This window comes from Apium graveolens, chromosome 9, assembly GCF_009905375.1.
Source record: "Apium graveolens cultivar Ventura chromosome 9, ASM990537v1, whole genome shotgun sequence".
Lineage (NCBI taxonomy): Eukaryota > Viridiplantae > Streptophyta > Magnoliopsida > Apiales > Apiaceae > Apium > Apium graveolens.
Window position 1 is genome coordinate 77,021,699 of NC_133655.1, and position 144,179 is coordinate 77,165,877.

The following is a 144,179-nucleotide window of genomic DNA, read 5'->3' on the forward strand; positions in this document are numbered from 1 at the left end:
TTCGGCCCAAACCCTTGAACCGTATGCCTCTTCTTCAGGAGGGTACAACTCCGGGTCTTCTTCCTCCGCTTGGGGAGGTGATTCGTTAAACCGTGCTAGTTCCTCGCTCCATTCACGAGCGATTACATCCAACTCGGTAAATGTTGGTAACATACAATCATCCAATTCGGAGTCCGAGTCCGATTCCAAGAATGTGTTGCTAACGTGAGACACCGACTCATCATCCGAAGTATTTCCCATTTCACCTATATATAACAAGAAATGCATGTTAGTAAAATGAGGTAGAACTACTAAAATCAAATAAGTGTAAAGCACGACAAAACAATATATAAGAGAGTGTTATATAAAATTTGAATTACAATTGGCCACTTTGACTTTTTTCAGTTCTTCCATTTTCACTAAACATTTTCTAGCATTATGACCCTCAATGTTGCAATGTCCGTATTTCCTTTTTTTCCTTGCAAGTTTCTCAACATGAATTTTAATTCGGTGCTCTTTTTTGCGCCCTTTGGTTTTCGAAACAACGGGGTCAAGAATAGTTTCATGCAACTTCTCTCCACTTTCTTGAGTTATTTTGGTATCAAATTTACTTCCAACACCTTTCACCCCATCAACGGGCATTTTTTCAATAATTTTGGTCTCTCGATTAATAACTCTCATGGCATACTCATAGCATTCCTTCGATGCCATGCAACTATGACTTAACCCCATAGTGAGCAAAGTCTTGTGACTAAATTTTTCGGTTGAAGTCAAATCATGGGATGGGGTATCATCTCCAGACATGTGATATGGCAACACACCATCAAGGCATCAACTCTATTGGTATCCCTAGTCCACTTCTGTTTCAAAAAATGCTCCGGTAATTCGGTCACACACCTCTTTGTCAATACGACAATAATATGACAACACGGCGTGCCCGAATGCTCAAATATTCTATATATGCAAGACCCCCTTAATGACAACTTATTGAAGGTAACATGATAAGTGGTTCTCTTAGACTCAACCATTAATGGTCGATAAAATTTGTAGTACGTATCATCCACATCTTCTAAGGAATGATCTTTCTCCTTCTTCATAAAGTACTTTGTGGCCTCAACCAATTGGTCTTTAAATCTTTTAAACATCTCTTTGGTATAAATGGAAGTGGCATGGTGCTCCAAGGCGGTCTTCATTCGCATGCAACGTATTTTGTGACGTGTATTGTAATCCTCTTTTTTCTCATGCATGAATTGTCTTTCTAAACCTTTTTGTGCACCCTCAATAAATTCTTTCAACCCCGTGCAAGACCCTACATAAGCATAAAAAAAGGCATTCATTCCTTCGCTTCTCGATGTTATTTTTTGACCCGTGGAAAAAATATTGCATGTATAAGTATCGATCCACTTATGCTTCAAATTATACAAGCCTTGCAATCATGTATTATCTTCCAACTTGTATTTTAAGATCAATATTTTCCACCTATCCTCAAAAATTTCTTCGGTCAATGAGTGATATATGCAATTGTTGAAGTCACCTTTAAATTCTTCCTTTGCATAGTAGGTTGAGAGCTTCTCCGAAAATTTGTTACTAATATGTCACAAACACAACAAATGTGTCGTGTTTGGTAGTTGAGATTGAATTGCTCCCGCCATAGCTTGATCTTGATCTGTGATAATAGCCAAAGGTGCTTTTACTTCAACGGCCTCTAACCAAGTACCAAAAACCCACTCAAATGTAGTCTTTAATTTATCACGCATTAGTGCAAATCCAAAGAGAACCAATTGATAGTGATGATTTACCCCGGTAAAAGGAACAAACGGCATAGCATACCTATTTGTTCGATATATTATATCGAATGAAACCACATCACCAAAATTTTTGTGGGCCAACAACGACCGGGGGTCAACCCATAAAAGAAACTTCAAACTTCCTTCTTCATCAATTATAGTCTGAATAAAAAAAATTCCTCCACTGTCCTCTTCTAACCTATGTAACAAATACAATCCCGCTTGAGCATCATTCACACCTAAATTATCTTTTCTAAAATCACGCACGACATTTCTCAAGTGTTGGGCATGAAACCCTACTTGCTCCTCTCCTCCGTGCATTTTTCCAAATATATTCATTTGTTGTCTAGGTCTAATACCCGAAACATGAAAACTCGTAATTAAATTCTTTTAAGCGGTGGTTACATGTCGCTCCCTTTTAATGAAACTCCTCTCAGAAGGTGACACAACATCGTGGTTGTGATTTAACTCCAACGATGTTATCTCCCAATGCCTTATATTTCGCCTATTAATCACATAAATCCTAAATTTACATCCACTTCTAGGAAGTTTATCTCTGCGCCTTTTCTTCTTCGCACTACCGACACTTCCTATCAAAACTTTTTCATCCTCTACGAGTTCTTTATCGCGGTTTTCTCCCGCTAAATTACAAACATAAGTACGGGAATATATTGTTCTGTCCACGCGTCTTTGTGTATTTTGGATCTTAATTGTAAACCCATTTTTCAAAGCGTAAGCCCTAATTACATTTTTGGCGGCTACTAAATTAGGGAAATTTTGACTCAAGAAAGGAATTACAATATCTTCTTCTCCAACAACACTCATATCCATTGCCTCACTACTATCATGCATAAACTCACTATTTTCATGCAAATCTTCATTTTTAAATTTAGTTTCATTAGAAAAGACATATTTATTACAAACATCAACAAGGTTAACATAATCTACATTATCATTACATAAGTAACTACCACTAACATCAAAAACTTCACTATTTACAACATTATGTATTACTTTATCACTTCTTTTTAAAGCTTTTCTACCTTCAAACCTAGTAAACAACTTATCCATATTTAAAACAAGAAAAAAACAAGAAATCTAGCTTACCAAATGGAAATTAGTGAGTAAGGATGAACAAAACCAATAAATCCCCCAAATTTGCTCTCCAATTTGACAAAAGTTGCACAAATTGGAAAGTGTGATCGTTTTAGGGTTATAAACTACAAGTAGAGTCCTTCCGCTATTAATAACCGTGAAAGGGAAAGCAGTTCCGCGTATATTAAGCATGGAAGGCCAACGATTAGCGGAAAAAAAGCACGGAAAAAGATATTTTTTTTAATCCTGGCCGTTGGATCAACGATCCAACGGCCAGGGAGCAGTGTGTTGGATAAACGTTCCCTGACACATGATTTTCAGGGAACAGAACCCTGAAAATAATAGTATCTTCTATTTTTTGCTTAGTAAAGTAGGAAAGAAAGAATATTCATTAAATGCCTTTCTTTTATACCTCACAATTCCAACCAAACATATAAGAAGCCTCCCTTGTGCATGTTGTTGTTGTTGTTGATGCACCTGAATTTGCTGCCCTGAAAGTGAAGGAAGGCTGGAATGCCAACAGGCGTCTATTATTGAATTCACCCGACCCAGCAGTACCTGCCAAAAGTCACTAAATGGGTAAATCGCCAATCCCTAAAACAGACTATGTAATGTACGTTGATACAATGATACCCTAGTAACAGTTGATACCCAGATAACTAAATAAGGTTCTATGTAGGCCAACCCTTTTAATTCTTTAACATGTCTTCTTTAGCAAGAAAAAGTATGTTGCTACTCTAGCAAATAGATGAATGTGCTAGTTATCACTCAGACTGTAGTTTGATATTGTTTTAGTTTATGAATCAAAATTGTGTAAGATGTCAACTTATTTGTTTGCCTCATCACTTCTGGAAATTCTCGCTTTAAATTTTTGCACATGATAGGTGCATGAAACCTATGTTATATTGCATAACTAAAATGTTAATTTTCTATCTGCAGATGTTATTAAAGTACTGAAAGATGGGGATTTACAAACTCTTGGCTTGTTGGATTATGACAAGAAACTCACACATTCCTTCACTGCTCATCCGAAAGTTGACCCATGTACCGGTAAAAGCCATTGTCCCAGATATTTTTATGATTTTTTTGGCTAACTGTAATACTTCTTTGATAAAGCTCTTTTGCTTACAGGTGAAATGTTTACCTTTGTAAATGCACCCACACCTCCATATATAACATACACAGTGATTTCCAAAGACAGTGACATGAATGATCCAGTTCCAGTAACATTGTCAGACTCTATTATGATGCATGACTCCGTCATCACTGAAAATTATGCAATTATAATGGACCTACCCTTGTACTTGAAACCCAAGGTAAGGGGACTAATTGCGTACTTATGTATGCATAGGTTGTGTGGATATGAATATTAAGACCATCATCTTTATGATATTTTACCTCATTCTAGTCTGTAATCTACATAAAATAGAGATAATCCTGATTCAACTTCACTGAAACATGGAGTTTAATATTTAGGAAATGGTGATGGAAAATAAGCTGATATACACATTTGATGCAACTAAAAAAGCCCGCTTTGGTGTGCTTCCACGGTATGCAAAAAATGAGCTAATGATTAAATTGTTTGAGCTCCCAAATTGATTCATATTTCACAATGGTGAGACATCAGGTTCTTGATTCATTCGAAATAAAATATATGCATATCTTTTAAAGGTTGTAGTTCCCAAAACATTTCATTTCCTCAGTCTCACACTTACAGATATGTTTGCATGATCTCTGTTTATGAGATAACATATTATGGTCTGAAATGGTTGGTTTAAATTTATATAACATTCTTGATGGAAAGTTATTTCTTTTACTGTTTCATAACATCTATGTTGAAAATTTAGCTTGAAATCACCTCATAAATGGATATTAACGGCTAGTAGTACTAGTAACTGCTAACATATGTTAATTCAGGATGATATAGTTGCCTGTGTCTGGTGCTTCTCTTTGATTGTTATGGATAATATTTTTAACACTTTCTCTTATCAGCCGATACTTGGAAGGCGATGGATTTATTTTGATCAGTTGCCGCATTGAGAATCTAGACTTAGATCTTGACGAATATAACTCCGAACTGTAGGGCTGTTGCTACATATAGATTAAAGATAATACATCGTATAACTAGACTGGAAGCCACTAACTATAAATGAATCTCAGGTTTGAGATGAGATTCAACATAAAAAGTGGTCTAGCTTCACAAAAAAACTCTCAGCATCCTCTGTTGATTATCCTAGGATTAGTGAAAGCTTATACTGGCAGTTATGAAGCTAAATTATCAAATTTCTTCTATTTTACCAAAGAACATTATTAAGGATAACTGTCTACAATGATGTTTTGATTAAAGAATAAAATGATGGAATCATATGAAGGAAATTATCATGTTATTATAATTATGTTTAGTTGTGATAACACATTGGACAGTTGGAAATGCTCATATATTTCAACATCTAGTTAGCTATATTTAAAATCTGAAATTCATCAAATGCCTAATTACCAATCTTATTTTGATACTTCAGTTGATGTTGTTTTATTATAAGCATCACATTGCAATTGATAATTACATCGATAGATTTAAGAAACGATAATTTGTATATGGAACTATAATGTACAACATGTCAAAGGTCATTGGAATTGTTAAATTTGATATGTAAATAGAACCAGAGACTGGAAAAAGAAATTTCGAAGTTGGAGGAAACGTTTATGGTATCTTTGACCCTGGAGTTGGTAAATTCGGTTCAGAGGCCATGTTTGTCCCTCGTCAACCAGGCACTACTTTTGAAGAAGATGATGGGTACTTGATTTTTTTGTACACGATGAGAACACCGGGTAATTGACTGTACCTCTAAATAAAAACATTAAAAAATACATATGTTATATTTTTTTTCTTTGTTTTCCTGCAAACTTTCATTCAGACTGTATATGTTAGGTAGTCCGTAGTCTTCGTTTCTTCTATTTTATCAATTTAAGCCTCTGGAAACGTTTTGTAAGTTTAGGAAACACCTTGTTGTCTTACAGAAGTCACTTCAAATTAAGAAAAGAAAAAATATATAACACACTAGTCACATACATTTTTTGTTCTTTTGTATTGAGTCGATCTGCAACTGATTGTTTTTTTGTCTTGTGCGTTTGATTATGTAGCATTCCTGTTAATAAACTATTACGACTAGTATTTAAGTACCTGTAACTGAGTCATATTGGGATATTTTTGTGTAATTATTGTATGTTTGCATGAATGTGTGTCAATTTAATGTTTATGCGACCAAATATAGCAGCTTATTATAAATCGATGAGCAAATTATTTTATTTGGAATTTTATGTGTGATTTTCAAGATTTTATAATTTGATGAATTCTACTTTTTAAAAATATATTTTCTCTAAAATTATAAAAGTGATCTTACAAAATTTCTAAAATTCCTAGCTATTTTATAGTATAATTCTTGTAATTTATGGAATTTTATTTTTATTTATAAAAGTCATTCTTTTAAATGATATTTAGAATTGTGAATAAAGATTTGTTGATTACCCATTGATTTGTTGATTACCCATTGCCTTTGCATGCATTTAAACATCCAAAAGGAGAGAGGGGTACCAAAGTCATTTCCAACCCCACTAACTTCTTTTTATTAACCAATTTACTAGAATAGCCTTGCATGCAAAAACTTGGTTATTTTGGGAGAAGGTTAGTTTAGTACTTACCCACTTCACTATCCAAGTAGCGCCTAAAAATACAAAACCACATTAAGTGAATCATTTTTGGAGATTAACCACTCAACCAAGCTACTTCTTTCTCTCCCTTATCTATTTTTTTCCTCTCTCTCGGCCAAACCAAAACAAACACACACACACACACACTTAAATTTCATTCAATTATTCAAGATCTTAGTGTAATCTAACCCTTCTACCTTTGTTCAAGTTATATTTATATGTTTTGTACAAGAATTTAAGTGATTAAGTGTTGCATGCCTAAGTTATTTAACAACTCAAGTGGAAGACTTTGGTTCTTATGAACTTAAGGTCCAAACCATGAGATACATTATTTTTGGAGAAGGTAATGGTGTGTGAAGTGTTATATTCCCACCATTCCCCTCCTCACCATTCGGGAATGGCTTAAAAAGGAGCCGAATGGAGCTAAATTAAGTTATTTTCTTTGCATTTAGTGTAAAAATCATGTTTTCAAGCTTATCTCTTGATTTAAGTTCATGCATGTCAATGATCCCCATGTTTTCAAGTTTTGAATGTTAGTATAAACTCATGAATGCCACGTTTTGCTTGACATATAATGATATAAATGCTTGCATGTAAGTTTTAGATTGTGATCTAAAGGTATAAGTAGAGTATTATCAAGTTTAAATGATTTCTTGCCTATATGTTCAAATTTGTGAGGTTTTAGTCTTGATATTGCTTTGCATGTACTAGGTAATGACTTGCCTTGCTATATTAAAGTATTATAATTGTTAAGGGAGCATAATTCGTGGCTATAATGACTTGGTTTGAAGTTAAAAATTCGAATATGTGCATGTTAAGTTCGAAAATGAAGTTAATTGTCATTCATGCATTGTTGTATATATATACTATTAATTATTATGATTTTTAGAGTATGGAATGATCTTTTCAGTATATGGTTGGTTGAATAAGAGGGAGAGAGATTTAGTTTTTTTTGATCCTTGTGGTGGAGTGTTTAGAGTCGAATGAGAGTAAGGAAGGATGGGTAGTTTAACTTGAGTGTTGGGTTGAAGTTTTGGTCAAAAGATTGGAGTGTTTTGAGTGAGCATTTGTGAGGCCCTAGGGGGCCCAAGCTCCAGAATATTTATTCATAGTATAGGCTTGAGTTCAGTAGCCGTAATTTGAGGAAATGCTTTGTTTTTGATGGGTGCATTGGTGTAAAACCGAGAGTAACCCAAAACAGAGACAATTTTGGAGTTAGCATGTTTAGGGTCCAATTTAGGATTGGTTTTGGGTAAGTAACCTCGGGCCTTGATAGGTAAATATGTAATGGAGTCTAGGGAAGCTTATTAATCAATTAGAACCAACCTTAGAGCAAGTTTAAGGGGTTTTAAGTTGGGTAAAATATGACAATTTGCAAAGTTGTAATCTGCAGAATTATGTCAACTTCATAGGAAGCCATAGGTGAGCCCAAGTGAGGCCTCAGTGTCAAACCAAGTTTGGGAGTTATTTTTATGAGTAAGGAGTTATTAAAAGTCATATTTTAGTGAATGCACTACGTATAAAGATTCGAATTTGCCAAGGCACACAAGATGGTGCCGAATGGAACTCTCGGGAAGGATAGGCTTGTGTGAGGTGTTTGGGAGTTCAATTAGGTGAGTCCTAGGTGTGACTCATTATGTTTAAGATAGTTAAAGGTTATTATAAGGGAATGTGCTAATAATACTCAAATGAATTGGATTTATAGTACCTAGGAATTTCAAGGTTTGGTGTCTGAGAATGAGGAATAACAAAGATCGAAAGGTCAAGGGTAGAGTGTCCTTATATCATTCGAGATTCGTATGATTATGTGAATTATGTGCCATGTTTCTATGTGACTACTTATAATGATATGTGATTATGTGCACTAAGTGTTTATGTGATAAAGATGCATGGTAATAAGTGAATTCGTGCATATGTGTTGCATTTGAGTCGAATAGTATAAGAGTCATTCGAGTTGTGTATAGAACCTTTAGTAATGAGGTTGTATATATGTGTAGGTTCAAGAGAAGATAGAGGAAAGACTCTTGCCATCAAAGTCAATTAGGGGAGCTCAGGGTTGCTTTTGTGTAGCTAAGGTCATTATAAGAGGCAAGTGCACCTCCCCTTCATAACTTATTTTATGCAAGTGTTCTACTCCTTTCAAATTTATTTAAGCAAGAAGCCCTCTTTCATACTCATTATATGAAAATGTTTTCCCCCCTGTAAAACATATATTATGCAAATGTCTCAACCTTATCATCCTTGATTGCAATTTACTTTCACGAGGAATTGCTTATACTTATTGATGATTTTTAAATTCCGTATGCAAGTACCCTACTATCCCACATATAACTATTGCACGTGATGTTCCCTTTCAAACTTACCTGATGCAACTACTGTGACATATCATATTGATTATCATAATGATCCTTTTTCGATACTTTCTTCCTTAATCATTGAATCATTGATATTTCTCGTTGATGACCCCACTAGTGAGAGATAGTTTCCCTTGATAAAAATTGATATCTTTACTTAGAATCTTTGGAATTTCCCTCTGACATCAGTTTTATAAATGAAAATTGCTTAAAAGAGATTTTCAAAATAAAAGAAATGTTTTGTGAGATTAGTGAATTAGACTAAGACGCAAGTCCCTTTCACATTTATAATATTAGGCTTAAAAGTTGCCTAGGGATCCCAATTAAAATTTGTTAGAACCCGACGAGGTTCGGGATTACATCACGGCTAATCACCGGCTATAATCCGTAGCGTCATAAAATAATTTTTAAGCAATGATTTGATTTGAAAATGATTTTTACCTGAATAATGATGCCATCCACCCCATCTTCGAATTGTGAATTGCTATATTGTTAAATTATGTCTTATTATATATCTTGTTGAGCATTTGGCCCACTTCTTGCCATTTATTCATGTTATTTCAGCTAGCAAGTATGGTTAGATTCAAGCAGACTGCTCGTAAGTCCTCTGGAGATGCTGAGGCTTATGTGAGAGCTCATGTAGTATCGGTGATTGTGTGAGGACCGGTAGTTATGTAAAAGATGTAATAGATGTTAGTGTTGGACTGTTTTAACACTGAACCTTTGTGATCTTGGATTTTGTTGTAAAGAACCGTTTGTAATAACTTATATTTCTCAATTGTTATCTTTTAGTTTTATTTTCGGGCTGTTACAGGTTTTGGTATCAGAGCTAAGGTTTAGAGTCCCTGAACAGTCCAAATAGGATATAGAGTATATATATAGGAAATACGAGAGAGTAGGTAAATATTATTCGAGTAAGTTGCTAATATTTCCCCTATATATATATTGTTTTTCAACAAAGTATGCAATCATCCTCGTCCTCGGCGCCATCTGACATTATTGCTTTCTCCATGTACGCTGACTTGAGGCTTCAATTTGATAGGCTCCAAGGGAAGTACGACCGACTTATGGGGCGACTGGATGTAGCTTTTCAGGATGATTCACGACTTAGAGAGGAACCTGAGGCACAGTTGATTACGAGACTCGAGTTCTTGACGCAGTTTTTTAACACTAAGCTCGGGGAGATTCTAGCACACCGCGACCGCAACAATCAGTACACTATCCAGATGATAGCAGATGAACTCCAAGGTATCATGAAGGTACTTCAGGGAGAACAGTGGGAAGAGATTTTGATAGCTCGAGATGATAACGAGGAGACTTAGGAGGATGACCGTTAGGCCGAACTAGGAGCCATATTTCCTATTTCCTTTCCAGTTGGCTATCCTTTACGTTGTTGTACCTTTCGAACTATGTAGTTTCCTTATTTCCATTTTCAGAACTATGATGTTGATGTCTTTTAAATTCTAACCTTATTTGGTTATGTTAAACCCCATTTTAATCTTTATGTACCATCGTTTTATTTCAGCTTCGCTTTTATTTCTATATCTAGAACTGTATATCACCTTTATTACCAATAATCGAAATCTGAATGCATGTGATCACCTTAACTTCATAACACCTTGACTTTGAAATAATTGCAATATTCACAACTATTTTGTAATACCTTTTATTTCAGAATCATACCACCTAAAAAGACGAAGTAAACCAGTACTTCTATTACATATCCTTTAAATATTGGAAACTTTGCAACAACAAACCAATGTAATATCTCAGCAACAAAAAACTCTTCAACAACAATGCCAACAACAACAATTTCGAAACCCGGAGAATCATGATCAACACCAACATCAACCAGATCCACAAGTACCTCCTCAACCCGTTGTGACGTTTAAAGCTTTTCAGAATGTGAACCCTCCAGCTTTTCATAATACCACTGATCCAGTTGTGGCCAACACCTAGATATGAGAGATGGAAAGAGCTTTTGAGTTAGTTCAACTAGGGGAAGATCAGAAGATGGTTTATGCTAGTTATTTCCTGAAAGGTGAAGTTATCTGTTGGTGGGATTCAGTTCAAGCTTTGAAGGAGACTCAAATGATTGCTTGGGAGTGATTCAAGGAACTATTTCTGGAGAAGTATTATTCTAAGTATATGCAGAATCAAATGGAGATAAAATTTTTGAAATTGAAGCAAGGAATTATGACTGTGTTGGAATTTAAGAAGAAGTTTACGAAGTTGTCGAGATTTGTTACGAAGTATGTTAATATTGAGGAAGAGTAGGCCAAGAGGTTTCAGCGGGGCCTTGAGTATAGGATTCGAGATAAGGTGTCGATGTTTGATATTGGTACTTATGCAGGAGTAGTGTAGAAAGCAGCATTGATTGAGAGTAATGGAGTGCAATCCAGGAAGGATAGAGATAACAAAAAAAGGAAGATGTCTTTTCACGGAGATAGATCAGGATCCGGAAATCCGTAAGATAGGGATGTGAAGAAGATTGAGTTCCACATGAATGGGAATTCTCAAAGGAAAGGAGAGATGAACATGAGGCAAGATAACCAAGGGAATTATCAGCATAATCTGGGCCAAGCAAGAGAGAATAGGCCACCAAGGGTTGAATGCAAGCATTTTGGAAAGAAGCATCCGGGAGTGTACAACAAGATTAATATGACATATTATCGGTGCAACCAGAAAGGTCATTTGGCTAATGAAGGTAAAGATTAGAAGACGGAAGTCACGTGTTTCAAGTGTGGGAAGCCAGGACACATGGCTAGGGAGTGCAAATCGATAGGACCAATCAGGAGTATGATGAGCGTAGCAACGACCAATTCGACTGTACCAGCTGAGGTATTGTCTTTATCTCCACCATCTGAACCAGTTTCACAAGCGACAACAAGAACTTTTGACTTAAAAATGAAGGATGCAGTTCAGAACTCAGAGGTGATAGCAAGTAAGCTTTCTGTGAATAATATGAAATCTAAGGTATTGATTGATCCGGGAGCTACGAGATCCTTTATATATGAAACTTTTGTTGATAGATTAGGATGTGATAGAAGGGCTATGAGTGAAGTAATGAATGTGCTAATTGCTAATCTGGAGAAGATACCCTTAAGTCAATTCTGCCCAAAGTGTGAGATTGATATCTCAGGGCACAAGTTCCCACTTGACTTGATACTCTTCAAGTTAGGGGAATTTCATATAATATTAAGAATGAATTGGTTAGAAAAGAATAATGCTCAGATAGACTATAGATCTAAAAAGGTTTATTTAAGAGCGGAAAGTGGAGAAAGGGTGATATTTAGAGGTTAGAGGCAATGACAATTGTTTCTTACAGTTGTTCAAGCTAAAAAGTTGCTTAGAAAAGGTTGTGAAGCATTTCTAGCCTATGTGGTGGATACGAAGAAGGAAGTTCCCAGCTTAGAAGAGATCCCGGTGGTTAAGGAGTTTCTGGATGTATTTCCAGAAGAGTTACCTAGACTACCGCCAGATCGACAAATTGAGTTTGAGATCAACCTTTCTCCAGGAGCAGAACCAGTTTCGAAGGCACCATTTAGAATGGCACCGGCGGAAATGAAAGAGTTAGCGAGTCAGTTACAAGAACTTTTGGATAAAGGAGTCATAAGGCCAAGTACATCGTCATGGGGAGCGCCAGTTCTATTTGTAAAGAAGAAGGACAGAAGTATGAGACTGTGTATAGATTATCGAGAGTTGAACAAGTTGACGATTAAGAACTGATATCCATTACCAAGAATAGATGATCAGTTTGACCAATTAAGGGGAGCTAAGTGTTTCTCCAAGATTGATTTAAGGACATGATACCATCAGTTGAAGATCAAACTAGAGGATATTACGAAGATGACATTTAGGACAGGATACAGACATTATGAGTTTTTAGTAATGCCATTTGGGTTAACGAATGCCCCTACAGATTTTATGGATCTAATGAATCAAGTTTTCAAGAAGTACTTAGAAAAATTTATCGTGGTGTTCATCGACGACATTTTGATATACTCTAAGTCAGAAGAAGAGCACGAGCAACATTTATGGATAGTGTTGGAAACTCTCAGACAAGAGAAGTTGTACGCGAAATTTTTTAAGTGTGAGTTTTGGTTTAGGGAAGTCCAATTTCTTGGACATATAATTGGAAGTGAAGGAATTAGGGTAGGTTCCGCAAAGATTGAAGCAGTCATGATTTGGGAAAGACCCAGGACACCTACGAAAGTGAGAAGTTTTCTAGGTTTGGCTGGATACTATAGAAGATTCGTAAAAGATTTCTCAAAGATTGCCACACCATTGACTAAGTTGACAAGAAAGAACCAGAAGTTTGAATGGAATGCGAAATGTGAAAAAAGCTTTCAAGAGCTAAAACAGAGATTAGTTACCGCTTCAGTGTTAGTACTACCAGATGACAAAGGAGAATTTGTGATATTCAGTGATGCTTCACATAAAGATTGGGTTGTGTGCTAATGCAACATAATAAGGTGAATGCATACGCATCAAGACAGCTTAAACCTCATGAACTGAAGTATCCTACGCATGATTTGGAATTAGTAGCCATTGTATTCGCGCTCAAGATTTGGAGACACTATTTATAAGGAGAAAGATGTGAAATTTACACGGATCATAAGAGCCTGAAGTATATATTTAGGAAAAAGGAACTCAATATGAGGCAACAGAGATGGTTGGAACTAATTAAGGATTACGATTGCTCGATACACTATCACCCGGGAAAAGCAAATATGGTAGCCGATGCTTTGAGTAGAAAGGAGAAGTTGAATATAATGACAATGTCAAAGGAATTGTTTAAGGAGATTGAGGAATTTTAACTAGAACTTTGTATTGGCAGAAGAATTGGGGGAAATGTGTCAAGCTATTACTTTTCATCCAGAATTGTTGGAAAAGATAAGGAGATGTCAGGAAAAGGTATTGAGCAAAGAGAATAATCAACTAACAGGAGAAGAATTGTGCACGCAAAAAGATGACCAAGGTATATTTGGATTTTCATCAAGAATCTGGATTCCTCAGGTAACCGAACTAAAGAACGAGATATTGCAAGAGGCACACAACTCGATTATCAATTTATTCAGGAAGCACGAAGATTTACCATGACTTGAAGAAGAAGTTTTGGTGGCCAAATATGAAAAGAGAAATTACAGAATGAGTCGTCAAGTGTTACACTTGTCAAAGGGTGAAGGAAAAACATCAGAGACCTAGTGGTTTAATTCAGCCTTTAAAGATTCCAGAATGGAAGTGGGAGAATATTATTATGGATTTCATAGTAGGATTGCCTTGAATAAAATCCAGACACGATGTTATATGGGTTATAGTTGATTGCCTATAAAGTCAGCACATTTTCTTCGAATCAATGAAAGATCTTTATTAGATAAATTGCTTCACTTGTATGTGCGCGAGATCGTATTACTCCATAACGTACCTGTGTCGATAGTTTCGAATCGAGACCCGCGATTTAATTCGAGATTTTGGAGACAATTTCAAGAAAGTCTTGGTACGAAGTTAAACATGAGCACGGTGTATCATCCACAAATGAACGGTCAAAGTGAGCAAACTATTCAGAAAATCGAAGACATGTTGCGCAGTTGTGCAATCGATTTCATAGGAAGTTGGGACAATCATTTATCGCTTGTAGAGTTCTCTTACAACAATAACTATCATTCCAATATCGACATACCACCATGCAAAGCTCTATACGTAAGGAAGTGCAGATCACCAACAAATTGGGACGAAGTTGGAGAAGGAAAGCCCCGAAATGGTTCAACCGAATGAAGGAAACAATCAAATTGATCCAGAAGAGATTGCTTGCTCCTCAAGACAGCAACGGAAGTACGACGACCCAGCTCAAAAAGACGTGAATTTCCAAGTAGGTGAAGTGGTATTGTTAAAAGTATCGCCATGGAAAGGATTGACCAGATTTGGGAAGAAAGGAAAATTAGCACCGCATTACATCGGTTCCTTTGAAGTTTTCGTTTAAGTGGGGAAAGTTGCTTACGAGCTTTGTCGCCACAATATCAGAATGTTCATAATATATTCCATGTTTCATTACTCAAGAAGTATAACCCAGATGTCAAGTATGTGATAGAGTTTGCCCCTATAGAAATTCAGGCAGATTTGTCTTATGTAGAGCAACCCGTCAAAAAACTTGACTGGTAAGAAAAGTGTCTTAGGAATAAATCAGTGAGATTAGTGAAAATACTTTGGAGGAATCCCAAGTTTGAGGAATCAACGTGGGAGTTAGTGTCTGATATGCAGGTGCAATATCCTTATTTGTTTTCCTAGATTTTGGGGACATAATCCTTTAAGTGGGAGAGGATGTTACAACCAGTATTTAAGTACTTGTAATTGAGTCATTTTGGGATATTTGTTTGTAATTATTGTATGTTTGCATGAATGTGTGTCAATTAAATGTTTATGCGACCAAATATAGCAGATTATTATAAATCAAAGAGCAAAGTGTTTTATCTGGAATTTTGTGTGTGATTTTCAAGATTATATAATTTGATGAAATCTAATTTTCAAAAATATATTTTCTCTAAAATTATAAAAGTGATCTTATAAAATTTCTAAAATTCCAAGCTATTTTATAGTATAATTCTTGTAATTATGGAATTTTATTTTTATTCATAAAAGTCATTCTTTTAAATGATATTTAAAATTATGAATAAAGATGTGTTGATTATGTTGTACAAGACATGCCTGTAATATAACAAGACTAAGTCAAATTGACAACCCTAAGTAAGTTGTATGATAATCTAAGTTTGCATTTTGGATTGTAACACTTAAGTCTGTAAAAGTGTAATTAGATTAGACTGGAGTATTTTTCTGTAAACAGTCTCAAGCCAAAGAATAAACTCTGGAAGAAGATCATGCCTCAGAGAAAGGGAGAAGAAGCTTGGAGTTGAATAAATCTATTTTGGGAAAAACATTCTAAGTCAAGAAATCTACAAGTCAGAGATTAAGTTTATAGAGAAGTCATTCGAGAACTCCAGAATGACTAATTGAGAAGTCAAGAAAAGCTTATAGAGAAGTCTCAGAGATATCGATAAGCCAAATTGAAGACATGAAGATTGGATATATCGACAAGTCATTTCTTTACTAGAGAACTCTGAGATATCGACAAGTCAAAATGTCACTAGAGAACTCAGAGATATCGATAAGTAAATTCTATATGCAAAGAAATGAAGACCTCGATAATTCAAGTGCATTCGAGGACTCAGAGATCTCGATAAGTCAAAGTTACACTTGAGGACTCAGAGATCTCGATAAGTCAGAGTTACACTCGAGAACTCAGAGATCTCGATAAGTCAAGATTATAGTCGAGAACTCAGAGATCTCAACAAGTCAATTTCACATTCGAGAACTTAGAGACATTGATTAGTCATATCAACTATAGAGTAATAAGAGATCTCGATAAGCCTTTATACTTATCGAGATGTCTAGTTCTCTATATACCAAACTGGAAGATCTCGAAGTAAAACTCAAAGTACAAAGTGCAAACCAGTTAAATATCCAAGATTATCAATCAACAAACAAATCAATCAATGATTTGAAAAGTCTACAAAAGTAGCTTGAAGAGTACAAGATCAAAGTCCAAGATTAACTGACAAAGTAAAGTCACAGACATACACAATTTGAAAAGATACACTAAGACATAAATAGAAAGTTTTATTTAACTTAAAGTAGGGTTTAGTTCATGCTATTGAATGCTGTGTAAAACCAGTGGTTACTGTTCTATAAAGTAAATACTAGATGCTTTATTTCAGTTGTAACAAAGAGATCCAAATTTCTTGTAACTCTCAAGAGAGAAGCTGAGTTCTTAACATAACAAGAACCCATAAATTTGTAGCAAACCACATACTTGATTTTAATACAAAATTAAGCGAGGTTTGAAAGATAGTATGTTCCTGTGCATGTTTTATTATTTCTGTTAAAACATATTATCTCTACAAACTAGATTACTTTGTTCACCATACAAAAATAGTTCATAAAGATTAAAATTGTCCAAAAAACATTCACCCCACTGTATTGTATTCATTACCTAACAATGGTATCAGAGAAAAATATGAAAGCAAACAGATTGAAGATCTTGGTAGAATGAATACACAGAAACTAAGTAGTATCAAGATCCCCACCCTTGACAGATCCAACTATACATTATGGAAGAAGAAAATGATGTTGTTTATCAGTATGGCCAATCCACTATACATTCAGATCCTCAAAAATGGGCATTTCACTCCCATGGTAAGAGTTGAGGAATTTACAGATGGAGACATGGTCATTCCAGCATATTATGCTCCTAAAGATCCTTCAGAATATACTAAACCTGGAAAGGAAAAAGTTTCTCTAGATAGTGGCTTGCAGCTGATTTTGATAGAGTCACCTGACAGGGTAATGTACAATAACATTGTCAACTGTGACATAGCCAAACAGATCTGGGAGAAAAAAGAAATTTTATGTGAGGGAACAGAGGAGGTTAGGTCAAACCAAAGGAGGATTCTTGTTTCTCAGTATGAGGGGTTTATGGCTAAACCAAAAGAAGGAATCACTGAAATTTTTGAAAGGTTCAATAAACTGATAAATGACTTGCAGCTACATGATAAATATTATGAGGATGAGGAGGTTAATCTAAAGTTTTTGCTAGCTCTTCCCGATCATCTTGAACAAAATATATCAGCCATAAGAGAAGGAAGAGATTTAAGCAGAATGACTTTGGAAGTTCTATATGTAATCTTGAAAACTTATGAACTTGAGATGCTGCAAAGAAAGTCATTGAAAGCACACTATGGTCATGTTGTTGATGGTTCAAGTGCTTTGATTATTAATGACAAAGAAGAAAGTGAAGATGAGCAAGATGATCAAGTTCCAATTATTCAAGCTATAGAACAAAAGAACAAAGGATCTCAAAAGCAAGTTGTGTTGGAGCTGGAGGAAGATGAATATTACACCTTGAATGAGCTAGATGAAATGGATCAATCCATGGCTTACTTGGGTAGAAAATTTTCTAAATTAGAGTCACGAAGCCAAGGTTTTTCAAAGGCAAGGGACAATCTTCCAACAGCAACAATTGGAAAACAAAAGCTCAGTACAATTCAGTTAGCAAAAGGGGCTATAAAACATGATCCGTGGACAGATCAAAGATAAGGTGCTTCAACTGTGATGAGTTGGGTCACTTTGCTACTGAATGAAGAAAGCCTAAAAAGGTGAAGAAAGACAAGGCCTATCTTGAGTTGGAAGCAAAGTATGAAGCTCTCTTGAATAAGTAGTCTGGAAAAGCTTATATTATATAAGGAAAAAGTTGGGATGATACTGATGTTGATGATGAGGATGAAGAAGTTGGAAACTATGCACTCATGGATTTTGAGCAAGGAGAAGCATCTATTTCAAAATCAAAGGTACCAACTCTAACCACTATTGATTTAAATGCTAATCAATACAAGGAGACTGTGGAAAAGATGAGTGTGGAGATGTTTCACTTATAAACTAGCTTAGTAGCCTCCAATGAGGAAGTCAGCAGACTGACTAAAGCAAATGAAAAGCTTGAGAATGAAAAGCAAAAGATGGATCTATTGTTTGTGGTGCTTGAATCAGTCAAGAAAGAAAATGAATATTTGAAGCACAAGCTGAAGTGTGCCAATGAGATTGAAACTCTGTTAAAAGAGAAGATTTAGAAGAATGAAGTTAAGTTGAAATCTTTCAGGAATACATCTGATTTGGTTGGACAATACCATGAGAAGAACAAGCCATGTGCTAACATAACTATTGGTCTTGATATGATATTTTGAACATCAATGTTAGGTCTCAATATGTTTGTAGAAGGGGGGTTGAATACAAACAATACCGTTTAATCGAATGAAATGCGGAATAAAAAAGGTGAAACAAAATTCAAGTTAAATAAAATTATTATTAAACTTGAAAGGTGTTACAACAACGGTACGTTTACAAGGGATTAATCTCAAATCAATTATCACAAATCTAGAATAAATTCGACATGAACTTTTTCTATTTTTGCAATAAAAAGATCAAATGCTAAAAGCGATTTGAGATTAAGTTCTAGGGATTTCGATCCGCTAGATAGTTACACAAGAACAAGAAAAGTATTTCTAGTGGATTGGATTTAACAATAAATACTAGAAATAAATGATCTGTGAATTTCCAATAATTTCTCTACAGGTTTCTTTTGTTCTGTGTTCTGCTGAATGATATATTCAATGCTTTGCTCTTCTTGAAAAAACAGCTGCTGTGTTTTATATTGAATCCTGTGATTTTAATTGGCAAGACAATCCATTTAGCTCAGCATGACAATCCTTTAAACTGGTAAGACTTTCGGTAGGACTATCAATTGAACTGATAGGACTTTTGGCAAGACAATCTAAATGAACTGGCAAGACAATCAAATGAACTGGCATGACTTTCGGTATGACTATTGATTGTCATACCGATTGTCTTGCTAATACAAAAGAAAGTCTTGCTGAATTAATATAGAATATTAATTCAAAATCAATTCTGAAAATACATAATATTAATTCAGAATTAATTAATCAATTAATTCAATTAATCAATAAATTAATCTTTGCAGATATAATTTATTTTCTTAATTAAATTATACGACTTAATTAATTAATAGAGAATTAATACTACTCTTTAGCAGCAACCATTCTTCTGAAAATCACTGTCAATTATGAATCAATTCCACCACTTCAATGTTGACACTCGATGTACTGTCTGGTTCATGAGTGACTAACTTCCGTGACGTTTCTTCATGCCTTGACCTTGATACTCTTGATTTTCTTCAGACTAAATCCTTGTAATTAATTGATAGCCTGACGAGATCTCCGTCACTTGATTAAATCCACAATCTTGATTTATATCACTGAGGCTTGATCAATTTCTTGAGCTTCTTCTAGTGAATTAAGTCATCAAGTCTGTAGACGAACAATGTTACTTAATCCTTTGACATATGTTACTATGAGGGATCTCTCTGACGATAGAACCACTATTTACTTGTTACACCCTTATTTGAGTTGAGTTAAATCATCGAATAAACAAATAGGCTATGCCATATGCCTTTCAATCTCCCCTATTTGTTTGTTAGAAAATAACAACAAATACCTAGAGGATAACTCAACTAACAAATAAGAAAAAGATATAAACAGTAATGCAAATTAAATAGCAGAAAAGTTCTGGATTATATTTAACATTTTCCAGATTCCAAACGAAATTTACAAGTGAATACAAGATAGATGTTCCTCTAGCCTGAACATATAACTACATTAGTCTATCTTGATTCGTAAAGCTCTAATCATATTACAGTGAGTTTTGAGCTAATTGAATTCAGTTGTCTTCTCTTCCGACTTCACCTTCTTCCAAATCTTGAAGCAACTCCTTGTCAAAGACACGATCCTTTTCTGAAGTGAAGCTGTCTGGTCTAACTGGTTGAACTCCAACTGTCTTTAGCTTATTCTTGAGTTGATTGTACCTTTTAATATTCTTTTCACAATAAGCTTGAATCAGATCAGCTGCTTGAGTTTTCAACATGGATGAATATCCAGCAGTTCTTAAGTGATGTTCCATCCAGACCAGATTCTTAGCTGAGTAGTCTTTAAGAGATTGTGAATCGAGCTGGCAGATTTGAAGACAGTCAGACTTAAAGAATCTTACCTGATGAGGATTGTTGACCACTTGAGGACTAGCCCTGCTGGCAAACTCTTTGAGCCTTTCTCGAAGAACTTCATTCAATTCTGAGCTTCTTTTCACTTTGTTGAGAAGAACCCAAGTCTCTGACAAAGAACGATTCTCAAACAGATGAAGTGACACCTTGAAAGATCCTTCGCTCTGACAATATACAAATATGCTCATCTCATTTAGGGATCTGTCAAAGGCAGTTGTGATCCTTGAGACTTCAGTCTTTATAGCATTCATGTACATGTCATTGTTTGGATTAGAGATCTCCAGCTTGTCCAAAAGATATAGAAACTGCCTATCATTGTTTGTGCTCAGCTGAGGCATATCAAGTACTCTCCTAGCTTCATCCCATTTTTCACCAATCTTTAGTCTGACATCTCTTCTCCTTTCTTGAGCTTTAATATCATGAAGACATTGCTTTTGAAGAGTTTCTGTTCTTTGTATGTCTTTCTTCATGTCAATGATCTAGGATACCTTTTTGAATTCAGCTTCTTTTCTTTTCATCTCTGACTGTTGCTGCTGAAACTCTTTCTCAAACAGAGGATCCACTGGAGCTTCCTTTTCCCATTCTCCAAAATCACTTTCCTCCTCAGCTTCAAAGAAACCATCTTTATCTTCCAAGACTGGTTCAGTGGGAACGTCACAAATAGCAAAGTCATCCTGTTCTCCACTATAGTAGATATCATCAGGCTTCCCTGTGCCTCCAGCAGACGAATCTTTTCTTCTCCCTTTTCACTTCTCCCTTTCTTCTCCCCCTTAGTTGAGGAATCCTCTACAGACTTTCCCTTAGATCCTCCATGACCTCCATCACCTCTCGAGCCTGAGCCTCCACCAGACGGCCCTTCAAAGAAAGTCCTTTGTTCTTCATTGGGACAGTGAGAATTTTTTTATCATGACGTACAAGTGCTTCATCCCTTCATTCAGATGTTCCATACCCGTCTCTATCTTCAGAAATCTGGAGGAATCCAGTGAATGATTCATTTTAACCAAGTCTTCAAGAGAAGTCATTTTTGTATGTAGAGTGCAGAAGTTTAAAATGTCGTCAACTGATAACGTTGGAGATGCCTGGATTGAGTTTAGCTTTGGTACAACAGATGTCCTCAAATCTGAGATTTCAGTCCTGATGAGAGGTAGCTGATTATTGATAGAGGTGGAAGAAGAAGACCGTTCAACCACTTGTGCTTTGAATGATTTAGCTTCAGCCTGACTTTTTACAAGTTGTTCCTTGAGATCAGCAATTTGAGCAAACAGATTTTCAGTGTTTGTGTCTGTGTGTGCGCTCACCTGAATATCTCTCCTGTTTGATTCACTCAACTCACGTGCATGTGTATCTCTCAATATAATTGCTCATGAGGAGTCTTCCTGATGCTGATCTTCTGTACGTGCATTGAAAATCCCCCTAGCCTCTTCAAGAGAGGTCAGTGGTGGTGCAATGGGAATTCGCGAGTCCCGATCCTCAGTCAAACCTACCATTTCATGTGAAATAGATGTCTGAATTGCTTCAGGGATAGATTGACCGAGTTGCCCTCCACTTTCTCCAGATAAATCTGCGAGTGGAGAATCCCGTGAGGGAGCCAGAGGTGTTGGATCTGGGAGGGGAGAAAATGACTCTATTAAAGGTGGATGAGAGTCAGATTTTCCCTCAGAAGCATGTGACTGCTCTTCTTCCGTAACTATGGCAGGCACTGTAACCGACTATATGTGCACTCCTCGCTCCGTGTCCTGAGTATCATCTACTGGTCTGTATGCTTCCATTATGAGTAATGGAATTGTTCTTGACTCAGTACAGGATGCCATGGCCCTATGGCGAATTTCAATAGATTCATCCTGTTGAGAGAATGTTTCTAGTAACTGTTCAGTGGCCATTTCAAAGTCCATGTCCTGTTGGGAGGACAAGGATGGGCTTTCAGATGCCTCAGTAAATGTTCTCCTTTTCTTGGGTGGAGGAAGAGCTGAGGGTTCATTCACATCTACTAACAAACTACTTCCTACTAACCTTCTAGGCAACATTTTAGACAGTGGGGGAGAGCTTGAGATAGGTTGTGACTCTGTGTTTGGCTCTATGACCTGGGATTGAAGCTGTGGTTCTACAACTTCATGGTCAGTCCTATCAACCACTGGGGGTCTTTCAATAGAAGTAGGAATAGGTTGAGTTTGAGGAACTATTACCTGTAGAGGAAGAGCATCTGATGTTTGAGCCTGGGTGGTTTGAACCACTGGAGGTTGAGCTTGCTGTTCATGACTGGGAAGATTGAAGATAGGTAAAGGAATATAAGTGGCCATGAAAGCAGATACAAGTACTGGAACTTGCATGAATTTGAAAGTTGTGTCTTGGCGGGTGTAAATCTTTTTGCTTACAGGAGGGGGTTCGATTACTGAGGAGTTAGCAAAAAGGGCTTTATGCTCAGGTGAGAGAATATGTTCTGCTATGAGCATGAGAAAACGAGCATAGTAGCACGAGACCCTACGATTTGTAGAATGATCACGTAAACCAGTAGTGAGACGTCTCAAAAGAATGGGTAAAAGTAGTTTGCCAATATTGATCCTTTGATTAAAAACAACCGCAAGACCAATATACTGCAGAGTGGAAGTGATGTTGTGAAAGTTGGATTTAGTGCAGTTGGCAAACACTTTAGAAAGAGTATCGAAGAAAATGTCCCATTCAGAAACCGAATTGGATTTTGATAACTTGGTTAAATTAATCACCCCCTGATAGTGAATAGCATGGAAAAAGTTTAAAATATCATTTTCAGAGGGCAAATTACAGAAATTGTCCATAGGAAAATTTAATGGTCGATTGGTAACTGTTTCATCAACTACATACTGTGTGTTTGCCATGGTGAATGAAAAAGATTTAAAATCATCGGCCACAGTAGAGGTTGTGCAAATCAGTCTGAGCAGATCAACATTTAAAATCACATTTGATTTAATAGCAGAGTTAACAACCGAATGGTCATTTAAAAATCTAATCCACGGCTTAAATTTTTCTACATCACATTTATCTGGATTAAAATAACCAACAAGATTATGCGAAACAATTTGGAAATTGAGAGCCATTTTAAAAATAATAATAAGACACACACTTTCAGAATTTTAAGAGTAATATTAAGAAAATTTGAATTAATTAAATTAATAATTCGAATTAAATCAATTATATTCGAAAAATTTAGAAAGAAATGTATCTCGTTAAAGTTCTTAATTCACAAAAGCAGATTTGAAAAAAAACGCACAAGACACCAAACAAAATTCAATAGAATTACCCAAAATCAAACAAACACAAATTGATTTTTTTTTTTAACAGAAAATCGACAGCACTTCTGTATGTATATACGTGTATGTATATATCACAGGAGTGATGATTTTATATGCTGAGTAAAAACTCGAGCAAGGAAGACAAAGGAGGCAGTTTTGATCTGTTCGAATAGAGAGAGAAAGAGAAAAAAAAACGAGAGAAAAAAAACTGATGGAATTTGAAAAAAAAACAAGAACTGAATGAATTAACAAGACAAAGAGACACTGAATAGACACTGGTATGACAATTCGGGATAGTCTTACCGATTGTCATACCGATAGTCATACCGGGCAAATTGAGAAAACAAAAACAAAAAATAGTAATAACATATAACTGGTATGACAATCTGATAGTCATACCGATTGTCATACCAGTACAAAATAAAACACAAAATATTTGATATTAATTTTATTACTGGCATGACGATCAATAGTCATACCGATTGTCTTGCCAGTTATAAAATTAAACAGAATTAAAAATAAACATGTATTTGTACTGGAATGACTTTCAGCAAGACAATTTCAATTGTCTTGCCGATTGTCATTCTAGTATAAAACAAATTAAGTATTTATATAAATATACTGAATAATTAAAATAAAAACTGTTAAACTGGAATGACTTTTAGCAAGATAATTGAAATAGTCTTGCCGATTGTCATTTCAGTTAAAAACACATAAAAACACAGAATATAGAAAATATTACAATTACAGAAAACTGAAATGAATATGGCAGGAAAATATTTACATAATTAAAATATTTCAGAGATAATTATATTTTCAGTCCAAAAATAGATTTCTTTTAAATTTTAGCAAATAAAATTCATAGAAAAATATTTTTAGAGAAAATAAAATATTCTGAGACATTAAAATTAACAAGTTGAGTAAATAAATAAGATAAGATAATAAAAATTATATAGAAATAAGCAAGAAATTTTGGAAAATGATAAAATAAATTTGCAAATGAATTTTTCATTTATGAAAAATTCATTTGTAAATTCACTCAAGAACAGATTTCAGATATTCACACGTTTAATCACTAAAGCTATTCAACATACCAAATTTACCAACTAATTTGGTAAATGTGGATTCATTAAGAGGTTTAGTGAAAATATCTGCTATTTGTTCTTCTGTTGGAACAAAAAATAGTTCAACAGTACCATTCATAACGTGCTCTCTAATAAAATGATACCTGATGTCAATGTGCTTGGTCCTTGTATGCTGCACATGGTTGTTGGTGATGGCTATTGCACTTGTATTGTCACATAGAATAGGTATTTTGTTCAATACAGAGCCATAGTCCCGTAGCTGATTCCTAATCCACAAGATCTGAGCACAGCAGCTTCCAGCAGCAATATATTCAGCCTCGGCCGTTGAATTTGAAACTGTTTGTTGTTTCTTGCTGTACCATGAGACTAGTCTGCTACTTAGGAATTGACAACTCCCCGAGGTGCTTTTCCTATCAACAACACTTCCTGCGTAATCTGAATCTGTATATCCAACAAGGTTAAAACCAGATTCTTTAGGGTACCAAATACCTAGATTTGGTGTTCCCTTAAGATATCTTAAGATTCGTTTAACAGCAACGAGATGAATATCTCTAGGATCCGCTTGGAACCTTGCACATAAGCATGTAGCATACATAATATCTGGTCTACTTTCAGTAAGATAGAGTAATGAGGCAATCATACCTCTGTAGCTTGTGACATCTACCTTAATGGAGTTTTCACATGGTCCAAGCCTGACAGCTGTAGTTGACGGAGTCCTTGCTGATGCAGAATCCTCTAGATTGTACTTTTTGAGGAGTTCCTTGAGATACTTGGATTGACAAATAAAAGTTCCATCTAACCTTTGATTTACTTGTAATCCAAGAAAGAACTTCAGCTCTCCCATCATGCTCATTTCAAATTTGCTGTGCATTAACTTAGCAAATCTCTTACAAAGATTATCATTAGTAGACCCAAATATTATATCATCCACATAGACTTGGACTAATATTGTATCATTCTTATGCTTTTTAGAAAAAAGAGTTTTGTCTATGACACCTCTAATAAAGCTATTTTCAATAAGAAATTCAGAGAGAGTGTCATACCATTTTCTCGGAGACTGTTTGAGTCCATAGATAGCCTTGAACAGAAAGTAGACAAAATCCAAATGATCTGGATCTTCAAAACCAGGAGGTTGCTCTACATATACCTCTTCATCCAGCTTTCCATTCAAAAAGGCACTCTTGACATCCATTTGATAAACTTTAAAGTTAGAAAATGCTGCAAATGCCAGAAATATCCTGATGGCCTCTAGTCTAGCCACTGGAGCATAGGTTTCATCATAATCAATGCCTTCAGCTTGAGAATACCCTTTAGCTACCAGTCTTGCTTCGTTTCTTGTAACCACACCATCTTCATCTAGTTTATTCCTGAATACCCATCGAGTACCAACAGCTTTCTTGTGAGTAGGTCTAGGTACCAATTTCCAGACTTGTTGATGTTCAAACTGATTGAGTTCATCTTGCTAGCAATCACCTAATATGGATCAGTCAGTGCTTCCTCAATCTTCTTAAGTTCCATCTCAGAAAGAAATCCTGAGAACAGACACTCATTTTGAGTAGCACGTCTAGTTCTGACTCCAACATCTGGATCACCAATAATCAACTCAAAAGGATGAGCTTTATTCCAGACAGTCTGTCTTGGAAGATTTGATCTTGATGATTCGCCTTGAAATTCATTGGGATGTTGTGTCCTACTAGTTGATCCTTCAGCATCTCCCCCTGAGTTGTTGCCATGTTGACTTGAAGATTCTCCGTCAGTAGCAGTGGTATCTCCATTGTTGCCACAGTTTCCATCACCATTACCTTGAGTATCATCATGATTAACAGGTTCTTCACCAGCAACAACCTCAGGTTCTTGACCATGTTCTGATTCTGAATCTGACATATCATCAAACTTCAGTTTCTCAGACGGATCTTCAGTTTGGATACTAGGGAGTTTAGTGTCATCAAATGTAACATTGACAATTTCAGTTACTTTGTGTTGATCAATGATATACACTCTGTATGATCTTCTTTCATATCTAACAAAAATACCCTCATATGCCTTTGCCTCGAATTTACCACGACGATCATCTCCATCCTTGAGCACGAAGCATCTGGCACCAAATACATGAAAGTATTTGATATAAGGTTTCTGTTCATTCAAAATCTCATAAGGAGTTCTCAAAATCCATTGAGAAGTGAATTCTTGAATTCTGTTCCATTATCTGACCTTAAATCTCTAACAGGGACATTAGAATCTAACTCGATCAACTTGATATGATCAATCACAACTTGTGGTGTTTCATCCTTAGAGTGAAGGAATAAAACCCACGTATACTTGGAATAGTCATCAACTATCGCAAGACAGTAACACTTCTTTGACATCGAAAGGACATTAACTGGTCCAAATAAATCCATGTGCAATAATTGAATAACACCAGTTATGGAGGATGTGTCAGTGCCTCTGTGACTTGCTTTCTTTGACTTTCCTTTCTCATAAGCCTCACATAGTCCATCTGGGGAGAATTCCAGCTGAGGCAGACCTCTGACCAATTCTCTTTTGACAAGAGAATTCATTGTTTTGAAATTGAGATGAGAAAGTCTCTTGTGCCATAGCCAACTCTCATCTGATGATGCCTTTGCATAGAAACAATTGACTTCAGGATTACTTCCAGAGTTCATGTCAGCTACGAACAGATTTCCTTTCCGGATTCCCATCAAGGAGGGTTTTTCATTTTTCTTGTGCAGAATCTGACACTTCAGCTTGTCGAATAAAACATTGTAGTCGTTGTCACATAACTAACTAATGCTAAGCAGATTGTGTTCAAGTCCTTGCACAACATACACATTTTCAATGATAACATTTCCAGCTAGCAAACAGCCATATCCCTCCATTAAACCTTTGCTGTTATCTCCAAAGGTAACCACTGGGCCAGCTTTCTTAACCATATTTGATAGCAGGGCTCTATCTCCGGTCATATGTCTTGACGATCCGCTGTCAAGAATCCACACTACCGGTTGTACCTGTTTAATGCCCTCTTTTCTTGATGATGAGGTGTTTGCATCACTAGCCATGAGAGCAAGATTCCCAACTTCTTCATCTTCACTGTCAGTATCATCCCAGCTTCTTCCCTTTGCCAGGTAAGCCCTTTCAGATTTACTCTTCTGATTAGAATCGTAAGAGTTCTTCCTAACTTGTTTTGGCTTCCTGCATTCTGTGGCAAAGTGACCCAACTCATTGCAGTTGAAGCATCGAATGGTGCTTCGATCAACCATCCCTGTTTTGTACCCACCACTGCTGGTGTTAGAGGATGAAGATCCACCTTTCTGGAATCTGTTGTAGTTGGACTTGTACTTGAACTTGGGATTCCTTTTGAATCTGACATTTGAGAATCTCTTGACAATCAGGTCCATTGACTCATCCTCCAATTGCTCCAGTTCTTCCAAGAAATAAAAATCATCTCCTGATTGATTTATAGTAAGAGGATCAAATTCTGCTACTATCACATTTTCTTCAACCTTGGAAGACTGTACCATTCTTTCTGACTGTTGAGATTGTTGTTGATATTGTGGTTGTTGTTGTTGTTCATCAGCTACTAGAGCAGTAGACGTGCTGACCACTCTTCCTTTCCCGTAAACTTCCTTCTGCTGAATCTGCTCCAACTCATAAGTCTTTAACACACCATAGAGCCTTTCCAAAGAAATCTCACTCAGATCTCTTGCTTCTCTTATGGCAGTGATTCTATGTTCGAGATGAGTTGGTAGTGTTAAAAGGAACTTTTTGTTGACCTCCCTGATGGAATAGTATCTACCATTAATGTTCAGGTTGTTGATCAATGCATTGTACCTCTCAAACACTTCAGTGATTCCTTCTCCTGGATTGGATTTAAAGTATTTATACTCAGAGGTTAGGATTTCTAACTTGTTCTCCCTAACTTCCTCTGTGCCTTCATTAATAACCTCAATAGTTTCCCAGATATGTTTGGAATCTTTACAGTTCATCACATATTTATTCATCAAGGGATCAAGGGAATCTACTAAAAATAATTGAAGGCTAGCATCTAGGGAGGCTTCTTCTTTTTCAGCAGGAGAAAAATCCTCAGGATCTTTCACATAAGTTCTTGCTTTGGTAATCACCACATCATTTTCTATTACCTCTGGTTCAATAACCATCGGAATTTTAGGACCCTTCTTTAACACTTCCAGATATTTGGAATTTGCAACTTGTAAAAACAATAGCATCTTCTTCTTCCACATAACATAATTTTCTTTATCGAATAGTGGAATTTTAACGGTTCCAACTTTTTGTGTAGTCATTATGAATTTTTGAGTAAATAAAAATTTAAGGAGTGAAAGAAACACAAAAGTCTAGGATCTTGATTTGTTCGTTAATCAGAAGACTCTGATACCAATTGTTAGGTCTCAATATGCTTGTAGAAGGGGGGTTGAATACAAATAATACTGTTTAATCGAATAAAATGCGGAATAAAAAAGGTGAAACAAAATTCAAGTTAAATAAAATTATTATTAAACTTGAAAGGTGTTACAACAACAGTATCGTTTACAAGGGATTAATCTCAAATCAATTATCACAAATCTAGAATAAATTCGACATGAACTTTTTCTATTTTTGCAATAAAAAGATCAATGCTAAAAGCGATTTGAGATTAAGTTCTAGGGATATTGATCCGCTAGATAGTTACACAAGAACAAGAAAAGTATTTATAGTGGATTGGATTTAACAATAAATACTAAAAATAAATGATCTGTGAATTTGCAATAATTTCTCTGCAGGTTTCTTTTCTTCTGTGTTCTGCTGAATGATATATTCAATGCTCTGCTCTTCTTGAAAAAACAGCTGCTGTGTTTTATATTGAATCCTGTGATTTTAATTAGCAAGACAATCCATTTAGCTCAGCATGACAATCCTTTGAACTGGTAAGACTTTCGGTAGGACTATCAATTGAACTGATAGGACTTTCGGCAAGACAATCTAAATGAACTGGCAAGACAATCAAATGAACTGGCATGACTTTCGGTATGACTATTGATTGTCATACCGATTGTCTTGCTAATACAAAAGAAAGTCTTGCTGAATTAATATAGAATATTAATTTAAAATCAATTCTGAAAATACATAATATTAATTCAGAATTAATTAATCAATTAATTCAATTAATCAATAAATTAATCTTTGCAGATATAATTTATTTTCTTAATTAAATTATACGACTTAATTAATTAATAGAGAATTAATACTACTCTTGAGCAGCAACCATTCTTCTGAAAATCACTGTCAATTATGAATCAATTCCACCACTTCAATGTTGACACTCGATGTACTGTCTGGTTCATGAGTGACTAACTTCCGTGACGTTTCTTAATGCCTTGACCTTGATACTCTTGATTTTCTTCAGACTAAATCCTTGTAATTAATTGATAGCCTGACGAGATCTCTGTCACTTGATTAAATCCACAATCTTGATTTATATCACTGAGGCTTGATCAATTTCTTGAGCTTCTTTCAGTGAATTAAGTCATCAAGTCTGTAGACGAACAATGTTACTTAATCCTTTGACATATGTTACTATGAGAGATCTCTCTGACGATAGAACCACTATTTACTTGTTACATCCTTATTTGAGTTGATTTAAATCCTCGAATAAACAAATAGGCTATGACATATGCCTTTCAATCAAGAAGAAAGATATAGGTGATAAAGGAAAGGCAACAGCAAATGAAGATATTTCAGCTATGCTGAAAAAGGTTGATTCACCTATGTTCAAAGCATGTGAAGTAGATTTCAGTGAAGAAGAGTTGATCATAAAGCAAGAAATTGTTGATGAAGACAATGAGAAGAAAAATGCAGAAACAACTCAAACTTCCAAAGCTGAAAAGAAGCTCATGGTCAACCAAGATTCCAAGACATCTGTCAAGGAAACAAAAACTGAAGATGCAAGAAAGAAGAAGGAGAAGAATAGAAATGGAAAGATTGGGATTAACAAAAGCAACACTTTTTCTTATGTTGCGGATGCTCCAAGAAAACAATGTCAAAAATGTGGCTCTATGAATCATCTAACTCACCTTTATAAAAAGGTTATTAACAAGCCAGTAGAAGGAGCATACAAGTACAATGAAACAAATGCAAATGATCCCTACTCATTATATGACAAGTTTGATTGCATCCCTTGCAACTTGAAAGTGATGAAAAGTTACCACAAGCTAAGAATAGATCTCAAAGAAATAAAAATTGGGTCTACATCAAAAAGGGAAAGTGCACAACAGTCAATGAATTCTGTTTTATCTGAAACAACTCATTCTGATTCTGCTCATATTGTTAACAAGAAGAAAGTACCCAACAATGCTTGGGTTGCTAAACACACTTAAACTCATTGTGTGCAGGGAAAAAAGAAGAAAGTTATATGGATTATAAACAGTGGATGCTCAAGACATATGATATGGCCCTACTATCACAGTTTGAGGAGAAGGCTGGCCCATTAGTGACTTTTGGAGACAACAGTAAAGGCTTCACAATGGGATATGGCAAATTAATTTCTGGAAATGTTGTCATTAATGATGTAGTACTGGTAGCTGCTCTTGAAGTGAATCTTCTCAGTGTCATCTAATTTTCAGACAAAAGTTTCAAGGTTTTATTTAAGAAAGAAGAATGCACTTTTATTATAAAGAAAACTGGTAAAGTTTCTCTGAAAGGAGAAAGGAAAGGAAGCTTATTTGTTGCAGACTTGGACACAGCAAATGAGGATGGAATTTGTTGCTTCTATACCAAGGCATTTGTAGAGCAAAGTAAACTATGGCATAAGAAGCTATCTCATTTGAATTTTAAGGCAATCAATACTCTAGTTAAAAAGAAGTTGGTGAGAGACATGCCTAATCTGGAATTTGCTCAAGATGAAGTCTGTGATGCTTGTCAAAAAGGAAAAATGAAAAGATCAAGTCACAAGAGTAAAACTGTGAATTTTATAAGTGCACCTTTGCAACTTATTCACATGAATTTATTTGGACCAGTTAATGTCCAGTCATTTTTAAGAAAAAGATATGCACTTGTGATGGTGGATGACTACTCAAGATACACATGGGCATAATTTATGCACTTTAATGATGAAACTCCACACATCATAATTGAACACATCAAGAAGATTGAAAAGCAGGTTGAAGATCAATATTGTGTGAAAAGATTAAGGAGTGACAATGGAACAGAATTCAGGAATGCAACCTTAACTGAATTCTGCAAAGAAAAAGGCATTGTTCATAAATTCTTAGCATCTAGGACACCTCAACAAAATGGTGTAGTTGAGAGAAAGAACAGAACACTGTTGGAATCTGCTAGAACAATGTTGCAAGATGAAAAGTTGCCAACTAGTTTTTGGGAAGAAGCTGTGAACACTGCATGCTATACTCAAAATAGATATCTCTTTAACAAGAATCTTGGAAAATCACCCTACTCAATCTTATCTAAGAGGAAGCCTACTGCGAAGTATCTTCATGTGTTTGGAAGCAAGTGCTATGTATTGAAGGACAACTCTGAATATGTGGGAAAATTTGACTCCAAAGTTTTTGAGGAAAACTTTCTGGGATATTCTTTGGAAAGAACTGCATACAAAGTTTATGTGATTGAACATAAGAAAATTATGGAAAGCACATATGTCATTTTTGATGATGACAAATGGCCAGGCTTAGAATTCTTTGATAAAAATGAAGCTGAAGCCCTAAAGTTTGAAAATCTCAACATTGATAGTGATTCTGATGATGAAGCTGAAGTTAACACATATCACAGAGTTGATGAAGAGTCTACTGAACAAGTGAATCATGAGAATGAAAGCTCATCTCAAACACCTGAATTTGATAGCACAAACTCAGGGGGAGAAAGAGGAGAAAATTCTGGAAGTCATGTCAGTAATGAAGAAGAAGCGGAAAACACAAGTCAACAAACTCACAAAAGGAAGTGGGATAGAAGTCACACTAAAGAAGCAATTATTGTTGATCCAAATGCTGGAGTGAGGACTAGAAGTGCAACTGCAAATGAATGCCTTCATGAATGTTTTATGTCATAAGTTGAGCCAAAGAAAACTGAGGAAGTCGTTCTTGATCCTGATTGGATATCTGCTTTGCAAGAAGAGTTAAATCAGTTTGAGAGAAACAAAGTTTGGAAATTGGTTCCTGCACCAAATAACAGAAGTACTATTGGAACAAAGTGGGTGTTTAGGAACAAGATGGATGAAAATGGAATTGTTACCAGAAATAAAGGAAGGTTGGTTGCAAAAGGCTACTCACAGGAGGAATGAATTGATTATGATGAAACTTTTGCTCCAGTTGCAAGACTTGAAGCAATAAGGATTTTCCTGGCATTTGCTAAATTTTAAGGTATATCAAATGGATGTGAGGACTGCATTCCTCAATGGTGAGTTGGAAGAAGAGGTTTATTTGCAACAACCACCTAGCTTTGAAGATCCAGAATTTCTAAATTTTGTATACAAGTTACTCAAGGCTCTCTATGGACTTAAACAAGCACCTAGAGCTTAGTATGACACACTGTCAGAATTTTTTATTAAACATGGATTCACTAGAAGTACCATTGACAAGACTCTCTTTTACAAGAAGTATGGTGATGATATGATTCTAGTTCAGATCTATGTGGATGATATCATCTTTGGTTCTACAAATGAAAAGCTTTGCCAAAGATTATCTAAGCTTATGCAGAGTGAATATGAAATGACTATGATGGGGGAATTAAGTTACTTTCTTGGACTTCAGGTTAGCCAAAGAAGTGATGGAATCTTCATCAGCCAAACTAAGTATGTCAAAGATTTATTGAAAAAATTTGGCATGGTTGATTATTCACTTGCATCTACACCTATGTCTACAACAACCAAGTTGGATGAAGATAAAAATGGCAAGAGTGTAGATATTTCAAGTTATAGAAGAATGATTGGATCATTGCTTTACTTAACTTCTAGTAGACCAGATATCATATTTGCAACATGTTTGTGTGCAAGATTTCAAGCCAATCCAAAAGAATCACATTTGATGGTTATGAAGAGAATTTTCAGATACTTGAAGGGGACCCCAAACTTGGGATTATAGTATCCTAAGGGAAGTGGTTTTAAAGATGTTGGGTACACATATGCAGATTTTACTGGATGCAGGATTGACAGATAGAGTACTATTGGAAGCTGTTAATTTATTGGACAAAGACTTGTATCCTAGTATAACAAGAAATAACAATTTGTGTCAACTTCCATAGCTGAGGTTGAATACATAGCTGCTGGAAGTTGTTGTGCTCAACTGATTTGGATTAGAAATCAACTAATGGATTATGGTCCAGTGTTACATAAAATTCCAATTATGTGTGACAGTACTAGTGATATATCTATTGTGGCTAATCTAGTTAATCATTCTAGAATAAAGCACATTGATGTAAGGTACCATTTTATTAAAGAACATGCTACAAATGGTACTATTGAGCTTATTTTTGTTCCAACATAAAAACAGTTAGCTGACATTTTTACTAAACCTTTGGATGAAACAAATTTCACTAGACTTGTATCTGAAATTGGAATGCTTAACTCTTCATCTTAAGGAAAGAACTCAGCTAATATTTTGCAGCAGATTAATTTCTAGTAAATTAAAATTCATTTGATTAATTGGAAAAAAATGAAATATGAATTATAATATTTCAGAAATATCTGCATATTTATTTTTCAAAATTCAAAAAATTAGCTTGGAATTTTTTAATTCTAAGTAAACTGTCTAAATGTTGATTTGCATTTTCAATATGTAAAATTAGCACAAGGCAGAATCGAAGTGATCAAAAGTGTTTAGAGAACTGAGTTCTCGATAAGTCTAAGTGACTTATCGACAAGTCATTTTAAGACTTCTTGAGTGAGTTCTCGATAAGTCAATCTCCTGACTTCTTGAGTGACTTCTCGATAAGCTTTATTATGACTTATCGATAAGTCATTGTAGAGTTCTCTATAAGTGTTAACTCACAGAGTTCTCTACAAGTATAATTTCAGACTTATAGATAACTCAGAACTGAAATAATTTAATCCAATAAATTATTTTAGCAAAATACTTTTGGCAAAATTATTCTGATTTTATTTGGATTAATTCAAATAAAAATCGGAATCAACTCAGTCCATTTTGGACAAACTGAGTATTTATTTGACATCTCGATAAGTCAGTATTGTTCACTATAAGAGTAAATTAAAATGACTTCTCGATATGTAATTCCTTTTTCAAAATGACTTCTCGATAGAAAAATTCCAAGCGTCTATTTTTGAGTTCTCGATAAGTCATTTGCTTTTACTATAAATACTCAGACATCTCGACATACACATACTTACGCCTTCGAGAACTCTAAGTGACCTAGCTTTTTCAATTCCAAACCGATTTCTCTCTCTCGTTTCAAATCCTTTCTCTCTAATTTCTTTTACCCATTAATCTTCACATACACAACAATGGCATCAAACGTTATTGTACCCTTCATCCCAAAAGAGACCAACTTCCTTGCATTCTTAGATGCCAATCAAGCTCCTGAAGCTTTCAAAAGCTTTGTCAAGCTCTTATCTGAAACTTACTTTGTTGGAGCTCGTACAACTAACCCAGTTCTCTATCTGGATGTATTGGGGGATTTTTGGAACACAGCTGTAGCTAGGACAGTTGTGCAGGTAGACCAATCTTCAACTCTAGTGGTTAACTATCATGAACCTGGACTTGAACATTCCAAATAACAAGCTAGTAGAGATTCCAACTCAGGAGGAGCTGTATAAATTTCTGGATTTTATCAACTACTTTGAGAAAATCAACTTGGCTAGCTTGAATAAGAAAAATCTAAGGATGGAGTGGTCCTTTCTATTTGATTCTGTGGTGAGGGCTTTCACATGCAGGAAATCAGGATTTGACAACATTTCTAGTGTTTTTCAGAAGTTGGTCTACTCAATGGCTAACAATATGTAGTTTAATGTAGGGCACTACATTCTGGAGGAATTGAGCACCAGGCTCATCATGCCATTAACTTCAAGAGGTGTATATAGGTCATTAATAGGCAACTGTAAGCAAGTGTCCAAAATCTTATTTGGATCACTTAATACTAAGAATAAGGTACAGGTGGGTCTTAGGTTAACACCTTTTATGACTGAAAGATTTAGGACCTATCCTTACCCTATGCCTGACATAAGGACCAATGAAGTTCAACCTAAGGCAACGATGATTCTTGAGTCTGTGGAAGCACAAACATAGGCACAGCCACAAGGACGTTCCCATGTTGAGCCTACTTATTGAAAACCAATAGCTGCTAGGAAACCAACCACTTCATCCTCTCAAAATGGTGAAGTGAGTAAAAAGAAGAGAAAGGAGGTAACCCTAACTATATTAAATGAGAATGGTGAAGAACAAACACAACCTGAGTCACCTTTGGTCAAAAGAACAAAGAAGCAAAAGAAAACTGAGTTGACCACTCAAGGCACCTCTGCATCCTCTCAAAAGGATGTAGTTGTAAACAAGGGACTTGAACAGACTCTAGGGGCATCCTCTCAACAGGGTGTCATTATTGAAAATAGCATTCTCTCAAATGCACCCTGTAAAGAGTCTGCACAACCATCACTTGAACAAATATAAGTGTATGGAAGGAGAAACAAGGATGTCACACACAAGGAGAGCACATCCCTTGAAGCTCCGTCATCCATTCAAGGGGAGCTTCCAACACTCAGTCCTGAACTTCAAAATCTTATATCTAATATTTCTCTTTCCTACACTGAGACACTTGAATCTAACCCTCAAGTGTTACCCCATTCAAGTGATTTGGTTCATGAAACCTTTCTCACCACCCAAACACCAAACTTAGATGGTGAGAGGCTACAAGTTGGGGTAGACCTTGATGACACCATCACAAATATAGGGGATTCATCAGTTTTTACTGAAGACCCCATGATGATCACAAATGCACCTTCATGTGTAAATCATCATTCACAGGATGTTAGGTTTGAGGGTAGTACTCCTGAGGGGGGGCTATCTAAATCCTCTCCAATTCAATTGGAGGTTCCTGTTCCAGGAACAACTCCCCTCAAAACCCTGGCTGAAATTGCTCTAACAATTGAAGCTGGAAGTACAATTTCCAATGACCCTACTATGGGAGAGGCAAGTATATCACATTCATATGACAATGCTTTGCAAGAAGCACAAGGGTTTGAGGCTGGTGTACATGATAGTAATCCAGTCAGATCCCCCACAATTTAATTGGAGGTTCTCACTACAAGTGGAGGACAACACACTGTCATAAACACAGAGAAATCTGTGAGTCAAACTGTGACTCCGGTCACAGGTGGTTCTGATCCTACATATCAACCTTCAACCTCTCAACCTCAACAACTACATCCCATCTCCCATTGGCTCCAAGAAACTGTAGATCAACCTCCAACCACTGAAGACCTTGTAGTTGACAAACTTAGAGGCCTTGAACAAATTTCTCAACATGTGCTCACATCCAATATGTCAAATTAGGACTATCAAGCTATCATGCTTACATACCAGATAGATGTGGAAGCCAATCAAGCCAAGATTGTTGATAAAGCTGGTCAAGATGCAAACTGTGATGCTTGGCTAGATAAAGAATTCTCTATTGAAATGGATGTTGTGCTAGCTAAGTTCATGGAGGAGTATATCACTATTCTGGGAAGCAATGCTAGATCTCTAACTTCTCAGGAAGTGTATGATGCCAACAATGATGTATACAAGGCTCAAATCAAGGCTTTCCGCAACTTTAGAAAAACACTTCAAATTGCATTGACCGGACATCAAGAAAAAATAATGAAGATGGTGAGGGAAAAGATGGATCAAATCATCCCTGCTCAAACTAAGATCAAGAACAAATTCATAAACTTTGCTGATCAGATGTCAAGGTATGATCTAAATGGAGTGGAAACTAGTATCAAGAACATGATAACTTCATTTATAGCTCTGCTGATTCAAGACTGGAGCTGGATCAAATGCACTCTAGCAGATACACTCCTTCAGCGTTGCTCATGGATGAAATTAAGAAGGCTGTGTTGGACACTTTTGGGATCTCTACTTCCTCCATATCCCAATCCTCATCCAAAATGCAAGTTCAAGAACTACAACAACAAGTTTCTTCTCTGCAGTCTTCCAATGACTCACTGAATGCACAAGTACAAGCTCTTACATCTTTGGTGCAGAATCAACAGACAGACATTAAAACCCTGGTGGACTCTCACAAGCATCTCCATATGCAGAATTATGTTGCTTTGGTAGCCATCATGGGGAAGCTCAACATACCATTGCCCTCACTACCTAAAGATGTAAGTCCATAATTACGAACTCCCCTACTCATTCCTGTCACCAAGACTGAGGGGGAGATTGAAGCTAGGATTCAACAATCCAAGGATGCTGATAAATATAAATCTAAAGAGCCTATTCAGGTTGGTCAAAGTTCTTCACAAGCTCAAATCTCTCATGATGTTGGAAAAGAAAGACTTCTAAAGGCTGTAGACGGACCAAATCAAGATCAAGAATTCAGTGAACTTCTTGTAGTATTAAGGATTTCTTTTCAAAACAACTAGATCACCTAAAAGAGAGCATTGGCCAAAAGCATCAACTTCATTAGGGCAGTGGTTGTGAAAATTGATAATTACTTGGAGAAGAGAAATTTTGTGAATATCAATGATGGTGGTGTGGACAGATGTCTCCAGGCATCTCTTCAAAATCTTAAAACTTTTAGAGCATCTGAATTGGGTGTAATGATTGAAAGAGTAAATCTAGTTATTCTAGAGGACACCCAACTGCTAAAAGAGCTAAAAAATGCATAGATAGCAGCTTTACCTGAAGCCTATCTATATCCAAACAAAGGGGTGGCCTACATCTATCCAACAACTAAATAATGCAAACATCTCTTTATTCCTAAAAACTGTGTTAGATCAAATATGAGGCTGATCATGACTCTTCAGTCTGATCTAAAGTACAAAAGGAGCAAGAAGCATGAGGATGTGGAGATGATAAAGATTCTTGATAGGTATCTTATAAATGCTGATACCATGTTGCCAAATCTGAAATTCAGTTTAAAAGATGACAAGGATGATGATAAGCAAAATCATGATGAGCAAAAACCTTCTGGCTCAAATCCAAGTCAATCTTCAAGAGCAATTGACAGCAAAGATAAAAAGAAGGATGAGAAGAAGGATGATGACAAGAAAAGAGGGGATGAAATAAGGAGGAAAAAAAAGGAAGATAATTCAGGACCACACCAATAAACCCTACAAATCCAAATCAATCAGTCTCAACCTACCAAACCTTTTAGCTCAAACACTCAACCATCTCTCACCTCAAAGCCAAATTTTTATACAAGCCAACTGCAATCGAGAAGTCAAGAAAACTTATAGAGAAGTCTCAGAGATATCGACAATCCAAATTGAAGACATGAAGATTGGAGATATCGACAAGTCATTTCTTTACTAGAGAACTCTGAGATATCGACAAGTTAAAATGTCACTAGAGAACTCAGAGCTATCGATAAGTAAATTCTACATGCAAAGAAATGAAGACCTCGATAAGTCAAGTTCATTCGAGAACTCAGAGATCTCGATAAATCAAAGTTACACTCGAGGACTCATAGCTCTCGAGAAGTCAAAGTTACACTTGAGAACTTAGAGATCTCGATAAGTCAAGATTATACTCGAGAACTCAGAGATCTGAAAAAGTTTATTTCACATTCGAGAACTTAGAGATTTCGATAAGTCATATCAACTATAGAGTAATAAGAGATCTCGATAAGCCTTTATACTTATCGAGATGTCTAGTTCTCTATATACCAAACCGGAAGATCTCGAAGTAAAACTCAAAGTACAAAGTGCAGACCAATTAAATATTCAAGATTATTAATCAACAAATAAATCAATCAATGATTCGAAAAGTATACAAAAGCAGCTTGAAGAGTACAAGATCAAAAGCCAAGATTAACTAAAAAGTAAAGTCACAGACATGCACGATTTGCAAAGATACACTAAGCCAGAAATAGAAAGTTTTATTTAACTTAAAGTAGTGTTTAGTTCAATCTATTGCATGCTGTATAAAACCAGTGGTTACTGTTCTATAAAGTAAACAATGGATGCTTCATTTCAGTTGTAACAAAGAGATCCAAATTTCTTGTAACTCTCAAGAGAGAAGCTGAGTTCTTAATATAACAAGAACCCAAAAATTTGTAGCAAAACATATACTTGATTTTAATACAAAATTAAGTGAGTTTTGAAAGATAGTGTGTTCATGTGCATGTTTTATTATTTCTGTTGAAACATATTATTTGTACAAATTATATTACTTTGTTCACCATACAAAACCAGTTCATAAAGATTAAAATTGTCCAAAACACATACACCCCCTATATTGTATTCATTACCTAACAAGTGTTATCAGAGCAAAATTTGAAAGGAAACAGATTGAAGATCTTGAAAGAATGAATACACCCCCTTGTGTTGTAAAGATGTAATGGAGTCCAGGGAAGCTTAATAATCCATTATAACCAACCTTAGAGCAAGAATAAGGGGTTTTAAGTTGGGTAAAACAGGGTAGTTTGCAAAGTTGCAATCTGCATAATTGTGTCAACTTCATAGGAAGCCATAGGTGAGCCCAAGTGAGGCCTTAGTGTCAAACCAAGTTTGGGAGTTAGTTTTATGAGTAAGGAGTTAGGAAAAGTCATATTTTAGTGAATACACTAAGTATAAAGGTTCGAATTTGCCAAGGCACACAAGGTGATGCCGAATGGAGCTCTCGGGAAGGTTAGGCTTGTGTGAGGTGTTTGGGAGTTCAATTAGGTGAGGCATGTAACAACCCCAAATTCGGGGTCAGGATTAGGTGTCACCAAAAAACTTTAAACAATATAAACCTGTATATTAAGACAATATATATAGATTACCCCTATATTCCAGATCGTTTACAGGTTATGGTATGAAACAAGAATCTAACCTTCTAAAATTTATATAAACTAAATACAATTTTAATACCTCTTTACTAACTTCCTCGTCTTATTCATTCTGACATCTTCAACTTCTCGCAGCTAGGATTTCTCCAATAATGTTGTCTGTTAAAAGCTATTCACTTAATTCCTCATTTGAAGCTGAAAGAGAAATAAGAATTCACAAAGCAAGAGTGAGCCAAAAATGCCCAGCAAGTATCATAATAGGTTTTCAGGTATCATATCAAAGCAGTTCCCGGAAATAATCTTTAAATAATTTCAAAAACATTTTTATTTATTTGCAACCGTTGAGTGAATAAAACATCGGTCTTCTTTGGCCTTTAATCATAAATCACATTTCTTTGAGAAGAACTTTGAACAATTCTCAGATTCATCTCTTGAATCAAATCTTGTTTGGTTTTGTAATCATAAACTTTTCATGAAGGAATGCCGTTAATGGCGATCAACAATAAATTAGACTGGACATAAAAACCAACATATGCACTGTAACGTGCTGATCAGTCAATATGTAGTGCAGATCTATACCCACCTGTATAGACCCACCAACATATCGGGTACCCAGGCACTATAGCCTAATAAATAAGGGTCTGGTCCATTCCCGGCCCATAGAATCCAGTTCATCCCTGGCGCTCATCATAACCGTCCAGTCCGTAGAGTATTTTGGTATCAAATCATTTTGATTTCAAAACATCCTGATTCAGGATTTACAAATTACCAAGAACAATAGGTATTTGCTCAAGAGATCACCAATAACAATCATGAACAAGATCAAAAAGTACTTGCATAATTAGGAGTAATTGTAACAAAATATAAAACATTTAGCTATTCTGAATTTAGAATAGGGAAGAAATACTTGCAATATATCACAAGAAAGCTTGAGAATACTTGCCTCAATTGATCCGCTTTCTAACCTTTAATCACCATTCTCTGCTCACGTCTATTTTGTATCTACTCGTCTCATTACTACACACAATCGGACTTTACTTTCACTATCTGGCTTTGAATGCCTTGAGCTATGTGTATCTATCATAAGATGTACTATTTCAATTAACAAGATAAAAATTCAATCGACGTAACTATACGCCCTGACGTCTACCCAATCGTTTATACCCAATCATGGCATTGAAAACTATAAACATGTAGCATGCAGGTCACATACCACGTAATCATGTTATTTATATAACTGGTGAACACATAATTCATGTAACATATAAGTCAAATCTTTAAAAAATAGGATTCAGTATTTTTCTAGAATTAAAATTGGGTCAAAAATAGTATTTATCAATCAATAACCGACTCAGAATGACTCATAAAATAAACGATCTTTTAATACAAAAGAACTTAGGTCTCGAAAGTATTTTTAATGAAAGCGGAATATTTTTCTGAGTCTAGATGCGTTGGTTTCGTATTAAACGGATGAACAGTCTATTTTTTACGAATAAAATACGAATAATTCAATTAATAATAGTATTAATTGAATATTCAATACTCTATAAATATTTTTAAAAACTCAAAATAATTTTTAGGAATTATGTGGCTTAATTATAAATAATTATATTTTATTTAACTATTTATAAATAAAATTAATCGATTAAATGAATTAATCAACACATTAAATCCATAAATAATTAACTAAAATAAATTATAAATAATTAAATCAAATTTGATTTTTTGAAAATAATAAAAGAAAATGATTTTTGGAATTAAAATAATTCAGTTAACTATTTAAATAATTAACTAAATTAATTTTTGAATTTAAAAACAATTTTTGAAAATAAAATAAGATTTTTGATTTATTTTAAAATAAAAATTCTGTACAAACAAAATTGAATCGGGGAATTTGGTTTTTAAAGATCGAAACTGGGTTGTAATCGGGTCGGGAAATGGGTCATGGGTTGCCAAGAACACGAAGAACACTCAAGAGAATCAAACCTTCATTTCTATATGATATTGAACTCAGAATTCGACATATAATATACCAAATCGATCAGAAAAACGTTATATATAACATAGTATCATCAAAACACAAGAATCATGAAGTTTTGGATTTTCCAAAAAATTAAAGAATTGATTCGAATTATGAAAAATAATCCGAATTTTGAAGTTGATTTTGCACTAAATATGATGAGTGTTTTGGAAAGGTGGTGACGAGAGCTCCGATTCGGTTACAAGAGTGTTTTAAATGGAGTGCAATAACGCCTTCAAATTTCAGTTTGATTCTCAAGAACACAAAGAACAGGAAGAACACGAAGAACATTCAAGAACTTAATCCGAAAATCAAACAGCCTTTTGAGCATGTTATGGAACTCGAAATTCAACATATGATATATGAAATTGAATGGCAGGAGATGCTGTACAACATACAATCATCAAATCATACAAACCAAATCATTTACGAAAATTCATATTTTTACTAAATAATTTGAATTTTCGTAAAAATCATAGAAAAATATCGATGAAATCTGGGACGTTATGGATGATTAAAATGGATTCTACGCGTCAAGCGCTTTGATTTGACTACTTGTACGTCGAAATCTGACTTCGGTAATACCTCTAAATCTTGGTTTGATTATAAAGAACGCTAAGAACACTCATCGGTTTCTCTCGATAATTATGAAATTTGTACTGTATAAAATGTGTTTTCTTTACAAGGCCTAGGTGTGTCTTGTTATTTTTAAGATAGTTAAAGGTTATTAGAAGGGAATGTGCTAAAAAGACTCAAAAGAATTGGATTTATAGTACCCAGGAATTTCAAGGTTTGGTGTCTAAGAATGAGGAATAACAAAGATCGAGTGGTCAAGGGTAGAGTGTCTTGAGATCATTCGATACTCGTATAATTATGTGAATTATATGCCATGTTGCTATGTGACTACTTATAATAATATGTGATTATGTGCACCAAGTGGTTATGTGATAGAGATGCATGGTAATAACTGAATTCGTGCAAATGTGTTGCATTAGAGTCGAATAGTATAACTATTGCAAGTGATGTTCCCTTTCAAACTTACCTTATACAACTGTTGTGACATATCCTATTGATTATCGTAATGACTCTTTTTCGATACTTTCTTCCTTAGTCATTGAATCATTATGTTAGGCCCTTAACAACTGTAGGGGGGTGAATACAGTTATTATGATCAATGAAATAAAGCTTTAACAGAATCAACGATTTTTATATCAATCTTATAAAAACTTATTACACAAGTACTCTCTCAAAAGGATAAACAAATATCCTTGAGAGCTTCTAGGTTATGCGAAAGATATAACAATGTCGCAATGCATATAGCATGAACCTAAACTATGCTTATATAAAGTACAACTACCAATGTATAAGGAATGCTATTCTATTAATCTGACGGCCTCAACCCCGGGGTCAGGAGTTGACGACATCAATAACAATAATAAAATAAACAATCCAGTGATAAAATATAACTACGACCCCTTTTACCAAGATCTTTTCCAGGTTTAAGTATGATTTAGGTTATATCTATTACAAAACCAACTTACTACAAGTTATCCTGATGCCATTACCCTAATACAGCAACTCAACAGACCATCTTTGGTCCAGCACAACTACCTCAGAGGAGCCTGATACCACAAGGAACTGGAACTCTGCCCAGACTACCACGGAAGAATCTCCTAAACATCTGCAAAACATATATAAAACATTTGGCAAGGGTGAGCAATCAATTCCTCAGCAGTACCACTATATGAATAACAAGTAAAACAATTTATGATAAAAACATTGATAGGAACAGGAATTATAGCTCGTATAAAAAAGCAGAGTAAACATTCATAAATTGGATATTCAAAACTAGCATGCTCCGAAAAACAACAATATCAGTCGTGTGCTGTATATAAATACCAAAGTTCAATTCTTTTAGCATGCAATTCTCATTTTCAAACCTTCCGTTCCATTACAGGAAACATAAAACCATTTGTCCCGTTATGGGGACCCAAAATCATTTGTTCCGTTACTGGAACCACCAAATTATCTGTCTCAAACAGGTTGATTGTTAAACAATTTTCAAAACTGAATCAATCAAATCTATTAGACGTTTAACGGGTGAAGATAGCTGATCAGTCTACCCTCACCGGACAGCGACTAGCGGCCATCCAGAAATAGAATGTGATCCGGAACATGGGAAAAGACTAGCTATATCTTTCCCCCACGCTGGACTAATCAGTTAAACAGGATGCACAACCCAATTAGTCCCTTACGCAACCACATGCTGGGACGTTACCGAATAACGGGCCTCTTACGCAACTCCAATAGATCAACTGAATTCCCTTTTTGCCTCTTTCCAAATTTCCACGACATAGGTGGATCAAAACCTTCCATGACATAGGTGGATTAAAATAGTCTCTTTATCCAGTTTCCAAAATCACTGTCACCTATCTCTTTTTAAAACCATTCTGTCACAGCACACTATTCAAAACTCTTTTCATTTAAATCACGTTTAGAGATAGGTGTTTTCAAAAGTTACTTTTCCCCAAAACAGATTAAAAATAGTGATTTATAACAACGGGGATACACAACTTAAAACGTTTCTGTTCCATTACGAAATTAAAACATTTAGCTATTCTCATATACTGAACCATAAAAGAATGGTCAGGGGTACTTGCCTTGCAGAGCGTTACAACTATCTCTGATTGGCCTTGAACCGATTCGAGACACTCGACTTTATCGCTCTACTATTTGACTATCCTGAGTCCGACTTCAACGCTCAGGTCTTTCGCTTAGGAACCTCGCTGCGCTTGCCGACTGATCACTAGGTTATCTTAGTTCGATCTCACTTCTAAAGTCCTTCGACTAGAACCTATAGAGCCGAAATACCCTACGTTAGACGTCTAGGTATGCTTGACATATCCTCAATAACACATCTACCCATTCGATATCAAATCTCGACTCGTACATATACATATTATAATAACACACCCAACAATTAGGGTTCACGTTCTCACAAATCGGTTCGGTGTTCATTTTCAGAAAATACGCATACTCGTCCTTTTACAAAATTAGGGTTATTGGGATTTGGAAAAATATTCACCACAACATACAATCAAGTTCCGCACAAAATATATGTATATACTTATTTATACTCGCTCGACGTTCCGACAATTACGGGGTATGTCCCGAATTTCCGAATTTAATTTCCAAAAATTCAGGTAGCACTTCCTCTGCTTATCGACCTACCCATCGAATAACTCGACGTCAAATCACAACAACAAACCCACAATTAATCCAAATACAATTCCCAACCTCCGATTCTACCTCATCATAACAATCAAAATTCCACACATTCCCAAGTTTCAACTTAATTACAATTATTAATTATTATTCGTATTTTATATTTATTTATTTTAAAATATTAGGACTCAGAATAAATCATCACAGTCCACCGTCCGCTCGTCGAAATTCATCGCGGACGGTGGTAAAATTTATTGGTGCCCGAAAATATTTGGGTATCCAAATAAATTCTGCTGATTATTAAAACTATTTTCCGAGAAAACTGAATTTAATATCACGAAATATTAATCAATAATCCTGCACCAAATCAGAAAAATAATTAAATAGTATAAAGAAACCCAAAAACAATTGCGTGCAATCACGCGCACCAACACCACAGTACAAACGGAAGCACAGGGATGATCGGAGAACAACACATCCACACAGACTGAATACAAACACAAGAACTAAACACACACACAACACATATGCATACGCATAACACACACACGATGACAGCATACACAGACACACACCACGCACACATCGGGAAAAAAATAGGCGGCTACATACCGGAAACAACAGGGAACGGCGGAGGGCAATAGGGGAATAGATAAATAAAAAAAAGAAGCAGAGATATAGAGATATGACAGGAAATAAATGAGAGACGAGAGGAGAGATCGAGTGCTGCGAGAGAAGATAGAGGAATTTGAGAGTGAATCGGAAGTGAAGGAGAGACTGAGGTCAAGATGCTTGGGCTGTATTTGTGTTATTTTATTTTGTTAACTGAGCAGCTGACACGTATCCTGCAATTAACAAGGGAGAGACGCGTGTACAATTAACACCCGACAACCTAATTTTGTACCGCATTCCATAATTTATCAAACTAAAGTGTGCCTAAAACAAATCCATAAAGTTACGGAAACAATCTTAAATTTTTCTAAAAACCCAGAAACTAATGAAATAAACTTTTCATAATTTTTAAAGTATTTTTGAAACGCAACTCGTACCCGCATTTCACAATTAACGAACCGAGCTGCACTTAAAACAAATTCAGAAAATTACGAAAATAGTCTTAAAATGTTACAAATATCCCGAAGTTTATGGAAACATAAATTTTGTAATTTTAAAATAATTTCTAAAATGTAATTTATACCCGCTTTTATCAATTAAACGAATCGACGCGCGGGTGAAATTAATCCCTAAAATTACCAAAATAATTTTAAGATTCTCGGAATATTCCAACTTAAATAAATATGAATTTCATAATTTTTGAAGAATTCTTGAATTAAATACAGATTTTACAAATAATTGCACTCAGAAAATCATACAGGGCTAAATAATTAATGAAATATTGATTTTTAAATTTTATAAAATCCCAAAAATAAATATTGTCATTATAAAAGCATAAAAACAATTTTAAAGATAGTCTCAGTATTTATGCAAATAAATTTGCAATAAATTCACTTTTAAAAGTGAAAACAATTTAGTACTACTCAACCAATAATTACACGAACGACCCTATGCATCATAAATTACACATAAACAATAATAGAGTAACACATAGCAGTCAAAACCAATACACATATTTTTTTAATTAAATATTTGATAATAACACCTTTAAATAATATAAATGTATACGAGTCGTTACATCCTTTCCCCCTTAAAAAGATTCTGTCCTCAGAATCTGATCTAACTAAAAAAGTGAGGATATTTGTCAAGCATATCTGACTCTAACTTTTAAATAGGCTCTTCTATTCAAGGATCTATTCCTATCCTTTTGATGCAATTCCATTTTCTCTCTTTGTATCTCCCAAGTTATTTCAACTCTTTCCCGAGTACACTACCACATCCTTGATGTACTAAATTAATTCAGGACTTAACAATATCTCTACTCTTACTTTCTCTCGATAGAGGGAGGACTCACGCTTATGTCCACCCAACACTTCGCAAAGTAGTATTCTTTTACTAACAGGGTAACTATTATCATAGAAGACTCAATCCATGGTAAGTGATTATTGCAGTTCACTTTTTAAACCCATCATATATATAATCTCCACATATCTTATGTTGTCTGAGTCAGCTTCTCACTTTGATTCTCTGTCTAAGGATGATTAGTAATACTGATTTTCAATTTAATTTCCAACATTCGAACACTCTTTACTCATTTTCATCAATTTAAGCTGGAAAGTAACCTCATATCTTCATTTCTTCTCACCTTCAGGTATTTGAACTTCACATTCCACTCTTTCCCATTCTTTTATTAATTCCTCGGTAATCTTAACCATATTCATTTCTTCCCTCCTATTTTAGACAAGGTCCTTGAATGGACCTTGCTTAGTTGGTAATTACTCAAACAACCGGGCTCCTGACCAGAACTTCATACTCTTAAGGTTTAATATACAATTGCTACTGTTCAACCCCTTTACAGCATTTCTTTAGGTTTTTAACTTGGCCTTCCTTAGCCCTTAGATGGGTGAGGATGTTATCAATAAATACGATTATACCATGAAAGTACTCATGATGCACCATATTTCTTAATTTCTCATAGACAACTGATACACTCGTTACACTGCCTATTATCACCAAAACTTACAGCGCTCATAACTCATTCTAATCGCAACCTTTGGTATGTCCTCAGGCTTACCTTTAGCTGACAGTAGTCTGATCTTAGATCTTCCTCCAAGAACCAACATGTTCCTTTCACAAATAATCAATTCTATGCAGGGTTACTTATTCCTATTCGTCAACTTTTCCAACTTTTGATAATCATCATGTAACTTCATACATCCATTCTTCTTTCCTATGGATCACATTAGTGCACAACACGGAATGCACCTTGTCTCATTATTCTTTCATCCCACAATCCTGAAGTTTCCTTCTTAATATCCCTTATATGCGCTAATTATGCCTCATCTTCTTGCTTATGTCCTTGAATACTTATCCTAATATTAGCTTCCGTAGAGATTATCGTTTGCTTCTTCTGGTAATCAATTATTTCCCTGGTTCCTTATCAGGGTCCTAAGCATCTAAACTTTTAATCACATTACAAGTCTTAGCCTTGGCTGTATTGGACGTCAAACCTTTTGATGCACTACCTCCAAGGCTATCTCGGGAAGTACTTCTACAATTCTTGTCAACATGCCCTACCTTGCCACAGTTGTAACAGACGACTCTTGGATTTTCCACCTTACATTCTGACGCATAATGTCCCTTCTGACTACACCTAAAACATTCAGTATTTTCCTTACACCTTTCATCATGCCTCTTACCGCATTGCTTACACTCCAATATAGGAGACTTAACCGAATTGGCCTGATTAGAGCTGGCTGAGGTGTTACTAATTCTATTTAAAGAAATACTTTTCTCTCTAAATTCTTTATTCTTACTCCTTCCGACCTTTTTATGAGACTTCTGACTGGATCCTTCTTGATCTGATGCTTCTTCCATATCATCAATATTTTGCTTCTTATCTTCTTTTTCTCTAGCGGCTAACTTCTGATCAAATTCAATTACTAAGGCGGCCTGAACTACGGAAGGATACGTCTTGAGTTGCAATGCCACTACTCCACTACGAATTTCAGGCTACAATCCTTGTTGAAACCTCCTTGCCTTCTGAGCCTCAGAGCACACATAATCTGGTACAAACCTAGCCAACTCTGTGAATTTAGCCTCATATTTAACTATACTCCTGTCACCTTGCTTCAGTTCTAGAAACTCAATCTCCATTTGATTCCTCACACAGTCAGGAAAATACTTTTCCAAGAATAACTCAGTAAACCTAGCCCATGAAACAGGGCCTTCTCCTTCTAACGCCCTGATCGACTCCCACCAATAATTCTCTTCATTTTTCAAGAAATAGCTTGCATAATCAGTCTTAAGATTCTCACTTACTTGAAAAAGATTGAAAGCTTTCTCCATCTCTTTTAACCATGCTCCAGCAGCTACTGGATTAGGTTCACCTTTAAATTCAGGAGGGTTAATATTCTGAAAAGATTTGAAACTAGCACTTTGATTCCCTCCTTGTTGTTGCTACTGCAACAGTAGTTGCTGCTGCTGAACCTATTAGATTAACTGTAACTGTTGTTGCTGCTGCTGGCGCAACAAATCTAGAATTTCATTTATAGTTGGATCCTCCCCAACACTACTACTTTCTTTAGACTGGGTAGCTTTCTTGGGGGACAATTTCCTGAAATATATAAATGAGTTTATTAAAAACATAACAAAATTATTTGACAAAAGGTATCACCGTTTAAACAGTGCATCTGTATCAGGAAAATGTTGCCCAATTACAGTATCCATGTCTTTAATATCGGGGTCCATTTAAAAAAGAAATTTAGATTAGCAGCATCAGCAACAATAGCAACAATGACAGTAGCAGAATCGACAACAGTACAAAAAAAAACGAAAATATAAAGAAACTAATCACCGTAGCATGGCTCCTTAAGACAACAACAACTGACTAACTTTCCGTCATTGCTCCATTACCACATCATCACTAATCTGCTACACTACGAAACTTGGCTAGCTATATCAACCACCAATTGCATAGATCAACTGGTATATCATGTCGGCTTAAGGAACACTGCACTCTTCTAGGTACCATAGTCCAATTCCAACCAATCATTCTTCTAAGGAGGATTTCTTCTTACCCACAAATAATACCCTCCACCACTAATTTACTCTCCCAAGGCTATAACTCCATCATTAAGTCCTAAACTCTCGCATTTAACATTCTTTTAAATAATATTCAGATATAGGACTCTCGTTCTTCTCAATAGTCGCTCTTACTGGCTTTCAATAACGAGGACATCTAATCGCAGAAATTCATTACCATAGAAAAACCAATGAAATTTCCGGCTCGAGGGAATCGAATAAGAAGAAATAGTGAGGAAGATGTAGGTAAGACTGGGAGCAACCATACACGTACATAAGATGGCCAGTCTTAGTACCATACGGTCACAACACATAACTCGGTGGCGTCCCACCAGACCCTTTTACCACACAGATAAATGGTCAATTCATATGCATTGTTTGCCCCAATCAACCAATAAAATTTCTGAGAGAAGAAACAAGGTTCGAAAGGAAATTCACAAATAGGAAGGGGGGTGAATCTGATTTGTAATGAGATCAACAAAACACTAAGTAGATTACTTCGTGTTCACAACTTTCTCACAGGAAAATAAGTAACTTATGGAAGAGGAAACAATTACTCTGGAAACAAAATAGGTCTCAAGTAAAAAGTATAAGGAATCAAAATATACACCACCATAATGATCCACCTTCACTTTGAGACTTGACTGTTATAGCAGCCGCTAACGATTGTCATTCCATCCAACTTACCGAGGTCACACCATCGACCAATAACATTCCTTGACATAGAAAAGGCGATATTTAGAACTAACGCTGGCATCTTCTCAACTAACACAACAAGGGCCCGCTCAATGTTGAATCCTCGCAATTAGACTCGAATTCTCGAAAGGGAACTAGAAATCTTTATCGAACATTACTAATAATATATATACGAAGGAGACGTACTCTAAACTAGGGCAGTTCCAGTCAATCATCAACAAATGTCAGGGTTACGTTTCCGAAACCCTTGACTAAACCCATAGACTCGCTCCTCTGATTGAGTTGCTGACTCACATCTACACATAAACTTTCTTGCACTCTTTTGACTCTACCCATAACCTAAATCAGGGACTCAAACCTGTAGCTCTGATACCAACTGTGACGGCCTCAACCCCGGGGTCAGGAGTTGACGTCATCAATAACAACCATAAGATAAACAATTCAGTGATAAAATATAACTATGACCCCTTTTACCAAGATCTTTTCTAGGTTTAAGTATGATTTAGGTTACATCTATTACAAAACCAACTTACTACAAGTTATCCTGATGCCATTAACCTAATACAGCAACTCAACAGACCATCTTCGTTCCAGCACAACTACCTCAGAGGAGCCTGATACCACAAGCAACTGGAACTCTGCCCTGACTACCACGGAAGAATCTCCTAAACATCTGCAACACATATATAAAATATTCTGCAAGGGTGAGCAATCAATTGCTCAGCAGTACCACTATATGAATAACATGTAAAACTATTATGATAAAAACATTGATAGGAACAGGAATTATAGCTCGTATACAAAAGCAGAGTAAACATTCATAAACTGGATATTCAAAACTAGCATGCTCCGAAAAACAACAATATAAGTCATGTGCTGTATATAAATACCAAAGTTCAATTCTTTTAGCATGCTATTCTCATTTTCAAACCTTCCGTTCCATTACAGGAACCATAAAACCATTTGTCCCGTTACGGGGACCCAAAATCATTTGTTCCGTTACTGGAACCACCAAATTATTTGTCTCAAACAGGTTGAATGTTAAACAATTTTCAAAACTGAATCAATCAAATCTATTGGACGTTTAACGGGTGAAGATAGATGATCAGTCTACCCTCACCGGACAGCGACTAGCGGCCATCCAGAAATAGAATGTGTTCCGGAACTTGGGAAAAGACTAGTTAGGTCTTTCCCCCATGTTGGACTAATCGGTTAAACATGATGCACAACCCAATTAGCCACTTACGCAACCACATGCTGGGCCGTTACCGAATAACGGGCCTCTTACGCAACTCCAATAGATCAACTGAATTCCCTTTTTGCCTCTTTCCAAATTTCCATGACATAGGTGGATCAAAACCTTCCACGACATCGGTGGATTAAAACAGTCTCTTTATCCAGTTTCTAAAATAACTGTCACCTATCTCTTTTTAAAACCATTATGTCACAGCACACTATTCAAAACTCTTTTCATTTATATCACGTTTATAGATAGGCATTTTCAGAAGTTACTTTTCCCCAAAACAGATTAAAAATAGTGATTTATAACTACAAGGATACGCAACTTAAAACATTTTTGTTCCATTACGAAAGTAAAACATTAAGCTATTCACATATATTGAACCATAAAAGAATGGTCAGGGGTACTTGCCTTGCAGAGCGTTACAACAATCTCTGATTGGCCTTGAACCAATTCGAGACACTCGGCTTTATCGCTTTACTATTTGACTATCCTGAGTCCGACTTCAACGCTCAGGTCTTTCACTTAGGAACCTCGCTGCGCTTGTCGACTGATCACTAGGTTATCTTAGTTCGATCTCACTTCTGAAGTCCTTCGACTAGAACCTACAGAGCCAAAATACCCTACGTTAGACGTCTAGGTATGCTTGACATATCCTTAATAACACATCTACCCATTCGATATCAAATGCCGATTCGTACATATACATATTATAATAACACACCCAACAATTAGGGTTCACGTTCTCAGAACTCGGTTCGGTGTTCATTTTCAAAAAATACGCATACTCGTCCTTTTACAAAATTAGGGTTATTGGAATTTGGAAAAATACTCACCACAACATACAATCAAGTTCCGCACAAAATATATGTATATACTTATTTATACTCGCTCGACGTTCCGACAATTACGGGGTATGTCCCGAATTTCCGAATTTAATTTCCAAAAATTCGGGCAGCATTTCCTTTGCTTATCGGCCTACCCGTTGAATAACTCGACGTCAAATCACAACAACAAACCCACAATTAATCCAAATACAATTTTGTTAGGTCTCAATATGTTTGTAGAAGGGGGGTTGAATACAAACAATACCGTTTAATAGAATAAAATGCGGAATAAAAAAAATGAAAAAAAAATAAGTTAAATAAAACTATTATTAAACTTGAAAGGTGTTACAACAAACGGTATCGTTTACAAGGGATTAATCTCAAATCAATTATTACAAATCTAGAATAAATTCGACATGAACTTTTTCTATTTTTGAAATAAAAAGATCAAATGCTAAAAGCGATTTGAGATTAAGTTCTAGGGATTTCGATCTGCTAGATAGTTACACAAGAACAAGAAAGGTATTTCTAGTGGATTGGATTTAACAATAAATACTAGAAATAAATGATCTGTGAATTTGTAATAAATTCTCTGCAGGTTTCTTTTGTTCTGTGTTCTTCAGTATTTGATATTTAATGCTTGCTTTTTAAATGATCTGCTTCTGCTTCTTTTTATCAATCAACCCGAGAGAAAAAAGCTGGCATGACAATCCAATTACCTCAGCAAGACTTTCGGTAGAACTATCCTTAGTACTAGCAAGACAATCAGAATGAACTAGCAAGACTTTCGGTAGAACTATCCTTAGAACTAGCAAGACAATCAGAATGAACTAGCAAGACTTTCGGTAGAACTATCCTTAGAACTAGCAAGACAATCAGAATGAACTAGCAAGACTTTCGGTATGACTATTGATTGTCATACCGATTGTCATATTAGCACAAAAGATTGTCTTGCTGAATTAGAACAGATTTTAATCAAATAATAATTCTGAATTAATTAATCAATTAATTCAATTAATCAATAAATTAATCTTTGCAGATTTAATTTATTTTCTTAATTAAATTATATGACTTAATTAATTAATAGAAAATTAATACCAATCTTGAGCAGCAACCATTCTTCTGAAAATTACTGAAAATCACTGTCAATTATGAATCAATTCCACCACTTCAATGTTGACACTCGATGTACTGTCTGGTTCATGAGTGACTAACTTCCGTGACGTTTCTTCATGCCTTGACCTTGATACTCTTGATTTTCTTCAGACTAAATCCTTGTAATTAATTGATACCCTGACGAGATCTCTGTCACTTGATTAAATCCACAATCTTGATTTATATCACTGAGGCTTGATCAATTTCTTGAGCTTCTTCCAGTGAATTAAGTCCTCAAGACTGTAGATGAACAATGTTACTTAATCCTTTGACATATGTTACTTTGAGAGATCTCTCGGACGATAGGACCACTATTTACTTGTTACATCCTTATTTGAGTTGAGTTAAATCCTCGAATAAACAAATAGGCTATGACATATGCCTTTCAATCTCCCCTATTTGTTTGTTAGACAATAACAACAAATACCTAGAGGATAACTCAACTAACAAATAAGAAAAAGATATAAACAGTAATGCAAATTAAATAGCAGAAAAGTTCTGGATTATATTTAGCATTTTCCAGATTCCAAAAGAAATTTACAAGTGAATACAAGATAGATGTTCCTCTAGCCTGAACATATAACTACATTAGTCTATCTTGATTCATAAAGCTTTAATCATATTACATTGAGTTTTGAGCTAATTGAATTCAGTTGTCTTCCCTTCCGAATTCACCTTCTTCCAACTCTTCACCTTCTTCCAAATCTTAAAGCAACTCCTTGTCAAAGACACGATCCTTTTCTGAAGTGAAGTTGTCTGGCCTGACTGGTTGAACTCCAACTGTCTTTAGCTTATTCTTTAACTGATTGTACCTTTTGATATTCTTTTCACAATAAGCTTGAATCAAATCAGCTGCTTGAGTTTTCAACATGGATGAATATCCAGCAGTTCTTAAGTGATGTTCCATCTAGACCAGATGCTTAGCTGAGTAGTCTTTAAGAGATTGTGAATCGAGCTGGAAGATTTGAAGACAGTCAGACTTAAAGAATCTTACCTGATGAGGATTATTGACCACTTGAGGACTAGCCCTGCTGGCAAACTCTTTGATCATTTCTCGAAGAACTTCATTCAATTCTGAGCTTCTTTTGACTTTGTTGAGAAGAACCCAAATCTCTGACAAAGAACGATTCTCAAACAGATGAAGTGACACCTTTAAAGATCCTTCGCTCTGACAATATACAAATATGCTCATCTCATTTAGTGATCTGTCAAAGGCAGCTGTGATCCGTGAGACTTCAGTCTTTATAGCATTCATGTACATGTCATTGTTTGGATTAGAGATCTCCAGCTTGTCCAGAAGGTGTAGAAACTGCCTATCATTGTTTATGCTCAGCTAGGCATATCAAGTACTCTCCTAGCTTTATCCCATTTTTCACCAATCTTCAGTCTGACATCTCTTCTTCTTTCTTGAGCCTTAATGTCATGAAGACGTTGCTTTTGAAGAGTTTCTGTTCTTTGGATGTCTTTCCTCATGTCAATGATCTGGGATACCTTTTTGAGTTCAACTTCTTTTCTTTTCATCTCTAACTGCTGCTGCTGAAACTCTTTCTCAAACAGAGGATCCACTGGAGCTTCCTCTTCCCATTCTCCAAAATCACTTTCCTCCTCAGCTTCAAAGAAACCATCTTTATCTTCCAAGACCGGTTCAGTGGGAACGTCACAAATATCAAAGTCATCATGTTCTCCACTATAGTAGATATCATCAGGCTTCCTTGTGCCTCCAGCAGACGAATCTTTTTCTTTTCCCTTTTCACTTCTCCCTTTCTTCTCCCCCTTACTTGAGGAATCTTCTACAGACTTTCCCTTAGATCCTCCATGACCTCCACCTCCTCCCGAGCCTGAGCCTCCACCAGACGGCCCTTCAAAGAAAGTCCTTTGTTCTTCATTAGGGCAGTGAGAATTTTTGATCATGTAGTACAGGTGCTTCATCCTTTCATTCAGATGTTCCATGCCCGTCTCTATCTTCAGGAATCTGGAAGAATCTAGTGAATGATTCATTTCAACCAAGTCTTCAAGAGAAGTCATTCTTGTATGTAGAGAGCAGAAGTTTGAAATGTCGTCAGCTGATAACGTTGGAGATGCCTGGATTGAGTTAAGCTTTGGTATAACAGATGTCTTCAAATCTGATATTTCAGTCCTGATGAGAGCCAGCTGATTATTGATAGAGGTGGAAGAAGAAGACCGTTCAACCACTTGTGCTTTGAATGATTGAGCTTTAGCCTGACTTTTTGCAAGTTGTTCCTTGAGATCATCAATTTGAGCTAACAGATTTTTAGTGTTTGTGTCTGTGTGTGCGCTCACCTGAATATCTCTCCTGTTTGATTCACTCAACTCATGTGCTTGTGTATCTCTCAATATAATTGCTCGTGAGGAGTCTTCCTGATGCCGATCTTCTATACCTGCAGTTAAAATCACCCTAGCCTCTTCAAGAGAGGTCAGTGGTGGTGCAATGGGAATTCGCGAATCCCGATCCTCAATCAAACCTATCTTTTCATGTGAAATAGATGTCTAAATTGCTTCAGGGATAGATTGACCGAGTTGCCCTCCACTTTCTCCAGATAAATCTGCGAGTGGAGAATCCCGTGAGGGAGCCAGAGGTGTTGGATCTGGGAGGGGAGAAAATGACTCTATTAAAGGTGGCTGAGAGTCAGATTTTCCCTCAGAAGCATGTGACTGCTCTTCTGCCGTAACTATGGCAGGCACTGTAACCGACTCAATGTGCACTCCTCGCTCCGTGTCCTGAGTATCATCTACTGGTCTGTATGCTTCCATTGTGAGTAATGGAATTGTGCTTGACTCAGTACAGGATGCCATGGCCCTATGGCGAATTTCAATAGATTCATCCTGTTGAGAGAATGTTTCTAGTAACTGTTCAGTGGCCATTTCAAAGTCCATGTCCTGTTGGGAGGACAAGGATGGGCTTTCAAATGCCTCAGTAAATGTTCTCCTTTTCTTGGGTGGAGGCAGAGCTGAGGGTTCATTCACATCCACTAACAAACTACTTCCTACTAACCTTCTAGGCAACATTTTAGACAGTGGGGGAGAGGTTGAGATAGGTTGTGACTCTGTGTTTGGCTCTATGACCTGGGATTGAAGTTATGGTTCTACAACTTCATGGTCAGTCCTATCAACCACTGGGGGTCTTTCAACAGAAGTAGGAATAGGTTGAGTTTGAGGAATTATTACCTGTAGAGGAAGAACATCTGATGTTTGAGCCTGGGTGGTTTGAACCACTGGAGGTTGAGCTTGCTGTTCATGACCGGGAAGATTGAAGATAGGTAAAGGAATATAAGTGGCCATGAAAGCAGATACAAGTACTGGAACTTGCATGAATTTGAAAGTTGTCTTGGCGGGTGTAAATCTTTTTGCTTACAGGAGGGGGTTCGGTTACTGAGGAGTTAGCAAAAAGGGCTTTATGCTCAGGTGAGAGAATATGTTCTGCTATGAGCATGAGAAAACGAGCATAGTAGCACGAGACCCTACGATTTGTAGAATGATCATGTAAAGTAGTAGTGAGACGTCTCAAAAGAATGGGTAAAAGTAGTTTGCCAAAATTGATCCTTTGATTGAAAACAACCGCAAGACCAATATACTGCAAAGTGGAAGTGATGTTGTGAAAGTTGGATTTAGTACAGTTGTCAAACACTTTAGAAAGTGTATCGAAGAAAATGTCCCATTCAGAAACCAAATTGGATTTAGACAACTTGGTTAAATTAATCACCCCCTGATAGTGAATAGCATGGAAAAAGTTTGAAATATCATTTTCAGATGGCAAATTACAGAAATTGTCCATAGGAAAATTTAACGCTCGATTGACGACTGTTTCATCAACTACATACTGTGTGTTTGCCACGGTGAATGAAAAAGATTTAAAATCATCGGCCACAGTAGAGGTTGTGCAAATCAGTCTGAGCAGATCAACATTTAAAATCACATTTGATTTAATAGCAGAGCTAACAATCGAATGGTCATTTAAAAATCTAATCCACGGCTTAAATTTTTCTACATCACGTTTATCTAGATTAAAATAACCAACAAGATTATGCGAAACAATTTGGAAATTGAGAGCCATTTTAAAAATAATAATAAGACACACACTTTCAAAATTTTAAGAGTAATATTAAGAAAATTCGAATTAATTAAATTAATTTAATAATTCGAATTAAATCAATTATATTCGAAAATTTTAGAAAGAAATGTATCTCGTTAAAGTTCTTAACTCACAAAAGCAGATTTGATAAACGCACAAGACACCAAACAAAATTAAATAGAATTACTCAAAATCAAACAAACACAAACTGATTTTTTTTAACAAAAAATCGACAGCACTTCTGTATGTATATACGTGTATGTATATATCACATGAGTGATGATTTTGTATGCTGAGTAAAAACTCGAGCAAAGAAGACAAAGGAGGCAGTTGATCTGTTCGAAGTGAGAAAGAGAGAGAGAAATAAGAGTGAAAAAGGAAGACTATTGGAATTTTGAACAAAAACTGAATGAATTAGAAAACAAAACAGGAAAAAAAACATTAAGTAGACAATTGGTATGACAGTTTGGGATAGTCTTACCGATTGTCATATTGATAGTCATACCGGGCAAATTGAGAAAAAAAACAAAACAAACAAAAACAAAAAAAAAAAACAAAAACAAAAAAAAATATAGTAATAATATAACTGGTATGACAATCTGATAGTCATACCGATTGTCATACCAGTACAAAATAAAACAAAAAATATCTGATATTAATTTTATTACTGGCATGACAATCAATAGTTATACCGATTGTCTTGCCAGTTATAAACTTAACCTGAATTAAAAATAAACATGTATTTGTACTGGAATGACTTTCAGCAAGACAATTTCAATTGTCTTGCCGATAGTCATTCTAGTATAAACTTAACACAAATAAACAAATATATATATTTTATAAACCAAATATTAACAGTTTTTAACAAAAACAAATACAAATAGTTTTTAACAAAAACAGAACATATATATATATATATATAAAATTACAGAAAACTACAATAAATACTAATATAGATATGGCAGAAAATATTTACATAATTAAAATATTTCAGAGATAATAATATTTTCAGTCCAAAAATAGATTTCTTTTGAATTTTAGCAAATAAAATTCATAGAAAAATATTTTTAGAGAAAATAAAATATTCTGAGACATTAAAATCAACAAGTTGAATAAATAAATAAGATAAGATAATAAAAATTATATAGAAATAAGCAAGAAATTTTGGAAAATGATAAAATAAATTTGCAAATGAATTTTTCATTTATGAAAAATTCATTTGTAAATTCACTCAAGAACAGTTTTCAGATATTCACAAGTTTAATCACTAAAGCTATTCAACATACCCAATTTACCAACTAATTTGGTAAATATGGATTCATCAAGAGGTTTGGTGAAAATATCTGCTATTTGTTCTTCTGTTGGAACAAAAAATAGTTCAACAGTACCATTCATGACGTGCTCTCTAATAAAATGATACCTGATGTCAATGTGCTTGGTCCTTGTATGCTGCACAGGGTGTTGGTGATGGCTATTGCACTTGTATTGTCACATAGAATAGGTATTTTGTTCAATACAGAGCCATAGTCCCGTAGCTGATTCCTAATTCACAAGATCTGAGCACAGCAGCTTCCAGCAACAATATATTCAGCCTCGGCCGTTGAATTTGAAACTGTTTGCTGTTTCTTGCTGTACCATGAGACTAGTCTGCTACCTAGGAATTGACAACTCCCTGAGGTGCTTTTCCTATCAACAACACTTCCTGCGTAATCTGAATCTGTATATCCAACAAGGTTAAAACCAGATTCTTTAGGGTACCAAATACCTAGATTTGGTGTTCCCTTAAGATATCTTAAGATTCGTTTAACCGCAACGAGATGAATATCTCTAGGATCCGCTTGGAACCTTGCACATAAGCATGTAGCATACATAATATCTGGTCTACTTGGAGTAAGATAGAGTAACGAGCCAATCATACCTCTGTAGCTTGTGACATCTACCTTAATGGAGTTTTCACATGGTCCAAGCTTGACAGTTGTAGTTGACGGAGTCCTTGCTGATGCAGAATCCTGTAGATTATACTTTTTGAGGAGTTCTTTGAGATACTTGGTGTTATGGATAAAATACTAAGGTTATTATTTGCTGTATTTAATAAAAAGGAACGTGAGCTCTAAGGCTCGATTTGACTGCTCTTGTGTTTCGTGACTCAATCTGCCTTAACAAGATGCCTACGGACCTTGCTGATTACCAAGGATCAAGTCAAAAAACGTAGTTCTGATCTGTGGGGTGAGGCCCCTTATATAGATATTGGGAGTCCTTGAATTGGACTTGGTATAGGAGACTTGGTGGGCAAGTCTCATAATTAGAATGGACTTTGGAGTCCTAGATAGTAGGAAACTGATTCCTTATCCTCTTAGGTCCCCTTGAGGCTAATCTGTAAGGATTTATATCCTTATCGGGACTCTTCTCAATAGCTGATTTTTCCCTTATTAATTAATTATGAAATTAATTAATAATCAGGGTTTTTGGGCCTTCTTTGTTCCATCAGGCCTGATCTGGTACATCAGGCCTGATCAGCATGTTAACCTTTCTGGTCTGAATGTCATACATCTTCTTATTGGGCCTAGCAGTCCACACCTTGTACAATTAACGCAGTATTTAATTAAACTATCATAATTTATTTATCCCTATCATTTTCCCCCAACTTTTGGGAAACATTGATTATGTTTCGCAGAAGTTAAGTCTATTTGTTCCCTTACAGGGTTTCGTTTTTCCGTAAAGTCTGGAGCGACCTACACATTTACAATGAATTTTCCTTTTATTCTGGAATTATCTTAATTTCCAGGAATTTTTCCCTTATTTCCGGGATTTTTCCCTAATTTTCTGGATTTTTCCCTAATTTTCTAGGATTTTCCCTAATTTTCCGGGTTTTCCCTTAATTTCTGGATTTTCCCTAATTTTCTGGGATTTTTCCCTAATTTTCTGGGTTTTTTCCCTTATTTTCCTGATTTTTCAGATTTCCAGCCCTTTTTCGACCAGGATCCTAGTCGAAATTTCGACCTGGATCCTAGTCGAAATTTCGACCTGGATCCTAGTCGAAATAGGGGTCAGCCTTGCCATCCTGGTCGAAGGAATTCGACTAGGATCCACGACCTGAAATTCGACCAGGATCCTAGTCGAACTTTCGACCTGGATCTAGGTCGAAAACTCCCCCACTTTTTTTAGCTCCTGGTCTTGAGCCTATCAACTAGGATTTCGACCAGGATTCTAGTCGAAATTTCGACCTGAATCCTGTTCGAAAATTCTTTGATTCTTTTGCTTCCTGGTCGAAGGATTTCGACTAGGATCCACGACCTGGAATTCGACCAGGATCCTAATCGAACTTCGACCTGGGTTTTTAATCACCATTCTTGAAAGATGCTTGGTTTATTCGACCTCATTCCTGGTCGAAGATTCGACCTCAATTCAGTCCTATTATTTCCGTTATTTTCGTGTGTCTAGTCGAAGAATTTCGGGCAGGATCCACGACCTGGAATTCGACCTGAATCCTGGTCTTTTTTACCCGTTATTTTCGGGTGCCTGTTCGAAAGTTTTCGGGCAGGATTCACGACCTGGATTTCGACCTGAATCCTGGTCTTCCACTAGCCTTCTTCATTTGGCTTTAATTTAAGGTATTGTATTTTCCAAATCCTAATTGGATTTGGGCCGGGCCTTCTTTATTGGGCCTTATTGGGTTTTTCCAAATCTTACTGGGCCTCTTTTATTGGGTTTTTCCAAATCTTACTGGGCCTCTTTTATTGGGCTTTTCCAAATCTTACTGGGCCTCTTTTATTGGGCTTTTCCAAATCTTACTGGGCCTCTTTTATTGGGCTTTTCCAAATCTTACTGGGCCTCTTTTATTGGGCTTAATATTCCCTGTTTAGAATCCTCTAGAATTCCCAGGAATATTCTGGAATATTCCTTTTTCTGGGCTTTTTCCCATGGGCCTTTGTCCTTAATGGGCTTTCGTCCCTTCAACTTCCTTTTCCTCTTATATAAAGGACTGAGGAGAGGCTACTACTCCTCACCTTCTCATTTCTAAGTTTTCTTCTTTCTCCTCCTGCTAAGATTCTCAGAGCAATAACAACAAGTCAGAGCTCAAAGCCTTTTTTAGGAGCGTTTCTTCAGGTAAAATCCCTCCCTTTACTTTTCGCGTCTATTTTTCTATTGTGTGCCCTTTTAAGATATCCTGTATGTGTCCTTTTTTGCAGATGGCTGACAAGAAAATGACTCGCTTGGCCAAGATGAACGTGGCTAGAAAGTCCAATGAGTTCCCTATCCGATCGAGGTACACTTCTTTAATCGACATGATCAATACTCGAGGGGACGAGTACCCGTCTGATGCGCATCTGGACGCGCACGATCATATTAGTGCCTTAAGGGATCCCAAGGAGCTGGAAAAGTTGAGCAGCTGCTTTAAAATCAAGGAACCTTTTAAGCTAGTTCTTGCAGGTCCGGCCGACAGGGCCTGTCAGTGGAAAAAGGACGCGCTATGCGTCTATAGGGATACTCTAAGGGCAGGTATCAGACTCCCTTTTCATCCATTCATTCCTTTGTTACTGGCTGATGTGGGCATCAGCCCTTGCCAACTCCCCCCTAATTCTTGGAGGTTCATTCTGTGCTATCTGTTGCAATTCGCCAAGCACAATGTCCCCACTTCTGTTGCTGTCTTCAGAAAGATTTTTCAGTTCAAGAACAGCCCTGATAAAAGTCCGGGTTGGGTTTCTCTAAACCAGCGCCCCACTATTCCCCATATCGTGAATGGGAAGTCCATCCCCGACAACAACTTGGGGTGAAAGAAAGATTTTTTGTTCATTGTTTGGGAAGGTGGAGATTGGGGCTCCCTGTTTCGATCGTCCTTCGGGTTGGCCATGGATGGGAGCCTAAATGATATAACTTTGTCTGAGGAGGAGGCTAGAGCTTTCAACCTCCTTACGCAAGACAATGGGACTTCCCATTCTTGGGACCTTATCCGGGAGACCGTCCTGGTAGAACGCGGCCTCTCGCCTGTTCATAAGAAAAGTAAGTTCCCTTTCTTACCTCCTTTTTATTTCCTTTATTTTCTATTCCATTGATTTTTCAACTGACTTCGTTTGTTGCAGTGGCTGAGAAGATTGAGGAGGCTACCAAGCCTAAGGACCTGGAGACAACCAGGATGAAGAGGGCTGGGAAGGTCTTTAAAGACCCTCGCCTTGGTGACTGCTTCCCTGAGTTCCTCCTCCAGGCAACGGAGCCAAGCGAGGAAGGCCCCAGCCAAGTTTTGCGCACCAAGCAGAGGCCAGGGGCCTATTTTCAACCTGCTTGGGGGATCCGGGGCAAGGATTCAATTGTGGGCAGCATGGCACTGTCCAAGGAATGGTCTAAGCATTCCATCTCCCCGGTGGACTATCAAGACTTTGTCCTTCAACAGGACTTAGAGGGGAATGAGCTTTTTGGAGCCCAGGCTCTGGCGACGGTACGTCCTTTACCTATGCCCTTCATACTTGCCTTTTTCATGTTTCTTTTCTCATACTTTTGCTGCTTCTCTTGCAGGCTAACGCCCATTTCCAAGGGGCAATTCACCAAGCTAAGGCTTGGAAGGTTGGCCTGGAAGATGCTAACAAGAAGTTGGAGGAGGCCAACCAAAGAATAGAGGCCCTTGAAGCTCAACTGGCCTCTTCCACTTCTGACCTGGAAACGGCCCGGGCCGAAAATGTTATTCTAAAGGCGCAGAAGGACAAAGCCTTTGACGGCTGGATGGATATCCAGGAATTCAAAGACTTGATGGTGGAGCATGATGCCCTTCTTCACCCAGTTAGCTATAAAGAGGGCTGGGATGCTGCTGTGGAGGCCATCCAGGATGATTTTCCAGAGGTCCTCGAGCAGTCCTCCTTTCCTTGCCCTGTACGAGTTCCGGAGCTTGGGGGCGTTACTAACAAGTTAGCTGATATGATCAAAGACGGCCCTTCAGGAAGTCCAGGCCATAAGAGAAAGGAACTGGAGTTTAGCTCCGGGGAGGAGGAGGCTTCATCCGAAGAAGATCCTGCGCCTGCTGTGAAGAAGATCAGGGTGGAAGAGCCTCCAAGAGCTGCGCCTCAGAATCCAGTGTCTCCCGCATCCTCCAAAGCATCTGAAGGAAGTTCTGACGGAACCTCTGCAGGGACTTCTGAAGGGACCACTGAGACGTCCGAGGAGACCTCGGATAGTGGTTCCGAAGAATCTCAGCCTTCTGAGGCCTAAGTTTTTTTTGTATATCTCTTTTCGGGACAATATGTGAATTTAGTTTATGTCAGAAGTTGTTACCCTTCGGGGCTATATTAGATATGTTGTTTTCCTTATTTGCCTCTTTCTTCTTTACAATACTTAATATGCACTTAAACTTTAAGCATCCTTAGATTGAGAAATAATTTCAAACTCTTTAATACGAAGTCTGGTTTTCCAAAACCTTATATAGCATGGGTTCGACCCTAATCAATAATAACTTGACAATGTAAACTCTAATAGAATATAAAGTCCTACGCAAGCAAAGCTTCAAGGTACTTTTAAACCTGCTTGTCATAATGACAAGAAAGAATCGTACTTGACTATCTTACACATAGTAAACCTTCAGGTTTTGTGCATGCCAGGTTCTCGGGACTTCAAAACCATCCATAGTTTCCATCTTTCTCAAGAAGCTTCTATCTTTCTCAAGACTAGGTCACCTTGTTTAAAAAACCTCTCTTTAACCCTTAGGTTGTAGTAGAATGAAGCCTTTTTCTGATATTCTACTATCTTTGCATGTGCCTTATCTCGCACTTCATCGATTAAATCCAGGGCTAACCTCTGCCCTTCTTCATTTTCTTCTGCATTGAAAGCCTGAATCCTTGGAGAGGAATGTGATATATGTACTGGAATAACTGCTTCTGCCCCATATGCCAACATGAAGGGAGTTGCTGCTGTCGTAACTCTACAGGTAGTCCTATAGGCCCATAATATTGGAAGTATTTCATCCACCCAATTATTTCTTGACTTCTCGATCCTCTTCTTTAGTCCATCCAGTATTATCCGATTTGCTACCTCCGCTTGCCCATTGGCTTGCGGGTGAGCCACAGAGGTGAACCGTAACTCAATTTCATTTTCTTCACAATACTTCTTGAATTCCTCATTGTTGAATTGTGTTCCATTGTCAGTGACGAGGATACGGGGAATTCCATATCGGCACATAATGTTTTCCCACAGGAATTGTGTAACCTGCTTAGTTGTGATTTTGGCCAAGGGCTTGGCTTCAATCCACTTGGTGAAATAATCAATGGCTACAATCAGAAACTTCCTTTGTGCCGTGGCCATAGGAAAAGGCCCTAGAATATTCATCCCCCACATAGCAAAGGGAATAGGCGAGTTGATAGAGGTCAGCATCTCGGGGGGTTGTCTAACAACTGGTGCATGCTTCTGACAGCGATCACACTTCTTCACATATTCTTTGGCATCAGCCATCATTTCTGGCCAATAGAAGCCTCAACGGGTTATCTTATGAGCCAAGGCCTTGCCCCCCAAGTGTTGCCCACAAATACCTTCATGCACTTCCTCAAGAGCCAAGCGTACCTCATCGGGCCTGAGACACCTTAAGTAGGGAATCACGAAAGATCTTTTGTAAAGAATCCCATCTATTAAAGAGTACCTTAGTGCCCAAACAATTAACTTCCGTGCTTCAGTTGCATTGCTTGGCAACCAACCGGTTTGAATATGAGCCTTAATGGGATCAATCCAGGACGTCCCCAGGCCCATAGGAGCCACAAGCTTAACATCTATGCTTCGTGTCTTCAAAACACGGAAGTACACACTTCCTGAACTTTCTTCTATCTCAGATGAAGCAAACTTTGATAGCGCATCTGCTTTAGCATTTTCTTCCCTTGGAATGTGTTCAACATGGCATTCATTAAATTGGGTCATCACAGCCCTTACTAGGCGGACATACTTAGCCATCGTATCATCCCTTGCCTCAGATTCTCCCTTTACCTGGGATATGATCAGCTTCGAGTCTCCACGGACCTTTAAGTTTTTGACTCTAAGTGTCCCAGCTAGACCAAGGCCAGCTATCAGGGCTTCATACTCTGCCTCATTGTTTGTGGTTGGGAAGTCTAGCTTCATAGAATACTCAATTAAGAACCCATCAGGACTTTGCAAAACCAACCCTGCTCTACTGGAATTTGTTTTTGATGCTCCATCAAAATAGAGAGCCCAATATTATTTCTCCTTATCATCCTTCTCTATGTCCCCATTATCGACTCCCTTGTCTTGAGGTATGGTATCTTCCTGCCCCCCGACTTATTGGTTGGGTATGGTACATTCCACCACGAAGTCCGCTAGTACCTGGGCTTTTATGGCCGTACGTGGCTTATACTTGAGATCGAACTCTCCCAACTCTATTGCCCACTTAATCAATCTCCCACTTTCCTTGGGACTGTGAATGATATTTCTCAGTGGCTGATTCGTTAGCACCTCAATCTGATGAGCCTGAAAGTAAGGACGCAGTTTTCTTGAAGCCATTACCAAGGCTAGAGCAAATTTCTCAATAGTTGAATAATTTAATTCAGCACCATGCAGAATTTTGCTGACATAATACACGGGTTTCTGGACTTTTAGCTCCATCTTAACCAACACCGCGCTCAAGGCGCTCTCTAAAACAGCCAAGTACAAGAATAAAACTTCACTCAGAACTGGCTCGGCCAACAACGGGGCCTGGGCCATATACTTCTTTAACTCTTCAAATGCCTTCTGGTTTTCCTCACTCCATACAAAGTCTTTGATGCTCTTTAGTGACTTGAAGAATGACAAACACTTGTCTCCCGACTTGGAGATGAATCGTCCTAGCGCAGCAACCCTTCATGTGAGCTTCTGAACATCCTTGACAGTTTTTTGTGGTTCCATGTCCAGGATCGCCTTTATTTTATCCGGGTTAGCCTCAATTCCCCTCTTTGAGACCATCAGTGCCAAGAATTTTCCAGATCCTACTCCGAAAGCACACTTCGTAGGATTCAACATCATCTTGTGGTACCTCAGGACCTCAAAAGCTTCCCTCAAATGGGTTATATGATCAGTCTTTACTAGACTCTTGACTAACATGTCATCAACATAGACTTCCATAGTCTTACCAATAAGATCCTTAAAAATTTTATTCACCAACCTTTGATAGGTGGCTCCTGCATTCTTGAGACCAAACGCCATAACAAGATAACAATAAACACCAAAGTCAGTGATAAATGATACCTTTGGAATGTCATCCTTATGCATTTTGATCTGATTGTATCCGCTAAATCCATCCATGAAACTCAGCATCTCATGTCCAGCAGTGGCATCAATCAAAGTATCAATTCTAGGCAGCAAAAAACAGTCTTTGGGGCATGCATCATTCAGATCAGTGAAGTCTATACACATCCTCCAATTTCCATTAGCCTTCTTCACCATTACAAGGTTTGCTAACTACTCCGGAAATTAAATCTCCTCAATGAAACCAGCCTCTAAGAGCTTTTTTACTTCCTGTTTTATAGCCTCTTGTCTTTCCGGGGTAAAATTTCTTTTCTTTTATTTCACTGTCTTCCGGCTTGGATCCACGTTTAGCTTGTGAGTAATTAACTCCGGGTCTATGCCTGGCATATCAGCTACTGACCATGCAAACACATCACTATTTTCTTGCAAAAATTTCACTAACTTCCCTCTAAGGGGCTCCTCTAATGTGGCTCCAATAAAAGTCATCCTCTCAGGATTCTCAGGGTCTAAAGGAACCGAAACCAATTCTTCTGCTGGCCTTCCTCTATTCTCGTCATTTTCTCGAACATCCATATCTTCAATAGGAAGAACCTGCCCCGCGACTCCATCTGCCCTCAAAGAGGCCACATAACAGCTTCTAGCCATTTTTTGATCTCCTCTCTCTTCTCCAATCCCGTTTCGGGTGGGAAACTTCATGACTGAATGGTAGGAAGAGGGGACTACCTTGAAGGCATGTATCCCTGTTCTCCCCATGATAGCATTATAAGTTGAACTAGCCTTTACCACCACGAAATCCAGCATCTGCGTTGCTTTCCTTGGTTCCATACCTATGGTGGTCGGTAATTTGATTATCCCTTCCACAGGACATTTTACTCCAGCAAATCCATATATCGGCATGTCGGTTGGTGTCAACTGGGAGTCGTTATACCCCATCCTTAGAAAGGTGTCATGGAGCAAGATATCCACAGAAGCACCATTATCCACAAGGACCCTCTTAACCGGGCTATTTCCTATTATCGGTGTTATGACCAGCGGGTCGTCATGGGGAAACTTCACACCCTCTAGGTCGGAATCATCAAAAGCCAATGTTACTTTTGTCCTGGCCCTCTTCGGGGCTTCTCCAACAATATGCATAACCACCCTAGTATATGCCTTTCTGGAATTTTTGGACAATCCAGCAGCAGTTGGACCTCCAAAGATCGTGTTTATCACAGGTCCTCGAGGGCGTCGCGGTCCTCCAAAAATTGCATTTATAACCGGCCCTCTAGGTTGGGGATTCCGCCCCTGATCGTCTTGGTCCCTCCTACGATCTTCAAAGTTCTTCCTTCCATTATTGTTTATGTCCCCTCCATCTGCAGTATACTTGTTCAATCTTCCTTTTCGAATCAAAAACTCAATTTCATCTTTCAATTGCCTACCCTCATCGGTGTCATGGCCAACATCCTTGTGAAACCTGCAATACTTGCTCTTATCTAGCTTGGCGGGATCAGCCTTCAAGGGCTTAGGCCAGCGAATATCTCTATCTTTCTCAATCTCCATCAAAATCTGACTTCTAGGAGCATTCAGCTTAGCGTATTCAGTGAACTTTTGCCCAGGTCCTCCCTTCTTGGGGGTCGAATCAGGGTTTTGTTCGGTTCTAGGAAATTTGTCCTTTGCAATATATTCTAAATCAGTTTTCCGCTTTTTGCCTCCAGTGGGCTCATTACTTACTACGGTCTTCCTCATACTTTCTTCAACCTTGATATACTTCCCTGCCCTCTCTTGGAGCTGCAACATGCTTTCATGGGGACGTTTGGCCAAGGACATCTTAAAAAACTCGTCCCTAGTTCCTTGTTGCAGTGCTATCATGGCTACCTTATCATCAAGGTCCGGGACTTTTAAAGCCTCCTTTGTGAAACGATTCAGGTAATCTCTCAAGGATTCCTTAGCTCCCTGCACAAGACTCATAAGAGATGCTGAACTTTTCTCATGGACTCTTCCACTGATGAATTGTTTAATAAAAGCCCGACTTAATTCTCTGAACGATCCAATAGAGTTTGGGGGCAGGCGACTGTACCATCTTTGAGCCATACCCGACAGGGTTTGAGGGAAGGCCCGACACTTTATAGCATCATTCACGGGTTGCAGCAGCAGTGCATTAGAGAATGTCCTAACATGATTAGCGGGGTCTCCCGTGCCATCATAGGCTTTGATAATGGGCATCTTGAATTTCCTTGAGATATGGGCATTCATTATCTCTTCTGTGAAGGGTGGAGTTGGATCATCAGGATCTCCAAGGGGAAGGAGATTGCTTGGATCAGTTCTTGGGACAACAGCCCTTCTTCGTACAGGACCATCCAGGTCTATGACAGGAGGAGGATTTCTCCCCCTAGGAGGTATCTGGGGTCTGGTGGCCTGGTGAGCCTCCAAATCACGCCTCAGCCTTTGGATTTCAGCCTCATGAGCCCTGATCCTTTCCTGCACTTCTTGGGGATTCACCCCTGGGGTGCTTTGGGGGCGTTGCCTTCCATCGGCCATTGGCTCTTTTCCAGGACGCCTCCTTCTCGGGGCCACTTCATCATCCGAAGATTCGGAGCTCTCTCAGTGTAAGGACGAGAAAATTCCCGATCCTCAGGGATAGGAGCCAAACCTCGTATATAGGGGGCGACTGCCCTCGTGCTTCGCTTCGCCCAGCATATCCACTTCCTCCAACCTCAGGGTGAAGGGGTATCCCATAAGGGGGGTTAGTAGTAACAATAGTTGAATATTCATACCCGACGGGTCGAGAATTCACAGGTATATGTACTTGTTGAACTTGAGGATTCGTACCTTGAATAGTCGGGGGAGTTGTCCCTTGTGGCTGAGGTTGAGTTGCCCCTATCTGGGCTTCCCCCTGAGTAGATGCATAAGTTGAATGGGGAGGAACCTCCACGGTTGACGAAATCACCTGGGTTGTCTCTGATGGTGTTCCTTCCTCTAGAGCTGTAATTGTTCTCCGTGTTCTCGCCATAGTTGTTGTTGTGCTTTCCCACAGACGGCGCCAAATGTTATGGATAAAATACTAAGGTTATTATTTGTTGTATTTAATAAAAAGGAACGTGAGCTCTAAGGCTCGATTTGACTGCTCTTGTGTTTCGTGACTCAATCTGCCTTAACAAGATGCCTACGTACCTTGCTGATTACCAAGGATCAAGTCAAAAAAATGTAGTTCTGATCTGTGGGGTGAGGCCCCTTATATAGATGTTGGGAGTCCTTGAATTGGACTTGGTATAGGAGACTTGGTGGGCAAGTCTCATAATTAGAATGGACTTTGGAGTCCTAGATAGTAGGAAACTGATTCCTTATCCTCTTAGGTCCCCTTGAGGCTAATCTGTAAGGATTTATATCCTTATCGGGACTCTTCTCAATAGCTGATTTTTCCCTTATTAATTAATTATGAAATTAATTAATAATCAGGGTTTTTGGGCCTTCTTTGTTCCATCAGGCCTGATCTGGTCCATCAGGCCTGATCAGCATGTTAACCTTTCTGGTCTGAATGTCATACATCTTCTTATTGGGCCTAGCAGTCCATACCTTGTACAATTAACGCAGTATTTAATTAAACTATCATAATTTATTTATCCCTATCACTTGGATTCACAAATAAAAGTTCCATCTAACCTTTGATTTACTTGTAATCCAAGAAAGAACTTCAGCTCTCCCATCATGCTCATTTTAAATTTGCTGTGCATTAACTTAGCAAATCTCTTACAGAGATTATCATTAGTAGACCCAAATATTATATCATCCACATAGACTTGGACTAATATAGTATCATTCTTATGCTTTTTAGAAAAGAGAGTTTTGTCTATGACACCTCTAATAAAGCTATTTTCAATAAGAAATTCAGAGAGAGTGTCATACCATTTTCTCGGAGACTGTTTGAGTCCATAGATAGCCTTGAAAAGAAAGTAGACAAAATCCAAATGATCTGGATCTTCAAAACCAGGAGGTTGCTCTACATATACCTCTTCATCCAGCTTTCCATTCAAAAAGGCACTCTTGACATCCATTTGATAAACTTTAAAGTTAGAGAATGCTGCAAATGCCAGAAATATCCTGATGGCCTCTAGTCTAGCCACTAGAGCATAGGTTTCATCATAATCAATGCCTTCAGCTTGAGAATACCCTTTAGCTACCAGTCTTGCTTTGTTTCTTGTAACCACACCATCTTCATCTAGTTTATTCCTGAATACCCATCGAGTACCAACAGCTTTCTTGTGTGTAGGTCTAGGTACCAGTTTCCAGACTTGTTGATGTTCAAACTGATTGAGTTCATCTTGCATAGCAATCACCCAATCTGGATCAGTCAGTGCTTCCTCAATCTTCTTAGGTTCCATCTCAGAAAGAAATCCTGAGAACAGACACTCATTTTGAGTAGCACGTCTAGTTCTGACTCCAACATCTGGATCACCAATAATCAACTCAAAAGGATGAGCTTTATTCCAGACAGTCTGATCTTGATGATTCGCCTTGAAATACATTGGGATGTTGTGTCCTACTAGTTGATCCTTCAGCATCTCCCCCTGAGTTTAGTGTCATCAAATGTAAAATTGACACTTTCAGTTACTTTGTGTTGATCAATGATATACACTCTGTATGATCTTCTTCCATATCCAACAAAAATACCCTCATATGCCTTTGCCTCGAATTTACCACGACGATCATCTCCATCCTTGAGCACGAAGCATCTGGCACCAAATACATAAAAGTATTTGATAAAAGGTTTCTGTTCATTCAAAATCTCATAAGGAGTTTTCATGAAGTCTTTGTTGATTAGAGTTCGATTCTGAGTATAACATGCAGTATTGACAGCTTCAGCCCAAAAGTACATTGGAAGACCTGATTCACTTAACATTGTTCTTGCAGCTTCAATCAATGTACGATTTTTCCTTTCTACCACTCCATTTTGCTGAGGGGTTCTAGGAGCTGAAAATTGTCTAGTAATCCCTTTGTCTGTACAGAATCCATTGAGAAGTGAATTCTTGAATTCTGTTCTATTATCTGACCTTATTCCTCTAACAGGGACATTAGAATCTAACTCGATCAACTTGATATGATCAATCACAACTTGTGGTGTTTCATCCTTAGAGTGAAGGAATAAAACCCACGTATACTTGGAATAGTCATCAACTATCACAAGACAGTAACACTTCTTTGACATCGAAAGGACATTAACTGGTCCAAATAAATCCATGTTCAATAATTGCAGAACACCAGTTATGGAGGATGTGTCAGTGCCTTTGTGACTTGCTTTCTTTGACTTTCCTTTCTGGAAAGCCTCACATAGTCCTTATGGGGAGAATTCCAGCTGAGGCAGACCTCTGACCAATTCTCTTTTGACAAGAGAATTCATTATTTTGAAATTGAGATGAGAAAGTCTCTTGTGCCATAGCCAACTCTCATCAGACGATGCCTTTGCATAGAAACAATTGACTTCAGGATTGCTTCTAGAGTTCATGTCAGCTACGAACAGATTTCCTTTCCGGATTCCCATCAAGGAGGGTTTTTCACTTTTCTTGTGCAGAATCTGACACTTCAACTTGTCGAATAAAACATTGTAGTCGTTGTCACATAACTGACTAATGCTAAGCAGATTGTATTCAAGTCCTTGCACAACATACACATTTTCAATGATAACATTTCCAGCTAGCAAACAGCCATATCCCTCAGTTAAACCTTTGTTGTTATCTCCAAAGGTAACCATTGGGCCAGCTTTCTCAACCACATTTGATAGCAGGGCTCTATCTCCGGTCATATGTCTTGACGATCCGCTGTCAGAATCCACACTACCAGTTGTACCTATTTAATGCCCTGCAATACAAATGGATTAGACCTTCTTTGGAACCCAAGCTTGGCTGGGTCCGGCATACTTGTAAAATTGGCCTTTATCAGGCAAAACAACATTCTTAATTTTAATGTTCTCAACTTTCTCAATGACTGGACATTTGACCTTGTGAACAACCTTGACAAATTTATGTTTAGGCTTAGGCACAAATGTCTCCTTTCTAGCTTTAGGAGGACTAGCAGTCTTAGACCTATCATGCTTCCTATTATTCACATGTTGACGAGGAGTAGTCTTATCATTAGAAACATGCTTACCATTAAAATAAGCATACATCAAATTAAAAGCACAAGACATACAATCAGGAACACCACATGCTTTATGAGAGGAATTAACAATAGGCAACTTATGCATGGTAGACATGACATTTGTGTCATCCAACTCATGTGTGTCTGAGTTAGTCTCAGTTGCTTTCACAACTTTGACTGGAACCTTTGACACACTTGACTTGGAAACAGCTCTCTCATTAGCATGATCTTCAGCACGGATTTCTTCTTGAATAATAAATGAGGTCTCATCAAATGGTTCAGCAATTGATTCTTTATAGAGGGATTCATCAACACCCTTAAGCACATGTGGTACTTCCCTGCCTTTAGCACAGACATGAGGAGGGGAGTTTATGCCTAATTTTCCAATAGCAATATTGTAATCATAACCTATTCCAGATGTTTGATTAACAACTTGCTTATTGTAAAACTCTTTGGACTTCGAACAAGAATTAAAGTAAGCTTTAAACTTAGCCTCAAGACCGGTGATCTTGTCTTTGAGAGTTTCGAGTTGTCTATAACAGTCAACTCTATTCTCTAGAAAAGATACTTGTTCTTTTAATTTATCTTGATTAATGTGCACAAGTCTTAATTCATTGACCTCTTTCTCAAGGTCTTTGATTTGTTGATTTAACATTTCATTATCACGACGAGCACAATCTAAGGAACCTCCTAGATGATAAACTAATTCAGCATCAGTAAATTTTACCTCTTTTCTTGACGATGAGGTGTTTGCATCACTAGCCATGAGAGCAAGATTCCCAACTTCTTCATCTTCACTGTCAGTATCATCCCAGCTTCTTCCCTTTGCCAGGTAAGCCCTTTCAGATTTACTCTTCTGATTAGAATCGTAAGAGTTCTTCCTAACTTGTTTTGGCTTCCTGCATTCTGTGGCAAAATGTCCCAACTCATTGCAGTTGAAGCATCGAATGGTACTTCAATCAACCATCCCTGTTTTGTACCCACCACTGCTGGTGTTAGAGGATGAAGATCCACCTTTCTGGAATCTGTTGTAGTTGGACTTGTACTTGAACTTGGGATTCCTTTTGAATCTGACATTTGAGAATCTCTTGACAATCAGGGCCATTGACTCATCCTCCAATTGCTCCATTTCTTCCAAGGAATAAAAATCATATCCTGATTGATTTGTAGTAGAAGGATCAAATTCTGCTACTATCAAATTTTCTTCAACCTTGGAAGACTGTACCATTCTTTCTGACTATTGAGATTGTTGTTGATATTGTGGTTGTTGTTGTTGTTCATCAGCTACTAGAGCAGTAGACGTGCTGACCACTCTTCCTTTCCCGTAAACTTCCTTCTGCTGAATCTGCTCCAACTCATAAGTCTTTAACACACCATAGAGCCTTTCCAAAGAAATCTCACTCAGATTTCTTGCTTCTCTTATGGCAGTGATTCTATGTTCGAGATGAGTTGGCAGTGTTAAAAGGAACTTTTTGTTGACCTCCCTGATGGAATAGTATTTACCATTAATGTTCAGGTTGTTGATCAATGCATTGTACCTCTCAAACACTTCAGTGATTCCTTCTCCTGGATTGGATTTAAAGTATTTATACTCAGAGGTTAGGATTTCTAACTTGTTCTCCCTAACTTCCTCTGTGCCTTCATTAATAACCTCAATAGTTTCCCAGATGTGTTTGGAATCTTTACAATTCATCACATGTTTATTCATCAAGGGATCAAGGGAATCTACTAAAATTAATTGAAGGCTAGCATCCAGGGAGGCTTCTTCTTTTTCAGCAGGAGAAAAATCCTCAGGATCTTTCACATAAGTTCTTGCTTTGGTAATCACCACATCATTTTCTATTACCTCTGATTCAATAACCATCGGTATTTTAGGACCCTTCTTTAACACTTCCAGATATTTGGAATTTGCAACTTGTAAAAACAATAGCATCTTCTTCTTCCACATAACATAATTTTCTTTATCGAATAGTGGAATAGTCGAATAGTGGACTTTCGGTAGAACTATCCTTAGAACTAGCAAGACAATCAGAATGAACTAGCAAGACTTTCGGTATGACTATTGATTGTCATACCGATTGTCATATTAGTACAAAAGATTGTCTTGCTGAATTAGAACAGATTTTAATCAAATAATAATTATGAATTAATTAATCAATTAATTCAATTAATCAATAAATTAATCTTTGCAGATTTAATTTATTTTCTTAATTAAATTATATGGCTTAATTAATTAATAGAAAATTAATACCAATCTTGAGCAGCAACCATTCTTCTGAAAATCACTGAAAATCACTGTCAATTATGAATCAATTCCACCACTTCAATGTTGACACTCGATGTACTGTCTGGTTCATGAGTGACTAACTTCCGTGACGTTTCTTTATGCCTTGACCTTGATACTCTTGATTTTCTTCAGACTAAATCCTTGTAATTAATTGATACCCTGACGAGATCTCTGTCACTTGATTAAATCCACAATCTTGATTTATATCACTGAGGTTTGATCAATTTCTTGAGCTTCTTCCAGTGAATTAAGTCCTCAAGACTATAGATGAACAATGTTACTTAATCCTTTGACATATGTTACTTTGAGAGATATCTCGGACGATAGGACCACTATTTACTTGTTACATCCTTATTTGAGTTGAGTTAAATCCTCGAATAAAAAAATAGGCTATGACATATGCCTTTCAAATTCCCAACCTTCGATTCTACCCCATCATAACAATCAAAATTTCACACATTCCCAAGTTTCAACTTAATTACAATTATTAATTATTATTCGTGTTTTATATTTATTTATTTTAAAATATTAGGACTCAGAATAAATTATCACAGTCCACCGTCCGCTCGTCGAAATTCATCGCGGACGGCGGTAAAATTTACTGGTGTCCGAAAATATTCGGGTATCCAAATAAATTCTGCCGATTATTAAAACTATTTTCCGAGAAAACAGAATTTAATATGACGAAATATTAATCAATAATCCTGCACCAAATTAGAAAAAAAATAAAATAGTATAAAGAAACCCAAAAACAATTACGTGCAATCACGCGCACCAACACCACAGTACAAACGGAAGCACAGGGACGATCGGAGAACAACACAGCCACACAGACTGAATACAGACACAAGAACTAAACACACACACAACACATATACATACGCATACGCATAACACACACATGATGACAGCATACACAGACACATACCACGCACACATCGGGAAAAAAATAGGCGGTTGCATACCGGAAACAACAGAGAACGGCGGAGGGCAACATGGGAATAGGTAAATAAAAAAAAAGAAGCAGAGATATAGAGATATGACAGGAAATAAACGAGAAACGAGAGGAGAGATCGAGTGTTGCGAGAGAAGATAGAGGAATTTGAGAGTGAATCGGAAGTGAAGGAGAGACTGAGGTCGAGATGCAGGGGTTGTATTTGTGTTATTTTATTTTGTTAACTGAGTAACTGACACGTATTCTGCAATTAACAAGGGGGAGACACGTGTACAATTAACACCCGATAACCTAATTTTGTACCGCATTCCGTAATTTATCGAACTAAAGTGTGCATAAAGCAAATTCATAAAGTTACGGAAACAGTCTTAAAATTTTCTAAAAACCCCAAAACTAATGAAATAAAATTTTCATAATTTTTAAAGTATTTTTGAAATGCAATTCGTACCCGCATTTCACAATTAAAGAACTGAGCTGCACTTAAAACAAATTCAGAAAATTACGAAAATAGTCTTAAAATGTTACAAATATCCCGAAGTTTATAAAAACATAAATTTTGTAATTTTAAAATAATTTCTAAAATGCAATTTATACCCACTTTTATCAATTAAACGAATCGACGCGCGGGTGAAATTAATCCCTAAAATTACCAAAATAATTTTAAGATTCTTGGAATATTCCAAACTTAAGTAAATATGAATTTCATAAATTTTGAAGAATTCTAGAATTAAATACGGATTTTATAAATAATTGCACTCAGAAAATCATACAGGGCTAAATAAATAATGAAATATTGATTTTTTAATTTTATAAAATCCCAAAAATAAATATTGTCATTATAAAAGCATAAAAACAATTTTAAAGATAGTCCCAGTATTTATGCAGATAAATTTACAATAAATCCACTTTTAAAAGTGAAAACAATTCAGTACTACTCAACCAATAATTACACGAACGACCCTATGCATCATAAATTCCACATAAATAATAATAGAGCAACACATAGCAGTCAAAACCAATACACATATTTATTTAATTAAATATTTGATAATAACACCTTTAAATAATATAAAAGTATACGAGTCGTTACAATTAACAACAAGGAAACCTATACTATTGCTTCTGAAATAAAGTCCTCCACCAACTTGAAATTCCTGTTTCCTTTTCCTCTTCAAAGATCAACTGATGTGACAAATACTGATTTCATCATCTGTTGACATCATCATCCATTGACACAATTATCTGTCGAATATCAACATCCGTTTATGTCTTCATCATCCGTTGATGCTTGTAATCATCATCCGTTGATTCTTGTAATCATCATACATTGATGCTTCTGATAGTTTATGTTTGATATCATCAATTGCTCCTAACAATCTCCCCCTACTTGTTCATTATGGAATTATGGACAAGTTCCAATTGATGATGTCAAAACTATCTAAATGCAGGAACCAAGTATGCATATTCAATGTTGCTTCAGTGAAGGATTACTAAATCCTATCTCTCATCTACCTCTCCTTTTGCTAGGAAGGATCCTGCCTCTCTTAAATTCTGTTTTTCTCTCAATCTTTTCACATATCTCACAGAAAAAGGCTCAGAAAGATTGTCCTACAGAAATAAGAGGTGGCTAAAGAAGGGTGCTCCGTGATCATACGACCAGAGGTTGTCCTTAAATAAGGTCTATATGTAATCATATCAATAGGATTTGTATCATGAAAAATATACTATAAATATTGAAAGAACTAAATTAGTATTTAAATTAAATGCTGATAAACTAACACCAGTATTTATACCTTGTGAATTCACAATTGGACTCACAATAGATACTGTGGTTATGATAGTTGTTGTTCATCAATAATGAGAACCTCCATTTGAATTGGAGAGGATTTGATCAGGTTACTGTCATGTACCATGATCTCATACCTTTGTTCTTCTTGAAAAGAATTAACACTTGAAATGTGTTTAATCAACGCTATCACAGAGTCTTCAGTAAAGACTGATGAAACCTCTGTGTATCTGTTATTATCATCAAGTTCTACCTCAGTGAGTAGTCTCTAACCGACTAAATGTTATTTCTGAGTGGTGAACAAAATTCAATAATTATGACACTTGATTTTTGGCAACATTTGAGAAATGAATTCAAGTGTTTCAGTCATAAGAAGAAATTTAAGATGTAAGATATATAAAATTATAGATTGAGTGTGGACAACTTTTTTGATAAGAAAAGAAAGTTTCAAAAGATTTTGTATTGTAAGTAACACTCAAAGATTATAACTCTCAGTGATTAAGAATTAAGTCTTTCTTAAATTTCCTTCTCAAATAGCATCCTGTAGTGCTCAATCCGTACTGTAGTGATTATATGAAACTCAAACAAGAATTAGTTTATCACATGCACTATAAACAATATCTGATATTTAGCATGCAGTACTAATTTAACATTTAAGAACATTCAAGCACACATACAAGAAAGTAATCAAGAACTCATTTAATGAAGTAAAAGAAGATAATATATTCATTCATTAGACAAGAAGTAGAATACAAGATTTTCATAGAATTTAAAAAAAACCCTAAATAATCTATCTATTCTAGCTTCTTCTTCTTCGTTTCTTCTTCTAACTTCTTCAATATCCTCCAATGGAAGATTCTTGACATTGAACCAGCAAGAGAAATGATATTCTCTTGTAATGCCAGCCGTACTAGTCAGCGTTGTTCTTCCTCGAGACGCCTTTGTGCAACCACATCAGCACGTCTCATCTCTTCAAACTAAACATCTAGTCTAAAGAGATGAAGGGACTCAGTGCCATCTGAGTTCAGTCGATCAAGAACCGATTGAGGAATCTCAGAGACATGATAGTCTTGTTCGTGAAAGACTGCCATGAGTCGACCAATGTCGAAATACAATCTTCCGTATTCAGGATTTCCTACTGGTCGGTAGACTCTATAAGAAAGAGAATAGAGTGCCATAGGTTTGCAAAGAAGAAATTGAGTATTTAGGAAATTTGTGAGTGAAAAAGGTAATGAGAAGCTTTAAGAATGAAGGGTTGTATTTATAGGAAAAAGTAGAAACTGAAGAGACTCTTTGATTGACCATGCAATAATTAGACATAATAAGCATACACGGTTACGTGTATCTATGTAAAAAAGTAATGTCTCTTCATATTCCTATTCCCAATGTAAATACTGAAGTATCAACGGATACTTGCATCAGTAACTAACCCATTTAAGCAATTAGAAGATATTCCACTCACTCAGTGATTAATTAAAAATACTGTTAACCATTTATTCTGAATAAATTCAAAATAATCAATGAAGTATAATAGTCAATCATGGTTTGACTATTATCAGTATCTTAATTACTAGTATCAGGATTTATCAACTACTGACATAAACTATTAGTCAAAACAAGTTTAACTAAAAACAGAGTTTATAAGCAAATCAGTAGTTCAACATGCAATTTTCACATAAGATTATTTAGCACAGTTTGCATGTTATCATGGCATCAAGCATTTAGTATAAGAATCAGTATTTAACAAGTACTGACAAATAATAAGATACCATGGTTCAAAAAATATCAGCAGGCTTAATTATCAGAGTTTGAGAACTGCCCTGAAATCATTCCCAATTCATTCACCAATCTTGTGAATGTGACTTCATAGAGAGGCTTGGTAAATATATCTGCTACTTACTGATTTGTTGGAACAAAGATCAATTCCATTGTACCAGCTTTCACATGTTCCCTTATGAAATAGTATCTGATATTAATATGCTTGGTCATAGAATGCTGCACTGAATTTCCTGTCATTACAATAGCACTTTGATTATCACAATATATAGGAATAGAAGAATAGTGTAACTCATAATCCAGTAATTGATTCTTCATCTATAGAATCTGAGCACAACAGCTTCCTGCAGTAATGTATTCTGCTTCTGCAGTTGAAGTAGAAATTGACTTTTATTTCTTACTGTACCAAGAAACCAATCTGCCTCCAAGAAATTGGTAGCTTCCAGAAGTATTTTCCTGTCTATTTTGCATCCTGCAAAATCAGCATCTGAATATCCAATTAGCTTAAAGTCTGAATCTCTAGGATATCATAATCCCAGATTCATAGTGCCTTTGAGATACTTGAAGATTCTCTTTACAACTAATAGATGAGGTTCTCTAGGGTCAGCTTGGAACCTTGTACAGAGGTAGCTAGAATACATGATATCAGGTCTACTAGCAGTCAGATTTAGGAGTGAGCCAATCATACCTCTGTAGTTAGTTATATCTACTGAAGAACCAGTATTTAAATCTAACTTGGTTGCAGTGGCCATATGAGCTGATGCAGTTGTGCAGTCTTGCATTCCAAATCTTTTGAGTAAGTTCCTGGTGTATTTGGATTGATATATGAAGATTCCTTCATTAGTCTGTTTGACTTGTAGCCCCAAAAAGTAACTCAATTCTCCCATCATACTCATTTGATACCTGGACTGCATTAGCTTTGCAAATCTCTCACAAAATTTATCATTAGTCTATCCAAAAATGATATCATCAACATATATATGTACTAATAACAAGTCCTTACCATGGTATTTATAAAAGAGAGTTTTATCAATTGTACCTTTTATGAAACCACTCTCTAGCAGAAATAGAGCAAGTGTTTCATACCAGGCCTTTGGAGCTTGCTTTAATCCATAGAGTGCTTTATCCAGTAAGTAGACATGATCTGGATACTTTTGATCAATGAATCCTGGAGGCTGTTAAACTTAAACTTCCTCTTCGAGTTCTCCATTTAAGAATGCACTCTTCACATCCATTTGGAACACCTTAAACTTCTTGTGAGCAGCATAGGCAAGAAAGGTTCTTATTACCTCTAGCTTTGCAACTGGAGAAAATGTCTCATCATAATCAATGCCTTCTTGTTGTGAGTAACCCTTTGTAACCAGTTTTGATTTGTTCCTTGTAACAATGCCCTGACTGTCATTTTTGTTTCTGAACACCCACTTTGTGCCAACTACAAATCTGTTCTTTGGTCTTGGCACAAGAGTCCAGACTTTGTTCCTTTCAAATTCATTGAAATCTTCTTGCATTGCTGTGACTCAGTCAGCATGTTGTAGAGCTTCTTCAACCTTTTAGGTTCAGTTTGAGATAGAAAAGAATGGTAGAGACATTCATTTTGAGTGGCTTTTCTTGTTCTTACACCACTGTTAGAGTTTCCAATGATCAAGTCAGGTGTGTGTGACTTAGACCATTTTCTTGTTGATGGAAGTTGACTACTAGAAGAAAAACCTCCCCCTTGATCCATGAATTCTCTGTTATTCCTTTGAGTAGTACCACTGTTATTTTTTGATGCTCCCCTGGATCAATGTTCCCATAGTTATCAGCATTTGACTCATCAGAGTTTGAGGAAGATGAGTCTGATGATCTTTTTGCTGATGTTTCTTGAGTTGAATCACTTGCAATAATCTCTGGATTTGTGTCATGTTGCTCCCCCTCAACATATGCTTCAGTTTTAGAAGAATTTCCATTATTCTGTGGAACTTCAGAGCTTTGAGTGATATCAGAAATTACTGTATCAGAGTCAGGATTTAAAAGTTCAGCATAAGATACTTCATTTTCAAATCTCAACTTGTCATGGACATCTGCATCTTCTAGACCTGTTATCTTCTTGTCATCAAAAGATACATGTATAGACTCCATAATTATTGTAAACTCCAAAGGCTTTTGTAGTCAACAGATATCCTATAAATATTCCTTCATCAGCTTTCAGATCAAACTTGGTAAGCTTCTCCGGATGAGTTTTGAGAACAAAACACTTACAACCAAATATATGAAAGTATTTCAAACTTGGTTTCTTCCCTTTCACCATTTCAAATGGTGTCTTTCCATGCTTGTTAATTAATGTTGCACTTTGTGTAAATTAAGCAGTTTGCACAACCTCAGCCCAGAAGTAGGTTGGCAATTTTGCTTCTTCTAGTATATTTCTTGTAGCTTCTATCAGTGTTCTATTCTTTCTTTCAACAACTCCATTTTGTTGTGGAGTTCCAGGAGCAGAAAACTCTTGTTTTATCCCCTTGAGTTTGCAGAACTCTTCCATAGAGTTATTCTTGAATTCAGTTCCATTATCACTTCTGATGATCTTCACTTTATATGTTGATCCTTTCTCCAGACATGATCAAGAAGAATGGATGGAGACTCATCCTTGGTGTACAGAAAATAGACCCATGTGTATCTTGTAAATTCATCAACAACCACAAGTGCATACCTCTTCTTGGAAATAAACATAATATTTACTGGATCAAAGAGATCAACATGAAGTAGATGATATGGTTCAAGAATTGAGGATTCAGTTTTACTCTTGAAAGATGTCTTCCTTTGCTTGGCTTTCTGGCATGAATCACATAAGCCATCAGGAGTAAATATTGCATTGGGCAATCCTCTTACAAGATCTTTCCTCACAAGTTCATTAATGTTGTTGAAGTTGAGGTGAAAAAGTCTTTTATGCCAGTTCCAGCTGTCTTCCACTGATGCTCTACTTAGTAGAAAAACTTCTGAATTATCAGTTCTTGTGGAGACCCTGGCTTCATACAAACTACCATGTCTCACACCAGTCAATGTGATCTTGCCATCAGACTTTCTGACAAATTCACAATGCTCCTTATAAAAATTGACATAGTAATGTCTGTCACAGATTTGACTCACACTAATCAGATTATGTTTGAGGCCTGCAACCAGAGCTACATTTTCAATGATGGCATTTCCGAATTTTATTTTTCCATATCCCAAGATTTTTCCTAAGTTGCCATATCCATAAGAAACGCTTGGGCCAACCTTCTCCTTAAATTCTGATAGAATGGATTTATAACCAGTTATATGTCATGAGCATCCACTGTCCAAGACTAGAGCATTCCTCCTGTCACCCTGCAATCAGTAATTTGAATCAGTTGGTGTTTTTAAGGACCCGGACTTGCTTGGATCCTTTGGCCTTTTTAAGTTTGTTAATATATGCAGCAGAAGACTTTATATACGAGTTATGCTAACATTCTTACTATTAGTATTTATACATGAAGAAACCGATTTTTCTTTAAGTAAAGAGGGTTTCAGTTTATAAAAATCATAATACAAACTGTGATACTCTTTACATGTATAAATAGAGTGCCAAACACTATCACAATGAAAACAAGGATTTTGTGGTTTATATCTAGTTGTTTTATTCCTAAAATCTGATTTAGAAGAAACAACTTTTATCTCTTTATTCTTCCTGCAAGAATTAGCAAGATGATTAGTGCTACCACAGTTTGAACATGTCTTTTTAGGTGTATTAGGTGGGGTTACATAATTTCTGTTCTTATTAACACCTACCTTGCCATTCCTATTTTTCCTAGACCTTTTCCTCTTGTCTTTTATGTGTGAATCCTTCAGCTTTTGCTTAAGCTGTTTCTGAGTCATTAAACCAATATTTACTGAGTTTGTGTGAACTTGTTCACTCTTTTCAGTAATTAAGTTTGATCTAGGTGCTAAAGTAGTACCTTCCTCATAAATTGACTTAACAGAATTAGCACTAGAATTAAACTTAATGATCTTTAGTTAAACCTTGTTCAATTTGACCTGACTATCAGTTTTTATTGGTTATGTTTTCTCAGTTTCTTCTCCACTTTTCTTATCAGACTTAGATCTAGCTGAATATCCTAATCCTGATCCCCAACAATCATTTTCTAAGATTTTTTGAGTTGTCTTTCCTGAGTTAGTCTAAAGTTTATTGACTTCTCTCTTTTTAGCTAGATCATTTTCTAGATAAGCATATTTTCCTAACAATTTTTCTTTAACATAAACAACATTATCTCTTTCTTTTTGACTTTCTAGCATGGAAAACAACTCAATTTCTAGGTAATCATTCCTTTTCTTAAGCACAGAGTTTCCATTCTTGATTCTATTATTCTCTAAGGTTTGATCCCTAAAACTAACATGCAGAGTCTTAAGAAATAATATTAATTTATAGATATCACCAATATCAAATGCAAGAGTAGAATGTGGTACCTTTAATTCAGCAGTGTTGGTCTCAACATCAGCATTTACCATGAGAGCATAATTGTTCCCATCATCTGAGTCTGATGAATCATCCTAATTTCTCTTCTTTGAGATCAAAGCTTGTTTCTTCTCAGCTCTGGGTTTTTTGCAGTCAACCGCAAAGTGTCCAAGTCCATCACAGTTGTAACATCTTTCTTTTGACTTGTCAGGTTTCCCAGATCTAGCTTCCTTCTAATCATTATCTTTTCTTTTGTTCCTCTTATCAGAGTTTGAGGAACTGGAACCTTTTCTGGAAAATCTTCTCCATTTCCTAAAGTTTCTGTAGACCATCTTCTTGAAAATTTTCTCGTACTCATATTCACTGACAAAAAATTTATAACTATTTTTTACGCAATCAAGTTGTTAGGCACTTAATCAACAATAGAGGGGGGTGAATAAAGTTAATACAATCAATTCGACAAAACTTCAATGGAAATCAACAGTTTTTATATTAATCTTATAAAAACTTATTCCAATCGTACTCTCTCAAAAGGATGAACAAATATCCTTGAGAGCTGCTAGGTTATGCAAAAGATATAACAATGTCGTAATGCATATAGCATGAACCTAAACTATGCTTAAATAGAGCACAACTACCAATTTGTAAGGAATCATATTCTACTAACAACAAGGAAACCTATACGATTGCTTCTGAGATAAAGTCCTCCACCAACTTGAAATTCCTGTTTCATTTTCCTCTTCAAATATCTACTTATATGAAAAATACTGATTTCATCATCTGTTGACATCATCATCCGTCGACACCATTATCTGTCAAATATCAACATCCGTCGATGTCTTCATCATCCGTTGATGCTTCTGATAGTTTATGTTTGATATCATCAATTGCTCCTAACACATTGATATTTATCCTTGATGACCCCACTAGTGAAAGATAGTTTCCCTTAATAATGGAATAAATTGATATCTCTAAATCTTTGGATTTTCCCTCTGGTATCAGTTTTATAAATGAAAATTGCATAAAAGAGATTTTCAAAACAAAAAAAAATATTTTGTGAGACCAGTGAATTGGACTAAGACACAAGTCCCTTTCACATTTATGATATTAGGCTTAAAAGTTTCCTAGAGATCCCAATTAAAATTTGTTGTAACCCGACGAGGTTTGGGATTACTTTGCGGCTGATCGTCGGCTGTAATCTGTAGCGTTATAAAATGATTTTTGAGCAATGATTTGATTTGAAAATGAGTTTAATTTGAATAATGATGCCATCCACCCCAACTTCGAATTGAGAATTGCTATATTGTTAAATTTTGCCTTATTATATATCTTGCTAAACATTTGACTCACTTCTTGCTATTTATTCATGTTATTTTAGCTAGCAAGTATGGTTAGATTCAAGCAGACTACTCGTAAGTCCTCTGGAGATGCTGAGGCTTATGTGAGAGCTCAGGTAGTATAGTCGGCGATTGTGTGAGGACCGGTAGTTATGTAAAAGATGTAATAGACGTTAGTGTTGGACTGTTCAAACACTGAACCTTTGCGATCTTGGATTTTATTGTAAACAGCCATTTGTAATAACTTATATTTCTCAGTTGTTATCTTTTAGTTATATTTTTGGACTGTGACATAAACTATTGCAGTTATTTGCATAATTAAATAATCCGCATGCTTGAGGCCATATAAGCTGCTGAGTGCACTCAATCTAAAATGGACATTTACTGAGAAATGCATATATATTACTAATGACTACTCCCGAAGTCTATATAAGTACTAGATTAACCATTCTAAGTTTTTATCAATAGAAACAAGACAAATAGATATGAAACTTTCTAAAAATGATCTCAAACCGGTGGAGGTGTGCAATAATGCATTTTGAGTCACCCTTTTGTCTGTTTTGGAATTTCATTTTATAGTTGAAAATATATATATATATACTTGTCTTAGTAAATTGAACTAGTACTCTTGAAGTCGGTACATATGATAAATCGTGAAATAGTAATAAACTGTTGTAGCCGGTTCTGCAATATAGTCTGATAAAAAACTTTATTTGATTTAAATATTATACTTGGAATTTCCTTAAAATCTGAAAGTGCATTAAGTTGCTAGCAAATAATATTTGAATCTGTCAGTAAAAAATGATAAAACTTGTATCTTTTTTGGCATCAAAGTAGAAAATTTGTCTGCTTTAGTTGAAAATTACTGGACAGATAAGCATAACATTGTTCTATAACCGTCATATACACACTTAGTGATCGATGCTTGACATTATACTATTTTCCAAAAGGAAGCTCTGGAGACTCATAATAGCTTCTTATAAACTAGCAAAATTATGCCACAGTTTTCTTGATTAAAGTATTATTATGGTCTCTATTCATCAAAAAATTAGTCGGCAATAGATGGCCTTGGCACCTTTATGTTCTTACTCCACCACATTTTTCTTACATGGTTTCCTTTTACATGTGCAGAAAATCAGCAGTTAATGTAATTGATGCAAAAACCATGTCACCTGATCTTGTTGCAGTAGTTGAATTGCCACACAGAGTTCCATATGGATTCCATGTCTTGTTTGTGATAGAGGTCAGTAACTTTGTAGTATTCTAATAAAAATAAATTATTTGATGAATCATAGAATCACATATGGATTCTTATAACAAATTCTCATTATTTAAGTGAAATACATCTGATGAGATGTCAATCTAACCACCTACCTGAACTCGCAGGTATTGTTGATATGTGTATAGTTATATAAGTATATGAATTGTTAATATGGAAACTGAGAGAGAAAAGTAGACATATGCTCGTTAAAGACTTGCTCCCTTTATTCAATTGGTTAACATTACAATATATAGAAAGACTCCTAAACAAAGAAAACGAGAAACTAGGACATGATTATAACAAAATCCTAACAAAACTCTACCACTATTGACTTATTCCATCGATCCTACATAATCGACAACTGCTGAAGATTTAAAATTAATCTAATAACATAACTGCATAGCAGAACCAGACATGTTAACGTTAACAACTTCAAATACCAACAACCAATTGTTTGAGATTAAATTCCAACATTCCCCCCTTTAATCTCAAACCTTAGTGACCAGATTCTTAACGTCGAGTAGTTGACGCATCTTCTCAAACTTGATTGTTGCCAGTGCTTTTGTCATAATGTCTGCATGTTGACATCTACTGCTTACATATTTCAAAATCACATCACCATGTTTCACGCACTCTCTGATAAAATGAAAACGAATATCTATATGTTTGCTCCAACCATGGAACATGGGATTCTTAGCAAGATCAATGGCTAATTTATTATCAATGCATAAAATAACTGGACCTATACACTCAGAAGTTATTTGACTTAACAAGTTTCAGAGCCAAACTCCTTGAAACATTGTTTTTGTAGTAGCCATGAATTCCGCCACACAAGACGACAAGGCAACACACTTTTGTTTCTGAGATACCCATATTATAATGCTTTTATTCAGATAGTAAACCATACCTCCTGTGCTCCGTCTATCATCTGGATGCCCTCCCAAGTCACTATCAGAAAACCTTATTAAGATATTGTTGCCACTATCTTTCGAATAAAGTAAGCCATAATGTGTCATTTCCTTTACGTATCTCATTATGCTCTTAACAGCATTCAGATGTAATTTTGTTGGCCTCTCTATATATCTGCTAGCAATTCCCACCGAGTGTTCAATATCCGGAAGAGTATGGACTAAATAACGTAAACCACCAATCATGCTTCTATAATTCACAGCATCTGTTATTTCTCCCTCTTTATCCCGAGTAAGCTGTTCTTTCAAGTCCATCAGATACTTAGCATAGTTACAATCACTCAACCCAGCCTTCTCAAGAATTTTCTGAGCATAACCTGATTGTTTCAACTCGATAAAACCTCCCCCCTGTGTTACTTCATTGCCTAGATAATAACTTAGTTTCCCATATCACTCATATAAAAAACTGTCACTCATTTGTTTTTTAAATTCTGATCATAGTCACATTTGTGCCTGTGCAGAGCAGGTCATCAACATAAACAACCACAATCATACTTTCTTCTCCTTCTCTGCGAGTATAAACTGCGTGTTCGCAGGGACAACGAACAAAACCAAGGCTCACTAAACAGGCATTCAGTTTCATACCAAGCACGGGGTACTTGACGTAACCCGTATAATGCTTTCAATAATTTATAAACCATATATTTTTGGCCGCTTTTTCAAATCCTTCCGGTTGCGAGACATACACATCTTCTTTTATATCTCCATTTGGAAATGCTCTCTTAACATCCAAATAATGGACCTCCCAACTATTTTTAGCCGCAAGAGCCAATAAAAATCTCACTGTCTCAAGATGAGTCACTAGAGCATACACCTCATCGAAATCAACACCATGCTCTTGGACATACCCTTTAACGACCAAACGGGCTTTATGCTTTATAATTCTCCCTTCTACATCCTTTTTTAATTTAAATATCTATTTCAAACCTATAGCCTTCTGTTCAGGTGGCAAAGTAGTCAATTTCCATGTTTTATTTTTCTCCATAGATTCCTCTCTTGCTTCGATCCCCATAAGTTACAATTCTTCATCTAATGTCACTTGTTCTGAGTCTTCGTGCACTTCAATGATAGGTTTGAACTTCTTAGGTTCTGTGCTACCATCATAATCATATTTATTAATTCTTGATATGGACCGTTGAGGTGATGGAATTGCACTCCCTTATGTATTAATAAGAGTTTCAAATTCATCTATATTATGGTCTCTTATTTTGTCTATTTCTGATTCATTCGAGATCATAAACTGAATTGTTTTTTCTTCACTTTCCTCCAATTGACTCCAGTCCCATGATTCTGATTCTTCAAACACGACATCACGACTTACATGAACATGTCTGTCAACCGGGTCATACAAATTATACCCCTTCGTTCCAGGCTCCCTCCCCAGATTAATAACACAAAGGCTTCAATCATCAAGTTTCTTAATATGGTTACCAGTTGTCTTCATATAGACCATACATCCAAAAACCCAAAAATGACTAACATCCGGCTTCCTTTTGGCCAGGCCTCATAAGGCGTTAGTCCAGTCAAGGCTCGAGTGGCGAGCCTGTTTAGTATATACCCTGTATTTCTCACTGCTTTTTCCCATAACATAGTTGGTAAATGCATCTTCTTCAAACAACTCCTCGCCATTTCGACCACTGTTCTATTTCGACTCTCTACTATGCCATTTTGTTGAGGCGTATAGGGCGTCATATAGTGTCTCTCAATGCCAGTATTCTCATAGAAATCCTTGAACTCATTTGAACAAAAGTCCCCCTGTCAGTTCTTAGAGTTTTGATTTTCCTTTCTGATCTTTTTTCGACTAATGCACAGAACACCTTAAAAGCCTTTAGAGCCTCGTCCTCGTTCTTCAGAAAGTAAACCCGCATATATCTACTATAATCATCGATGATCAATAGAAAATACTTGTTACCTGAGGTTGTCTCTAAAGCAATCGGGCCACATAAATCTGCATGGACCAGTTTGAGTGCCTTCTTGGTGTTGTAATTAGCTTTGCTTGGAATCTGCTTTCTAGTCTGCTTCGACATAAGACACCCGTTACATGCTCCCTTTGGTCATTGTATAATTGGCATTCCCGTTACCATATTATCTCTGGTCATTAGTGACATAGCTTGGTAATTAATATGACCAAGACGTGTATGCCACAGTTTAGACATATTTTTGACTTTAGACATTAAACAGGCTTATTTGTCAGTCTTAATGACTATCTTGTACAAACAATTTGACGATCATTTTACCTTTATAAGTAAACGCTCCTCCTTATAAAATACCCACAAAAATTCTCCTCTAACAACCACTCTATTACCATCTTCTGACAATTGGCCGAGACTCAGAACATTATTTTTCAAACTGGGAATAAAGTATACATCACGTAAAGCTCTTTCTTCCCCATTCTTACATATCATCATCACAGTTCCCTTTCACGCTATTTGAACAGTCGATCCGTCTACAAATCTAACTTGTCCAGTTATACTTTCATTCAGATCTATAAATTTTATCCTGGAGCCAGTCATGTGATTGCTGGCTCCATTATCAAGATACCACACACATAAATCACTCATTTTCTCCTCTTTGGTTGTCAACAGAACATATACAACACACTTTTCTTCAATAATTTTCCCGTCTGGTGTAGCCTTGTCAAGTTTTTCCAATAATAAGGCTAGTTCGTCATAATCCACTAATGCCATATTAGCTTCATGTCTTTGTTCTCGCAATTACTTCGGTCTTTGACACTCTGCAACTATGTGTCCATAGATGTGACAATTATAGCATTTAATTTTACTTTTGTCACGACTCCCTCGACCCCTGAAGTTCCACAATCCCTCATTATTCGAACGTTTGGGCCACTCTTCCTTAGTAAGCAACAATTTATTTTCATCATTTTCTCACTTTTCTCACTCTTTTTTTGTAAGTAACAGCTGACTCTCATTTGATTCTGTCTTACCCTTATTGAATTACTCATGCGCCTTGAGAGATCCTACGGCTTCCTCCATGAACATCGTTTCAAGATTTCCAAATTGTTCCATAGTAGACGTAATTTACAGAAATCTTGAAGGCACTGCTCATAGGAATTTTTACACAACATAAGCCTCTTCTATTTCCTCCCCCAAGGCTCTGATTTTTGTCACCAAACCATTCATTTCTCAAATGAAAGTCATCAAGTTGTTCTCTCTCTTTCATACTTAATGCTTCAAATTCGGATTTCAATGTTTGAATCCGGGCCTTCTTAACTCGATCAACTCCTTGACACAAAGTCTTTATCACTTCCCAAACATCCTTTGCTATTTGTTTCTCTGCGATTGACAACAAAACTTCTTCTGGTATACCCTAATAAATCATGGTCTTGGCTACTTTGTCACTCTTCTCTTCAACTGGAGTCTTTGGGTCATTCGGTTCAACGGAAGTCCAAACTCCTTGTGCCTGCATGAACACCTTCATCTTGAGAGCCCAAGTCGTGTAATTGCTTTTCGCCAGCATTGGGTAACTCAAGCCTATGAAGCCTCATTTTACCTTATTAACATCCATCGTCGGTGCCTTCGACATTCACCCAAAACTTCCCTATTTGATACCAATTATTGTTGATATGTGTATAGTTATATTAGTATATCAACTGTTAATATAGAAACTAGGAGAGAAGTAGACATATGCTCATCAAAGACTTGCCCCCTTTATTCAACTGGTTAACATTACAATATATAGAAAAACTCCTAAACAAAGAAAACGAGAAACTAGGACATGATTATAACAGACTACTAACAAAACTCTACCACTGTTGACTTATTCCAACGATCCTACATAATCGACAACTGCTGAAGATTTAAAACTAATCAAGTAACATAACTGCATAACAGAATCAGACATGTTAACGTTAACAACTTCAAATACCAACAACCAATTGTTTGAGATTAAATCCCAATAGCAGGGATGTGTGGACTAATTGATTTGTCTTTAGCTTATGCAAGATTAATTATATGATCAAATATCTACTATTGCATTGGACCTAAATATACATATTCTTCTTGCCAAAACTATACAGTATTGTTATAATATTTTCTAATTGGCCAAACACCAAAACTATACAGTATTGTTATAATATTTTCTAATTGGCCAAACATTAAAAAAATGGCTTCACTACAAAGGATACCCTTAACAAATTTTGTTGATCAGACATTGATGCTTTTGTACATATATGTATGGATTTTTTTAAGAAAGCTAAATTGGCAAAAGATTACAGAATTAAGGTGCTATCTTTGGAAAATGTCTAATTAATCAATTTTTGATTTATATTTTCTATTTGTTTGGGTTCTAAACATGAGCAACTTCTAGAATAAACTCAATTGTAAAATCCTAAGAATGGCTGCAATTCGTTGAATAAAAACCACTGGTGTGTCTAGAAATGTGTGGCTTGTATACTTGCAGTCATTGATATTATATTCTATGTAATGACTGTTATGAAATAAATTTGAGTGCGTTCAAATCAAATATACCGAAAAGTTCATTGTAATCGCTGCCTCAATTTATACTATATTTGGTCCTTTGAATGCTTCCATCATTAGCAGAAAGTGCGGATTCAAACATAAAAATATAGCACTTGGCTGTATAAGTGTAATATCCCGTAATTTTTAGAATTCTATTAATAAGAGAATAATAGAAAAAAGTATTAAAACTAGATAAGTACTAGGATTTAAAATTGTGTTAGACTAAAGGGCCTAAAAATTTGGATCAGATTTTAATAGGGTTTTATAAGATTATAAATACACCATATTCGTCTTCCTCACTTTTTATATTAAAATTCGTAGGGCTCTTCTCAGCATAAAAATCAGCAATCTTGTAAAATTCGTAAAACAATTATCGTAAGTCAGAAATCAGTGATCCTGGACTTTTCGGAAATCTCTTTTCGTTTTCTACAACTTTCGTGTTTCGTGTTTTTCAAGAGAATGTCATTTAGAGGGTCAAAAAGGCTATATTCAGATCTGGTCAGGTTTTGAGGTAAGTACTTTTTGACTTACTTTTATTTTGGGAAAAGTTTTGATACTCTAATTTTTGAATTTTGTATAAGATATAAGAATTCTGTTTCGAGCTATATAAGAAATAAGCTACGAAAATCTTTTAAAATCCAGTCTCTACATTTTCAAACCCGTTCATAATTTACGCTATAGTTTCTGTAACACCCCCAGATCCGGGGTCAGGGATCCGGGTCGTCACGGTCTTTCTTTCCACAATATCATTTAACTGAGTTAATAATAAATAACCTCATGCTGTAACCCCACACTAACACACCATAACCCGTTATAGTCTCAGAGATGAAATTGAAATAAGTACAAGTCTTTGAATCCACAATTTAAAAGTTATTACAACCCAAAATGATTACTTGATAAGTTTACAATTAATTGCCATTATCTGACACAAGTTATAATTATACATAATTGATTCCCAAAAGTAGAAGGTCTGATCTACAGATAGATCTACCTCTGCAGCTATAGCAGCTATGATCTCAACGGGAAGGCGCGGGGCGCTTCCCACGCTCTTGCGCTGGGTCTGCTTGAGTCTGGCCATCTTTCCTAACTGTTGTTGTGTGATGAAGAAATAAAGCAAGAGTGAGCATTACAGCTCGCAAGATAATATATAGTGTAAACAATAATGCAAGTATTTAAATGGATAACTTACTAAAATCCTTTATCAAGTGTAAGATAATTACTTACTGGATATAAGCAAAAACAAAGGATGAAGTTACCAAATACTTCACTATACTTATATCATTTATAAAGCTACTTGAACTACCACTGTTCAAAGTATAATGAGCTTTCAACAGTTCATCACATAGATGAGACTACAAGATAAGATTTGAATAGATTAAATCTTTGAAGTATTATTGAATGAAATGAAGTTATGATATACTTCATTAAGTCCCGATATATATATATATCCACATATATATCTCTTTATATATTTCCTGAAAACCTCTCTCATGTAAAGTATGAACAGAGTTTGTAACATCCAATGAATTTTTGGAAAGGAAAGGAATTGTGGCATAAACCCGGTATCTTGCTGATCAGGCAAAGATACCAATAAGTAACCTTTTCTACTAGTAGATGGACGAATTCCCCACTGGTCATCACCCTGGTCACAATAGGACCTTATGCTGGACTGCCACTCAGCCACTTACGCATTTGATGGACTCCCACTGAGCCACTTATACTTTCATGGATGCCCACTGAGCCCATGTTGCTTATGCCGACTCGATAGATGGACTTACTTCCCGAACGTTGGGTAAGTAATCAATTCATTTACTAAAACAGCAACCTTGTTGCGAATATAAAATACACCACAGAGCCGGATCCCTCCGGTTTTGAGCGAGTATTTAAATCCCCTTTAAAATGAAGATCTTAAATATATAAAAAATGAGTTTTGGGATCCGCTCTAACTTTTAAAAATCATTTTAAAGACTCGAAAACACTTTAAAGAGTGTCTGGAGTAATGTTGATTTAATAAAGTAAATCAGTCCCAATATATTAGAAAATAATTGAAGTAGAAGTTGTAAAACTTATACTTGAAATGAATAGTAAATAACCAAAGATATACTTATACGAAAGTAATATCTTTATTTGAATAATCTAAAGTAAGTTTGATTATCGACACATTATTCTTTAATAAAATAAAGAATATTATTCAGTAAATAATCGGAGTCATAGGTCCTCAAATGAATATTCAAATAATATTCATTAAATAATATAAACTGAGTCATAAGTCCTCGAATGAATATTCAAGTAATATTCATTAAATAATATAAACTGAGTCATAAGTCCTCGAATGAATATTCAAGTAATATTCATTAAATAATATGAACTGAGTCATAAGTCCTCGAATGAATATTCAAGTAATATTCATTAAATAATATAAACTGAGTCATAAGTCCTCGAATGAATATTCAAGTAATATTCATTAAATAATATAAACTTATCGAATAAACCTTATTCGATTAATAGTTTTGAAAACTATATCAATATATATATATAAATATATATATATCATATATTCGGGAACATCTACTCCCGGTTTTAGAAAAGGGTTCACCTTTGGGTCCCCTATCCTCAGGGTATACGCAACTACTGCTTATCTCTAGCATAGGTATTATGCAACTATAAGTATTTGAACCAACAGATATATATCAAGATTACGAAACAGACATGCATATATACCATATCACATGCTCCAATATATCGCAAGAATTTGCTAATAACAATCATGCATCTATCACAAGATAATGCATATACACATATACATCACAACAACAGTTATACGGGTAGAAAACTTGCATGAGCGACTGGGGGTTACAAATGGCTTGGGACGAGTCTGGTAACCTATAAACAACATATAAATTATAATTAAACCAAAGTCACTTATAAATCTATACTTTAACCAATTTAGACTATAACGCTCGCTTTGCGCTTACTGATTCTCTTAAGTCGCTCGAGTACCCTCGGCTCCACCATTTTTAATAAATTAACCATTATGAGTTTTAAGGCGATTCTTTCGCGAGTGTCTTACCAACTGCCTATTACACTTTACATAAATGTTTCATACTCCAATTAGTCCTTTAAAGTCTTTAACCTATGTTTCAAAGTAAAGCGAGGGGTAATGGTTCGTTCGCGAAACGCCGTTACTTAAAACAGTCATTTCTCCTAAACCGTACATCGGAATCAAACGAACCACATATCAAAACGAAGCTCGTAACATGAACTATCTAATCATGGCAATGGTCAAAACCTAGCAGTGAGTTCACGGGTCCTAATGTTAAGAGCAAAAACAGTCTAAAGTAAATCGGACATTACGACGACTATGTTTACGCGATTACCAATTTTATTCTACTCCAAACCAACCCACAATCACAACCCAATCAAAACTCCATCCATACTTCACCATAACAGCCCCAACAACTCAACATTATCAATTATACTATTATCAAACATGAATTTAAACTATACTTAAGTTCATTAATCAATACTCCAAGAATTACAACTCCAAAACATTACAACACCAACTATCCTCTACATTCATAACAAACAAGCCTCTCATGAACTATAACAACATAACTAAACCTAATACTCAACTAAAGTTAGGGTTTGGAGGGGTTATACCTTCCTTGGAGAGTGGAGAATCAAGTAACTAGCTTGGAATCACCCTTAAAAGTCCTTATCCAAGCTTAATCTAAACAAAAACTCAAGAACAAAAATTTTAGTTCTTGAAAAACACTATTCACCATCTTCTTCCATGATTTTTAAGAAGAGATTGTGAATGATTTAGGAGCTCAAACTTATAGGATAGCTATATCTATGCATAAGGAGTCTTGGATAATTACCTTGCTAATTAACAAAGCTTGGAACTAAGATTTTGAATTTCTTGCTTTGAAGAAGAAGAAAAAGCCGAGAGCTTTTTGGATGAAGAAATGAAATAATTTTGTGTTTTGGTGAAATGATTTGTTGGTTGGTTGATTTTGATTTGCTTTGTTTTGTTTTCTTACCTTTTATCATGGTAACTTTTGTGTGGTTCTAATTCAACCAATAACACACTTGCTTTGGTCATGCTTATGTCACCATGTGATGTCACCCTCCCACCTTTGTCCTCTTCTCATTGGTTTGATGACATCATCCCCACTAATCTCTTTGATTAGCTTCTAATTACTTGGCTAATGACCGCTGATCTGTTATACGGTTCACTTAACTTTCGTTTTCATTTATCGTTTGAGGGATCATACCCGGGATCTTATTACTTGGGTTCCCTTAACCTTTCTCAATACATTATATTCCTTTTATGATCCTCTCTTACAATCCTTGAATTTAAATCCTTTTTATCCTGTTACCTTATACTCAATTCTTTCGATATCTGGTGGATTTTCGGGAAAAATCAAAGTGTTCGGATTTGGATTCTGACGATCTTTACATACACTTATTTATTATAAAGAGTACTATTACGATCTCAGAATAACAATAAAAGAACCCCTACATAGTGTGGCATGAAAAGTTTTCTTATTCAGCAATATCAGCAAAAAACACTATTCATAAGGGTTACAAAAAGTTTAAAATTTTGGGGTTATTACAGTTTCAGAACTAGCCTTAGATACCCTTAGTAGGCGCACAAGTGTGTAACTTTAGAAACCTATTAAGGGCGCATAATTATTGAATTTTAGAAGTCGACCACTGGAAAAGTGTGGTATAAAGAATAAGAATAAGAATAAGATATCAGATACTGAAAAAGTGTGGCCGTAGATCAAGACTGTGGTAGTTATAAGAATTATCGTTTCGTTCTATTTTACTCTGTCATGATCTGATATAAAATCTTCTCTGTTCTGTTTTAAATTCTGAATTTTAAAATACAAAACTTTGGGTTGGCTTTATTTTAGAAAATATTTTATATAGTTATTATTGTTTTGAGAAAAAATAATTTATTAAAAATGCCAATTGTTTTTCCATTAAATAGTTAGTCAATTTGTACTTGCTGAGCTTTGTAGCTCACCCCTTTTAATATTTCAGGTATGAAATATTTGGAGCATATTAAGAATAAGGAATGAGAACTATGTGGAGATCTCTGCTGCTTAGTTTCGTGCTATTTGAATTTGAATAAAAACTTTATTTTTAGAGTATAAATTTGATTATCTGTTTAGACAATTAATATTGGATTTATGGAGTTGCGTCTCTATTTTTATGGTTTTGATTTAATAAGTTTGACCGCTGCTTTGACTCTTTTAGCATAATCTTTACTGGTTTCTCCACGTAAGTCAGATCTGGTTGCATATCCATATACTCGTACTCCACTATGTGTCTGGCATCCCGATGATACTTCCTTAGCATTGACACATGGAACACATTATGAACTTGTTGTAGGTTCGGGGGTAAGGCTAGCTCGTAAGCCAACTTCCCAATCCGTCTTAGTATCTCAAAAGGTCCAATGTATCTTGGGCTTAGTTTTCCTTTCTTTCCGAATCTCATTAACCCTTTCCAAGGGGATACTTTTAGTAGTACTAAGTCCCCTACTCCATACTCCTTGTCCTTTCGGGCTAGGTCTGCATATTTCTTCTGTCTGTCTTGGGCTGCTACCAACCGTCCTCTGATGAGATCCACTATGTCTTTGGTCCTTTAGACCACTTCGGGTTCGAGCATCTTCCGCTCTCCTACTTCATCCCAGTATAAGGGAGATCGACACCTTCTTCCGTACAGGGCCTCATAAGGCGGCATTCCGATGCTAGCATGAAAGCTATTGTTATAAGAAAACTCGATCAACGGCAAGTGATCATCCCAACTTCCTTTAAAGTCTATTACATAGACTCTCAACATATCCTCTAGTGTCTGGATGGTCCTTTCACTCTGCCCATCCGTCTGGGGATGGTACGCGGTACTCATATTTAACTTGGTCCCCGCACATTCTTGAAAGCTCCTCCAAAATCTGGAGTTGAACCTGGGGTCTCGGTCTGAGACAATGGATGCTGGGACTCCATGTCGCGTCACTATTTCCTTAAGGTAAATGTCCACGAGTCTATTGACTGTGTATCTCTCATTGATAGGAATGAAATGAGCTAACTTTGTCAGTCGATCTATAATCACCCATATGGCATCATGGTTGGCTTTCGTCCTTGGTAAACCGATAACAAAATCCATGGCTATCTGTTCCCATTTCCATTCGGGAATCTCCAGGGGTCGTAAAAGTCCACTGGGTCTCTGGTGCTCTGCCTTTACTCTTTGGCAAGTCAAACATTTACTTACCCATTCTGCTACGTCCCTCTTCATGTTGGGCCACCAGTAATATTCCTTCAAATCCCTATACATCTTGGTGCTTCCCGGGTGAATGGAATACCTTGAACTATGGCTTTCATCCAAAATCTCATCTTTAATCTCTTGAACGTCGGAATCTAAATCCGGTAGGAGTACCTCATTATCCCTTTATCATCTTTCTCAGTATGGATCTCTTCTCCAGTCATTGACTCTCTGCCTTCATTCATTATAATCTCTTGGCACAATCTGATCTTTTCCAATAACTCTGGCTGTATTGAAATCTCAAACAGCTTTTCAGTTCCGGTTCCGGTTACCTTTACTTCTATTTCAATTCTCTCAAAATCCTTTATCAATTCTTCCGAAGTCTTTATCATTCTGAGTCTTTCCTTTCTACTAAGGGCATCAGCCACCACATTGGCTTTCCCCGGATGATAGAGAATCTCACAATCATAGTCCTTGATTAGCTCTAACCATCTCCTCTGGCGCATGTTGAGCTCTTTCTGCGTAAATATGTACTTGAGGCTCTTATGGTCTGTGAAAATCTCGCACTTCTCTCCATACAAGTAGTGCCTCCAAATTTTTAGGGCAAAAACTGTGGTGCCCTCCAAACCCGGGTCAGAAGTTTGGGGTCCACAACACATATACAATATTTAAACCTGAATAAGAAATATTATTTGCAATGACCCTGCTTTACATAACCACGGATCGCAACAGGTTAAAGTATGAAAACAAGCCACAATCCTAACCTTTATTACAACAAACCAAATCCCAACTAATTTAACTTACAATTGATAATAAAATCATTCTTACAATCTGACTATCTCTATACCGCATGACGCTTCTGCTAGCTCGATTCAACTCAACTGGAACCTTAGCCCGCACTTTGGACCGAGGAACTTCACTATCATCCATATTCTTTTCAACTGTAAAATATATAAAAGAATCGCAAGGGTGAGCTAACTAGCTCAGCAAGTCATAATAGTGATAACTGAGGTTAAACAATGACCAAATGAGATGATTCAAAGGAATCAAGTTTCTTTTTAACTAATCATTAGAATTGGATATTCACTTTAAGTTTTAAAAACCAAGGTTAGGTTGCTGATCAGTCACGCACTAACCCCGAGCAAGCTCACAGCACTGCTCTAATTACTGGATCCAAGGCACACATTGGCCTAACTTGACCATTGGTATGGTCTGACCACGAATCTGGTCCCAATATATAAAAACTATCCAATCCTAAAGCAGTTCAATATGATAACAAGATGATTCAATAAAACAAGATCATAATCAATAATGTTTAAACATTTGCATGAAAACGTCAGAAAACTCATGGATATCACAAGGGTATATCAGGTTATGTATAAGAAGCGGTTTTCCAGTTTGTAAAATGATCAGGTATTTGACCAGTAATGATTTTTCGGGATATGTTCTTTGATGTTATAAAGAATGATTGGAATATAAAAGTTTTAGTGTTTCAAATCATTCTCTTTCAGTGTTTGGGTGTTTGGTAGTTATACTTTTGAAGAGTAGTATTATATTTGTATGGTTTGGTGTCTGATGATCAACAAAGGATAGGTTACAAAGAATAAGGCTTATGGCTCAAGATCAAGAAAATCAGGGTTCAAGGTTCAATGGTTTAAAGCTCTTGCAATGTAAAATAGGAGTTATTCTAGATAATAGCGACATGTTATAAAATAGTTCAAAGACATTGGTAATATATATCTTGGAGAAAAGTTCAGAAATGCTTGCCTTACAAGGCTTTACAACTATTACTGATCAACTCTGAGCCGACTCTGCTGCTCAAGCTCTAACGTCCAACCACTAGATCCCATTGGATTCGACTTTGACACTCAAGTCTTTCTGTTGGAACTCTACTGAGCTCGTCGACTGACCACTATGTTATCTTTAGTCCATCGTCCACTTTCAGGTTCCCGACTATAACCTACAGGGTCGAAAATACCCTACGTTAGACGTCTAGGTATGCTTGACATATCCTCGATACTAATTCTTACCCAACGATATTCAAACCCGACTCGTAATTATTCATATTAGAATAACACATAAAATAATTAGGATTCACATTCTCGAAATCGATCCAGTGTTTATTTTCAGAAAATACGTATACTCGTCATTTTACGAAATTAGGGTTACTGTGTTTTGGTCAAAACATACAACACCACATATAATCAGGTTCTGTATAAAACATACGTATAAGTATTTACGTATACTTGCTCGACGTCCCGATAATCCTCGGATACGCTCCCGTATTTCCGTAATTTGATTTTCCCAGAAATCGGGCAGCGTCCCCTTTGTTTATCGGACTACCCGTCAAAACATCAATCGACGTCAAACCAACAATAATCAAATTCACAACTACAATTCCAACCACCAGTTCAGTTTAACAATTAATCCAATCACAATTCGTCCGGTGATAAGCCGGAGGAAGGTGAGGATGACGTCAAGTCATCATGCCCCTTATGCCCTGGGCGAAACTGATTTACATACTCGACTTTAATGAAAAATCAAATTCTCGTTTCAACGGTAACCTCACGAACTAATTTATTTATTTTAAAATATTAGGACTCAGAATTATATCATCACCGTCCACTCGTCGAAATTCATCGCGGACGGCGGTAAAATCCGCGGGTACCCATTTATTTCGGGTTTCCAACACGAATCCTACCGATTAACTATTATAACCCCACACGAAATATTTTATTTCACAAATAATACTCAAGTAATTTCCTGCAGAAGTTAAATAAATAAATTAATAATCTGAAATGTTAATCCGAATAAAAGAGGAACAATCAATCTGCAACACAGGCACCAACACAGAGCAGGACACACACGCAAGGACACGCATCACATGCGCGACAAGGGGCCGGAGAATGGCCGGAACAAATGTAACAACAAACAGCAACACATAACTATACAATCCAAGCAACACAACTATATATTCGACATGTACATACATATATACATGTACGAACACAGCCATGGGCCTCGCCACCTCTGCCTCACCGGAAGCCGAGGAAGGCCGGCCGGCGCCGCATAAATCACCGGGAAAAACAGAAATCACGGCAATTAAATGGAAAGCACAGCCCTGCTAGCTTACCGAGGAGAAACAGAGGGAGATGAGGGAAATTTGTGGAAAAAAGAATAAGGAGGAAAGATGAGAGGGATTGATGTTTCTTCTAGGAGGAAATGAAGAAAGAAAACCCAATAAATTGTATAAGTCCACTGATAACTGCCACGTATCACTATAAGGAATAAAATGCCTCCACGTGTCCTGTATTTCCAATTGCAAGCCCAACTTTAACCGAAATTTATAATTTAGCAAAATAAAACGCACAAAATAAAACTCAACAAATCTCCCAAAATAATCTTAAAACGTTATAAATATCCCAAAGTTCACAAAAACATAAATTTCATAATTTAAAAATAATTTCTGAAACGCAGTATATACCGTATTTCACATTTAACGAACCAAGGCGCACTTAAAACAGATTCAGAAAATCAGAAAAATAGTCTTAAAATATTACAAATATCCTGAAGTTAATAAAAACATGAATTTTGAAATTTTAAAATGATTTGTAAAATGCACTTTATATCCGCTTTTATCAATGAAGCGAAACAACGAGCGCGTGAAATTAATCCCGAAAATTTCCAAAATAATTTTAAAATTTTCGGAATATTCCAAACTTAAATAAATATGAGTTTCATAATTTTTGAAGAATTATAGAATTAAGTATGGATTTTACAAATAAAAGCATTCAGAAAATTATTTAAAGATAAATAATTAATAAAATATTGATTTCTCAATTTTATAAAATCCTAAAAATAATTATTGTAATTATAAAATCATAAAAACAATTTTAGAAATATTCCCAATATTTATTTAAATAAATTTACACTAAATCCACTTTTGAAAATGAAAATAATTCAATATGATCCCATAGTTAATCGCACGGACAACTCGATACACTATAAATCACATATGGATAATAATTAACAACACATAGCGGTCAAAACCAACATACATATCTTATTTATTTAATAATTTCCATAATTGCACAATTAAATAATTAAAAACAATACACGAGTCGTTATATCCTTCCCCCCTTAAAAAGATTCTGTCCTCAGAATCTGATCTAGTTACACAAGTGAGGATTTTTGTCAAGCATATCTGACTCTAGTTTCCAAGTAGACTCTCCTATTCAAGGATTTCAAATGTACTTACTATAGATATACACTCATTTTCAATGACTTGCCTTGAACGATCAAGGATTTAGATCGATCACTATATACAGAACAAACTTGGACAAGAGCCCATTGGTTCCTAATCACTCACTTAATTCAAATCAGATACTTAACGCTTTAACATTAACAGGTTAAACACACTATATGTACACACTGTTGTGCCGGTAACGTCAACTCATGAATAACTTTATCTATATTTATCAATACTTCGAATGGTTCACTAATTTTAGGACTTGACATGTCCCTTCTACTTAGATTTATCCAATCTCTTTCAAAATGACACTTTTACTAACACTACTGGTCCTATTTCTATACTCATACTTTCTCTTAATACAATTTCGTCTTCTTTCTTTGTCTACTCCGAGCTGCTTTAACCAATAGCACTACGCTCTTGGTGTGTAGAATTAATTTAGAATTTAACAACTTCCTTTCTCTCACTTTATCTCAATAAAAATGGGAAATTACACTCGCGTTCGCATGATGCTTGGTAAGGTAGCATTTCAAAGCTGACATCGATGATAAATAATCATTCCAGTGTTTTCTTAAAACTCAATCTCTCAACATATCTTATATTTCCTGAATCACTTTCGTACTTTGAATCTCCGTTTAAGGATGATAGGCGGTGCTCGTTTTCAACTTGGTTTCTAAACATTTAAACATCTCTTACTTTTTTTTTCCATCAGTTAAGGCTGAAAAGTAGTCTCGTATATCCACGTATTATCACCTTTAAGTATTTAAACTTTAGATTCCACGCTTTCCTATTTGTCTATTAACTCCTCGGTGGTCTTAATTACATCCAATCTTCTCTGTCGACATAGTGCATATGTACCCTACAGCTTTGCTTAGGTAGTTGTTCATGGATCAATTCAGAATCTTTTGTTAATCTTAGTCAAAATTCCATTCTTGAAGATTCAATGTATAGTTTCCTGAACAGCTGAAGATGTTATCAATAAATACAATTCAGTTATCTGAGTACTCCTTATACAACATGTTCCTTAATTCTTTATAAACAACTGATACACTTGTTATTTCCCATAATATCACCGGAGCTTGCAATACTCATAACTCATTTTAATCGTAACCTCTAATATGTTCTCAGGTCGGATTTTAAGTTAATCCCCGAAACATAACATACTTCTTGAATTAGGTCTTGTAAGTAATTAATTCTTTATAGGGGTCACGTATTCTTATTGGTTGTTTTGTTCAACTCCCGATAATCAGTATATAATCTCATAATTTCATTCCTTTTCTCCATCAATATTACTGGTACACTTTATGATTCAATTCTTGTGAAACCACTCTTTGTTCTGTCTTGTCCACTAGGCTTTCCAATACTTCGTCCTAACCCTTTGACATGTCCAACACTTCCTGATCTATCTTAAAATTTCAGTCTTATACCTGGTTATCACAATTTTTCTTTAAATTTCTCTATATCTTGGCATCTCTTCTTTATCTCGTGAATTCCTAGTAGAATCTTATTTCTTAATTCCTTTAACTGTAGCACCTAAGTGCTGGAAGAAGACCTGGGGATATCATGCTCGTTCTTCTAGGCGCATAAATTTCCTTTTATTAACTGTTAACATCATAATCCATTATCTTTTCTTGACATCTTCTTATCTTTTCTTAACAATTCTGACTGAAAAGTCATGCTACCCATCTTTGCTTCCTTTAGATTATATATTTGACTTCCAACTTCAACATCTAAAATTCCATAGATAATTCTTCCGGTACAATTCTTTGTTTGTTTTCTCATTTTTGCTTATCGCCTACCTTTACATTTTCCCTTCCTCGTGAGTACATTCTCCCTACATATCATGTTTCCCAATCTCTCAAAACAAATATTGCTACTATTAGTCCCAATTATAAGTAGGATACTTCTGCTCATAAGGTTTCGGTGGTCTGGGTGCATATACAATAACTTTGTTGTGTTGCATCAACACACATCCTACTTCCTTATGAGAAGCATCACCATAGACTACCAAATCTTCTTGATACCTTCAAAGTGATACAGCAAGTGTTGTAACCATCCTTTCATTTAACTCCGTAAAACTTTCTTCACCCTTCTCCATTTCATATTAACTTCTTACTTTTATTGGTGCTTTTGGCCTTCCTTATTCATAGTAACTTTAGTTTCTTCTGGATCTCCTTTAGTCCCCTTCTCACTAATTATTTATGCTTTCTACCATTAAAACTTTTCACCTTGTAAACTTTACCTACAACTTCTTTCTTCTCCGACTCCTCCGTTGTTATTAAATACTTCGCATGGTCCTCCATTGAATTTAAGTAACACAAATACAACTTATCCAGATTTCCCTTAAAGATTATGTCCATAGGTTCAATATCACTGGTATATTGGTTAATCCAAATGACAATACGAGAACAGTACTTGGTTCTGGAAATTATCTTTGATATATCCATAGGTTTAATCTTTAATTGGTGAAATACCAAGTCTTAAATCAATCTTATAAAAGTACTTTGCTTCTTACAATTGATCGAACAAATCATTGGGTCGAGGTAATAGATACTTGCTCTTGATAGTAAACCTGTTAGGCTTTCGCTAGTCGGCGCATAATCTCATACTTCCATTTTCTTATTAACAATTAGTACTGGTGCGCCTTATAGGATATGCTGGGTCTAATCCCTTCTTCTTCAAATATCTGTTGCGTCTACTTTGCTAACGTCCTCATTTTAACCGGTGCCATTTTGGGTAAGGCCGTAGTCACTGGCTTCGTCTCAGGCGTTAAGTCAATCGCAAGCTTCACTTCTCTATCTGGAGGAAATGTTGATAACTCATTTGGAAATATTTCTTGAAACTCTTTAATTGCTATAAAATCTTCAAATTTTGTTTGCTTCTGACTTTTATTTATCTCATAATCACCATAATACTCACATCTTGATCACCGTAATCATTATTAATAAATTATTTTCCTTCTTTCATCTTCTGAACCTCATCACCTTCTCATTTGGCATCCTCAGAATTATCTTTTCATCACGACGGTCTGTCTGGACATCACGCTTTAACAGTTAATCCATTCCTCAGAATAATATCAAATCCTTTTATCTTCCATGATATCAATTCTTCACAACTTATTGCCAGGAATCTTAATTTCACCATTGGTACTCACTTATTTAACAACCACACGTTCTTGACTTGCTAGTCCTTTAATTACAATATTATCAATTTAATAAGGTAATTCATCTTATCAAAAAAACCTTGAGAGATAAACAATTAAGTTTCTCTCACATCTTTTAATACTTTAACACATAAGGTATTCCCTTAATCATCCATGTCATCACAGTTTCTCGTTCTTGGAGACGTATTCCTCATTGGAGTAGATTCCCTTGACTCTTAGTGCATCTCTGACTGGGCTAGTGATTTTCAATTTTCATCATATGCCTTTGTTTGCTTCCCATGCCTGAGAAGTAGATGGAACTTTACCCGCTTGGTCCATAGTTCGTTGATTTCTGTTTGAAAAATTCTCACAAAGAACGACAGTACAACGAAGCAACTAGAACGATTCACAATTCAACTAAATTGAGAGTTGAAAAGAAAGAAGAAACAAGGATTTGAATATGAATGAGACAACCACATTGGTACTTAAGATGGCCAGTCTTTCGTACCATATGGCATACACCACATGATTAGGTGGCGTCCCACCCGACTCTTCGTCATTCTGACAAAGTGTCTCATCATAACACTGTTTGTCTCAATCAGAAAGCAAAACTTGAGGGAAGCAGATGAGTTTGAAAGGAATGGAATATCCTTCTTTTCGATATTATAGAAAAGAGTTTATTTAAGAAAAGAAGTTCATACATTTTTAAGAATTGAGAAGGAATATACACTATAATATTGAAAACTAAAACAATACCATTGGTCACCACCCACATTTCACTTGTATTTATCTTTCGAGCTTATTCGATCACATCCCAATTGCATCATATAGCAACTATAGAGGGTACACTGAAATGCTTTTGTAAATTAAGCATTATGGTAAATTTCTACTTGTCACGTCTTGCGTCTTTAATATCGCACCCACACGGATAGTACTTTAACAATTCGATCATAATGGCGTTCCTTATCAGGTAACTTCAAGATTCCTCTTTTAATTTAGAATAACCACGTACCATTCGACATAACGATCCTTTTGTTAATAATATTCTGCTTTTAGAGAGGTCTAAATTTTTCCAATCTTCTGCGATCACGCTCCGGCTTCTGCTAAATCAATGAATTTTTCGAACTCTGATAATCCTAATAATTGAATGTATAGTTACTCCGTACGCTGATTTTGTTGTAAATTTTATCAAACAATACTTGCACTTTACTGTTAGCAATAATCAACTTCTTCATAATCATAGGTTACTTCGTTCTCGAAATTAGCAATACTAAGTCTGAAACAGCATCCTTCCAGGTAATCTGGGCTTTCTAACAAACAAGAAACTCAAATAGTAACTTGATAACCAATGTTTAAAAATCATTTTATTCGAAAAGGCTTTTAGAAATTTGTAAAAGAAAATCTTTTTCGAAAACTTGTTTAAAAGTTTGGAAAATCACAAACCTGGTTGTCCTTACTATATAAGTTGGTTGTTGTCCTTCTGACCTATAACAAAGTACCAAATAAAAAAAACATTCACATAAAGGTCCGTTCACTTCAATCTACCTTATCTCCTTTATCGTGTCCACTTACCTTCCTTAATCGACGAACACTTCAATTGTCATTGCATATTATCTTATTTGTAGCTTCACATCGAATCTTCCATATTGGTAATACTCCCGACATTACCGTTGCAGTAATTAAGTAAATCAGGCTATCCAATGGTCAATAAGTCTATTTCATAAAATAAAGTTTGCTCATATCACATCTCATTATTGCTTTACATATCGCATTTATCATATCCTCATCATTTAATTTCACAAAAATTCCAGGTTTATACTTCTCTCTCTTACTCTTTCAAAATTCATCTAATTCATCCCATAATTATTTATGGGTGGCTTAGTCACTAATGGCTTCTTTTAACCCGATAACAGCTATCCTCTGAAACACTTAAATCTTCTCTCTAAACTTCTTCTCACCTTTATTTCTCTCTCAAGCGCTCCCCATTCACTATAACTCTCGAATCCATCCTTGTAGATACAATCGCTTCATAGGACAAGTTCTAAACTAGGGGTATAGAACAGGATATAGGGTAAACTGAAGAGATACATTCGCAATTAAATGTTCAGTAAAACAAAAATAAACAAATGGAGGTTCTTAAATAGATACTCTCATAACAAGAGGTGGTAGAGTAGCGTAGAATAGCTTAAAGAGGTGCAACTGACATAACCGAAGGTAATGCCACTAATACTAATGGAGGAACCAGGTGCAAATCCAATCTGAGAGAAGATGATGATCCTCAAACGAAAAGCTCCAAATGATCAAATGACAACGGGAATTCAGGATCTGCCATTGCCGTTATCTGGAAATCACATCGCAAGCTAAGAATCCCGAATCGCAACACGAACCGTGCCGAAGACTTAATATATAGTCGCACTCATCCTCACGATGTCTTATCTTTCTATTTCCTATTCCTAATCCTAACCCTTTACCCAATCCCGACAATCTAGGCTTGTTTCAGTGACTTATAACCTGTAGCTCTGATACCAACCTGTGGCGCCCTCCAAACCCGGGTCAGAAGTTTGGGGTCCACAACACATATACAATATTTAAACCTGAATAAGAAATATTATTTGCAATGACCCTCCTTTACATAACCACGGATCGCAACAGGTTAAAGTATGAAAACACGCCACAATCCTAACCTTTATTACAACATACCAAATCCCAACTAATTTAACTTACAATTGATAATAAAATCATTCTTACAATCTGACTATCTCTATACCGCATGACGCTTCTGCTAGCTCGATTCAACTCAACTGGAACCTTAGCCCGCACTTTGGACCGAGGAACTTCACTATCATCCATATTCTTTTCAACTGTAAAATATATAAAAGAATCGTAAGGGTGAGCTAACTAGCTCAGCAAGTCATAATAGTGACAACTGAGGTTAAACAATGACCAAATGAGATGATTCAAAGGAATCAAGTTTCTTTTTAACTAATCATTAGAATTAGATATTCACTTTACGTTTTAAAAACCAAGGTTAGGCTGCTGATCAGTCACGCACTAACCCCGAGCAAGCTCACAGCACTGCTTTAATTACTGGATCCAAGGCACACATTGGCCTAACTTCACCATTGGTATGGTCTGACCACAAATCTGGTCCACATATATAAAAACTATCCAATCCTAAAGCAATTCAATATGATAACAAGATGATTCAATAAAACAAGATCATAATCAATAATGTTTAAACATTTGCATGAAAATGTCAGAAAACTCATGGATATCACAAGGGTATATCAGGTTATGTATAAGAAGCGGTTTTCCAGTTTGTAAAATGATCAGGTATTTGACCAGTAATGATTTTTCGGGATATGGTTCTTTGATGTTATAAAGAATGATTGGAATATAAAAGTTATAGTGTTTCAAATCATTCTCTTTCAGTGTTTGGGTGTTTGGTAGTTATACTTTTGAAGAGTAGTATTATATTTGTATGGTTTGGTGTCTGATGATCAACAAAGGATGGGTTACAAAGAATAAGGCTTATGGCTCAAGATCAAGAAAATCAGGGTTCAAGGTTCAATGGTTTAAAGCTCTTGCAATGTAAAACAGAAGTTATTCTAGATAATAGCGACATGTTATAAAATAGTTCAAAAACATTGGTAATATATATCTTGCAGAAAAGTTCAGAAATACTTGCCTTACAAGGCTTTACAACTATTACTGATCAACTCTGAGCCGACTCTGCTGCTCAAGCTCTAACGTCCAACCACTAGATCCCATTGGATTCGACTTTGACACTCAGGTCTTTCTGTTGGAACTCTACTGAGCTCGTCGACTGACCACTATGTTATCTTTAGTCCATCGTCCACTTTCAGGTTCCCGATTATAACCTACAGGGTCGAAAATACCCTACGTTAGACGTCTAGGTATGCTTGACATATCCTCGATACTAATTCTTACCCAACGATATTCAAACCCGACTCGTAATTATTCATATTAGAATAACACATAAAATAATTAGGATTCACATTCTCGAAATCGATCCAGTGTATATTTTCAGAAAATACATATACTCGTCATTTTACGAAATTAGGGTTACTGTGTTTTGGTCAAAACATACAACACCACATATAATCAGGTTCTGTATAAAACATACGTATAAGTATTTACGTATACTTGCTCGACGTCCCGATAATCCTCGGATACGCTCCCGTATTTCCGTAATTTGATTTTCCCGGAAATCGGGCAGCGTCCCCTTTGTTTATCGGACTACCCGTCGAAACATCAATCGACGTCAAACCAACAATAATCAAATTCACAACTACAATTCCAACCACCAGTTCAGTTTAACAATTAATCCAATCGTAATTCGTCAACTGATTTACATACTCGACTTTAATGAAAAATCAAATTCTCGTTTAAAGGGTAACCTCACGAACTAATTTATTTATTTTAAAATATTAGGACTCAGAATTATATCATCACCGTCCACCGTCCGCTCGTCAAAATTCATCGCGGACGGCGGTAAAATCCTCGGGTACCCATTTATTTCGGGTTTCCAACACGAATCCTACTGATTAACTATTATAACCCCACACGAAATATTTTATTTCACAAATAATACTCAAGTAATTTCCTGCAGAAGTTAAATAAATAAATTAATAATCTGAAATATTAATCCGAATAACAGAGGAACAATCAATCTGCAACACAGGCACCAACACAGAGCAGGACACACACGCAAGGACACGCATCACACGCGCGACAAGGGACCGGAGAATGGCCGGAACAAATGAAATGACAAACAGCAACACAGAACTATACAATCCAAGCAACACAACTATATATTCGACATGTACATACATATATACATGTACGAACACAGCCATGGGCCTCGCCACCTCTGCCTCGCCGGAAGCCGAGGTAGGGCGGCCGGCGCCGCATAAATCACCGGGAAAAATAGAAATCACGGCAATTAAATGGAAAGCACAGCCCTGCTAGCTTACCGAGGAGAAACAGAGGAAGATGAGGGAAATTTGTGGAAAAAAGAATAAGGAGGAAAGATGAGAGGGATTGATGTTTCTTCTAGGAGGAAATGAAGAAAGAAAACCCAATAAATTGTATAAGTCCACTGATAACTGCCACGTATCACTATAAGGAATAAAATGCCTCCACGTGTCCTGTATTTCCAATTGCAAGCCCAATTTTAACCGAAATTTATAATTTAGCGAAATAAAACGCACAAAATAAAACTCAACAAATCTCCCAAAATAATCTTAAAACGTTATAAATATCCCGAAGTTCACAAAAACATAAATTTCATAATTTAAAAATAATTTCTGAAACGCAGTATATACCGTATTTCACATTTAACGAACCAAGGTGCACTTAAAACAGATTCAGAAAATCAGAAAAATAGTCTTAAAATATTACAAATATCCCGAAGTTGATAAAAACATGAATTCTGAAATTTTAAAATGATTTTTAAAATGCACTTTATATCCGCTTTTATCAATGAAGCGAAATAACAAGCGCGTGAAATTAATCCCGAAAATTTCCAAAATAATTTTAAAATTTTCGGAATATTCCAAACTTAAATAAATATGAGTTTCATAATTTTTGAAAAATTATAGAATTAAGTATGGATTTTACAAATAAAAGCATTCAGAAAATCATTTAAATATAAATAATTAATAAAATATTGATTTCTCAATTTTATAAAATCCTAAAAATAATTATTGTAATTATAAAATTATAAAAACAATTTTAGAAATATTTCCAATATTTATGCAAATAAATTTGCACTAAATCTACTAATTAATCGCACGGACAACTCGATACACTATAAATCACATATGGATAATAATTAACAACACATAGCGGTCAAAACCAATATACATATCTTATTTATTTAATAATTTCCATAATTGCACAATTAAATAATTAAAAACAATACACAAGTCGTTATAAAAACTATTGCCGCGAGGTCAAGGTCATGAGTAGGATATTTAATCTCGTATTCCTTCAGTTGTCTCGACGCATACGCAATCACCTTACCGTGCTGCATAAGCACACGCCCTAATCCTTTGTGCGACGCGTCACTATATATCACAAAATCTCCTTTTCCGTCGGGCAATGCCAACACCGGGGCCGTTACCAACCTTTTCTTTAATTCCTGAAAATTGTTCTCGCATTTCTCCATCCATTCAAACTTCTTTATCTTACGAGTAAGTCGTGTCAAAGGGGCTGCGATCTTTGCAAAATCCTGTACAAATCTACGATAGTAGCCGGCCAATCCTATGAAACTCCTTACCTCTGTGGGTGTGGTTGGCCTTTCCCAATTTGAGATCGCCTCTATCTTGGAGGGGTCGACCAATTCTCCTTCTTTATTGATCACATGTCCTAAAAATTGTACTTCATTCTGCCAGAATTCACACTTCAAGAATTTGGCATATAACTGTTCCTCTCTGAGTATTCCTAGAGCTATCCTCAAATGCTCTGCATGTTCTGCCTCAGTCCTTGAGTAGATTAAAATATCATCGATAAAAACTATCACACACTTGTCCAAGTACTTCTTAAATACTATGTTCATTAAATCCATGAAAGCCGCTGTGGCGTTGGTTAATCCAAAGGACATTACCAAAAACTCATAGTGCCCATACCTGGTACGGAACGATGTCTTGGGAATATCTTCGGGTTTAATCTTTAGTTGGTGATATCCAATTCTCAGTTCAATCTTGGAAAAATAAACAGCATCCTTTAGCTGGTCGAACAGATCGTCTATTCTAGGTAACGGGTACCTGTTCTTTATGGTTAGCTTGTTCAACTCTCGATAGTCGATGCACAGCCTCATGCTCCTACCCTTCTTCTTAACAAATAACACCGGTGCTCCCCACGGAGACACACTGGGTCTTATCATACCCTTATCCAAAAGTTCCTGTAATTGGGTAGCTAATTCCTTCATTTCTAATGGGGCTAATCGGTAAGGTGCTTTTGAAACTGGCGTCGTCCCTGGGGCCAGCTCAATAGCAAATTCAATCACTCTGTCGGGTGATAATCCCGGAAGGTCTTGTGGGAATACGTCTTCAAATTCGTTGACTACCGGAATATCTCGTAAGTTGGGCACCTCCTTCTGCGTGTCCACCACATAGGCTAGGTAAGCCTCATTTCCTTTTCGTAGCATCCTTTTGGCCTGGGCCATAGTCAAAAATTTCTGCGTCTTCCTCTTTCCTCTAAATATAACTTCTTTCTTTCCTGGGATATTTAACTTAACTTTCTTCCCCTTACAATCTATCTGAGCATCATTGCTAGATAGCCAGTCCATTCCCAAAATTACATCAAACTCCCCTAATTTAAAAGGAATCAGATCAACATTAAAAGATTGCTCCCCTATGCCTAACTCACAGGCGGGGTGAATCTTGTTAACAGGAATAATTTCATGATTGGCTATTTCTACTTGTAAGGATTCTATCAAGGGTTCAGCCTTAAGTCTTAACTTACGCGCAAGGTCCTTTGATATAAAAGATTTAGTTGCTCCCGAATCAAATAAAACGTTTGCACTGACTGAATTTAGAGAAAGGGTACCTGCTATCACATCTGAGTATTTCATAGCATCCTGGACTGTCATGTTGAAAGTCCTCGCAGCAGGTGGCTTATTGGAGGCAGCCCTGCTGGCTCCTGAAGCTACTGGTTTGTTCATTGGGCATTCCCTCTTCCAATGACCCGGGCGTCCACACTGATGACAAGTGGTGGTTGGAATGACAGCAGGGGTTGATGAAGGGCACTTAGTTGAATAGTGACCCTCTCGACCGCACTTAAAGCAGGTTACTGGCTTTCCTTTACACTCCCCAGTATACATCCTTCCACAAGTGTTACAGGCTGGCAATGGGGGTCGAGACTGGTTGGAATAGGACATTCTTGACTTCTGGCCGCTCTGGCTCATATTCACGCTCATTGGCCGCTTAAACCCAGTGTCCCGTCCCAGTAGGGACACTGCTCCTCGATTAACTCTAGTTGGGAAGCTCCTTCCTGCGGAACCTCCACCCATGCTCATACTTTTCCTCTTTATTCCCTTCTTCTCTCTTTCCTTTTGCATTTGTTCACTTCTGGCTTCTACAATTGTTTCCTTTTGCACCAGAGTGGCATAATCAGTAAGCTCAAGGATTGCCACCCTATTCTGAATCCACGGTTTCAGTCCCTACTGAAACCTCCTAGCTTTCTTTTCCTCGGTGCTCACAAACTCCAGCACGAACCTTGATAACTCAGTAAATTTTGCTTCGTACTCTGCTATGGATAAGTTATTCTGCTTTAGCTCCAAGAACTTGAGCTCTATTTGGTTCTCCATAAACCTCGGGAAATACTTTCCCAAAAACAACTGACTGAACCTCTCCCAGGTTATGATAGCATCTGTCTCCATGTTTTTCTTGGCCTCCCACCAGTAGTTGGCCTCTCCTTTAAGAAGGTAGGTAGCAAATACAGTCTTCTGTGTCTCATCGGTACTCAGAATCTCAAAGGATTTCTCCATTTCCTTCAGCCATGCCCTTGCCTCACCTGGGTCGGCTGATCCGTGGAACTCAGGGGGCTTAAGGGACTTAAAAGCCCTGAAAGAGTTTGCCACAGCATTGTTATTTCCTTGAGGGGGTGGGTTGGGTTGACGTTCCAAGTTCTGCCTTAGTAGTTGCATGAACTGGCCCATGGGATCCATGCCTGGGTTTGGTACTGGTTGCTCAACCTCAGTTTCTCCTTCTTCAGCCTCTATCTCAAATCCCTCAACATCATATGTTTCCTCTTTCTCTTCATACAGGGAGTCATCCTGTTCCACATAATCCTCATCTTCCTCTTCACTGTGTTCTTGGTTCCTACCGTCCTGGTTATGGCTTCCCTGGTCCTCAGGTCTAGGATTTGCCCTAGTTCCAATCTTTCTTGGCGGCATGATACTGATAAATATTTGGGAAATTCCATGTTAGGTCACAATCATACACAACATTGTGCCTTGCACAGTTCTATAATGGGGAGAATGTATCTCGTAAATCTATTATATTATGACAGTTCTAATAAGAAGTGCAGTAATAATAATGATAAAAATAGTGATCTCGTCACTAAGGAACTGAACTGAAAGGAAACAAATATATACATAATGCGAGAAATATATAGTTTGATCTGGTCAAAAGTACAACAGTGCTACAACCATCTGTCCCAAAAGTGATACACAATAGTCTATCTGTCTAGTCAGAAAAAGGGATGCTATATACAAGTCAACTATCCCGGAAAATTTGCTCTTACTAAGGCCTCGACTAACTAGACAACTAGACTATCCCATCGTCAGTCCTGAATCATACACCGGAGCGGGTCAGCTCCCATACCCTTTCCATCGCACGACGGAAGATATAGTCGGCCTGCCGCCTGGAGATCCTACCATGTCTGTCCCCCAGGAGCGATCTGAGTCTCGCTCGGGACGTGAGCTCTATCCCCGTCAACTCCCTCCTCAAGGATCGGGGTATAGCAGCCCTAGTCTCATAAGCTCGGGTACGCCTACCCGCCCTCTTCGCATCCAACTCCCTCCTGACCTCATCCAGCCGGGCCTCAGCAATAGCCACTCGGGTCCTCAGTACATCCTGAACATAGCCGTGGGCTAACAAAGACTGCCTATGAGCAGGGTCGAGAGGTGGTGAATCCGGAGCAGCTGGGGGTGCCTCCTCGGTCTGCCTAGGCTCGGAAGTATGGGTCTCTGAGCTGTCATCATAGGGGATCCAAGATAGTGGTGGAGGGGTAGGAGCTCTGACCACCGGGAGTGTGGGTAAAGGGGTACCAGTGTACACTACCATAGCTCCGACACGTTCCTCAGCTACTGGGACCTCATCCGGGTCCTCCTCATCTGAAATAGCAATGACCTCTATCTCTGACTCCTCTGAGGGGTCCTCCTCAAACTCCTCCATCTCAGGCTCCTCCTGATCCTCGACATCTAGCAGTGCCTCATCATGCTCACGCTCGAACATCTCAGGGTCCTCTATCTCATGTGCCTACACATTAAACGAGCTAAGTTACTATCATGATACTTATAAGGGTTCCCGTAAGGGTTTTGACTGTCAGCGCTACTTTAAGTAGTCCGACCATGAACTTGGCAAGAGTTCTTATTATCTTTGTGAGTTTATTATTATATCGTCGCATCATCTCTGAGGTTTATAACGCTTAGCTCTGATACCATTTCTGTAACACCCCCAGATCCGGGATCAGGGATCCGGGTCGTCACGGTCTTTCTTTCCACAATATCACTTAACTGAATTAATAATAAATAACCTCATACTGTGACCCCATACTAACACACCACAACCCGTTATAGTCTCAGAGATGAAATTGAAATAAGTACAAGTCTTTGAATCCACAATTTAAAAGTTATTACAACCCAAAATGATTACTTGATAAGTTTACAATTAATTGCCATTATCTTCCACAAGTTATAATTATACATAATTGATTCCCAAAAGTAGAAGGTCTGATCTACAGATAGATCTACCTCTGCAGCTATAGCAGCTATGATCTCAACGGGAAGGCGCGGGGCGCTTCCCACGCTCTTGCGCTGGGTCTGCTTGAGTCTGGCCATCTTTCCTAACTGTTGTTGTGTGATGAAGAAATAAAGCAAGAGTGAGCATTACAGCTCGCAAGATAATATATAGTGTAAACAATAATGCAAGTATCTAAATGGATAACTTACTAAAATCCTTTATCAAGTGTAAGATAATTACTTACTGGATATAAGCAAAAACAAGGGATGAACTTACCAAATACTTCACTATACTTATATCATTTATAAAGCTACTTGAACTACCACTGTTCAAAGTATAATGAGCTTTCAACAGTTCATCACATAGATGAGACTACAAGACAAGATTTGAATAGATTAAATCTTTGAAGTATTATTGAATGAAATGAAGTTATGATATACTTCATTAAGTCCCGATATATATATCCACATATATATATCTCTTTATATATTTCCTGAAAACCTCTATCATGTAAAGTATGAACAGAGTTTGTAACATCCAATGAATTTTTGGAAAGGAAAAGAATTGTGGCATAAATCTGGTATCTTGCTGATCAGGCAAAGATACCAATAAGTAACCTTTTCTACTAGTAGATGGACGAATTCCCCACTGGTCATCACCCTGGTCGCAATAGGACCTTATGCTGGACTGCCACTCAGCCACTTATGCATTTGATGGACTCCCACTGAGCCACTTACACTTTCATGGACGCCCACTGAGCCCATGTTGCTTATGCTGACTCGATAGATGGACTTACTTCCCGAATGTTGGGTAAGTAATCAATTCATTTACCAAAACAGCAACCTTGTTGCGAATATAAAATACACCACAGAGCCGGATCCCTCCGGTTTTGAGCGAGTATTTAAATCCCCTTTAAAAGGAAGATCTTAAATATATAAAAAATGAGTTTTGGGATCCGCTCTAACTTTTAAAAATCATTTTAAAGACTCGAAAATACTTTAAAGAGTGTTTGGAGTAATGATGATTTAATAAAGTAAATCAGTCCCAATATATTAGAAAATATCTGAATATTATTATTTAAATAACATTCTCATAAAGAATAATCTTTATAAAAATAATTGAAGTAGAAGTTGTAAAACTTGTACTTGAAATGAATAGTAAATAACCAAAGATATACTTATACGAAAGTAATATCTTTATTTGAATAATCAAAAGTAAGTTTGATTATCGACACATTATTCTTTAATAAAATAAAGAATATTATTCAGTAAATAATCGGAGTCATAGGTGCTTAAATGAATATTCAAATAATATTCATTAAATAATATAAACTGAGTCATAAGTCTTCGAATGAATATTCAAGTAATATTCATTAAATAATATAAACTGAGTCATAAGTCCTCGAATGAATATTCAAGTAATATTCATTAAATAATATAAACTGAGTCATAAGTCCTCGAATGAATATTCAAGTAATATTCATTAAATAATATAAACTGAGTCATAAGTCCTCGAATGAATATTCAAGTAATATTCAGTAAATAATATAAATTTATCGAATAAACCTTATTCGATTAATAGTTTTGAAAACTATATCAATATATATATATATAAAAATATATATATCATATATTCGGGAACATCTACTCCCGGTTTTAGAAAAGGGTTCACCTTTGGGTCCCCTATCCTCAGGGTATACGCAACTACTGCTTATCTCTAGCATAGGTATTATGCAACTATAAGCATTTGAACCAACAGATATATATCAAGATTACGAAACAGACATGCATATATACCATATCACATGCTCCAATATATCACAAGAATTTGCTAATAACAATCATGCATCTATCACAAGATAATGCATATACACATATACATCACAACAACAGTTATACGGGTAGAAAACTTGCCTGAGCGACTGGGGGTTACAAATGGCTTGGGACGAGTCTGGTAACCTATAAACAACATATAAGTTGGAATTAAACCAAAGTCACTTATAAATCTATACTTTAACCAATTTAGACTCTAACGCTCGCTTTGCGCTTACTGATTCTCTTAAGTCGCTCGAGTACCCTCGGCTCCACCAATTTTAATAAATTAACCATTACGAGTTTTAAGGAGATTCTTTCGCGAGTGTCTTACCAACTGCCTATTACACTTTACATAAATGTTTCATACTCCAATTAATCCTTTAAGGTCTTTAACCTATGTTTCAAAGTAAGGCGAGGGGTAATGGTTCGTTCGCGAAATGCCGTTACTTAAAACGGTCGTTTCTCCTAAACCGTACATCGGAATCAAACGAACCACATATCAAAACGAAGCTCGTAACATGAACTATCTAATCATGGCAATGGTCAAAACCTAGCAGTGAGTTCACAGGTCCTAATATTAAGAGCAAAAACAGTCTAAAGTAAATCGGACATTACGACGGCTATGTTTACGCGATTACCAATTTTATTCTACTCCAAACCAACCCACAATCAACCCACAATCACAACCCAATCAAAACTCCATCCATACTTCACCATAACAGCCCCAACAACTCAACATTATCAATTATACTATTCTCAAACATGAATTTAAACTATACTTAAGTTCATTAATCAATACTCCAAGAATTACAACTCCAAAACATTACAACACCAACTATCCTCTACATTCACAACAAACAAGCCTCTCATGAACTATAACAACATAACTAAACCTAATAATCAAGTAAAGTTAGGGTTTGGAGGGGTTATACCTTCCTTGGAGAGTGGAGAATCAAGTAACTAGCTTGGAATCACCCTTAAAAGTCCTTATCCAAGCTTAATCTAAACAAAAACTCAAGAACAAAAATTTTAGTTCTTGAAAAACACTATTCACCATCTTCTTCCATGATTTTTAGGAAGAGATTGTGAATGATGTAGGAGCTCAAACTTATAGGATAGCTATATCTATGCATAAGGAGTCTTGGATAATTACCTTGCTAATTAACAAAGCTTGGAACTAAGATTTTGAATTTCTTGCTTTGAAGAAGAAGAAAAAGTCGAGAGCTCTTTGGATGAAGAAATGAAATAATTTTGTGTTTTGGTGAAATGATTTGTTGGTTGGTTGATTTTGATTTGCTTTGTTTTATTTTCTTACCTTTTACCATGGTAACTTTTGTGTGGTTCTAATTCAACCAACAACACACTTGCTTTGGTCATGCTTATGTCACCATGTGATGTCACCCTCCCACCTTTGTCCTCTTCTCATTGGTTTGATGACATCATCCCCACTAATCTCTTTGATTAGCTTCTAATTACTTGGCTAATGATCGTTGATCTGTTATACGGTTCACTTAACTTTCATTTTTGTTTATCGTTTGAGGGATCATACCCGGGATCTTATTACTTGGGTTCCCTTAACCTTTCTCAATACATTATATTCCTTTTATGATCCTCTCTTACAATCCTTGAATTTAAATCCTTTTTATCCTGTTACCTTATACTCAATTCTTTCGATATCTGGTGGATTTTCGGGAAAAATCAAAGTGTTCGGATTTGGATTCTGACGATCTTTACATACACTTATTTATCATAAAGAGTACTATTACGATCTCAGAATAACAATAAAAGAACCCCTACATAGTGTGGCATGAAAATTTTTCTTATTCAGCAATATCAACAAAAACACTATTCATAAGGGTTACAAAAAGTTCAAAATTTTGGGGTTATTACAGTTTCAGAACTAGCCTTAGATACCCTTAGTAGGCGCACAAGTGTGCAACTTTAGAAACCTATTAAAGGCGCATAATTATTGAATTTTAGAAGTCGACCACTGGAAAAGTGTGGTATAAAGAATAAGAATAAGAATAAGATATCAGATACTGAAAAAGTGTGGCCGTAGATCAAGACTGTGGTACTTATAAGAATTATCGTTTCATTCTATTTTACTCTGTTCTGATCTGATATAAAATCTTCCCTGTTCTGTTTTAAATTCTGAATTTTAAAATACAAAACTTTGGGTTGGCTTTATTTTAGAAAATATTTTATGTAGTTATTATTGTTTTGAGAAAAAATAATTTATTAAAAATGCCAATTGTTTTTCCATTAAATAGTTAGTCAATTTGTACTTGCTGAGCTTTGTAGCTCACCCCTTTTAATATTTCAGGTATGAAATATTTGGAGCATATTAAGAATAAGGAATGAGAACTATGTGGAGATCTCTGCTGCTTAGTTTCGTGCTATTTGAATTTGAATAAAAACTTTATTTTTAGAGTATAAAAATGATTATCTGTTTAGTCAATTAATATCGGATTTATGGAGTTGTGTCTCTATTTTTATGGTTTTGATTTAATAAGTTTGACCGCTGCTTTGACTCTTTTAGTTATTTTTGAATTATCGAAATAAGAATCTATTTTATTTAAGTTTTTGTATTAGAATTAATAGTATGGAAGTGCGGGCTATTACAATAAGCCATTCCAGAATGAATTTAATGTAAACCTCCTATGTATATAAAAAAGAGAAGAGAGTCGTGAAGAGAGATTAAGCCTTATGGGCCAAATTTATATTGATAACTCAAATCCTTCCGTGGGATCCTCTCATCTCTCTATTCGGACTCGGCTTTCATTTATGCAGGAATAGGAGTGTATATGATTAAGCTTTAAGTTGGGTCATGTAAAACGAAACCGGAGGGGGAGTGACGTCCCCGCGACACCTCTGACGTGAGAATGAGACATGAATTTGAAGAAGAATGGTAGAATGAGAATTACTATAAATATATGTAGTGTGTGAATATATGTATATGAGAATGGAGTCAGTAACCCTCAAAACGTCTTTTTGGAGGCCTTTTATAGGCCTTCAATTAGTATTTGGGGGCTTGTACCTTCAATCGGGGTCGTTGGAGTGTCTTGGGTCCTTGAGCACCTGGACGCCTGTGATGAGAGCACGTGTCCAGGCGCTCCTCCCAACATCCGGGCTTTTGGAACCTTCTGTATCCAGGGTACCTGGACGTCCATGATGTGGGCACATGTCAAGGTATTCCCTGTTGTTGGAGCGTGCCAAAGTTTGCCCGACGTGTGCCACCTGGAAGCGGGAGTGTGTGTCATGTGATCCAAGAATATTCCTCGTACTCATAAACTAATGATTGGGAGGAATATTCTAATGTGACAGGACTATCCGGGGTCCACCGCCACTTGGACCATGAGTTGATATTTGGGTCCTGGACTCTTTTATTGGGCTTTTCAGGGGTGGATTCTGGGTCAGTGTTATTATAGTCTATCATTTATCTCTCACTCTCCTATGCGGATATCCTGGATGAGGGAGTAGTAATTTGTTCTGTTTAATTGTTATCTTGGTTTATTTTCCAGTGAAGTATTGAGAAGAAAAATTATGATTTTTTTTGTAGATACTAACTCTGGGGTCTTATGTATATGAGACTTCGGAGTTGATTTGGTCAGTCCTTTCGATTTGTATCCAGGGTTGGGTTCCTTGAATTACTTAGAAGAAAAAACTTGAATTTTTTCTTTGATTTGTAGCCCCTTAACTCCGGGGTCTTATGAATATGAGACTTCAGAGTTGACTTGGTTAGTCTTTTTGAATTCTATCCAAGGTTGGGTTCCTTGAATTACTTAGAAGAAAAAATTAGGTTTTTTCTTTGATTTGTACCCCTTAAGTCCGAGGTCTTATGAATATGAGACTTCATAATTAACTTGGTTAATTCTTTTGATTTGTATCCAAGGTTGGGTTCCTTGAATTACTTAGAAGAAAAAAAATTGGGTTTTTTCTTTGGTTTGTAGCCCCTAACTCCGAGGTATTATGAATATGAGACTTCAGAGTTGACTTGGTTAGTCATTTTGATTTGTATCCAAGGTTGGGTTCCTTGAATTATTAGAAGAAGAAAAAAACTTGGGTTTTTTCTTTGATTTATAGCCCCTAACTCCGGGGTATTATGAAAATGAGACTTCGGAGTTGACTTGGTTAGTCCTTTTAATTTGTATTCAAGGTTGGTTTCCTTGAACCTTTAGAATAAGGATTTCGGATGAGGTTGAATAGATAAGGACGAGACGTCATTGATTTAACTGGACTCTGTAAAGCATGGTGGGTTTTTCGGGGTGTCACTAGTCTATTAGGATATGAACAGGTTTTATATGTATGTATACATGTATATATTTTCTTGCATGCGCAAACCTTACACATTTCTCCCTTTTTTTCTCTGAAATACTGTGTCAAGTAATAATTACAGTGGCCCGCAAGGGTTGGCTCAGTTGGTTAAAGATGAGATAACTATTCTCTTGGTCACAGGTTCGAATCGCACGGGAGGAGAATTTATGATTATGCCTCCCGAGCCAGAGCTTGTCGCTTAAATATGGTTTACCTTGGTTCACGTGTTTTGTAGGCTATTGCGTGAGCTCGTGGGGTTTACCCAGTGCGCACTCGAAGGGTAGCGGCTTTGGGTTCTCTACGATAAAAAAAAGTAATAATTATAGTGGCATAATAATTGAAATGACATCGGTTTTACAATAAGTGCAGCTTCAGTTATTTTTTCGAGACCAATATAGAGGCTCCACGTGGCCATGCTGTCTGGCCAAACATTACATCTCATATTACCTCTTCACTTCCTTTTCACCCCTATAAATACTATCCTTTGTTTTTCTTTTTTCTTTTACACGATAAAAAATCCAAGAATAAGGCCCAATTTTAGTCGGAGTTTTCGAGCTTTTCCGATTGCTTCGTTTGAAGCTATTACTTTATCTCATGCGTTTCTGTAAGCTTTCATCTCTGCTTTATTTTGCTTCATTTTTTATTTGCATGCCATTGTTTTTCTTGAAGTAACTTGACTGTTCATATTTTCTTTGGACTTTGAAAGCATGAATCTCGTATTTGTTTTATTTGTGGGCATAGATAGTGTTTTTGCTTTTAAAATAATATTTGATTTGTGATAGAACTAGGTAGTTTTTGGTGAATTTGTATGCAAAAGATGGGTTTCTATTTCTGGGGATTGGATATGACTCCAGGGTGGCGTCATGGTGTTCTTGATTTCATGTTTCTGTATATGATTTTATATATATGTTGTAGATCTATGTTTTGGTATTTTAATCTATGTAAAAAGTGTTTCTATGTTTGTTTTTATTTTTTGTGTTTTGGGTTCGGGTGTGGCATTGACTCCGGGTAATATGTACAGTATATGCAATGTAAATGTTTTAAACAACTTACTAACCTTAGAAAGAAGAATCCGGATTGTGCCCAACATATAGATGCTATAGAGTCTTCCTTTTCTTCTTGGTCTTCTAGTGAATCCTTAGATATGCCTCCCCAAGCTGAGAGACCAATTCAGATTTTAGCTGACACTTTAATTCTTGGACCTGGGGGTACTTTAACAAATGATGATGGATCCTGGGAGGATGTGGTCCATTATTTTGTCCAATGTAGAAGGGATCCATGACATTTAAGATATTATTATCGGGATTTATCCGAGGTGTATGGGGGCCCCAAGGGTTTAGAAGGTAGGGAACCTTATAATGAGGATGCCTTAGATACGAGTTTTTTAATGCTCCAGGGACACGTTACGAATGTGCCCCATTTCAGATATATATCAGCGAGAAGTATACAGACGCCAAGGTAGATAGTGCTTTGAGGTCAGCATTTAACCTTGGGGATGAGTTTGATTGGAGGAGGCCGAAACCGCATGAGCGTGTATACCATAGACCGGCTGGTGGTTATGTTGGGATCACCTTAGAGCATCTTCGGGGGATAAGGTAGGGTTTGTATTAGTTTACAAAGGCCATGTGTCAGGACAGTTACGGGATTTCCTTTATACAGCTAGCTCCGAACTCGATTAAATGAATTGGTTGGTTCTTGGCCTGTTTTCATGTAAAAAATACCTTCCCACCTTCAAGATTTTCCATCACCTCTTTAAGATTAAGAAATGTACCAATAAGCCCCCTTTTGAGCTTTTATTTAAGTTAGAAGATTGTGGGTTCTCGGTTATGCTAAACTCTCTAAAGGGTTGGCATGGCACAAGGAGTTTATATCCGGGGAGGGGACTTGGAGTTTATGCCACTGTAAAAGCAATATTTGAAAACAAATAAAATTTTGGTCTAAAAGCTCGGATAAGGGGATCTCATGATGGTCCATGACTTCTGTGGGGCACTCGTAGGGCAGTGGACCAGGGATACATTTCTTGATAATGTAAAAATGCATGATGTTGGACGTAAGTTGCTTTACTCTGTTATTTTGTGTTGGGCTTTATATAGAATTTTTATGTATCCCGGGTTAATGTTTTCCTTGTTGTTGTTCTCAGGTATCCCGGAGCTTCATTTTGCCTTGAACAGAATGTCTGCTGCGCTAAAGGATTTGGTTGCAAAGTGCTGGAAGATTGGAGGTATGAACAACCTTGAAGCTGGAAAAAATAAAAAAACTGTTGATGTTGTTTTCGGTTCGGAGCCCTTGGTGAACAATGCTGCTTCCACGGGTCCTAGTAACCAGGTTGAGGAGGTTGTTGTCCCCATGGATGTTGTTGTTCCTGAGAAGGAGAATGAAAATGAGCCCATAAAAAGAAAGAGTCCTGCTGTTGGGGTTAATTATGTTAAGGTCCTGGAGGACCGGGTGTGGCGCCCTCCAAACCCGGGTCAGAAGTTTGGGGTCCACACTCATATCTTATTTATAACCTGCTTATAACAATAATAAAGATAATAATAATATATGCAGTGACCCTACTTACCAACCACCACGGACCGCAACAGGTTAAAGTATGCACACAAGCCAAACACACTAATATATTACAAACCGTTCAAATCCCAACTATTCCAAACTCAAAACTGAGTATTAAACTTTATTACAACTTTTACAACCTTAAATTATCCCAAAAGAAGCCTACTAGCTCAGCTTCCTCAACCTGAACCTGAACCCCTAGCTCTCGCGCTGGACTGGGGATCCTCTTTACCAACTGGTTCCTTTTTAACTGGAAAGAATATAAATAACATCGCACAAATGAGCTAACTAGCTCAGCAAGTAACAATGACAAAACTGAGAATAATGATCATCAGGTGAACATGATTATGATATCAAGTGAACAATGGATTATGATTTAGAATTGGATATTATACTTTTAATTTAAAAACCAAGGTTAGGCTGCTGATCAGTCACGCACTAACCCCGAGCAAGGCACACAACATTGCTCTAACTACTGGATCCAAGGCACACATTGGCCTAACTTGACCATTGTGGTCTGACCACGAATCTGGTCCACAATTTTATAAAAACAATCCAATTCTAACATAATAACAGAATATGCAATAATAAACAATAACCAGAATCATTAACAACAATGAGTGTTTAACAATGAAAGGGTTTCAATCTTTGTAAGGATCAATAAGATAATTTAAAAGCTTGGATGCTGGGTAATGAAAGAATTGGATAACAAAGGAATCAACATTTTAGGGTTTCAAAGATTTGGGCTTTCAAAGCATAAAATACAATGGTTTGAAGGTATAAGCAATCTGGTTCCGTGTTTTATATTTAATATGTATGTATTTGTGGAGTAGTATTGTATACTTGAGGTTCGTGTTTGGGTATACAACAATCAATGGTATAGAAAGAATAAGGTTCATGGCTCAAGAACAATAACTGGAATCAGGGTTTGGGTTTCAGTGCTTCAAGCACTTGCAATATCAACAAGACTATCAAGTACTATAATATCTCGAGAAAGTTCAGAACACTTGCCTGGTATTAGCTTACTACACTGCACTCGCTTCCAATCACAATCGTCTTACTCCTCAACTACCTGTTTTCCTTTCCTATGCCTTGCCTCTTCTGCTCACATATCATAAGCATTTATCAATCATCACCTCATAGGATTCTATTCAACACATACTTCTATCTACCCTTCGTTTTACCCAAATCCGATTAACGGATTGAAAGTTATACAATAATCAAGTAAACACCGAATGTATAGACCGATAGTCAACCAACATATCACATATAACACATAATACGTCACATAATCAATGACATATCATTTATAAAGACATTTCGGGTCATAAATAGGCTTTCTGGTATTTAAAAATGATTTTTAAAACATTTTTTTGAGAATTAGAACGGGTCGTTGGATCAATTTCGGATTAATAAACAGGGTTCGGTTGGCCAATTCTGGCTCCGAAATAATTTTAGAATAATTATCGAGCCTTGGAAATAATTTAGAATAATATTTTAAAGCTCGAAACTATTTTTCGGAATTTTTAAATCATTTTTAAATAATTAAATCTAATTAAATAATTGATTAAAATCAATTAATAATTAATTAAATCAATTAATCAATTAATTTTTGAATTAATTGACCAATTAATCAATTAAAAATTAACTGAAATTAATTAATTAATTAATTCAGATTTATTTTTGAATTAAAAATAATTTTCGGACTTAAAATACTAATTTTTAGAATTTTCAGAAATTAAAAATGAATTTTTATACTAAAAATAAATAGGAAATATGATTTTTAAACATTTTTAAAACAGGAATCCTAAATTTGCAAAGTCTGGAAACTTTAGGGACCAAACTGCATCGTTTTCAAAATTATAGGTACTAAACTGTAATTTTCCAGCCCCGTCGCCGGAAAATACAGGGGTGGCCGGAGAACACGTTCCTGGCGTCCTCACCTCACCAACATCTCCAGATCACATCTATATTTCACCAGGAACTCAACTATACCAACAAATCATTCTAATCATCCCTGAGTTGGCCGGAATTTGGCCGTGAAGTTTTCCAGTTTCCGGCGAACTTCGGAAAATTTTAAAAGACAACTCCCTTCTCTACAGACCTCGGTGATTCATAAAACGTATACGACTAGATTGCAAATTTCACAGATAACACAATCCACTATATCACAACATCAATCTATTCCAGAATAAACCCCCAAATTTCAATTAAGAACATTCATACGGGTTATAAACCCTAATTTTGAAATTTGAAAATCAAACTCAAATTTGAACATGTTATTGAACTCCAAATCAGACGTATAATATATCAAAATCATCAGGAAAACAAGCTCTATAACATGCAATCATCAAATCATACAAACAATCATCCGAACAAAAATTCATATTTTTAATAAATTTAATTCGAAAATAAATAAAATTATAGAAAATAAACCTTGATTTCTGCAGTAAAACAAAGCTCAGAATCTGGTAGAACACTTCAAATCCTTCGTTTTGGTTACTCAAGCTTTGAAAACAGAGATTGGTAACGCCTTCGTTTTGCTGTTTGATTCTTAGAACAGTTTATGTAATTAGGGTTTTTCTCTGAAAATTATAAAATTAACTATCTGCAAATGATTTTGATACGAAATAAAATACGGTAAAAGGCTATTTATAATTACGGAAAATTAGTATCCCGTTGGATCATTCCGGATATAAAACGGTACGTTTATTTATAAAAACTGATCCAAACGGTATTAGTTTTCGGGATAATTATCCAAATCAGTACAATTTGTACTGCGGTCTTGGTCTCAGCGCCTGGTTACACGTATTATGAAGTGATAATTGTGATAGTTTAATAAAAAGCTCCCGTTTATCCAAAATACGGGTTTTATTGATTTACCGAAACGAATATTGTATCGAAAATGTTGCGCCGGGACCCGCGCAGAACAAACCGTACGCCGGATCGAAAAAGTCGAAACATGGAATATGCTCGGAATATTATAATTAGGTTAGGAAGGAGTTCTCGGAAGAGTTTCGGGTTCCAAAAACGTAACGGTTGACGTCGGTTGGTTCCCGTTTTTATAAAATAGATTTTACATACTCGAAAAAAGATTTTAGAAATTTCATATGATTCATATAGATCCATAAAACAACATAAAAATAATTAGGAAGATATGACAATTATTTATATTTTATTTTGGACATATAAAAATTAAAATACTCAATTAATATTATTTTTGAATATCCAAGTACAGATATCACTTAACAATTAACTCACAGAATAGATACTGAACACACATAATAATTATTTAATAGCAAAAATAATTACACGATATATCCCGGATATTACACCGGGCCTCCAAGAAGATTGCTACAGAGCTGGCTCTGGACACTCGTGATATACTAAAAGCTCTTTTGGCTAGCTTTAATCCGGCGTCTAGGAGGAGAGAATTATTTAAGAACTATGCCACCACTACTAAGAGGAGGCAATATCGGAGGGAGCCTTTGGATGATTTTTTGACTGGACTCCAGGAGGATGTTACTACTTTAAGTATTTTGATATGTACTTGTATTTTTTATGTCTTCTACTTGTTATTGACATTTTTATTCTTTGCTGTAGGCAAATTCTAAAGTCACCGGACTTGTGGCCATAACCCGGTCTTTAAAGGGGAAGTCTGAAGTCGGGGAGGCGGCAAAGACTGATCTGGATAATGCTAACAGAGAACTGAAAAATCTAAAAGCTGACGCTGTCAAGGAGAGTGCTGCCTACAAGAAGATTGTGACCGACCTTCGGCAGAAGCAGGAACATGGGGATACTTGGATGAATGAGCTTTTTGAAGAAAGCAAGAAGCTAAAGGAAGAGTTGGCTGCTCGACCAAAGCCCGAGGACGTTATTGTGAGTTTCTGAGGTACTCCGGCCTATTACAAAGAGCTAAATGACAAAACAATTGAGAAGATCCAGATATGCCAGAGAGTTGCCTCCCATTATTTGGCCGAAGTGCACGGGGGTGCTATTGATGGGTTCCTTGAGCGCTATATTGAAGAGGAATACAATCTAGAGGCCAAAGCCAATGCAATTGCCGCAGCTGAAAGGGCCCAAGGTGCTTCCAGTTCTAATCCGTCTCTTCTTGAGCAGCCTCTTGCCCAACAGCCTCCATCGCCGCAGAATCCACCTGAGTAGGCTCATCTTCTTCCTCCCGAAAGCCAGGATCAACAACAACAGTAGCGAATGGCCTTAGTGCCTTGTAATTTGCATTTCATCAATATGTTGTTATAGAACTAGATTTTTTGGTTTGTAATATTTTAACTTGTGGTTTGAATTTGTCCGAGGTTGGTTTACCTCAAGGGTTGTTTAATGTATGATTTTTGCTTTATTTTATTTTGCATTTTTGTTTTTGGGCTAAAACTCTTAGATGGAGAAAATTTCCTAACACATGGGTAGTGTTAAATGGACCCCGGATAGGGGTTAAAATGTTAAAATTGAGAAAAAATTTGAACACATGAGTTGTGTTAAATAGACCTCGGGGTAGGGATTAAAACTTTAAATGGAGACAATTTTTTGAACACGTGAGTTGTGTTAAATCGACCCCGGGTAGGGGTTAAAATGTTAAATTTAGAAAAATTTCTAAGTACGTATGGGTTGTGTTAAATTGACCCTGGTTAGGGGTTAAAACTTTAAATTGAGAAAATTTTCTTACATATAGTTAGTGTTAAATGGACCTCAAGTAGAGGTTAAAACGTTAAATTGATAAATGTTTTTAAGTAATGATGAGTTGTATTAAATCGACCCCGGGTAGGGGTTAAAACTTTAAATGGAGATAATATTTTCAACATATGGGTTGTGTTAAATCGACCACGGGAAGGGGTTAAAATGTTAAATTGAAAAAATTTTGTAAGTACACATGGGTTGTGTTAAATCGACCTCGGGTAGGAGTTAAAACTCTAAATGAAGACAATTTTTTTAACACATGGGTTGTGTTAAATCGATCCCGGGTAGGGGTTAAAACATTAAATTTAGAAAGTTTTCTAAGTACATGTGGGTTTTATTTTATATTTAACAAAGTGAGTGAACGACATTCAATTGTTTGGATAATAGTTGTAGTCTGATACGTGAATGAATTTATTCTAAGTTATGGGAAGCTTAAAATATGATATTATATTGCAATAGAAATTTGATAACGGTTACATTCCAGGGTAATTCGAGATACATATTTAATTTTTTTATATAGGTAATAGAAATAGAATACAACTCTAAAGTTCTTATTCAATAAAGAGATGACTCTGGGATGTGCACCTTTAGATTACTAGTAGAATTTCCTTAGCCGATCCCCGTGCCATGTGGTTGGGACTTCTGTGTCATTTAGATAGCCCAGCTTGTAGGTTCTCGGGCATAACACTTCTTTGATTTTATACGGTCCTTCCCAGTTAGGCTGTAGTTTACCTTGGTTTGTTAGATCTAAAGTTTCTGTGTCCTGGAGAACCAAATCTCCAACTTCATACTCTCTGATTTTGACTTTTTCCCAAAGTAGAGTCTTGTCTTTTCTTTGTCTTTTTCCATTTTCTGAACAGACCAGTCCCTAACTTCATCAAGGAATTCAAGATTTGTCTTTAGGCCTTCTATATTGGAAACTTCATTAAAATGCATGACTTTGTGAGATGGCAATCCGGTTTTTACTAGGAGCCTGACCTCCGAGCCGTAAGCCAGTTTAAAAGGAGTTTCCCCGATACCTGTTTTTGAAGTAGTTCTGTATGACCATAAGTCTTTCGGGAGTTCCATTGGCCAAGTCTTTTTGGATTCTTCTAATATTTTTTTGAGTCCCTCGAGGATTGTTCTATTTGTTACTTCAACTTGTCCATTGCCTTGGGGATGCGCCACCGAAGACCTTTTATGCTTCAAATCCCGAGCCTATGACTGGGGCCCGTTATCTGAGACTGACACCACTGGAATCCCAAACCTCATCACGATGGCCTCCATAAATTTGATGCAATCTTGCTAATTGATTGTGCGTATTGCCTTTGCTTTGGCCCATTTCATCATGTAATCAATAACCAGAAGCACGTAGTAGAGGTCACCCTGTGCCCGGGGCAAAGGTCCCACATTGTCAATGCCCCAGACAACAAAGGGGATCGGGGAAAGTAGTGAAGTAGGCAGGCTCGGGTTCTGCTTTGAAACATTGATGAACATCTGACACCGCTTATATTTTTTTAAATACTCAACTGCATCGGCGTGAATGGTGGACCAATCCCTTTCCGGATTATCTTGTATGCTAAAGCCTTTTCCGCCAAGTGATCCCCACAAATGCCTTTATGTACCTCTTGGAGATAGTAGTCGGCTTCGTCAGGGTTGACATATTTGAGAGTTGGGGCTAAGAAAATTCGCCTGTAGAGTTGATCCTCTTCGAGGAAAAAATGAGTTGCTTTGTGTTTCAAGTATCTGGATTTGTTTTTATCTTCGGGGAGTGTTCCATTTTTCAAGTAAGCCATAAAGAGGGTCATCCAGTTCTCCAGGTTGCTGATGCACAAAACATCCACCTTTTTGGTGCTAAGGGCCCCGAAGTTCTTTGAAATACACCGGGGAGTTTGGATCATAAGAGTTTTGAACTAGTTTGGAGAGCTCATTTGCCTTAGCATTTTCCTCTCTATTGATTTGTAGGATGGTGATATTCGAGATGGTTTCTAGGATTATTCTTACCATGGCTTGGTATTGTTCCAGATTCTGTTCTTTGGCAATGTACACTCAATTTTTCTTTTTGACCAGAATCTGGTAATCACTATGGATGACTAAACTTTTAACCCTAAGGGAATTTGCTAGTCTGAGTCCGGAGAGTAGGGCTTCATACTCAGCTTGGTTATTAGTTGCTTTGGAGGCGAAAGTGACTGGTTGCTGTATTATGAATTCTTCGGGACTAGTAAAGATAAGGCCAGCTCCAGATCTCTCGGCTGTTGTCGAACCGTCTACGTATATTATCCATGCATTTTTCGTGTGAGGTTCATCTTCGACTATAGTCGGAGTTGCCTTGACTGAAGAGGATTCAAGAAAAGTACAAGTTGTGCAAGACATGCCTGTGCTTCAACAAGACTAAGTCAAATTGACAACCTTAAGTAAGTTGTATTGTAATCTTAATTTGTATTTTGTACTTGTAACATTTAAAGTCTGTAAAAATGTCAAAAGAGCATACTGGAGTTTTTTTTTCTGTAAACAGTGTCAAGCCTAAAAAATCTATCTGGAAGAAGATCAAGAAGATCATGCCTCAGAAGAATTATGAAGAAGTTTGGAGTTAAATAAATTTGTTTTGGGAAAAATATTCAAAGTCAAGATCTCTACAAGTCATAGATATAGTTTTATGGAGAAGTCATTCGAGAACTCCAGAATGACTTATGGAGAACTTAGGAAAGCTATTAAAGAACTCAGAGATATCGACAAGTCAAGTTGAAGACATGAAGATTGGAGATATCGACAAGTCAATTCTTCACTAGAGAACTCAGAGTTATCGACAAGTCAACATTCATTAGAGAACTCTAAGTTATCGATAAGTCAAATTTCACTAGAGAACTCAGAGATATCGATAAGCCAAAATTCACTAGAGAACTCTGAGTTATCGACAAGTCAAATTTGACTAGAGAACTCTGAGTCATCGACAAGTCAATAGCCACTAGAGAACTCCGAGAAATCGATAAGTCAAAGTGAAGATATGAAGACTATAGATCTCGACAAGCCAAATTCTCTAATAGAGAACTCAGATACCTCTACAAGTCAAATTTACTATGGAGTATTAGAGATCTCGATAAGCCAATATACTTATCAAGATGTCAAGTTCTCTATAGACCAAACTGGAGATATCGAGGTAAAATCTCAAAGTACAATTTGCAGACCAGTTCAATATCCAAGATTAACAGTCAACAAACAATCCAACCAGTTAGATTGACAAGTCTACAAAAAGCAACTTGAAGAATGTGCAAGATCAAGGGTAAAGATTAACTGACAAATGAAGATCAAAGTAACATAGTATGCAAAGATATGCTAACAGAAATGAAAGATATACTTTTTCTAAAATGGAAATGATCGGTGACAGTTTACTAAAGTGAAAAGCATGTCTTATTATACACTATGTAAACCAGAAGTTAACTAAATTAAAAAGTTAAAACTGGTCCTTTGTTAGAAGTAACAATTTTAGATCAGGAACTCTTGTATACTCTCAAGAAAGAAGCTAAGCTCTTTATCAACAAAGAGCCTAGAAATTTTGTAGCAAAACATTCTTAATTTTAATATAAAATTAAGTAAGTTTTGAAAGATCTGTGTTCTTTATTATTGCATGTTTAAATTCTGCATTAACACATTTCACTACAAGATTTGATTTACTTTGTTTACAACCATAAATAGTTCAAGAAAAACATAAAAACACAAAAACACATTCACCCCCCTATGTGTAATTCATTACCTGACAAGTGATATCAGAGCAAAATCTGAAAGTAAACAGATTCAAGAACTTGGAAGAATGAATACACAGAAAATCAGTAGCATCAAAATTCCTACTTTTGACAAAGCTAACTACACTCTTTGGAAAAAGAAAATGTTATTATTTATCAGGATGGCCAATTCACTCTATATTCAGATTCTCAAAAATGGGTCCTTCACTCCTATGGTTAGAGTTGAAGAATCAACAGATGGTGGTATGGTCATTCCAGCTCATTATGCTCCAAAAGGCCCTTCTGAGTACACTGAGCCTGAAAAGAGAAAGTTTCCCTGGATAGTGGCTTGCAACTGATATTGATAGAGTCACTTGACAATGTAATGTACAACAACATTGTTAATTGTGACACTGCCAAGAAAATCTGGGAAAAGATTGAAATATTCTGTGAGGGAACTGAGGAAGTTAGATCTAATCAAAGAAGGATACTGATTTCACAATATGAGGGTTTCATGGCCAAGCCAAAAGAAAGTATCACTGGTGTGTTTGAAAGGTTCAATGTTAGATATATTTGAGATGTCATGTCTAATCTGTTGTGTTTAGTTTCAGAACTTAATATGAGGACTTACTGGAAATCAGAACTTACTGAAGTAAAAACTTATATCAGAACTTAAGGTCGTCAGGATTTATATCAGGACTTAAGTGCGGATACTTCAGATAAGGAAAGCAGCTGATTTACAGGAAAGGATCATGACTAAAACAATAGAAGATATGCATGAAGAGTTGGACAGTTAGAAAACTTGTAGAAGATAATATCTGATTGATATATTTTAGGAGACAAAATTATATTCCATATCAATTAGAAGATATCTTGTAACTGTGTACTATATAAACACAACTTAGGGTTTACACTATATGTGTTATCATTCACGAGAAAGATTATACATTTTAACCTAGCAGCTCTTAGTGATATTGTTCATCACTGAGAGAGAACAAATGTTCTATTGTAACAGAGTTTATTATATTGAATATACTTGATTACTGCTACATACTTGTGTTCGAAATTGATTTGATTGTATAAACACTACATTCAACCCCCTTTTATAGTGTTGTGTGACCTAACAAGTGGTATCAGAGCCTCTCTGTTGATTTACAAACAGTGAGATCTAGTTTACAATCATGTCTGAAGAAACACAAACCCCACCTAAGCCCACCAAAACTCAAGATACTCAAAACAAACAAACTCACAGTCGATATGAGAGTATTAGGGTTCCCATACTGAGAGCATCTGAGTATCTTATATGGAAGGTAAAGATGGCTATGTTTCTGGAAGCCACAGATCCAGAATACCTTGATAGAATCAATTATGGACCATATAAGCCTACCAAGCTTTCTGTTGTAGTTGCTGATCAACCAGCAAAGATGATACCAAAGGAGAAAAGTTAGTACACAACTGAAGACATCTCATCTATTACCAATGATGCAAGGGTAAGGCATCTACTTCATAGTGCAATTGACAATGTCATGTCAAACAGGGTAATTGGATGCAAGACTGCAAAGGAGATATGGGATGCTTTGGAGACAAGATGCCAGGGAACTGATGCAATCAAAAAGAACATGAAGACTATACTCACACAAGAGTATGAGCACTTTGACTCAAAAGCTGATGAGTCATTAACTGACTTATATGACAGGTTTGCCAAACTCTTGAATGATTTGTCACTGGTGGACAAGGAATTTGATCTTGAAGATTCAAATCTAAAATTCCTTTTAGCTCTTCCTGAAAATTGGGATTTGAAGTCTACTACCATAAGAGACAACTATGACCTTGATGAAACTACTCTTGATGAAATTTATGGTATGCTCAAGACTCATGAACTTGAGATGGATCAAAGGAGCAAAAGGCATGGAAGAAAGTCAAAGACAGTTCTTCTTAAAGTGGAGGAGGAATCTCCTAAAGTGGTCGTCTCAAAGAGGGGCAAAGGAAAGGCTCTCATCATAAAGTCTGATTCAGAATCATCATATTCTGATGATGATAATTCAGAATCTGAAAATTTATCTGAAGTTGATGTTGATGTAGAGATGATGCAACTGTGTGCTCTTATGGTGAAGGATATCACAAAAATTGCCCAAGAAATTCAGAAAGGGCAAGAAGTTTTCAAGGAAAGGTGGAAGTTCTGAAAAGAAAGGGTTCAGAAAGTCTGAAGGAAAAGGAGGAAAGTCTGACAGAGGAGACAACTCAAATGTCAAATGCTAAAATTGTGGTGAAAAAGGCCACATCTCTCCTGACTGCAAGAAAGGAAAGAGTGATAAAGGACAAGCACTTATCACAAAGAAGAAAAACTGGGCAGACACTTCATATTCTAAAGATGAGGTGAACTATGCTTTGATGGAAAATGCTGATAGCAGTTCTGATGCTGCTGAATTAAAGGTACCTCAATCAACTCTTGCTTTTTATACTGATGATATTTCTGAGCTAAGATTATATCTGAAAACCATGTTCATTAGTTTTAGTGATCAGACTTTAACAAATGAAAGATTAACATCTGAAAGTCTTGCTCTTAGAAACAGAAATGACTATTTAGAAAAAGAGTTAGTTATGTTCCATCAAACTCCAAAAGAAAGAGATGAGGCTTTGTATGTTACAGATGAAGTGCTAAAACTGAATAAATCTCTTAAATCTGAACTGGGAAAGGAAAAGGAGATGATCAGAACTTGGACTAACTCTGGAAGAACAACTCAGAAAATCTTAGAAAATGGAAATTGGAAAGAAGGTCTAGGTTACCTAGATGATAAAGAAGAAAAGGAAACTGTGTCATCTAAACCAAACTTTACCAAGAAAGCTGAAAAGCCTAAAGTTAATCCTGTTAAATTTGTAGCAAAAACTGATGTGTCTGATTCTGAAAAGATGAAAGACTCTAAAACAGAAGTCAAAGAAAAGTCAACTTCTGAAAAATTAAAACAGGACAAACCAGCTTTAGTAAACATAGGTTTAATGACTAAGAAGCAACTTAAGCATAAGCTGAAAGAGATTAGAAATGTGAACAAGGTAAAGGAAGCTAGGAAAAATAGGAATGGAAAGGAAGGTGTGAATAAAAGAAATTATTATATGCCTGTTCCTAATGCTCCTAGAAAGAAATGCTATAATTATGGAAACTCTAACCATCTTGCTTCTTTTTTCAGGAAAAATAAAGATATAAACTCTTTACCTCCTAGATTAGGAGTTAAGAGTCAGTCTATTAGGTTTAAACCATACAATCCTTATTTTCATTATGGTAGTTTATGGCATTCTATTTATACTTGTAGGGATATCATAGTTTGTACTATGATTATTATTAAATAAAACCTTCTTTGAAGAAATTTAGTATAATTCCTTCTAGTGTAAATTCTGATGCAAAGTCTGATATAAAGTCTGATAAAAAGCATGTTAGCATAAACTCTGAAACTAAATCCGCTGCAAATGCTAACAAACTTAAAAAGGCCAAAGGATCCAAGCAAGTCTGGGTCCTTAAAACTAACCAATAGTGGTCTTTGTGATTGCAGGGCAACAGGAAAAACATCCTAGTTCTGAACAGTGGATGTTCAGGACATATGACTGGAAATAAAGCCCTACTATCAGACTTTGTAGAGAAAGCTGGCCCAGGAGTTTATTATGGAGATGGCAACATGGGAAAGACTCTGGGATATGGCAATATCAATCTTGGGAATGTCATAATTGAATCAGTAGCTCTTGTCTCAGGATTTAAACACAATCTGCTAAGTGTGAGTCAAATCTGTGACAGAGGTTATCATGTGGATTTCTTTGAAGAACACTGTGAAGTTGTAAGTAATTCTACAGGCAAAGTGGTTCTGAAAGGTTACAGGCATGGTAACATATATGAAGCCAGACTTTCAACAAACTTTGATGGTTCTGCAATCTGTCTGTTATGCAGAGCATCAATTGAAGAAAGCTGGAATTGGCACAAGAGACTCTCTCATTTAAATTTAAACAACATAAATGAGCTAGTAAAGAAAGATCTTGTGAGAGGTCTTCTAAAATCAGTATTTGCTCCTGATAGCCTTTGTGATTCATGTCAAAAGGCAAAATAAAGAAAAACTTCATTCAAGAGCAAAATTGAATCCTCAATTCTTGAGCCTTATCACTTACTGCATGTTGATCTATTTGGTCCAGTCAATGTCATGTCCATTGCAAAGAAGAAATATGCTATGGTTATAGTGGATGAGTTCACAAGATACACTTGGGTGTATTTATTGCACAAGAAGAATGAAACTGCATCTACTCTAACTGATCATGTCAGACAGCTGGATAAGTTGGTCAAAGATTCTGTTAAAATAATAAGAAGTGATAATGGCACTGAGTTCAAGAATTCAATCATGGAAGAGTTCTGCAAAGAGCATGGAATAAAGCAGGAATTTTCTGCACCTAGACCTCCACAGCATAATGGAGTTGTAGAAAGAAAGAACAGGACTCTTATTGAAGCTACACGAACTATGCTTGATAAAGCAAAGCTACCAACCTACTTTTGGGCTGAAGCTGTGCAGACTGCTTGTTTTACACAGAATGCTATACTCATAAACAAGCATGGAAAAACACCATATGAGATGGTGAAGAAAAAGAAGCCAAATCTGAAATACTTTCATGTATTTGGATGCAAGTGTTTTGTTCTTAAGACTCATCCTGAACAGTTGTCAAAATTTGATCTAAAAGTTGATGAAAGAATTTTTGTTGGATATCCACTTTCCACAAAAGCCTTCAGAGTCATTATCACTCCAATGAGGAAAATTTTTTAGATGCTGACTTAGTATTCTTTAACAAACTACATATCCCATGTTTGAATTAGTTGTTTATGTGGAAATCCATAACACAAGCAAACTCTGATTTTATTGTTAGTCAAATTTACTTTGTGTATCTTATTACTAAGTCACAAACTAGATTATTGCTTCTCATCTGTCAAATTTTATGTCAGTAAATTTTAAGGATGAACTACATGTTTGATAAGCCTCACTTATCTGAAGAAAATAAAAGAAAAGAAAAATTAAAGTCAGGTACTCATTTGAGATCTAGAGTAAATATGTGAAAGGGAAGACCCAAGTGCATTGCTTGTATTAAGTTATATGCATTAGAAAAGCAAATAAATTTTTCTTGGTGAATTTTCACATTCTCTGATTACTGGAGAAATACTCTGATAATAGCATAAATTCTGATAGCAATTGTGACTCATTTACACTGAGAAGCCACTGTAAAAAGAATGTCAAAAGATGTATAAAATGAGCACAAACAGTTGAGGTGGACTCTTTCATAAATTTATTCTATAGTAGACTTCAAAAATAAAGACATATTTTAAGCATTTTTCTTAGTTATGCCTTAGTTCTAAGATATCTGAAGTTTATCAGACTTTAATCTTTATCTAATAATTTGAAAATGTACACACTCTCACTCCATATGAATGATGAAAATTACTGTGGTAATTAAGTTGTTTCTAAAAAATAGTTAAGTATTATTTGTATAAATTCTGAGGACAAGTTCTGATCAAAGTTCTGATGATTAAACTCTGAAGAAACCAGTCAGTATTTGTGTGAAGAATCACAGACACAGTCATTCACTTTTTGAGTACAGAAGCCATGTTCTGATGACCGTTAAATTCTGATAATAGTCAAGTTCTAATGCAAATCCTGATGGAAACTCTGATGCTTACATGGCATTATTTAATTATTTGGCTTATTTTTAGTATTTACTGTAACGATTATATTTTGTCAGAAAATAATTAAGTGAGATAAAAACAATGATAATCATTTGGTTAATGGGTTGCGTGTTTGTTTTGGTAACAGCATGTGAGCAATAATTATTGCACGTTTACCATGCCCACTCATTACTTTTTTGACTGTTTCCATGCTGCCAGGTGTAAAAAGTCTGTTCTGCTTCACAAAAAAGACCGTTGTCACGTGGAGTGTATAAATAAGAGAGTTAAAAGATTTTACAATCTTTTACCTACTATTCTTATTTTCTAATCTCCCTTATTCTCTCTCACTCTCTAATATTCTCTGAAGTTTTTTCTTACATGCATTTTATCAAACACCTTTCGTACACACAACTTTTCACTTATTTTTTACAGAAATGGCACCCAAGGACATCATCTTTAATGGAGCCAAGTTCGTCCCCAACAACTACATGGCTATTCTCAGCAAGGATGATGCTCCATCAGATCTTTATTTTGTTCAAGACATTCTTGCTCGCAGTGAGATTGGATATGCTTTGACCCAACCAAAATTACTCCCAGGGACACAGATGCTAGAGTTTTGTAGGACTGGTGTTTATGATGATGGTGGTGAAGCTGGGTCCCCAAGTATCATTTTCACAACAGGGGAAGAAGAGCATCTGGTAACATTGTCAACAGTTTGACAGGCTTTGCACTTACCAGAAAATTGCACTTTCAATGCCCAGATTGAGGAGCCACTTCTACAGGGTATGATGGCCAATCTTGGCTATGAGAAAGGTTTGTCCAAGATGGGACAACTGAAAAGGCCATACATTAGAAGGGAGTGGAGTTTCTTCTTTGACTGCATCACCGGAGCTTTTACCAACAAATGCTCAAACTTTGATGCCATTCTCATTCTCAGTCAACAAATAGGGTATGCACTTCTAAATCAAACTCACTTTGATTATGCTACTGCTATTCTTGGTTTTATTGGGGATAGGATGAATGAGGACCCAAATACTGTATACTTTGCTAGATTTTATCAATTAATTTACAGTTTTTGTTGTCCTGATAAGCCCCAAAACTATAGTGAGACAATTCAACCTTTTAAGCTTGCTAAAAGGGCCTTCACAGACTTATTATCTACTGATAATAAGAAGACTATACTAAGACCTCTCCAAATTGCTCAATCAGTAAAACAGTTCTTAGTAAATTTTGATCCTCTCACATACAGTACCATATATCCTGATGTAGCACCAGCTCAATCTCCATCAGTACCTACAACCAATACACAACCAGCTCAATCCTCTCAACCTCAACCATAGCCTACCATCAGAACTTATTTCCAACCTGCACAATCTTCTCAACCACAACCATCTGCTACAACATCTAGACCCAAACCTTCAAGAGCAAAATATGTTCCTAAATCTCCACCAAGGAGAAGAAGGATGATTCTTAGGGATGAATCAGATGAAGATGAGCAAGCACAGGTTCCAACATCGGAACCTGTAGAGGTAGAAGCTGAAAAGGAAATTTTTCAGAAAGAGGTAATTTCTTAGAAGGAAACTAAAGCTGAGGGTTCTGGAATCTTAAAAAGGAAAAGAACTTCAAGTTCTGATGCTGCTCATGCAACACCTTCACAACAAAGGTCTAGATCAAAGAAAATGAGAGCAGGAACACATATGGCACAACCTCAATCTGAGGATGCTAAAGAAGCTGAGGAAGGGGATCAGGAATCTCTGATCTCATCAGGACTAATAGTGATTGAAGCCTTGCCACCTCCACCTCAAGCTAAAGACACTGTTCCAGACACAGTGATCACACCTCATGTCTCTCCTATCAAAGACAATGTTCCAGTTGAAGATTCAGGATTAAGTCCTAAAATTGATATTCACAAGCTGCACATTCCATCTGTCCTATTTTTGGAAGCACCACAAGGACAAGTGACAACTCCACCTGTTTCTCCACTAAATGCTGAAGTTCCAAATACTCCAATTCTGGATGTGGAAACATATAAAGTTGTACCAGAATCTCCAATAGACACACACACACTTGTGTTTTCAGAAGATGTTGAGTTTCTTGCAAGTTCTGGAGAGTCAGCTCCAGTTAGCACACCAGCTCAAACTCTTGGAAAGGAGGCACTGATTAAAAAGTTTGTTGAGCAAGATGCTCATGTTCCATGGGAAGAAACTCATAGAGGAGTTGAATGGACCAAGAAGTGGAATGAATCTGATTTTATTCCAAGCTCAAAATTTCTATCAGATCATATTGTAAAAGCTGATGAGTTGATGACAAATTCTGACTTTGAAGCTCAACTTAAAGTCACAGCTCTCAGTACTAAAAGTCTTTAAGGTCAACACTCCATTACTCATGTCAAGGTTGATAAACTACAGGAAAATGCTGATAAGCTGGACCTGATGATCAAGCTAGACAAGAACAGGTTTATCAGACCTATTCATGAGAAAGTAGAGGCTATTGAGAAAGTTCAAGAAAAGCAACAGGCCCAACTGACTGAGGTCCTACAGAATCAAGCCTCTCAACAGACTCAACTGAATGAAATCTAATCTTCAGTAGAACTTCTTCTATCTCTACTCCTACCAGATGATGCCAAAAAGGGGGAGAAGGTAGTGAAGTCCAAATGCTCTACTAGTCAAGTACTGAAGAAGAAGGATGATAAAGAAGATGACTAGGGAAATCCTAGTAAGGGTCAAGGTCAAGGGAAAAGCAGCAAAGTTTCTTCAAGGAAAATAATTTTTGACTCTAGCAAATCTTCTACACAGAAGAAGACAAGTTCTGAAGCTATAAATGCTCAAGCTCTGATAGCAAGTTTTTATGATCAAAGTCTGATATCAAGTTCTGATATTCTCATTTGAGGAGGAAGTAAAGACTCTCAGAAGTTTTTGCAAACTCTGAAGCTTAAGGGAAGGGGGATTACGGTCTATTATAAAGATCCCAAGATTCAGACACTTGATGAAGAAATTTCTAGAAGATTATTTCTCAAGCATAATCCTGGAATAGATTTAGAGACTCTCAAGGAGGAAGAAGCTAGATTTGCAGCTGAGAAGATAAATCTTAAGTATAAAGCTTCTAATGTAAAGAAACCTCCAAGGCCTAAGGCAAAAGGCATTGTGATCGAGGAAAGCTCTGAGGCTTCAAAGCCCAAGACAAGATCACAAGTTGAAATTGATCCCAAGGCAAAAGGGAAAGAAAAGATTGATGAACCAACAAAGACACTGGAGATGAAGATTCCTCAAATCCTGATGAAACCAGTGTGCAAAATGGTTCAATTTTTTGATGATACAGCTGCTGAAGATGAAACTGTTGAAACTCTGAAAAGAAGGAAGATAACTGAAGAATATAAGACAACCTCTGACATAGCTCAAGTTGTTCAGAGTGAAGAACAGCAAGCTATAGAAGAAACATCAAATTCTGATCAAGTCATCAAGACATCAACCTCTGACAAAGCTCAAGTTAATTTGAACAAAATGATAGTTACTGATAAGAGAAAACTCCTATGGAAAAATGTTAATCCATCAGATCCTAAGAAAAGCCAGCTGCTATCTGATTTCATGATTGTTGGATTGAAAGCCAAAGAAGCAAGAGACAGAGCTGGATTAGGTTCTGAAGAAGCCAAAATCAAGACAGGAGTTGAAGTACTTACTAGAGATCCATTTTTGTTAGCTGACAAACCTCTTGAAGAAGTTACACAGAAACACCTTGATAAGGTTATATCTGTTCAAGTGGTACTGGATGCTCATAATAAACATCAAATTTTGATCAAGTCATCAAGACATCAACCTCTGACAAAGCTCAAGTTAATTTGAAC

The 144,179-nt window shown here is 36.4% G+C and overlaps 1 protein-coding gene and 1 pseudogene across 1 annotated transcript; one reads left to right on the forward strand and one right to left on the reverse strand.

The window, feature by feature from the left end:
- Nucleotides 1–1,574: 1,574 nt before the first annotated feature.
- On the reverse strand, nt 1,575–2,087 carry LOC141685346 (protein FAR1-RELATED SEQUENCE 5-like). The gene has a single exon (XM_074490455.1). The coding sequence runs from the start codon at nt 2,085–2,087 to the stop codon at nt 1,575–1,577; it is 513 nt and encodes a 170-aa protein (XP_074346556.1).
- Nucleotides 2,088–3,436: 1,349 nt separating this feature from the next.
- Nucleotides 3,437–87,993, forward strand: LOC141685347 (carotenoid 9,10(9',10')-cleavage dioxygenase-like; annotated as a pseudogene).
- The last annotated feature ends 56,186 nt before the right edge of the window (nt 87,994–144,179 follow it).

Bases quoted from the DNA above. Each gene is read 5' to 3' on its own strand.
- LOC141685346 (XM_074490455.1), bottom strand. From the start codon at position 2,087: ATGCACGGAGGAGAGGAGCAAGTAGGGTTTCATGCCCAACACTTGAGA.